At 45.7% G+C, this 142144-nt stretch overlaps 4 protein-coding genes and 1 long non-coding RNA gene across 8 annotated transcripts in view; 3 read left to right on the top strand and 2 right to left on the bottom strand.

Annotated features, from left to right (window-relative positions):
- Nucleotides 1–1003, top strand: part of CDKN2AIP (CDKN2A interacting protein) — a 7047-nt gene extending 6044 nt beyond the window's left edge. The window contains exon 3 of the mRNA XM_037128848.2: nt 1–1003. This exon is cut by the window's left edge and continues 4294 nt beyond it. The gene's annotated coding sequence lies outside the window, so the exon portion shown is untranslated.
- An 18379-nt stretch (nt 1004–19382) lies between these two features.
- LOC128626625 (uncharacterized) lies at nt 19383–24897 on the bottom strand. The gene is made up of 2 exons (XR_008390610.1): nt 24525–24897; nt 19383–22915 (listed from the first exon to the last, which is right to left on the bottom strand). It is a non-coding gene; the product is annotated as an uncharacterized LOC128626625 (long non-coding RNA).
- A 33-nt stretch (nt 24898–24930) lies between these two features.
- On the top strand, nt 24931–31201 carry ING2 (inhibitor of growth family member 2). The gene is made up of 2 exons (XM_037128851.2): nt 24931–25747; nt 30384–31201. The coding sequence occupies exons 1-2, from the start codon at nt 25567–25569 to the stop codon at nt 31052–31054; spliced, it is 852 nt and encodes a 283-aa protein (XP_036984746.1). The 5' UTR covers nt 24931–25566; the 3' UTR covers nt 31055–31201.
- A 63584-nt stretch (nt 31202–94785) lies between these two features.
- RWDD4 (RWD domain containing 4) lies at nt 94786–108187 on the bottom strand. Of its 3 annotated transcripts, none has more exons than XR_008390611.1 (7): nt 107906–108187; nt 105819–105899; nt 101446–101555; nt 101207–101357; nt 99710–99827; nt 97346–97533; nt 94786–96540 (listed from the first exon to the last, which is right to left on the bottom strand). XR_008390611.1 is itself a non-coding variant. In XM_037128846.2 (7 exons), exons 1-7 carry the CDS (start codon nt 107927–107929, stop codon nt 96508–96510), a joined length of 567 nt encoding a protein of 188 aa, XP_036984741.1. In that variant the 5' UTR covers nt 107930–108187; the 3' UTR covers nt 94786–96507. The 3 variants fall into 3 exon arrangements, 1 of the variants encoding a protein (XP_036984741.1); XM_037128846.2 differs by having other exon boundaries at nt 97484–97533; XR_008390612.1 differs by lacking the exon at nt 107906–108187 and having other exon boundaries at nt 101446–101551; nt 105819–105902.
- A 179-nt stretch (nt 108188–108366) lies between these two features.
- On the top strand, nt 108367–141830 carry TRAPPC11 (trafficking protein particle complex subunit 11). Of its 2 annotated transcripts, XM_037128762.2 has the most exons (30): nt 108367–108528; nt 110383–110607; nt 112433–112602; nt 113255–113325; nt 114109–114223; nt 115110–115209; nt 115738–115811; nt 117926–118022; nt 119672–119805; nt 120463–120610; nt 122683–122776; nt 123679–123758; nt 123859–123937; nt 124021–124075; nt 124406–124551; nt 124962–125023; nt 125373–125505; nt 126058–126188; nt 127703–127858; nt 129266–129453; nt 129568–129716; nt 129868–129989; nt 130500–130619; nt 131904–131969; nt 132076–132232; nt 134659–134770; nt 135550–135641; nt 136590–136723; nt 137971–138138; nt 141064–141830. In XM_037128762.2, the coding sequence occupies exons 2-30, from the start codon at nt 110404–110406 to the stop codon at nt 141106–141108; spliced, it is 3402 nt and encodes a 1133-aa protein (XP_036984657.2). In that variant the 5' UTR covers nt 108367–108528; nt 110383–110403; the 3' UTR covers nt 141109–141830. The 2 variants fall into 2 exon arrangements, with proteins under 2 accessions (XP_036984657.2, XP_036984659.2); XM_037128764.2 differs by lacking the exons at nt 134659–134770; nt 135550–135641; nt 136590–136723; nt 137971–138138.
- Nucleotides 141831–142144: the final 314 nt, after the last annotated feature.

Raw genomic sequence — 142144 nt, 5'->3', positions numbered from 1 at the left:
AGGGACAATTTACAGAGGCAATGATATAATCGGTATAATCAAATTAAATTCTAGTAACAGGATTACTAGAATTATGAAACATAATGCCCATTGTTCTTTACCATTTGATTATTAAATATTTTTCTACACTAGCTAAGGAAAAGATGGTTCTCATGAAAGCAAGAGTAATGGAGGTCTATGGAGGCCTTTGTACTTTATCTTAGCCATGTGCCCTGTGCTGGTGGAACTTACTTCATGAGGGAGTTATCACACATGCTCAATAACCTGCAGTTTGGAAACCAATATGGGATAAAGCATGTGCACCTTCCTGTCCTCGTGTTTCAAATAATGCAATTAATGAGAAATGAACCTGAAATAAATTCTACTTTGAATATATTCACTTTCCCTGTAGTTCACATTCATTACTGTCATTCTGCTATTATGGCTCATAGAAAAGGGGAGAAGGATGATGTGACTTTACAGAAGTCCCCACCAGGGAAAGCAAGTACGTGAAGATCCACTCATCCAGCCCTGGTAGATTTTGAGAAGTGTAAAGCAGCAGCAAGGATTTGAGATGGGGTCTCTGACCTCTGCTTTATAGCATGAACTTAACCATCGTCAGAAACGCAGTGGTGGAAGCAATGACAATTTTCATTTGATGGGTCTTCCTGGGTTGCTGCAACTACAAATAATGCATCACTCTGTAGGAGGTTTCAAGAGATGGGAACAAAGAGGCCTGAGTAAGAAATACCCAAGTCATCAGAGCCTTAAATACAGAGCCATTGAGATGCGCAACAGCAGGGGGCGCCATTCACATGGAGTATAACGTCATTTGATACAATGAACGATGTCCCTTGAAGTTTTGGAATCCCTGAGTGCTGGATGAGTAAACTTACTAGAAAAATCTTACTTGAAAAGAAAATGTAATTTGAAATAAACATTGGTGGTTCTGTGAAGCATGGGTAGCTTATCAATTCTAAAAACTTCGGGGTAGCCTACCACTAAAGTTATGTTTTGATGCTTGGGGACGCTTTATACTTGGTAACAAATTACTTTTTCCAACCTTCTATATAGGGAATTATTTCAAGACAATAGCTTAAAATCAAATTATCAAGTGAAGGAGGGCTGCTTGGGTTAGGTTAAGGATTTTTTTCTTCTCAACAAACCTTGGGAGAAATTTCAGGAACCAGGCAGATAAAGAGTGATGTCAACTCAGGTGTGGAACAAAAAAAACCATCTCTTTTGTGGTCTCTCCCACAGATAATGTCTCTTGATTACACCAGGTTGTGCTTCAGTACATTTGATGTAAGCTCTGCTCGCTCAGTGTCTGTCTTTGTCTGCTCCATTAATTTTTTCTTGGTGGTTGCCTTTTGCTGATGTGAGCTAACATAAATGAGTAAAGATTTTAAGATTTTTGCTTTCTGAAACCAGGGAAGATAGTACTTCAGAAGTCAGACATCCTATAAATTTTCATGGGAGTCGGTTCTGGGAGAATAGCGAAAAAGTGAAAATTGCTGACCCTGTTGCATCTCCATCAGTGTGAAAGTGACATACAGGAAGTAGTATAAGGTCAGCTCAGCTCTGTTCCCCGGAAACAGATCTTTGAATTTTTTGTTGATTTTGCTGGGTTTTTAGAATTTGAAATCCCACCTCTTTTTATTTTAAGGGAATCCATGCCACCAGGCATCAAAGCCAAGCTTCCCTTCTAAGCCTCTACCTACCGCAGAGAAATTAAAACAACATTAACAGCCTATAGATTTTCTATTGCTGCTGTAACAAATTACCACAAGTTTAATGGGGTTTAATACAAATCTGTAGGTTAGATCCAATGCAGGTCTCCCTGGGCTCAAATCAATTTATTGGCAGCTCTGTGTTCCCTTCTGGAAGCTCCTTGGGAGAATCTGTTCCCTCTCTTTTTCCGGCCTCCAGAGGCTGCTTGCATTCCGTGGTTCATGCCCCTCTCCGTCTGTCTGCAAAGCTAGCGGCGGGGCGAGGCCTCACTGCCTCGCACTGATCCTGGTGCATCACATCTCCTTTTCTGACCCTGACTTCTAACTCTGCCCTTCTGACACTTCTGCCTCCCTTTTCTACTTACAGGGACCCTAGTGATTGACTACACTGGGGTCACATGGATAATCTCCCTATTTCAACAACATCTGACCAGCTTTATCAATTCTGTCTGCAACATTCTCCTTTGTCATGTAACATATTTACAGGCTCTAAGGATTAGGACAGGGATACCCTTCGGGTCCATTATTCAGCCTACCACAGAGAGGCCTGAATTCACTGCTGCTGCCACCTCCATTTATTTTTCAAATCAAACTAGGCTTTTGAACTTCATCAATGACAAGTGCTGACTGCCTGGCTTCTGAGCAAGCTACTGCATAGAGGGTGGTATAGCTTAAAAATGAGTTCTGCAGTGTAGTTCAATAATTGCCCTAAGACTGATGTTTTAAATGCTGTCAGATCACAAATAGTCTCTGCTGCGTAATCCTAAAAGTCGAATGAGGGAGCCTGCTGCTACTCCAGGTAGCCTTAAGACTTCTTACGAGTCAAGAAATATTTAGAAGTAAAATCTCAGTTGCAACAGCAAATAAGCTGTTGAGTTTTTCAAGACTTCTTTTGGGACATAGGAGATGGTGTAGAATTGCCACTTTGCCATAATGAACTTAGAGTGTGTGGGAATAGCGTGAAATGCTCTCCGTGGCAAATTTCATTTACTCGTTGCCTGACCAACATCACAAATGTTAAATATCCGCTTCTCACTGCTGAGAAAAAGACATCTTAAATTTATAGCTCTCAGGTATAGTTGGGTGAATAGTCAAAGGCCACATGTAATTATTAAAACACTTGATTGTACATTCTTCATAGCCATAACAATTAAATCCATGCATGGCATTTAAAAAATCATGTTAAATCCCTAAAATTTCAGTGCAGGTATCCTAAAGAGGTCAAAAGGAAGTGTCTGTGACGAATACAACAGTGATTCACTGCAGGTAATATGTATAATTCCAAAATCAAAGATTGTTAAAAAAATTTACAAATCCCAATTTTATGTAGTGCAAAAAAAAATCTTTATTTCATTAGTCTATCACTTTCAAAACATTTTTAAGTGTTCAAAGGCAAACACAGAAGATAACTGAATTTGAAAATAGTATGCATAATCAATCATTTGGAAACATACGTATAATAGTGTTGTGATGGTTAATTTTATATATCAACTTGCGTGGGCCACGAGGATGCCCAGTTTTGGTTAAACTTTATCCTGGGTGTGTGTGAGACGGTTGAGATTAGCACTGGAATTCTGGACTTTGAAAGCCCATTGTTTGGCCTCATCCAATCCCCTGAAGCCCCACCTAGAACAAAGAGGTGGAGCTGAGAGACCCTTCAGGCTGGGACAGCAGTCTTCTCCCACCTTCAGACTCGGACTGGGACTGGAATTGACACCATCAGCTGCCCTGGTTCCCAGATCTTCAGACTCAGACTGGGAGGGTCCCCAGCCTGCTGGCTGCAGACCCTGGCACGTCTCAGTCCCTAAAACCTAGTAAGCCAATTGCATATGTTGCATATATATTACATAAATATTGTATGTACACGTTTTCTGTACATGCACCAGAGTACAGTTACATGATGCAGCACCACTTCCACACACTGAAAAGCACCTAGAAAACAAGTCCAGTAGGGGAGAGTCAACTTCTTAGAGTTCTTGAAGCCATGCAACAGAAATACTGTGTGGATAGCTGCTTCCGCTACCTCATCCTCTGCTGTATGATACCTGGGCTCTTCTCCCAATCTTTTTCCATTCTCACCTACCACCTATGTACACATTTCTCTTCTAATGTTGTAGAGAAGACCCCACAGGCCAATAAGAGACTTTGGGGACACTTCTTGGGTGAACATACTTCATGGGTCCCTTCCGAGGTCATAGGTGGATGTTGTGGCCAGCATTAACTCATAGCGTTGACCTTAATATGAATTTCAAACGCCTGATTCATAAAAATGATACAAATCATTCCAGTTTAACTTAAAATACTCAAGTGAGATCACAAAAATTAAGAAAGCCCAACACATTGAAGGCTACACCGAATGAGGAAAAGGCTACTCCTAAACTTCTGAACTGTTAAAAAGCTTCACAAAAAGTGTGTTTCTGAGTCCAGAAGGTTGCCATTCCTAGCCAGGACACGTGCCTGACTTGCAGGCCAGGTCTCCAGTTGTGGGTGTACTAAAGGCAACCCATCCATGCATCTCTCCCTCTCTCTAAAAATAAAAGCTTCTTTAAAAAAGGAAATAGATACACAATTTTAAAAATGTGTTACCCTCAAAAGATAAATCAATATTCACCAAAATGCTGGACTAAACCATGCCAAGAGTAATTACTGTAACCATAGCTCCAATAATGCCTCGTTAAATAATCACTTAGACTTATTTAAAGTGAAAAAAAGATTTAGCAAAAAACTCCTGGCCAGTACCATTAGTTTATTTATTTATTAGGAAAAGTTTTTTTTAATCCTCACCCAAGGCCATGCTTAGGGAAGAGGAGAAAGGAGACAGGCAGGGAGAGAAACATCAATGTAAGAGAGAAATGTGGATTGGTTGCTTCTTACACCCCCTCTAAGCAGGAACCTGGCCCACAACCCAGGCACGCACCCCGACTGGGAATCAGACCTGCGGCCTTTTGGTTTATGGGATGACTATTCATACTTCAGCTGGATGATGGTATAAGCCATTTGCTGTCTAAAAATTAAATAAGTCTAAAAGACATATGCTTTCTAGTACTTTTAATCATGTGCTATTCTAAGTATTACTGTTCAGAAAATCCTAATTTTCCTTTCGAGGTAATTTTGTTAAATTTGCTACAAAACTTCTCCAAAAAGTAACTTTATATATTCCAAGTTCTTAGGGTTTTTTTGTTTGTTTGTTTATTTTTTGCTATGGGTACTCTTTCCCTTCCCAATGATTATCAGCCAGACTCTGATTAACTAATATTTGCTTTACTCTTAAGTTTTTAGGTATACACTTATTTTGTGAATTGGTATGTGACCCCAGGCAAGTTGCTTGAACTTCTCTGGGCCCCGGTATTATCTATCCCTGTAAAGTAACAGTTGGTCTAGAGTGGATCTATAACAGTTCAGTGACTCCTTCCCCAGCTCTACAGTTACGAGAAATTAAACCACCATCAGCGGCAGTGACTTCCCCGGCTACTCCGCAAGGCTGCCTGCTTTCTCTTCCTTTGGGGAAATCATTGATCTAAGATTACTTTTAGCTATAAAATGACTAAGTCTATACTGATGATGAGATGGAAAATATCTGAAATCGTGCGAGCCTGAAATGCATTATTTTTTCCTCTTCTTTTCCCTCACCTGACCTCTGTTGGTTGGGCACTGTTCAGGGATCCTGCATAAAATCATCTATTTGAGAGGTTGTCAGGAAAACAGCAACAACAACAAAAAAACACATAACTTTAAGGAAGGGTAAAGTCTATGCTACCACAGCTTTCAATATCTTCCCTCTATACCACTCTTGTATATGCATCTGATGAAATTAACTGGAGAAGTCCTCCAATTAAGGGTAGCATCTGATAGGCATTGAGCTAAACTTTAATCTCAAGCTTTCTAAAAGGTCAAAGCTTCAGTTTACATGTGGCTTGGCTACTTCAAGATGCTAGGCTATTGTTGGGTTCACTGATTACCTGTAAAACCATTTTAAGGTAAGATTGCCCACTAAGATCAAGTGGTATCCACAACCTGTTGGCATCTTTTAACCTACTCACGGATCCAGTCATTACATTATTTGTGCAGGCCGAACAACTAATTGAATTTTTGGCAAATGTTTAGGTTTCACCAGCAAAATTTGACGAGAGGTTGAACTTTGAACATACATCTTTCTTCCCTAAATTTTAAACCCTTTCCCCTGCTTTTAGGGAACATAATTGCATAATTCAAACTCCTTCAATATTGTGACCTAGTTCCTCCTCTTGAAGTTATAAACAGCTCATGTAACTATGGTAACTATCCAGGGAAAACGGAATGTTTTTCTGGTCAGCAATATGCAAAGTATACCTTGTGTTTATTTTTTCTCTCTCTGGGATAACCAAAGTAGATAATACGGGTTTTCCTTCTTGGCTGTTGGAGAATTTTATTATAGTGAATTTTCTCTTCACTGCAGTCATCGTCATTCAGTCCCTTCATTAAACGTCTTAGGATCACACTTTACTTTTGTAGTCATTCTAAATGCCAAACAGTGCCATAACCACAGTAGGACTGACTGTTGCCAGTTGTAAATCTGTGTGGTCTCCCTCATACACTAAGTGTACGGGCTGACATTGCACAGATTTCTAATTTTCTATTTTGAGCACTTGGTGTTAACTTTGTTCTTTAGTCCTAGCCGGTGTTTCCTTAAAGCAAAAAAACTAAAATGGGATTTCATCTTGGAGGAATACTTAGACTGCAAAGAGGTATCTCCAGTTTGTAGTAATTTTTAAAAAGCTTCATTTTAGTTCTATCTTCTGTATTCCCCCCCTACAACTGGAGTATACTACTTACACAGTTAAATGCTTTAAAACTGAGCTCAATGAAAATGCAATGCAGTTTTTTTTTAATTACCTGTTGTACTAATGAATTACGTTCTAGGTTTTTTTCAGTACCATTTAAAATGCTCCACTGGACCTTCTAGAACAACTTATACTCTAAATTAATACAAAGCCCCAGATCTTTTTAAGGATTTATTTAGTTGCATTAGGTGCAATTTTCATATTTAAAGTATTTACAGATAAAATGATAACAATCCAGCAAGGGTAAGGGGGTCATAGATGAAATAATACTGGCCATATATTGATAAATGTTCAAGTTAGGTGAATAGTACATTAACATTCATTGTACTATTACCTCTACTTTTGTGTTTGAAAATTTTCATAATAAAAAGTTTTTTTAATTAAAAAGTTAAAAAAAGACTTCCAATTTAATTGACCTAACCCATGCAGTAGCTAAATTTTCTCAGGAGGCGTCTTCAGAAATCCTTCAGAACTATTCACTAGTTTTCAATCTGTTTGAAGTTGTTACTTTGCCCTCTTAGTATAAATAAGGGCTGTAGGACATAGTTTAGAGACTTAAGCATTTCCTATCGGGAACTTCTCAGAGTAACTGATTTAAAAATTAAAGGCAACCCCAGACATGTCTATTAATTTACAGATTTCAATTAGTTATATATTTTAGGGTTACTTTATGGTAGAAAACGTATTGAAGAGCAAATAAGACACCTTTATTTATTTTTTTTAAGATTTCATTTATTTATTTTTAGAAAGAGGAGAAGGGAGAAAGAAGGAGAGGAAGAGAAACAGCGATCAGTTGCCACACACCCCCACCTGGGGACCCTGCCCACAACCCAAGCACGTGCCCTGACTGGGAATCGAACCAGTGATCTTTCACTTTGCGGGACAACATCCAACTCCTGAGCCACACCACAGAGGGTTGCCTTTTTTGCTTTATTCATAGGATTAAATGTCCCCAATTAACTTCTATGTTGCAGAGAATGGGGAACTCTTAAATACTGCATGTAACAGAATAAGGGAACCCAACCTGAAAAGGGACAAACTTCCAGTTAAGTATTGGGTTGGCCAAAAAGTCCGTATGGTTTTCTCCATAAAATAAGAGACACATTTTTTATTTTCATCAATAACTATTAACCTGGATATTTTTAGTATGGTGGCTATCATCTGTGTGGTATTGATTGTTCTCAAGTAATGTCTCAATTCAATCGTATCAACTTCAACTAGATAAATTTTTATAGCTACTGCTTCTCCCCTTAAGTGGTTGGAACCAAAAGTTGTATTTGAAGAGGCAGTTGTTCTGTGGGCCCAGCAAAGAGACGTCTCAGAATAAGTAGCTTGGGCCCAGGTAGTGGTTTTGTTGGGAGGTTTTGGGAGAAAGATGCATAAAGGAAGGAGCTGGCGTGGTAGCTGGGGCTCCTTGACAAAGAGATGTCTAAGGGACCCATGTCCTAATGGAGAACAGGGTGAGCAAAAGGGTTGCAGACCTCAGGTCAGAGAATGAACCGGTCGAGGGTCCGGGCCCTGGCCCTGCTGTGAGGCGCCTGGCTGAAGAGTTACTGAAGAAAACACTGGTCCCTCAAAGGTTATAATGTGCTTCCTGGTGTAAGTGGTTAAGAAGTATGTGGCCTACTGTGGGCCTAATGCTTTCACTGTGGCCCGCCTGGGCTGGTCAGAATAGGTGGGGGCTGGCCAAGTTTCTAGTCGGCTCCATTCCGAAGGAGGGACAGGAATCGCTAACAGCCCCTCTCCAGGGGAAGTATTGGTACACAGCCAACAGTCTCATAAGGGTTGAGCAGTCTTAGTATGGAGAATACTAAGGGTTTCCTGGACAGTAAGTGAGTAAGGATGTTGGAGAAAAGCATCAGCCAAGGAAGAGAGTATAAGAAGAAATAGAGAGAGGTCATATCTATGGTTCCCAACAGGGACAAAAGAGTCTGCATGTGGGGATATAAGCAGGGCTGTAATGGCATCCGTAACAGGCCCCCAAGAAACAGAATGAGGAAAAGGAGAATGATCATTAAGTATAGGTACCCGAGCATATAGGGAAGGGCATGTATCTCGGTGTTGTGGGCTGTGTGGGCTTCCGCGTCCCTTGGCTGGGTTCTGATGAGTCGGAGCGTGGGGTCGGGAAGAGCCTGGCTGGAGTAGGGAGGCGGATCTGGAGTTGGGGCTTTAGGTGTGTCTGCAGGCAGGCCGGCGGCCCCCAGGAGAGACAGATGGAACAGAATGGCAGCCCAAGGAGTTACGCAGCTGCAGAAGTGGTCAGACCAACCCGGAAGGGGTCCTCCCAAGGGGGCTGGAGTGGCTTGGCTTGCCCAGGGAGGTCCTTGAGTGGAACCCAGTCCCCAGTGGTAGGTGCCGATTGCGAAGTAATTTAGTAGCTTGGGGTAGATCGGTGTCTGCGTATTGGCGGGGGAGTTGCCTGGTTAGTTTTAGTGTGGGAAGGCCGTTGGCTAGGTCTGGGGGCACGGCGGGTAGGAGGGAGATGGGAGTGCTGCACATGAGCGCCAGGGGGCTGACAGAGAAGAGCTCTGGGAGTGACTGCAAGTCTGAGGGAGCATATGGAAGGAGCTCCATGCAGCTCTGGTGGAGTTCCCGTGGAAGTTTGGTGAGTTGTTGTTTGAGGGTGGAGTGTGTCTTTTCAACCTTTCCGGAGGACTGGGTTGCCAGGCCCGGTGTAGCTCCTAAGGGATGTTTACGGACTGGGAGATGTGTTGGGTGATCTGAGAGGTGAAAGCTGGACCCTAGTCACTCTGGAGTGAGGTCGGAAGTCCAAACCACGGGAAATGGTGGAGAGGGCATTGGTAACCTCTGAAGCCTGTTCCGTAGTGGGAGGGAAGGCCTCTATCCACCCTGAGAAAGTGTTGATAAGAGTGAGTAGGTAGTTGTGTTTCTGATGTAGGGGCACGTGGGTGAAGTCCAGTTGCAGTCTTGTCTGGGTAAGTGTTCCCGCAGCTGGTGCGTGGATAGAGGAGGAGGCATGAGGTATACCTGGGGGCTGACCTGCTAGCAGGGGAGACAGTCTGTAGTAAAGCCTTTTAGTTTGTTTTCTAGCTCGTTAGAGTGTAGAAGAGGAGAGAGAAGTACTTAGAGAGGCTGAATCCCTATGTGAGGGAATTATGCAGATCTTGTAAGAAGAGGCCTGGAGCCAGCAGAGAATTTCCCTTCCTGTCATAAGCTGAGGTCCCTCCCTCCCAGGTGGCCCCAACTGAGCGTGTCTCGAGTGTGGCAAGGTGTTTGTTTGTCCCGATAGTGAAGGAAGGCAGAGAGCCTGTGTCGCTGGGAAGGCAAGAGGCCACTAGCTTAGCCTCCCTCTCTGCTCTGTTTCCTAAGGTCCCAATGGGTTGCGTGCAGTACAGTGAATAACAGCTGCCTGTCACTGAGTTCGAGGATGGGGCTGGTATGCCCGATGGAGGATCCTCAAGTGGTGAGTACGCCCCATTCTCTCCAGATGGCGGCACAAGAATGCAGACTATGTCTGATAGGCAGATTTGGAAGCAGTGTGTTGATTTTTAGACCCTTTCCAACTTGTAGGGCCCCTATACAGGTGTTAAGTTCAGTTTTCTGGGCCGAGGTGTTGGGTGCTAAGGGAGAGCTTTCACCTGCATGAGTGGTGGTAACTATTGTGTATTCTGCCCTCTTTTGTCCATTGAGGATGCAACTGCTGCTGTCTATGAACCAGCCGCGATCAGGCGATGATAGGGGAGTATCGAAGAGGTCAGTGCAAACTGTAGAACTGACCTGGTCTGTTCTAGAACCACAGTGCAGGAGTGCTCAAGAGGAGGCTGTTGGGGGTCTGGAAGAAACGTGGCTGGGTTCAGGACTGTGTAGGGCAGGAGTGTGGCCAGGGATTTGTTCAGGAGTAAGGTCTGGTATTGAGTAATGTGGCTGAAGGTGAGAACATACAGGCTCAATTGTTAGGGACGTCAACCCCCTAACGTGGGTGAGACTGGGACAGTCTGGGCACGTGCGGGTCCGCTAGCCTCGGTTTCGAGGAGAACCCTTGTGGCCAGGGCCAGGAGACAATGAGGCCAATCTCTGGCAGGATTGTCTAAGGTTTGGGGAAAATATACTATGGGCTTAAGGTCAGGTGATATGTTTGCTCAAGAACCCCTAGTGCAACCGCTCCCTCTCATATACATAGAGATGGAGAGGCCTTTCAAGGTCAGGTAGGGCGAGAGCAGGAGCAGAGAGGAGAGATTCCTAAAAGGCATTAAAAGCCTGGTGCAGAGGCGTCTTCCAATCTAAGGGCCCTTGTTCTGGACCCTGTAGTTGCCTCACAGAGAGGCCTTGCTATGAGGCTGTATTTTGGAATCCAGATACGGAAGTGTCCTGAGTTCCCTTTTTACATGAGGTGGTTACAAGGAGGTAATAAGTCTCTTATGCTGTGTTTTGACGGCATGCCATTCCAGGTGAGAGAAGGGAGCCTAAGCAGGTGACAGGGTGCTGACTGACTGGCGCTCTGGTGGGGGAGACTCGAGATAGCTTCTGTCTGCTCAGTGGATGTTAGCAAGGGACGTCTAGAGGTTAGGGCTGAATAGGAGTAAGTCACCTACATACTGAAGGAGAGGGCTGCCAGGGAGTAAGAGAGTGGACAGGTCCTGAGCTAGGGCTTGTCCAAAAAGATGGGGCCTGTCCCTGAACGCCTGTGGGAGTGAGGTCCACGTTAGCTGTTGGGAGTGCACATTCTGAGCAGTCCAAGTAAAGGCAAAGATGTCCTGAGACCCTCGTGAGAGAACGATAGTAAAGAAGGCGTCCTTGAGGTCTAGGATGGTGAATACTGTGTGTTGGAGGGAATAGTGCTGAGTAGGGTGTCTGGGTTGGGAACCACAGGACGTGGGGGACGACGGCCTCCTTGGTCATGTGTAGGTCCTGGACTAAACAATACAGGCTGCCTGCCTTCTTGACAGGTAGGACAGAGATGCTGTAGGGAGTGTGTGGGTCACAGCAGGCCAGAAGTGAGAAACTTGGTAATGAGGGGCTTAAAACCCAAGGGTCCTCTATCTTGAGTGGATACTGCAAAGGGTAAGGGGGACCTGTAGGATCCTTCACGTGGACAGTGGCGGGTTGTGTGCGATGCGCCTCTCCCGGGAGGCCAGTGTTCCAAACCTCAGGCAGTGTTTTGTCTGAGACCTCAGGGGGTGTGTATTAGAAGAGACGTTGAGATTGAGAGAGTTCCTGAAAGTCCAAGGAATGAGGCCAAGAGACATAAAATGATTTGGGTACCTAACTTAGTCATGTGACCCTATCCCAGGAAGTGGGTGGGACAGCTGGAAATTGAAATAAGTAAATGAAGAAAACCTGATCTCCCAGAGTGCAAAGGAGGCTAGGGGTTTGTAAGGTCACCCACAGCCTTCCCTTGACCCCTAAGATGGAGAGAGAAGAGGGAGAAAAAGGGCCTGAAAACTCAGAAAGAGCAGACAGAGTGAGTGGCTCTGGTATCAATTAAGAAAGCGATCAGCTTACCTGCAACGGAAAATTACCCAAAGCTCGGCCAGTTTAATGGTGCAAAGTAGAGCCTGGTCCAATGGTGGGCCATCAGTCCGAAGTCTGGAGGAGACCAAGTTCTGTGGGTACAGAGGGAGCCCTCTGAGGGTGCCTGCTGGTTCCAGAAGGGGAGCTCGGTCTCCCTCCTTGAGAGCACTCCCTCTTCCAGGGCCCCACCTCTGCAATATGGGCAAAGTCCTGGGATGCCGCTTTTTCTTGAGGCATTCCTCACTCCAGTGACCCTCTTGTTTGCAATGAAAGCACGTCAGGGCCCCGGTGCCAATGAGGACTGTTGTTGTTTTGGGGGCCTCAGGTAAGTCCCTCCGTAGACCTGAAGAGCCCCTCTGTTGCTGAGGTCATCATTTGGAAACCTGCTCCCAGGACCATTGTCAGTCCCACTGCCTCTTCTCCTCCCACCTACACTCATCACTACCATTAAACTCCTTGAAGTCTAGGTCAACAAGTTCTGATTGTGGGGTCCGAGGGCCCTTTTCTAGCTTTTGGAGTTTTAGCTGAACATCAGAGGTTGACTGGGTAATGAAGTGCATTGCAAGGATAGATTACCTTCCCTAGAGTCAGAATTGAAATTGATATAGAGGCAAAGAGCCTCTGAGTCTGGAGAGGAAAAAAGCAAGGTTCTCATCTGCACCCTGAGTGACGTCCTTTACTTTATCATAGTTGATGGGCCTAGTTGTGGCCTGCTTCTTGTTCCCCCAAAGGCAGGAGACCATGTGGTTCTAGCACTGGTGGTCAAAGAAGCCTGCCTGATAGTCCAGTGGGGATCTTGGTTAGGGATGGCTGGGGGCCAGGAACTTAAGTATTAGGTTGTCTCCACTTCAGATCATCCCTATATTCCCTTGCCTTGGCCCAAATGTGGCCTCACTCATCTGCATTAGTGCATGATCGTGGAAAAAATGATGTGACTATCTCACCATAAGAGGTCATAGGAGAGGGTGATAGTCAAATTCCTTTGCAAATTTAGCTGCGTTACCAGAAAAACTGCCAAGTGTGGCTTCAATTTAGGAGAGATCTGATCTAGAGAAAGGAATGTGGACTCAAATACTGCCCTCAGGTCCAGCAACCTCACTAAGGGGAAAATGAGTAGCTGGGTTAGAGGGGCCCTGAAAGCCACAGCTGGAATGAGCATCACTTCGGGAGGGAGAGGATTTGGGGGTGGAGAGGCAGGGGCAAGAAACGAAGAGTGTGTTTGAGGTTGATTGGAGGAAGGGGTAGAGGGACAATAGGAAGAGGGGGTGCTAAGGCTCAGACAGGATGTTGCTCATCATTCATCATCCTGTCTTGGAAAGAGGGAGGAGCTAAGGAGGTAGGAGTGAGGAAGAGCATTTCACAGGACAAAGATCAGGATGGCGATAGTACAAAAAGCACCTGAACATAAGGGACTTCAGACTATATTTCAAGACACTGACAAGAGGTTAAGTTGGAGAGCAGTATTATTGTTAAAAGATCCATTTGTGGACCAGATATCCTGGTCACCCAGCTTGTACCGAAGTCAGACTGTATTGCAATAGAAAATCAGGTGCTTAGGCTTGGGTTGGTAAGTCCCAAAGCCTGCAAGTTCTTGAGGAGATATCCCAATTAGGGAGTCCTTATGGGGTTGGTTGTGTACTGCCTGTGACAACTAAGGGGGAAAAAGGGAAGTGGTGAGAACCCTGTCCTGTGGAGTCCTCCCAGTTGAGGATGAAACGAGCTGGCCCAAACACTATCTGGGGATAAAGGGGCTGTAGATGCTCTCTAGTGAGAATGCCCCAAACCATTCTTCAAAATGGCTTTTATTGAGATTGGTATGTGTAGGGGAATATAGCACATGTGCATAGCTTATCGATCAATGTCAAAAGGTTATAGCTATAGAAACAGTATTATAGACAACAACTGAAGGGACACAGAGATCTGTCTCAGGTCTGTTAGACACGCTGATACCAGATGGTTGTTAGGGCATGGTTCATGAGCTCAGGAGTTCACTCCCTATGCTTTGAACTTAAACATCTGGTTCATACCAACAGGGCTGTACAAAGCAAGGCAAGCCTCAAAGGGTACAATGCATTCTTTAGGCCTGATTTCCCACGGGAAACCTCGGTGCTCTCATCAGGTCATGCCTGCCTCCTGCATTCCTGGTTTTCCAGTCAAGTCTTACAGACCTCTTTCAAGGTCTTGCTTACGTGGGGCTACAGTCTCTGATACCACATAAAGTGGATCCAACATCTTCCCCTTTTTTTGTTATGGCGGACACAGTGGTATGTCTGATAAAGCCTGCTACTTGCTTCTTTGGTATACGATCTCTGGAAAACAGTTTGTATATGTGTGGGGAAGCTCCATCCAGCAGAACTCTCCTAGCTTCCGTGGATAAGAATAAATCTACCAAGACATGATCTACTTGGGAAGAAAGGGCTGACCAATCTCTCAGAGGAAAAGGGTCTCGAGGCTCTCTGCCAATGGGCTTTTATTGAGTTTAGCTTGCATATGGTTGCATATCAAAGAAAGGAGGTGTGGTTTACAGATAACATTTCTGGGATCACAAGGGTCCTTTTGAGTCAGGGCCTGATAGACAGGGTGACGCCAACCGGCCATAAAACCTGGGGAAACAAACTTATTTTGTGCTTAGACCCTTAACATTGAATTGAGGGCATTGTTAACAAAGCAGGTTTCACAAGATTTAATGCATTCTTTCTCAGGTCTGATTGCTCCCAGAAACTGCCACCCCAGAACAGGGCCGCACCCACTTTCGGCATTGTTTCAGGCCTGAATCAGGCAGGAGAATCAAGGCAGCCAAGAGATTAGGAGACTTTTTACAGATTGATGAGGACTCAGGATATCATAAAGCTGAGAGGTGATGGTCTTTTTTTCCTCCTCCATAATTCCCTAAGTCTTTCCCAGATGGCCCCTTCACGACTGTACCTGTCTTAGGTTGTTCCTTCCATGAGGAATTCTACCCATCATTGACTATCTGGCCATTCTCCAGGGGCCAAGCAGGGTGAAGGGGACAGAGACTGTGCCCCTGCCAGGAGGATAAGTTTTATCTCCTTAGTGGCTTATGATCCCAAAGTGCCCTAGCCGTGGGGCCTTTTTGTCCGTTGGCAAGCTTACAGCTCCTGAAACCAGGCAGGGAGGTTCCCAACATATATATATATCTCAAGGCACAAAAGACTACAATGATCAGGAGGCATCTAGTAGCCCCCATGACCCAGACATACAAATTAAGTCCTTCAAACAAAGTTTTTGGATTGAGCTATTGTAACTTGTCATGCAGGAGCATGACAGACCTTCTGTTTAGTAAATTGTTTAATGTCCTTGAGTTGTTGATGTAGCTCAAGCTGGAGTTGATTGATTTGTCCCCTGAGATTAGTGAAAAAGGCCCCTCTCAATCAATGTTGGACTTCTTCCCATGAGTGCTGACTGGAGTTCCAGTTCAGGGGGGTAACACAGCTTAGAGAGGCCTGGGTCACAAGTCAGTTGTTGAGAGTGAAAAGAACATCCTGTTGTTTTTCCAGCCATATTACTGCAAACTCTATGGCTGAGAGCCCGGCGAGAATCCCCTGGTCAATACCTGTTTGTTGGATCATTTCTTGAGTTGTATTGGCAAGGAGAACATCAACAGCATGAGCGATTTGGACGGACTCAGCTAGAGCGCTAGTAGTGACTGCAACAGAGGCAGCTATGATAGCAGAAACAATACAGACTAAGAGTTCCTAGGAAGCACCACACCCCCACTTGGAAGAGAGGATGGTTGAGGGAGGTTAGGCCTTCTGGATCTTCCCATTCATGAGTAACATTAACTGGTAGCCAAACGTCTGTTTGTCTGCAAACTACAAAAACCATAGTGAGATTGAGTTGAGTAACATTAGTGTGGGTAAGACAGCTACAATAGATAGAGCCAGAAGAAGTATAGACTATATATCATAGAATCATTATCATAGGTCAGATGAGGTATCCCCAGGACAGCTAGAAAAAGGGTGAGAAGTATACATGGTAACCCAGTAATTGCTAACATTCACTAAAATATACTAGTCCTTTCTGGACCTTGCCTCTTCTGTATATTGAAGACATCCCAAAAAGCATTCTTTGAAAGGGAGTCCCGTTTTCCAAGTGTTAGCATGCCAAGGGGTAGTGTGATTTGAAGAAGTGACTCTTATAATGGGGGCCCCAGTTCCCCCACCATACTACCCCATACTACTGTGAATAGCATTAGGTTTGGCAGGGACGATGGCAAAACCCACACTAGCAAGCACTTTCCACTTGGCACCCCAGTTTTCCTCTGTTAATGGGGTGTTAGGAGTATCAATGAGTGAGGCCAGTTAACCTCTAAACACTGACCAAGTAACAGACTCAGTTGGTTTTTGCCTTAATTTCACAAAGGGGTACGTCTGGGGGGTTGTCGTCATCTCTATCTTTCTCTTTTAAAGCCTACAGCTCCTATTAAGGAAACATGTTTGAGACTCCTTACTGTCAATGGCATGTGCATGCCATTTGAAAGTTATAGTGTGTCAGATAAAGTAGAAAAACAAGCTGGTAAATGTTCTAACATATAGACAGTATTTTCAAGGACGGATGGCCAATGTCGTTTTCCTTCTAAAGGTCCGTCTGGTGGAAGCCAAACACCTGCTGTGCACTTGGTATCATTGTTAGATAAAGGAGGCTCTGAATTCCACCGAGAATGGAGCTTAAATACAGGTGGATCAAGGAAATGACCCCAGCAAATGTGCTGAGTTCCAACAGTGAGGCCCAAGCATCCAAAACAAACTAACAGGACAAGTATCAACATGGTTCTGATGGAATTAGAGGATACCACTGACAAATAGGCTACAAATAGATTTTCAGGAGTGCCCTGTGCCCCTACACCCTTCATGACCTCTTCAGCCCTGCTGTTGAGGGTCTTTAAGTCTCCCCAAGTTATCCCCTTAGGTTTGGGTGGTGGATCGGTCCCATGGCCTGCTTCCCGATTCTGGCGATGGGTCCGGATCTGATGTCAGCACTCGGTCACGGCCACTGGGGACAGCTGGTTGGTCAGGTCCTGGAGATGCTGGATCCTCTCAGTCTGAGTTATCCACAAGTGATCATGGAGTTGGTCTCCCACGGTAAGGTTTCACTTTTTTGGCAGGTAGCCACACAGGACCTGTAGGGGCTGAAACACAAGCACATCCTCCTCCCTACGTGAACAATTCAACTGGCCCCTCCCATTTCCCTTCTCCCAAGGGGTTTCTGTACAACACTAAGGAATGAGGCCCTTTATTATCTACTTTTTGTCAACTGAAATGTTTCTCCATCAGTGTGTTAAGAGAATTATCACAATGAAGAAGAAAATTCTAAGTATACATGCCTAACTACCAAATTTCTAGGAGAGGTTTCCTGGCTCCCCCTTTTGTTAAAAAGAGTTTTAAATGTATGATGGGTGCATTCAACAATTGCTTGGCCTGTGGAATTATGAGGGATGCCTGTTTTGTGTTGAATTCCCCATCTTTGTAGGAAATCCTGAGTAGACCAGGCTGTATACCCTGGTCCATTATTAGCTTTAATTTATTGTGGATGGCCTAGATGGCTAAAAGCCTCAAGCCTGGATATTCTTAGCCAATTCACCTGTAAGGGCGGAAGTATATAATACTCTGGAGAAATTATCAATAGAGACATGAATCAATTTAAACTAAATCAAAAGGGAGGTTATGGGTGACATCAGTCTGCCAGATTATTTGTGGCTCTAAACCTCTGGGCTTAATTCCAATAGAGGGTGATGCCTTACCTAAGGCCTGACAATCAGGACATTCTTTAATAATTTGTTTGGCCCGAGAATGTGGGAGTTTGAACTCTTTGCAAAGTATGTGACTATTTTGATGAAAAAATTGATGGGAGGTAACAGCCTTTTGAAAGGTACCTACTATGCTTACTAGAGTGTCAGCTCAGCATTGCTGTCAGACATGGGACCAGGGAGACCTGTACAGGAACACATATGAGTAACAGTGTATGTTTCCTTCTATGTATCAAAGTTTGCAAGGTTAAAAACAGACTGAGTAGAGGAGGGTCAATGGATCCCTTAAGGAGAATCTGCAGAGTATACACAGTATAACTAGTTACAAACTAGATTCAAGGGCTTGTGAGGCCACTGTTGGAGAGCCATAATGGCTCCTGAGAGCTCAGCTGGTTGAGTAGAAGAAATGTTTCCATTCCTCCTTTTCCTGCCAGGTGATGGCCGCTTTCCCCATTTTTCCTGAGTTCTCCATGAAAACAATCCTTGCTCTGGGGACAGGGGTATTACTAATTTTTTTCTTTCAAACGAATATTAAGAATGACGATGTTTTGTAATAATTTGTCCAAGGGCAGGCTAACTTCTATTTTGCCCACAAAATCTGTAATAGCACATTGACATTCTAGAGACTGACTGGACAGCTGTTACAGATTTGGGTAAGCGAGACATGAATGGTAGCTGGATCATGACCAGAAAGTTATTACGTTCTCTCATGTCCTTTAATAAGATGGCACAGAGCTGTACTATAAGTGGTAATAGTATGTTGAGGCTGATGACAGAGAAACAGCCATTCTATCCTGCCTAACTGAGGTAAGAGTTGACCACTTAATCCTGAGTTGGAAAGCAGAATAGCCTGAAGGAAAATTGGTGGTCAACTTTTGTGAGCTGGCTTTTATTGATATGTTGATTGACAAGGTCTAGTTCTTGGAAAGCCTGGGGGATAAAGTTCTATGGGAATTTAGATAGGAGTCACCTTCTAAGGAACTGAATAAATGAGTAAGCTGATGGGTGGTAATTCCTAGGCTAGGTGGAATCCAGTTAATAACACCCAATGGTTGTTGGAGGTTAGTAAGGGTTGGGTGTTCCAGTGGATTGATTTGGAACATTTGAGGCTGAATTGTCCAGTGAGAAAGAGTATGCCCCAGGTATATTTCCAAGGTTCCGATTGTTGGACCTTCTCAGGGACAATAATTAAGCGTGCATGAGATACGGCTTCTTTTAGGTAAACATAGATCTTGGCCAGTATCTAATTGCTGCTTGGCAGCAATTAGAATATTGCCCATATAATGGTATATTATGGAATTAGAGAACCTTTCTCAAACAGACCATATAAGGTTTGGTGGACGAAATGTTGGCAGATAGTTGAGCTATTTAACGTGCCTTGAGGCAGAACTTTCCAGTGGAACCTCTGCAGTGGTTGAGAGTTGTTAGGAACCAGGACAGAGAAAGCAAATCACTTTCTTTTTCGGCCAAAGGAATTATAGAAAAGCAATCTTTTAAGTCAATGACTAGAAGTGGCCAGTACTTAGGTAGGCAGGCTGGATTTGGAACTCCAGGTTGGAGAATGCCCAATCGTTGAAATGTTACAGGAAAATGAATCAACCAGACACTAAGGGATTCTGGAGTACGAGGTTTATTAACGTGCACAAGCTCATAGGAGTCAGTCTCCAAATTCTGAGCCCCGAACAAAGGATTCTTGGGGTTTATATAGCCTACAGGGTCTTCCTGTCTATGTAGCAAAGCGAGATACAGAAGCGGAATGCGGAAATTAGTTCTAACTGCGGGGGTGCTAGTCCCAGTCCTTGTTAATATCCTGCTGTTTGCTTTCCCAAACGGCCCTATCGCTCTTCCTAGGGTGCTTGGGGTTTGGGTAAACAAAGGTTCTTCAAAGCTTCCCATATCATGAAATACCTCATTAATTTTCCTAAGATCATGTATAAGCTTCCATTTTCCTGATTTTTTAGGAACTACAAAAATCAGAGTATTCCACGGACTGCTAGATGGCTCAGTATGTCCTGTTCCTAACTGTTGTTCTAATTCATGGGTTTTTTTCCTAGCCTCTCCCCTTTTAGTGGCCACTGATTGACTCACATAGGCGTATCTGAAAGCCATGTGAGGGGGTAGTGGAGGTATCTGAACAGTGGCCACTAGGAAAAACACAAGGGTGATTTTCATTCCACACTGAGCAAGAAGGTCTCATCTCCAAACATTAAGTGGGGCTGGAAGAACACAGGGCTGAATTCTCCCTACCTGTCCATCAGGCCATAGCATCTGAGTGATCAGTCGTTCTACCTGGTTCAGAAACGCCTCATACGCCAGTTATGGATATGTCAGCCTCTGCCAGGGGCCCATCTGGAGGCCAATATTAGCTAGAAACTACAGAGACATCTACTCCCATATTTAGCAGGCCATGGAAGGTTTTGTCTTTGATTGTTACTTCTAAAAGAGCTCTATTTAACAGAGGCAGTCCGAAAAACAGACTGGTTATTAGTGCTACCAAAACCTCCTTCCCCTCTCTTAATATTTTGAGTACCTGGCCCTGTATAGGGAAGAAGCTGGGCTATGCGAGTTTGGGCAGGAATGACATAATATCCAAAGGCTCTGATCATCATTTTGATTTCTCCCCAATCATCAGAATCAACTACCCTGAGCTGGACTAAAATCCCTTTAGCAGAAATGCTAGATCTTCCTGAAATCCACCCAACAGTGCCCTCAGGCAATACCCTGTAGGAGCTATGAGGATTTATCCTGTTCTCTTAGATGAGTTCCTAGGTAGTAACCAAGTCCAATTCTGCTCTTCCCCTGTGGTAGCATGGAGATCAGTGACTCGGCATGTTCCATGGGTTCAAAACAATTGCCTGGAACACTCCTGTGGGAGCCTGGGGCACCAGAGTCTGTGTGCCCCTTCCCCTTTCCAAATTGAGGTGGAAGTAGTTTGCCATCTTTATCATATTTGGATCTGCATTGATTGGCCCAATGTTTGCCCTTGCCACCTCGTGGGCAGTTATTACTAGGCACGTGTTTCGGGTTATTCTGTTCATTTCTGCACTCCCGACGGGTGTGTCCAGGTCTGCCACAATTAAAGCATTTAACTTGCCTCTTTATTTCTGCTGCTAGCAATGTGGCTCGATGGTGTTCTGTGCCAACATTTTGGCAAGCCTTGATAAACTGACTAATATCAGTGGCGGTTAGTCTGAGAGTCTTGAGCATAGCCTTGCAATCACTATTTGCATTTTCATAGGCCAATAGTAATAAAAGGGTCTTGGCTACTACCTCATTCTCAACCTTTCTATTGCTCCCATTAATCTGTCAGCAAAATCTATATAAGCCCGTGTGGCTCCTTGCTGAATATTAATGATGGAGCCTGCAGGTGGGGCTCCAGTTTCCGGAACCATCTTCAGGGCAAGGAGAGCAGCCTGGGAGCACTGGGAGAAAGCTTGAGGGTTCATTTTCGCCTGCTCTTCAGCAGATTCATATCGGTCAGTTCCAAGAAGCATGTTAAGCTGGACTGGGTTTCCAATTTCGTTATTCTCAGCTGCTTGGAGGTGGCAGCGAAAAGTATATTCTGAATGCCACGCAGCAAACCGGTCAGGCTCAAGGACAGTCCTAGTTAAGGCAATCCAATCACAAGGGGCCATCCGATACGCTGCAGCAATGGCTGACATGAGTTTCATGGTGTAGGGCAACTGAAGCCCATTGTCCTTAATACTCTCTTTTAAGTCTTTGTATATTTTAAAAGGCAAAGGTTCATATACTGGTTGCCCATACTGTTCAGTGACATCAAAGAAAGCTAACAGAAATTCCAAGTCTCTGGCTTTCACAGCCCCTTGGAAACATTGCTGCATGAAGGTAGTATTCTGGGTAAGGGCCGGAGGTGGGTCTAATAGAGGACGGGGAGGAGGTAGATCCTCCAGCAAGCTGTCCCATAGTGGGGCTGCAGGACAGCTGGAAAGGAAGCCATCCTCCTCCTTTGGCGGCACAGGCGGCGTAGGACACCACACCCGCTGATGTCCTACAGGTCCCTTCTTTTGTGACTGAGCTTTCCTGATTATGAGGGTTTCTGGTATAAACAGGGGTGAGAGCAGTTCTCACTAGGCTCCAGGTTAATAAATCCTGATGTCCTATAAGGGTCCTGTTCTCCTAATGCCATTTCAGTTTCTGCCCTACTTCTTCCCATACTTCTAGATCTAAAGAGCCTGTATCTGGGAACCATGGACACTAGCTCTTTATTGTCTATAATAAGTGAATTAAGTTCTGTTTTTCAACCTGACATCCTACAGTCTTACAATGCTGCTGAAGCAGTTGAAAACATCTCTTCTGCTCCTTAGAAAGTACCGAGCCCGTTTTGGCAGCTGGGGTATTCTTACTTTTCAGTTTTGTCTTCCCTTGCTCTCGTTCCACCTACCCAGTTCTATAAGCTTCTTCTGGCTAATTGCTGGAAAAGGAGGTAAGTATAGTGGGTTGAAGTGTGCTCCTTGTGAGGAGGGCCCAAGGGTGTCACCCCTCGGTCGTCCCTGCCTCTCTTACATGTCTCAGTCTCTCTCCCCGTCGTCTACAACAGCTGGGAGAGTTCGGAGTGCTGAGTGACCGAGCCTTACATCGCACATCCCCGGACAAGCCAAAAGTTATATGACAGTGATTGGAAATAACTATGAGACCCCTACATGTGTTGGGAACTGACCCGACACCTCTGCTAGGCCCATACTCACACAGGGACACCCAGAAACTCAGGCCAGAGGGAGGAAATGCCTCTTATCTTCAGAGTCCAGCCGGGCCTAGATCACTCATTCGAGTTCGGACTATTCGTAAATTAGCTCATGGTGACTTCCTAGTATACCTGGAAGTGGAAGGAGAAGGAAGACTGAAACCAAAAGGCCGCCAAGAGGTGGCTCTGAAAGAAATTCCCCTTTCCCTCATTGAAGACACACCAGTGGCCTAACCAAAAGCGCTGACACCACTGTCCCTTACTGTGGGATGAAGGCGCTGAATACCGTCTGTCTTTGCGTGCCTTCTGCAATGATGGCTCTTAGCCTCTCAGCTGATGCAGGCCCTGAATCAAGGGTCTCTGTTCAAGTGACAGATGAGGTCAACCCCGTCCCTCGGAGTCCTCCCGGTTGTGGATGAAATTAGTTGGCCCGGATACAATCTGTCTGGAGAGAGAGAGAAAAACAAGTTAGTTATGGCTGACAGGGCCAAGGAAAGGACAGCTAGCTCTGGTAAAAAGGGCCCGACAGGGGCTATTGTCCTTTCAGTTAGTCTTGGGTTGAAATTTAATATTTCCTCTAAATCACAGGTGGCAAACACAAGGCCCGAGGGCCAAATCTGACGCTCTACCTTGATTCTACCCAGCGGCAGCCCCGAGGTCCTTTCCTCTAGTTAAGGAGTAGTTACATTTCTATAGTCCTAACATTATATTTGGGCCTTTGAAGGCAACTGTGAGGCTGGTGTGCCCCCTGGTGAGAATGAGTTTGACACCCCTGCTCTAGATCAAGGTTTAGATTTCACAGGTCAAATGGTGACTTACTATTAATAGCTGTTTCAACAGTGCTCTGAATAGGTCACCACACAGGCATACCACCACTGCAAACACCCAAATTTATCACCTATTCGTGTTTTCTTTTCAGTAACTCAAGGGTACTATTCACATTAGGAGTTGTTTACATAGATATTTGTTGGGGACTCCCCAGTGTGGTTTTGGAGATTATAGCCCCAAGAGAGCAAGGAAAACCAGGTCATAACACAGGCAGGCATGACTCCATTCTAACACCGAGGGTCCGTGGGAATCAGGCCTGAAATGTACATTTTTGTCCTCTGAAGCTGGCTCTGCTCAGTGACAAAACCCTGTTGGTATAACCCAGATGCTTGAGTTCAAGGCATAAGGAGTGAAACTCCCACTTCGTGATATTCGCCTTTACAGCTGTCTGGCGCCTGCATGTCTCACAGACCCCAACCTGAAAAGATTTCTGTGTTTCTTTAATTGTTATCTATACATAGTGTTAGTTCTTTTTTATGACTATAGCCTGCTGGACACTGACTGATGTCCTGTGCATGTGCGCCGTATCCCTCTGCACTTCCCCAACCTAATAAAAAGCGTTTAGACGGGCTCGGGCATTCTCCACTAGAGGGAATCGCCACCCCTGTTCGCGCCAGTGCAATAGGAATGCGGAGGGAAGGACTCTTTGTTTCCATCTACAGCGCCCCCTCCCCCCACCGCCCCTCCCCTGGGGAACTTTGCTGGCCGAGGTTCCCCTCAGATATTCCATTAAAACTATCTATGTATTCGTTCTATTTCTATCCAATTCTTCCACAAACACAAATTATTGTACATACTTGGAGACCATCTACACAGAAATTAGATGAGACAGTCGATCACGTAGTTAAGGTCCTGGGTTTGATTCCCGATTACATTTGACTACAGTCTGCACCCCCTGTGTTTCCTCTCGTTTTTGGTCTCAGGGTAAAAAGATATGAAAAGGTGGCGATGTGCCCCCTCACGCCGCAGGTAAGCCCCCGCCGACATTCAGTGCCTAAACGTTCTGACCCACGGGGGAAAAAAGTTCTTAAAGGTTGCCTGCCGGTGAAACACGTTCCCGGAGTAAACGCAGCCTGAAAGAAACCGGATTCCAAAAGAGGAGGGAGAACGAAACCTGCAAGGCACTTTGGCGCAGGGAGACGGAAGCACGCTGAAGCCAGGATGGAGATTTAAAAAGGCTGGCAAACTGAAAGAAAATGCAGGGGGCACGCGGGAGTACTACCTACCTCCGGGGTCAGGCCCCCGCTGCCTGGCGAGACGGAAGCCCTAGGGAGGAGAGACCGAACCGAAGAGCAACGCCAAGACGGAGAGAGGGCGAGGCGGCTGCCTGGCGGGAACACCGCCGCGGCGCAGCCGGGAGCCGCGCGCTGCATCCTGGGTCGCGTAGTCCCTTTAGGCGTCACTCACTGCAGGTTGCAGCGAAAAGCGGCCGCCCGCTGCTCCTTTTAAGGCTTGCGAAGGGCCGCGCTAGATCCACCGATGGGGAAGAAATCGGTAACAGTACGTCGAGGGAACCGGGCCAAGTTTCCCGATCCCTGTGGGGGAAAGATGGAAGGAAAAAGTCAGCCAGCCTTCCTCGCAAATTCTATTCCGACACTGGGCAGAGGTGGGGCTGACAGTCTTTCTCCTTTAAGAGAGGGCGGGGCGAAGCCTGCCGTTTGGCCCGACTAAGAGCTGACAGACCAATCGCCCGGGTGGAGGAGGGAAGGCGGGAGAATGCGAACCCTTTGGTAGGGCGGTAGAGGCGGGCCCCCGGCCTTAATAGGAGTGCGTCCTGCGCAGGCGCAGTGGTGGCCGCAGGCGGAGGGGCGGGGGCAGTCCAGTGAGAGACTCTCCGACTGGCTCGGAGGGTGATTGGGAGAAAAGGGGGCAGTGGAGGGCTTGTCATGGGGATCCGAGCTACGAGACGTCTTTGGTAGCATCTGAGGACTCCGAGGAAGGCAGGAAGTGTCAACGCCCGGCACCCCGGCGCGAGCTCCGCTTGGGGGATCCCCGCTGCTCTAGTCCTGGGGAGGGAGGGCAAAAAGGAGGGTGCCCTGATCTCGCCCCGCCCCTGGGCTTGTTACCACGGGGGCGGGGAGTGAGGGCTTCTTTTGGGGGGAGTGGAGATCGAGGGACTCGGCTGTGCCCTCCTAAGCGACGGCCGGTGTGCCCGGGGCGCCGGGTTGCGGAACAGAGGGGCCGCGGCGGCCGTGGCTGTTGCATGTGTGGCTGCTGGATGCGGAGGCGGCGGCGACGGCGGCGGCGAGGGGCAGCAGCAGCGGCAGGATGTTAGGGCAGCAGCAGCAGCAGCAGCAGCAACTCTACTCGTCGGCGGCGATCCTGACCGGGGAGCGGAGCCGGCTCCTCACCTGCTACGTGCAGGACTACCTCGAGTGTGTGGAGTCGCTGCCCCACGATATGCAGAGGAACGTGTCTGTGCTGCGGGAGCTGGACAACAAATATCAAGGTAGGGGGCCGCGCGGCTGCCCATGCGGGTCTTCCTCTCTATCGGACCCGCTGGCCTTCGGGCACGGTCGCTCGGAGCTTGCCCGAGGAAGTGACACTTTCCTTTTCTCCTGGGACAGTGTCCTCGAGTGCAGAGAGCGGGTCTGGTGTGTGGGACCAGGGAAAGGGACGGGAGACCGGGCTCGCGGCCCTCCATTCCTCTGCTGCAGTCGGCGAGGACTTCGGTGGGATCTCAAGGTTGGGGGTGGGGGCTTGCTTGTCAGCCCCCGCTGCAGACCCAGCGGCTGCAGCTGGCGTGGAGGGGAATCAGCCATTTTAAGTAGCAAGCATTTGTTCCGGCGCTGGCTTGCCCCGTGCCGCAGACCCTCCTGCCCTGGCGACGGAGCGTGCAGCCGGGCTGTGACCGTAAGGAGTGAGTGTCCGGGCTCCCGCAGGTCTCCGGGGCCTGGCTTCCCCCAGCCCCCTTTGGCCCTTACTCCCTGAGAGCATATGCATTGGAACGTGCGGGGGGAGGGAGCGAGACTGGACCGCGAAGGCGGACTCCGAGGAGGTCCCACCCTCCGCTCCCTGGCTCCCGGCTCGGGAATCGGGGAGTCCCTACCCCTCTCCCGCCCCGGGGAGAGTTCCGGACTATAGCCTGTTCCTTGCTCCTTCAGCGAAATGGTTAAAAGAGGAGGGGTCCTTGCGGGTAGAGGAAGAGGGGTGTGTGTGGCGGGGAGGGCACCCTGTTCCTGGGGGCGTGGCCTGCGGGCGTGACGTAGACACCGGAGGGGCGCGGACGCGCGCTCCCGCCCGCCTCGGTAATGGCTGGTCGTTGCAAGGTTTGGGCAGAAGTGGCTGGTTGGGCGAGCGTCGGAGCCGTGCGGGACGTTAGCCCGCCCCTTGCAGAGTCAGTGTTGGGGTTTGAAAGATGTTTGTGGCGATTTTTTCGAGTCTTTCCCAACCACTCAATTATGACGAGGACACAGCCAGCTACTGGCATATCGCTGACCCTGGCACAGCGTAGATTCCGGGCCTTGCGTCACTTCCGGGCCCCAGGAGGAAATGGGTGGTTGACTGGGCAACCGCCTGGCGTCCTTTAACCCCTCCCTTCAAGTTTAAGTAATGAAGCAAAACCACCCTTTGTGGTCAGACCCGAAGAGCTAGCTCAGGGAATCGGCGTTTCTTACGAAAAGTATCATTTATCATCTGCTATTGGTGGATCCTTCACCTGCTACCAGGAGGGGAGAAGTTCAAATGGGAATCCGTTGTGCTTTTATTAACCCTGAATCCAGGAACAGACCTTGAGCATTATGTGGAAACAGCCATATGGACTTTAAAGAGATAACTTCGACCCGTTCTCTATTTTTTTAGATGCGTCATTAATCTAATGATTTAGTCTCTAAGGAACCCGCTTCTCTGGTGACATTTTCTGGCCCTTAGCATGTTAGAATAATGTCTGTTTTCAAATCTGTAATTTATTTCAGCCTTCTGCATCCATGATTGATTAGGACTCATTTCAGCGAGGATGAAAATTAATATTGATTATTTACTGTGTGTTATTTGCTGTCTCAAGCCTAGAACATTATCTCATTTAATCCTCAATCCTATGAAGTAACAATTTCATTTATGGGTAAATTAAAATTTACAAGGAGTTTAAGGACCTTGTACAGTTAGGTGGGGAATGTTGGACCCCACAGCCTGGCTACTTTAGGTGCTGGGCTTGTGTTTAAACTATTTTAACTTCTGTTTTTCACAGAAAAGCTCTCTGAAGACATTTTCTAGACATAATGGAGCAAATAAATGCACTGTACATGCATTGTAACCTAAAAATGATACAGATATACTTAAGAACTTTATATTTAACATTTAAAATTTTTCATATAATTCTGAAGTTAGTAAAGTTTGCAGGTTTTTACATTTCTATAAAGACACATACTATATTTGCCTTTACAAAAATGAAGCTATTTCTTGTCATTTGAATTGGGGAAGGACAGGTTGTTACAGAAAAATCTTCCATTTTGATCATCCAGAATCATCATCTGGTAACATGAGAAAAAGTATTAGGCCTTAAAAGACTGAGAGATTGTGGAAATTTTCAGCTCTTTTAAGATTGTGGTTAGTTTCAAGATTAACAGAAAAATAACAATTTAGTTTTCACTCTTCACATGCTTACTAAGTTCAGCTTTCATAGTTTTACATTTATTAGCTTTAAAAACTGCATGCTCTTCATTCAAAAATTCATGTTTTTAAATTCTTTGCTAGTTTTAAAGTACCTTCTGATTTTGGATCTAATACTACAATATCTAGTGATATAAATTGTATAAGCAGTTAAACAAATTTCTCTCCTACCTATCTGAGGCATTTTAGAAATTACTGAGGAAACTTAAAAGTAACCCTAAAAACTTAAAAATAGAAATGAAGAAAATTTAAAGCTGAAGCATTTGTTATGGACATGGTGATTAGAGAACCTCAATTTTTATTCTAGCATTTTTATTCATAATTTCCTAGGTAAATAACCTTTGAACTAAGTTTAATAATTTCAAGTGCCGTTCTTTCAGCTTAGTAGAAAATGCTTAAATGGTAGAGCCAGATATTCACATTTGGCAGAGGTCACAGTCAGGGGTTACCCTTGAGCTTCATTTTTTCCACCTGTAGAAGTGATGGCCTCCGTATGGGGCTGCTGTGGGGAGTCGAGAAAATCTTTTATCACATCGATGGATCTCAGTGTGTTTCCTTTTTTTACTTTATAATTAAGTTGTCTTAAAAATGTGAATTTTTACCTCATTTATCAGTGTGTTAGTATTTTATAATATAATTAGCTTGTAAGTTCTTAGGTTACTAGGTAAAGAATATTTGAAATAAGTTTTTCCTTTATTTTTTTACTGTCAAATTTTGTGTCCTGGGCAGGGTACATAGGAATAGTATATCTTCCTTATTTTTCCTGGAGGGAAATTAAGTTCTTTTTTTTCCCCCAATTCTCACCTGAAGATATATTCACTGGTTTTAGAGAGAGAAGCATCGATTGGTCGCCTCCCATATGCGCTTTGACCGAGGATGGAACCCAGGGAGTCAGCCCATAGCCTTCTCGTGTTCAGGTCAATGTACCAAGCAACTGAGCCACACTGGCCAGGGCGGCAATTTAAGTTCTTAAGAAATCCACTTAAACGCCTAGCTAGGCAGATGGACTGGATATGACCTTTGTTTAAAAATATGCTTTGCAGGTGTGAGTACGCTGAGATGCGTAGTGCCACTTTGTCACATATCTGAGGTTAAACAGTTGTCCCTCAGTTGTGAGTACCTACAGTTTCCAGGGAGGAGCTAATCGTAAGAGATATGTTTAATATTTGCTTTATATTACATTACTTGCAGACAGACCCAATATATGTATTTTATTTGTCTTAACATTTCTGTTATTATGATTAGAATAATAATATTGGCATATACAGCAGCGATCTGCATTGTGGCATGATAAATTAGAATTCAGTTTTTGTTCCTCCACTTTTAGTAACACAGAACTCTTTCAAATAGTGTTAAATCTCATGAGGATAAAAACATAGATTTGCATAAAAACTAATCTTATGTAAATTTTGGTAATGTATTGAAGTATATTTTCAGATTTTTGTACACCTTCTAGTGACTCAGCTACTTTTTATTGATTTAAGTGTGTTCCAAATGCTATGCAGTGCCTAAATCAGCAGTTCAGAGAGCTTCGAACCAACTGCTGAGTTATCTACAAAAGTATAATGACCCAATGCTGACTTTACTGGAACTTGGTTAGTAGCTTAACCAATTGATCCCAGAATATGAACCTAAACCTACTCTGGAAATAGTTTGGGTTTCAGAAATACCTCTCACGTGATAAAATAAAAGAGCCATTAAAACTAATATGATGGGAAACTAAGGGTTACTTCTGTCTGCTTTAAGAAAGTCCAGGGGTGCTTTAGCTGGTGTGGCTCAATGGATTGAGTGCTGGCCTGCAACCCCAAGGGCTGTGGGTTCGATTCCTAGTCAGGGCACATGCCTGGGTTATTGGGCAGGTCCCTGGGTGGGGGCACTTGAGAGGCAACCACACATTGATCTTTTTCTCCCTCCTTTCCCCTCTCTCTGGAAATAAACAATTAAACTCTTAAAAAAAAAAAAAGTCCAGGGGTGTATAAAAAGTGAGGGTATAGTGTCTGTGGGGTCATGCAAGTCACTGACCGAACTGCAAATCCTATAAATGCAGTTGGACACCTAGTCCTTGAATCTGTTTTACTGTTAGAGTCTAACATGTATTGATAAATTTGATATACGGGATCGTTTTTAAGTTCAAATTAAGAATAGGCAATATGACACTAGGTAGACTCTAGACAAGGGGCATACTGCGAGTCTGCCCACATAAAATACTTTTGATTATTAGCTGCACATCCCCCTTTTAATATAGATTAATGAGTATTTGAGTTTGGTGTTCTTCCTTTTTATTTCTAAATGTACTTTTATATGGCATAACATGTGGTCTTTATGTGGGAAATAATTTTTTAATGTCCACACGCTAAAGAACAGTGTGGCCTTATGGTTTGAGTTCATTCTAACTTCTCCAGTTCTGTGAAAGATAACTTGAAAAATGCTGTATGTGCCAACACAATAACGTTCTGATTTTTCTTTTCCTTTTTTAGAAACATTAAAGGAAATTGATGATGTCTATGAGAAATATAAGAAAGAAGATGATTTAAACCAGAAGAAACGCCTGCAGCAGCATCTCCAGAGAGCATTAATCAATAGTCAAGAATTGGGAGATGAAAAAATTCAGATTGTCACCCAGATGCTCGAATTGGTGGAAAATCGGGCAAGGCAAATGGAGCTACACTCCCAGTGTTTTCAAGATCCTGCTGAAAGTGAACGAGCCTCGGATAAAGCAAAAATGGATTCCAGCCAACCAGAAAGATCCTCACGGAGGCCCCGAAGACAGCGGCCCAGTGAAAGCCGTGATTTATGCCACATGACTAATGGCATTGAAGACTGTGATGATCAGCCACCTAAGGAAAAGAAATCCAAGTCAGCCAAGAAAAAGAAACGCTCCAAGGCCAAGCAGGAAAGGGAAGCTTCACCTGTTGAGTTTGCGATAGATCCCAATGAACCTACATACTGTTTATGTAACCAAGTGTCTTACGGGGAGATGATCGGATGTGATAATGAACAGTGTCCAATCGAGTGGTTTCACTTTTCGTGTGTTTCACTTACCTATAAACCAAAGGGGAAGTGGTATTGCCCAAAGTGCAGGGGAGATAATGAGAAAACAATGGACAAAAGTACTGAAAAGACAAAAAAGGAGAGAAGATCGAGGTAGTAAAGGCCATCCACATTTTAAAGGGTTGTCTTTTATATAATACTTTCAGGATTTACTTTCAGAAGATGTTTTAGGGTAAATGCATAAGACTATGCAATAATTTTTAATCATTAGTATTAATGGTGTATTAAAAGTTGTTGTACTTTGTCTGTGACCTTAATTTTCTGCACTGAGTTACCAAATATTTCAAACCAGGTAGTCTTTAGATCACCTGATGAAAGGGGCAAAAAATAGGGAGAGGGTGGTGTGAGCATTATAAACACTTCACGAGCCATGTCTAGTTCATTTCACCTGAAATGCAATGCTGTTTTGGGGGGGTTAACACCAAAGTCTTGTTAGCATTTTAGTTCCACGTGCTTAAAAAAAATTAGATAATAGTTGGAGTACTCTGCAAACAATAAAATTGTCACGGGCATTTAAAATATGAACACCGTATACCTGTTAGCGCTTCTCTCCCCCAGCCCCATTTACATACACTCGTTCATCTCTAGTCTTCCCGGCATCTAGGGAACTGGAGATAGTAATCTGGGATTCCATGTGGAATGATGTGCTCTTAATGAGAGTATTTGCTGCTGTCTTTTCATTAGTGGCATTTTGATACACCGTTAGTAGCCCATTTGGAAATGCCTTGCTGCCGCTCAGAGGCATATCCAGTCTGTCTAATGCTTAATGCGGGGGTTGTGTTTTGTTTTCATTGGAACGGGTGAGGGTAGTTACAATACCAAAAACGCTGCTGTTGGCTTATACTGGCCAAGTTTGGATTCCGTAGGATCATGGGTCAAGGTTGAGCAATTTTAGAAAATGTGTCTTATTTAATATTTTCTACACTGACCCGCTGCTGGAAGGCCGACACAGGCCTGTCACTGGGAAAAGGGCATATACTAATCTTTAAATGTTGCCTTTATGTCGAACAGTAGCTTATATAATTTTGCTAGTGGCTATAGTTCATTTCTGTCCCAATCAGTGATTATATATTAAGTAACAGTGTATTTACTTTCTTAACTTTCTGGTATTGGTGCTGTTTGATGTCTTCACATCTAATGAACTAATTTCATGATAACAATGCAATTAATAATGTATTTGTAAATTGAATTTTCCAAAATCCTAATATTTTAAGGGTAAGCATCTTGATGGGTATTATGTCCATATATCCAGAGAATTTGGGGGTTTTGGGTGGGGTGGGGGCAGCGGATTGACTAGTCCTTTAGATCTGTGTGTGACATACTTTTTACTCCTCATTTCTTCCTAATCTGGTGATCTTGATTCTTTTTGATTAACATGTGAAAAATTCTGTCTGCTTATTTGGAAAAAAAAAAAGGTTTTTTTTTCTCTTCTAGCTCTCCTGTGTGACTTTTACGCATGTCATCACGTCATCTGGGTGTCAGGTCAACCGTGCGTGTACAGCGTGAAGTGGGCTTACATGTCCCCAAGGTTCTTTTGAAATCCACAGTATTTTCCCTGTAGTGAGGATTTAAATAGTCAAGTGACTCGATCTGCTCTTTCATTAACTTTGTCCTTTATTCTGAGGTACGAAGACACTTGAAAGGCGAGCTTAGAGACAGGTGAATGCACAGTATTTGATTAACTTCGGTTCTAGGGATATTTTGATTGATGACTGGAGTTTATTATGTTACTTCTTGAGCAAGGAATATTAGACAGCATGATTAAGAATTGATTTTATTGTAACTTGTTGAGTATAAAATTCTTTGCTCTCTTGAGAGCACAGCATTTTGTCTTAGTAATTACATCCTTGTTATCAGGATAGCGCTATTTACCCAATGCCATTAAAGATATGAGTGTGTGCCAAGCCCCCAGAGGCTTTCGGATGTGACATACATAGAAGTCAACACTTTTTCATACATCAATTTGACTCAGCATATCAGCAAATAATAAACTTCCAAACAGAAGTGCCCGGATCTGGATTAGCGTCCACATGAGAACAAATGTGAAAAAACTAGGTCTGAAAGATGCCCTCTTTCTCAGACCTAGTGTTTGAGACCGTTGTATTTTCGTGAATGTCTTCTCATGTTCTACACCACACAGGAAATAGAAGTCTTAGGTTTTCATAACAGTATGACTGGGAGTTTTGAAAATATCTTTACAGATCTTTGTATCTGACATCACGCTTGCCAACGCACAGTGTACAGCAGTGGTTCCCAAATTTAACTCACAGTGGGATCGCCTCGAGAGCTTCAGCACACACTGGCTGGTACCTGTGTCCCACCCCCAGCAACTGTGGTCTAGTTTATTTTAAACGTGGTTGAAGATTAGAACCGTGAAGGGGCCTCCAGGGGTTCTAATGTACAGAAGTCTGTAGGACCAGCTGCCGTGTGATAAAAGTCTGAACCGGATGAAAACCGCTGGTGTGCTCTCCAAACCCGGGTTTTTGTGTGTCAGCGTAGCCCGGGCCTGGCACAAATAACGCCCGTTTTTATTAAAAAATCATGAGTATGTAATTCTGTATAGAACAATACCACACTCAAGCACACCTTGTGACATTTTAGGTGAAACGTGCAAATGAAAACTGTAAGTTGCCCCACACCCCTATTACTACCTTGCCAACCACACTCGAGCAGGTGTTAGGTCTGCCAGACCCTGTACAGCCGGGAGATGTTGCCCCCACCCCCGACAATCGCACCAACAACACCTGAAGGCTGTCCTTGAGTCCTTGTGTGCGAGACCCTGTTCTAAGTGGTGGTTTCAGAAGGAGACAAAGTCTCTGCTTGTGGGCCAGAGACTAGTGGGAGAGTCAGATACCTGTAATGCCGGAACTGTCTGCTAAACGGAAAGCCCAGCGTGGAAAAAAGAAAAAATAGTGCAGAGGGAGCAGTCTTAGTTTTGATGATTAAAGAAGGTTTCTCCAAGGAAGGGATCTTTGAGCTGAGATCAGAAAGAAATTGGGAAGTAAACTCGGCAAAGATACGGGGGAGGAAGTAGAACAAGCCTATCAGTGGACCTGAGCAGAGCATTTGACACAGCGTGGAAGGGGCTAGAAAATGCTGGTTCTTGGAAGCCCACATATGGAAGGGGTGTGTGTTCTTTAAAGATCACTGTGGGTACTGCACGCAAAATTGACTGTAGGGAGCCTTGGTGAAAGTGGGTTTTGGGGACCCAGAAATCTTTGCACCGAAAATACTGATGACTTAGACTAGGGTAGTGGAAGTGGTGGGACTCTGCCAGTGTCGCAGAGGAACAGCCGACAGGTGTGCTTTGGCCCAGGGATTGGGAAGCAAAAAGATGCCCAGGATGACTCTTAGGTATTTGGCCTGAGGGGGAAAAAAAATCAAGATTTCTGTTTTGCCTTTAGGTTTGATCCATCTGACGGGTGTTGTGGGGTCTAGCATGTCATGGGGGGTGGGGAACCGAAGAGAAATATTTCTGAGCCTATGAATGGAGTTAAAAGTCATGTGATTGAAATCCTGTAAATAGAATTGTGCTCAAATTTTAGTGTGCATACGAGTCACCTGGTTTTTAACAATGCAGGCTGATCCACAAGGTCTGGCATGGGGCCTGAGATGCTATGCTTCTAACAAGCTCCTCAGTGCTGTTGATGCTGCAGGTTTGGGGGCCCACGTTTTGAGTAGCAGCCATGTAGATCCAGAGCAGGGGGTGATGATGGGGATTGTGGTGCTGGAGTATTTAAAATGGGGAGGAGCCAGCGAAGGGGGCTCGGAGATCTCAGGGAAGCCATCCAGAAAAATGTGGCATGTGGGAAACAAAGGTGTAGCAAGCTTCAGGAAGAGTGATCTCTCAACTTCTGTCCAGTAAAGAGAAGGACTGCAAATTCACCGCAAGATTGGTGGCTGGGAGGTGGTTAAGTTGAACGGGCTGCAAGTTTAGGGGCTGAAGGACTGGTTGTAGAGGGTTGGGAACAGAAAGGGTTGGAAGTAGCGTCAGCAATTTTGGACAACTTGAGTTCTGATGTATAGGGGAGAAATGGGATAGGTGTGCAAAGGGAAGATTTTAACTGTTACGGAGATGACAGAGCAGGGTTAATGCCGATTGGAATATTGCATTGGAAGCAGCGCATTACTGTAGCAGTGAGGAGGAGGCAGATGACAAATGAGAACTGGGACTCCTGGCGGGTTTGTCTTGATTGGCACAGGGCCCCAGTTCATGTGTGGAAAGGCAGAGGCAGTATTACTAATTTAGTCAAATATTTGTCCTGCAGCTATAATTTACAAGACACCGTTTTCGGTACTTGGGGTGAAGCAGTGACCAAAGCAGGACGAAAGTCTGTAGCCGCGTCGTGCTTAGATTCTGGAGTGAATCCTTGTAAATGCAGACGGCTTGCTAAATTTGGTGTTGGGAAAATGAGATCATTCTCTTCTAATAGCTTCCACTTTTCCGGTGGAGGGCTTGGATGGGAATGGCCGGTTGGAAGTCTCCAGAAGGTGAGAAGCGTGTCTGTGAACCTGAACTCTCACTTAGAGTAGCAAGGGCAATGGGCCAGGAAAGCTAGTTGGAACTGTGGGTCTGCTGGAGTCTTTGGTCATGACTTCCCATGAACTCATAACTCATCTGTTGCCTGGATGCAGGCATGAAAAAAGTACAAAATCTTAAAATTTCAAAATCTCTACAGTAAGCTGGAAAAACTGCCGCTCCCAGTCCTTTTTATATACCCAGTAGGTGGCTTCCTCTGAGAAATCTGTCCTCGTTCCCCACCGAAAGGAAGAGGAGCCTTTCTGGAGGGAGCAGTTGGTCTGAGTGAAGCCGGACAAGTCTTCACCCCTCCCTGCATCACGTCCTCAGAGTCTGACGTCGCCCAAATCTGTATAAGTTATCTGTGTTTCTAAACTCCATACGTCACTTGGAGATACCAAAGCTCCTTTTTCATGTCCGACGTCAGTGTGAGGGCCAGACTCCAGAGCTGTGGGCTTCTGGGGGCCGCAGGGGGTCACTGGCCCTTCGCCTGCAGTTGGTTCAGCTGTGAATCGAGTGACTTAACGTGGGCTTTCCTAAAAATGTTATTTACTTCCCTTAACATTGGAGGGAAGAGTTCTAGTCCCAAAGTTATTAATAGTTTATAACATTGCAGCTTTTAATTCGTGTGTGTGGTAATGACTTTAAAGCGTTTTCCAAACTTGAGACAGAATGATCTTGATGGGTTTTGACATTTCTGCATACCATTCTAATTTTATATTTAAAATTTTGTTTGCTTAATACTTTTTTAAAAAGCTTTTTGGTTTTTTAGAGAGAGAGGGAGGGAGAAAGAAAAACATGATGTGTGAGGGAAACATCCATCAGTTGCCTCTTACACACCCCCAGCCGGTGACCTGATCCCACAACCCAGGCATTGGCCCGGACTGGGAATCGAACTGGCAGCCTCTTGGTTTGCAGGCTGGCACTCAATCCACTGAACCACACCATCCAGGGCTGCTCAATACTTTTCTTAAAAATGACTCACTTTTTGATGTCAATTTGTTTTAAAAAGGAAGCATATTGCTTTGGTAAGTGGAAAATTGGTATCACTTCCTGTGAATAGGAGATTACCTAAAAATATAATGAAAAGAAAGCAGTGTTATTAAAGTCCATCTGTGTAGCCTGTGACAACTCAGCCCACACTCTATGCTCCCTTTATTAAAAGGTCTGATTAGTACATAATCATTGGTAAGGGTGAAAAACAGCAAATTTAGTCTTTCTGCATGATGTGTAATCAAAGGATTGGAAGGGAATTTGGAGTACTACTGCCACCTCAGTCTGGGGAATACTTTTAGCCACAGGAGGTCAATCACCGCAGCTTCCTGACTATCAGTATAAAACAGGAGCGTCTCCATTGAAAGGCGCTTATCTAGCTACAGGCAGATGGAATGTGCCCTTAATACAGGTTTCTGTAACCCCCAATGGTATCAACCAGCATTATCTGTATCAGCTTAGAGTAACTGGCATTATCCCAGCTCCACGGCAGTCCCTCAGTCTCACCTGCTTTCTCATCGCAGGAGAGACCCTGCAGCCCCTCAGATGCTCTTCCTTGGGGGTTGAGCGAGAGTCCCTGGGCAGACTTGTTTAAGGTCGCTTCAGCCTTGAAAAGCCCCTTAGAATCTTCCCCATAACCTCCTCAGCCACCCACTTGCTGGTAGGTTCTTGATTTAGCACTCTCCGGCATTTAAAAATTTTCCAACTTCCAATTTTGGGTAGAGCTGCAGATTTTGGCGTCTTGGGTAGCTGTGCACCTGTAAGCACTAAATCTAGTCTTTCACATTTTTATCATATGGAATAAAAACTATCCTGTCTTAACTATGTCCTTCAATCCCTTTCGGCGTATGGTAGGACATAATTAAGCGAAGGTTCGAAGACTTTGTCCTTTGACTTGGCACTGAGTTAATACACAGCGATATCCTTCATTCTTCCCCCACTTGCTTCAGGCTGGTGTTTAAAATAATTTGGCTTTTTTTAAATGGTCTTCGTTCTTCCTTGCTTCTAAAGCTGCCTGCCTAGTAGCCTGTATTCCTCTTCTAGTTAACTGTTAGAGAAGCTTTTAGTCAGATCTGTGTTCAGCTTCAAAACAAGTAGAGTCAGAGAGAGGATCCAGTGCTTGAGTTTCAATGTGTTTTGTTTTGTTTTGTATTTTTAAGTATGTGGGTTTTTCCCTTCCCTGCTCTTGACTGTGTGCAGACAGCACTGTTTTTGCTACATACTTGCTTTGAACAGCAAGATCCAATTACTTTGACCAGCGCCCTTAACTTATTTATGTAGCACACTAATCTTAGAAACTTCCCACCGAGAATCGGAGGTGTTAGGCCAAGGGGCCAGTTTTCTCTGCAGGGGTTCAGGTTTTAGGTTAGTAATAGGGAGTCATGCCTTCAGAGGGCTGTAACGATTTTAGTTCCAAGAGAAGAACTTGCTGTCACGCTCAACGAGGATGTGAAATGGCAGCAAATAGCAATTCCAAGCCTTTAAGATGGACTTTAACCGCACTTTTGTGCCTTCCTGAGACCTCCCCCAAACATCAGAAATTTTCTTCTGTGCTCTACAGAGTGTGTTTTGCTTTTTTGGTTATAAATTTTAAACTCTTGTCACCTTTTTTTTTTAAAAAAAAGTAAATTCTCACAGATTAAGAAAAGTGGTTATAGACTAGCAAAATATTGACTAAAAAGTTGTTCGGTTTTGGGCACAGAAAGTGTGTAGTAGCTTTGGATATACGGTGCTTGAGTGTTGCATTGAGTATTTTCCACCTCGAAATCAGTTTAATGTTCCTTTGAGAAAATTCTGATGAATGGAAGGTATGATTTAGTGGGACTGGCCATTCAGAGCTTTTACAATTAATTACACAGTGAAGAATAAAGGAATTCCCCATAGCTCATTAAGAGAAAGAAGAAAGAAGGATTTACTTTATGTTCTGTCTATTTAAGTCTTCACTGTGTTAAAACTCATCTTGAATTAATACGATTTCTCTCTCTAATGATAGATGAAAGGGACCTGATAAAACAAATAGTAATACAGTTCAAGTAAGAATTGTCTGTCAAATATAATAGGCTATGTAGCCTATTAGCTACATCTTTCAAATAGTTTCGCTTGTTCAGGGTTTTTGTTTTTTTTTTTTTTTCCACTAGAATTGGCCTTGATTTCTGGGCACACAGGGACTGTCACCTTCACTTGTGATCAGAGACAGACCACTGTTAGTACCCTTGTTCCTGTTTCTGAGGAAACCGAGGGCAAGTAATCGTGAAGATCTGAATTCAAGCCACATTTTATTATTACCACATGGGTCAGGAAGGTGTGAGAACTGACTTCTGGGTGAAAGTTTTGTGCTCCCTCTGGGCTCCGAGGCTTATTAGAATTTAATATCCTGGCACTCCTCTGGCTCAACAACCTGTCAAGATCAACTGAACTGTTTTCCTTCGAAGTTTTCTTTGTTATTTCAAAGCAATATAATTTGTTTCTGTAAAATGCATTTATTGAAAAGGCAGAATTGCTTAAATCAATGTCATGGTCGAACACTTCCATGAAGGGATAGGGAAGTCCCTTCAGCCGACTGAACCAGAACCTGAGCTGTGTATGAGGCAGAGGGGCTTTGGGATGAGAAGTAGCCAATTACCCCAGCGCCACCGACCGAGTGCCATTTATCATTTCCAGTAGAGTTCCGTGATAGTGTGAGGAATCCTGTGCTTTGTTTCACCTTGAAATTAGCCGGGATCTTCGGGAAGATCAATAGCTATGAAGAATAAGGTGATCCCACCATAGTTGGAGCCAGAAAGTCACAGGAAAGCAGGGTCCGATGTGCTGGTGTCTGTTCACTGAGAGGCACTGGGCTCCCTCCCTGACTCCGAGACGCATTTGGGAAAGCTTTCTGGAGAGGAGTTGCACGTGCGTTCTGATGAAAGCCAAGTGTGAAGTCTAAGCGAGGATGGTGGGCACAGGGAAAGTTCTCTTTTCATGGTCATGCTTATTTGGGGAAAAAAAAAGGGCAAAGCTGTCTACTTGTCACCATCTTACTGTGACACGCCACCTCCCAAACAGAAAAAGAACCAGCTCGTTCCTCCCGTTGATCCCTGGCAGTCTCGGACCCCCGCTGGGTTAGAGACCAACCCATTCAGCTACCTCACACTGAAGTGTCTGGGGTGCCAGGGGCGTGTGAAATACCCATGCTGGGGAACCCCTCTTCTCACTCCCAGATCTTTTATCATGTTTAATACACTTTTACTTACTTCTAATAAATTGTCAATTTCATAGCATTTTAATTGTAAACTAATAATTGTAATAGTCAACTCAGGAGGAAGTTTTGAACTTACAGACATAATGCGTTTCTGTTGCAAAGAATTATAATAGACTCATCAAATGACACACAAAAATTAAAAGACACCATTAGGATGCTATTCTGTCAGGGAAGCAGAATGCAAATGTAATTTCAGGGGGAAAACAACGTTGAGTTTTAATTTACTGGTATTTTAAAAATGTACGATGCGGTATTTTTATTCCACCAGATATATTTGAGTAATACACTGGTTTTATTTTAAAATGTCAGTATGAAAAATATGGCAGAAGATATATTCATTGCATTCATGTGAACTTATGAAACATTTTGGAGACTAACTTACATGGGTGAGCAGAGACACAGTTTGTTTTGTTTTTTTAAGTTAGTAGATGTGAGAGTGAAAACATTAGAAAATCACTGACAGATACAATCTGTTCAATACTTTGGCCTTGATCCTCTCACCTTAAATGATTTGCCCTGCCTCCGCCGCCCACTTCCACGGTGTCACCCTAGACTCTGCAAGTAACTCAAATCTTCACCTACTGCTGAGAAATGCATTCTCACCTGTCAGCCTCCTGCCCTCTGACTGCCACCTCCTACTGGTCTAGTTTATCCCATCTGTACTCCGGCTTGAGCCAGAACCTCCACCCTCTCCCCTCCTCAGGTTGGCTTTTGCTTCTTTACCCAACTCAGATGCCAAGGCCCACCATGCTAGCCACCTGCTTAGACACCAAGCTGCACAGAGATTGTACAGAAATGGTAAACTGTGACACTGTGACCATGCAACGGGGCTGGGGCTCGGGCGGTTCATCCAGGAAGATAAGGGTTAGTTTAACAAGGTTTGTTTGTACTGACTTCCCTTCGGCCTTGATTCCCATCTCTGGTGACAAGAATGTTTTTTCTTCCTGGCGTAGGGAGGATATCTTTCCCGTGGGAGCTTCATCTCCTGACTTCAGGGAGAAAAAGGAAGGTCGGAGAGCCCTTCTGGCATCTGTCTTTTTTAAAGGGCCTTTAACTCCAAATAATCATTAGCCAAAGAGGCATATTTTGGGTATACTACATCCTTCAGTAGTAGTTGGATTCAGTTAAATAAACCCTTCCCATGGGAGTCTTTTTGTGCTTCTTCATGTTAGTACTGAGGGGTTTCAGGGAGAGGGCTGCCGGCAAATGTTTTTTCAGAGCTTATAACCCAGTACGAAGATGCACGCGCATCTGCAGAGAAGTAATCAGGTACATCCTCATCTTCCCATCACCAAAACCACCGACTCACTGGTGCCTCCAGCCACACTCTCTGCCTCTTTCTGTTTGCTCTTATCTTAAACCAGCCCCTCCACCATGTCCTGGACTCATCTCTTGCCTTGTTACTGACTTATCCAACTGCCTCATTGATTTGTCGATTGACAGATTTATTTATTCCACTAATAATTAGTGGACATAATATTGTGTCTACCAATATTCATCCTCTCTATATGCCAGCTACTACTCTAGGTGTGGAGACATTTAGCAACACAAATAAGGAAACTAGGTGGTATCTTGTTACCTGGTAGGTACTTGGAGAACAGTAAAGCAGGAGAGACAGTGAGTGTCACCAAGGACAGGTGGGTGTTGCAATTTTAAATAGGAATGTCTTACGGAAGAGGTGACACTTGATCAAAGACTTGAAGGAGGCGAGGGAGTGAGCCACATGCATGTCCTGGGGAAATAGCAACGGAGTCAGTAGGTGCAGGAGGTGCAGAGTAGCCAAGGCAGGAGTGTGCCTTCCTCTGTTGAAGAAACATTAAGGAGGTCAGTGAGCTGGAGCCACGTGAGGGAGGGAGAGTCAGAGAACAGAAGGTCAGAGAAGAGATGCAGGGGGTGGTGTGGAAACAGATCCATAAAAGCTGGTCAGCCATAGTGAGGACTTTGGTCTTCATATATATTTTTAAAATATATTTTATTGATTATGCTATTACAGTTGTCCCATTCCCCCCCTTCATTCCCCTCCACCCTGCACACCTCCTCCCTCCCACATTCCCTTCCTTTAGTTCATGTCCATGTGTTGTAAGTTCTTTAGCTTCTACATTTCCCATACTATTCTTGCCCTCCCCCTGTCTATTTTCTACCTACCATCTATGCTACTTATTCTCTGTACCTTCCTCCTTCCACTCCCCTGCTGCTAACCCTCCGTGTGATCTCCATTTCTGTGGTTCTGTTCCTGTTCTACTTATCTGCTTTGTTCATTTTTATTTTAGTTGTGGTTGTTAGTAATTGTGAGTTTGCTGTCATTTTACTATACATGTTTTTTATATTCTTTTTCTTAGATCAGTCCCTTTAACATTTCATATAATAAGGGCCTGCTGATGAACTCCTTGAACTTGACCTTATCTGAGAAGCACTTTATCTGTCCTTCCATTCTAAATGAAAGCTTTGCTGGATAGAGCAATCTTGGATGTAGGTCCTTGCCTTTCGTGACTTCAAATACTTCTTTCCAGCCCCTTCTTGCCTGTAAGGTCTCTTTTGAGAAATCTGCTGACAGTCTGAAGGGAAGTCCATTGTAGGTGACTGTCCCCTTACCTCTTGCTGCTTCTAGAATTCTGTACTTCATTTTAATCTTGGCTAATGTAATGATGATGTGCCTTGGTGTGTTCCTTCTTGGGTCCAACTTCTTTGGGACTCTCTGAGCTTCCTGGATTTCCTGGAAGTCTATTTCCTTTGCCAGATTGGGGAAGTTCTCCTTTATTATTTGTTCAGATAAGGTTTCCACTTGTTGCTCTTCCTCTTCCCCTTCTGATACCCCTATAATTCGGATGCTGGAATGTTTAAAGATGTCCCAGAGGTTCCTAAGCCTCTCCTTATTTTTTTGAATTCTTGTTTCTTCATTCTTTTCTATTTGGTTGTTTCTTTCTTCCTTCTGGTCCACTCCATTGATTTGAGTCCCAGTTTCCTTCCCATCACTATTGGTTCCCTGTGCATTTTCCTTCATTTCACTTATTGTAGCCTTCATTTTTTCATGTAATTTGCAACCAAATGCAACCAATTCTGTGAGCATTTTGATCACCAGTGCTTCGAGCTGTGCATCTGATAGGTTGGCTATCTCTTCATTGCTTAGTTGTATTTTTTCTGAGCTTTGATTTGTTCTTCCGTTTGGGCCTTTTTGTTTTTTTTTTTTTTGGTCTTGTCACACCTATTACGTGTGAGGGGCGGAGTTTTACGTGTTCACCAGGGCGGGGCAACCCAGTCGCTGGGTTATGACGCTGTATGTGGGGGCGGGGTCAGAGAGGGAGCAATGGCGCTTGCTCCTCAGTCAGGTCAGTTCTCTCCGCTGCTCCGCCGCCGCCGCCGCCCCCCCCCGCGCCGCCCCCCCCCCCCCGCCCAAGCAAACTGGGCCCTTCTGGCATTGATTCCTGGGTGCCTGGGTTTGTGTACATTCTAGGACCCTGTGGGTCTCTCCTATGAACTCTCCTGTGAGGCTGGGAGTCTCTCTTGTTGCCGACTCAACTTGTACAGGTGTTTTCAGTTGGTGTTTTGAAACTCTATTTTTGTGCTGGGACCCCGGGTTGCACGGTCTGTCTTGCTCCCCAATTTTGCCTGGTTTATCTGCGTGTGAACGTGGGACCAACTGGTCAGCCACCTTGCGCGCATGCGTCGCTTCACAATCGCCGCCTCGCTAGGTCTGGCCGTTGCCACCCCGCGCCCAGGATCTGCCAGCCACCATCTGCGCACCCAGGGTCCACCGGCTGCCATCCGGCACACCCGAGGTGCCTTTCACACCCAGTGCCACCACTTTTTGTGCAGCGACCCCTTTTCATCTGGCTGCCCGACTCCGCCCCGCTTACAGGTCTGGATGAATGTGTTTATTTTATCTCCTTGGTTGTCCAACTTCCATACAGTTCAATTTTCTCTCAGTTCTGGTTGTTATTTTGTTTCTAAATTGTTGTTGTCCTTATTTTGGTTGTGCAAGGAGGCACAGTGTGTCTACCTACAGCTCCATCTTGGCCGGAAGTCCTGATTTACTTTTTAAAAGATCCCTTTGTTTGCTCTGGGGAGACTAGATGAAGGGAAAAGTATTAGAAGGCTGCGTTAGTAAGGTAAACGATGGCGGTATCTTGGGCCGTATGGAAGCCGCGAAGATGTAAAAAGTTTCAGATTGTGGAGATATTATGGAGGTAGAGCCCGTGGAATTTGGATGTCAGATTGGATGTGGGATGCGAAGGAAAGAAGAGTGAGTAGAGCAAGATGCCGGCATCTTTGGCCTGAGCGTTTGGAAGAATGAAGTCTCCATAAGTCGGGATGAAGATGGTGTGTGTACCGTGTTTTCCAATACAATGGCCAGATTTAACAAATGAAAATGCAGGGGGTTCATTAAATGTGAATTTCAGCTTAACAACAAACTTTTTTTTTAGTTTAAGTAGGTCCCATGCACAGGGGAGGCTTATAAAGCTAAATGTATTAAATAGAGGTTTGATAGCTTATTATAAACCCAAGGAGGGAAATACAAACTGTATTTTGATATCATAGCTTTGTGCAGTGGCAGTATTATAGTCAATGAGGTTTACCTGGCACGATTATTGCTAATTGATATTGTGGGTATTAGTATATTATTGCAAACATAAGGACTTGTGAAATTTTATTATATTATATTATATTTTTATTTTTTAATATATTGTATTGATTATGCCATTACAGTTGTCCTATTTCCCCCCCTTCATTCCCTTCCACCCTGCACACCTCTCCCCCACCAATCCCTGCCTTTAGTTTATGACCACGTGTCTCAAATTCTTTAGATTCTATATTTCCCATACTATTCTTGCCCTCTCCCCTATTTTCTACCTACCGTCTATGCTACTTATTCTCTGTACCTTCTCCCCCCTTCTCCTCCTCCCACCCCTCTGTTGCTAACTCTCCATGTGATCTTCATTTCTATGGTTCTGCTCCTGATCTAGCTGTCCTCTTAGTTTCCTTTTGTTTTAGATGTGGTTGTTACTAACTGTGAGTTTGCTGTCCTTTCACTGTTCATCTTTTTTATCTTCTTTTTCTTCGATAAGTTCCTTTAACATTTCATATAATAAGGACTTGGTAATGATGGACTCCTTGAACTTAATCTTATCTGAGAAGTACTTTATCTGCCCTTCCATTCTAAATGAAAGCTTTGCTAGATAGAGCAATCTTGGATGTAGGTCTTTGGATTTCATGAGTTGGAATACCTCTTTCCAGCCCCTTCTTGCCTGTAAGGTCTCTTTTGAGAAATCAGATGACAGTCTGATGGGGACTCCTTTGTAGGTGACTGTCCCCTTATCCCTTGCTGCTTCTAGGATTCTCTCCTTCATTTTAATATTGGGTAATGTAATTATGATGTGCCTTGGTGTGTTCCTTCTTGGGTCCAACTTCTTTGGGACTCTCTGAGCTTCCTGGATGTCCCGGCAGTCTATTTCCTTTGCCAGATTGGGGAAGTTCTCCTTTATTATTTATTCAAATAAAGTTTCCACTCCTGGCTGTTCCTCTTCCCCTTCTGGTACCCCTATAATTCGGATGTTGGAATGTTTAAAGATGTCCTGGAGGTTCCTTAGCGGCTCCTCATTTCTTTGAATTCTTGTTTCTTCGTATTTTTCTGTTTGGTCATTTTTTTCTTCCTCCTGGTCCATTCCATTGATTTGAGTCCCAGTTTCCTTTCCATCACTATTGGTCTCCTGTGCATTTCCCTTCATTTCAATTAGTTTAGCCTTCATATGTTCCTCTAATTTGTGACTAAAATCCACCAGTTCTGTGAGCATCCTGATCACCAGTGTTTTGAACTGTGCATCTGCTAGGTTGGCTATTTCTTGGTCCCTTAGAGTTATTGGCTCTGGAGCTTTGAGGTCTTCTTGAGCCATAATGTTTTGGTCTGTTCACGCCTATTATGTATGAAGGCCAGAGCCCTAGGTGTTCACCAGGGCAGGGCAACTCAGTCACTAGGTTGTGACACTTTATGTGGGGGCGGGGTCAACGAGGGGTAGTAGCAGTTCCCTCTGCTGCTTCCTGCCACTGGGGCCGTGGTGGTCCGTCTCACTGCTCTCTTCTTTGCTTGGTGTATCTGTGAGCAAATGTGTGACCGAGGTCAGCCTGCTGCCTTGTGCCCTCATTGGGTCTGCTTGTCGCAACCCCATACCTGGGATCTGCCAACCACCGCCCAGCGCACCTGGGTTGGTCTGGCCAATTTTTCCTGTGCTCCAACATTCGTTGGCTCCGCCCCTCTTTCCGGTCTGGCTGAATGGTTCGTTGTTGACGGACTTCCGTATAGTTCAATTTTCTGTGTTTTGGTTGCGTTTTTGTTACTAAAACTTTGTTGTCTTTAAACTTGGTTGTGCAAGGAGGCACAGTGTTTCCACCTATGCCTCCATTTGGCCGGAAGTCGACACCCTCTGCCTATTATTAAAAAAACATTAAAATGAGTGTTTTTTGGGGAAAAAAGTATGTCCCATGCAATATTATTTATACTTACACTAAAAAATTATTTGCCCTTATTCTACTCTAACTGGGTGTCCTTTACTTTATCTGGTAACCCTAGTTTTGGAAGGAACCTGGAGTTGTCTGTTAGAGATGTTGAGTAGGCAATTGGATACATGGGCCTGGATTAAGAGGGGGAGTTTTGATCTGAGGATTGACTCTTGGGAGACATCAGCATATAGGTAGCCTCAAAAGAGCTGAGACTAGGAAGTCAGCATCTGAGCGACGTGGACTAAGGAAGGTCTAAGGAAGAAGCTTGGGGCCCTCCAGTGTGAAGAACCTGCAGAGAAGATGGGGCAGAAGGAGCCAGTGAACTAGCATGCAAGTCGGTGCACCTCCTAGCCCCTAAGGTTTAAGATGGCCAAACGCAACTTTCAACTCCTCTCAAATTCTGTTTCTTCCCATTACCCTATCCCAATGCAAGGTAGAACTGCATCTATCCAATAGCAGAGTTCAAATATCTCGGAATTATCTTCAATATATGCATGTACATATACATATATATCTCCTCTATGTCAAATCTTTCGAGGCATTTCATTGTCAGTATCAGCACCATGTGATCAGTACAGTGTGTTATCTCTGACTTGCTTAATAACCCTCCCTTGACAGCCCAGTGGGGTTCACCCCTGAGACTGGCTTATGCAGGGACAACACGGGGGAGTTTATTTCAGCAGTCCCAGCAAGGATGGAGGGCTTAATCTAGAACAACAGGGAGTGTTTGTGCAGGCACTCAGCTCCAGGGTTGGTCCTTGACCTCTCCCTTCAATTTAATTATTTATGGCTCTTGGTTTTGGGTCACAGATAATGAAGAATTATCTGAAAAGGCAGGGCTGTGACCCTTTATTTCTCAGAAACAAGAGACTGGCTTTCTGTTGGTTATTCTGAATGTTGGTCATTGAATGCTGCACATTCTGAACGGCCATGTCAGGAATTCTTCATTCTGTGTGTGTGCTTGTTGGTGGACATGGGAGCTTTAGGAGGAAAACATGGACATTAGAGACAAAATAGTAAAAAAGGAAGCAGTCGGGCAGCAACCTACTCTCCCCACCAACTTCCAAACCCTCTAGGTCGGCACGCTTTAGCCTTCGTCAGAAATTGCGTAGACAACAGCTCTATGTGTTATGTGATAAGAGTGTCATGGTGGGGTTTCTGAGCACATGAACAAAAATGACAAAAGTGCACTTTAAATACTTTAAAAAGATTGGGGGACGGGTGGGAATGTGAGGGACTGAGAAGTACCAATTTGTCGTTACAGAATAGTCATGGGGATGTCAAGTACAGCATTACGGAATATAGTCAATAGTATTTTAATAGGTACTGCTTTATATATTTTGAATCTTGTATTTATGTAGTACCTACCCCTCCATAACTAGTCTTTGTAAAATGACAGCTTAAGAGGGCCAGAAAAATTAAATCTTATTTATGTACACTTACTATAATTTCGTACGTAAATTTTCAATATTTTCCCCAAAATGGACAAATATTTTGCAAATTGTCGGATGGTCCTGGGCATAGAGCCGGGAGCCCCAGGACCACGTCCAGCGATGGAGCCTTCAGACTGTCCAGACCTGAGCAGATCCTGGGGCTCCTGGGAGCTCCACTTCTCTCATCTGTCACCTGGGGGACCACACCGGGTGACCTCTATAACCCCTTTCAGCTTGGACTGTCCAGGAATGTCTGTACTTACCTCAAAGTGAAAAAGTATTTCTTGACCTTTCTATCAGGGGAGGCACGTCAATCAGCATTGCCATAGAAGTTTCATCTCAAAGAGGGGCTGAGCACTTGAATTCAGAGTGCGCCTCATTGGTGCCCACCCACAGCTCACAGCACGGAGTTGGTGGGTCTGCCCAGGGGCTCAGGGCCCGCGGGCCTGCACGCAGCTTGCCTGTGATCTGCAGGCCTGGACTTGCCAGTCCTTACGGGTCGGATCTGAACCCAAATGCTAATTCCACTCTCGGAAGCCAGCACATACGGAAAATATTAATACTTCCTTCAGATGGAAATCTTTTCATTTTCTTTTTGGGGGAAAAAATTTAAAGAAGTTTCTAGTTAACTGTGCTCTAAGCACAAATACTACATTTCTGAATGCCCATAGAATTATTGTATTATCGGAAGTAAAGAAGAAAAAGTGTTTGTTTAAGGGAAGAATAAAGATCAAGGCCTAACCAGTGGAGCGTTCTCTCTCCCCGAAGCAAACTGCAGACGTGGGTGCCAGCCCTCTCTGCGCTGCCTGCTCTCTTCAGGGCCTGCGAGGCTGGAACGCAGTCTCTGCAGCTTTGCTAACCCGTGGAAATGTTCAGTACGATGACCCTGAACCCGGGCCTGGCTCACCATGGGAACCTGCCCTTCTGGGTCTCAGAGCTACAGTGTTTGCATTTAGAACTGGCACGGCCTCGCAGACATCCTTAATGTTGCTGGTCACAGTAATGGATGGGAGAGTTTGATAACAGGTCTCTCCAGGGGCCTTTGGAGGCATTTAAATAGAGTCTTTATGCCTATGAAATCACATCTAATGTTTCTGGTCCTCAGTGTCTGAAATCTAACAGTCTCACAAACGTAGTTAACGTTTCATCCACGAGGGAAAAACTTCTAGAAATGGCATTCAGTTTGCCATCATTGGCACACCCGCCCCCCACTGCCCCCAGCACCAGGGAAGGACCCTGCTGGCCCCTTGGGGAGGGTGGGTAAGGGGCCTGTGCAGGTTCCTGCCAAAGGCGCGGACTGGCTGGCTCAGAAGGGCTCAGGAGAGAGTAGGAGTCTCTGGGAGAGGAGGTCAAGGGGAGGAATACATTGTATGAGGACACAGCACTCAAAGGACAGCTGGTGCTGTGTCCCTATTGCCCTGCACCGTGAGCCCTCCCTGGGGGCAGCAGGGCTTGGGGACCCTGGAGGAACACCGGCCCCGCCCCGTTTTCTAATCCCTACCCTTGAAAAATACATCTACAAATGAATGAATAAATACGATTCTAGTTCTTTCTATCCTCCGGGAGTGCAGAGTCTGTAAAAGGGACTCCAGAAGTCGAGGTTCCGGGTGCTGTTTTTTCTGTTTGGTGTTACAGACCATCCGTGAGTGGCCCTTTTAGTTTCCGAGGAGGTGAGCAGGCCAGCTTTCCACAGATCTGATCCCTCTGTCACGACAGGGAACAAAGCCTCGTTTTCCGTGCCAAGCTATCTGCTGCTGCTCCAAATTCACCGCTGGTGTGCACAGCGTACCTTCTGAATTTGCACTGATTCTGCGGCTGACTTCATTGTCCCTCTTCCGAAAACACATGGTCTGTCCCAAACAGCTAGCACTTATGTTTCTATATTGTTTCCTAATTGTTTCCTCTGTTTGGGTTTCACTCCTTACCCAGACTACACACACCTCGGGCTGCATCGGGCCTGCGACTTCTTTGAACTCCCAACAGAGCGCTGCTCCTTGTCTGTCCCCAGTAACACCACTACCAGGGGTGGTGTTTTAAGAAACAGACGGTAGCACAAGTATCAACTACTAATTATTGGGGAAAAGGTTGGGTAATGCTAGAAACAGATTTAAAAAAGAAGAAGTTACCCTGGGATATTCAGTGAAATCATACATCATTCAAGTCCAGGACCCAGGACAGCAGGGGTCATATCTGTTTTTATCACTGCTGCCCTTCGTCCAGCGCCTGGCCCAGTTTGGCAAGTAGCAGACAGGAAGTTACGGTTTTTAAGGAGCTAACAGACAAATTTCTTGAGCTCCTGTTATGTCTAGGTCCTGTGCTAAGTGATGAAGATACACGGACCCATGGCAGTCTTCTCTCTTCAGAAGTTACCAACTGGGGAAGAGGAGGAATGGCCGAATTGAAGGCAATCGCTGTAAAAGCTATTAAAAGTGCTTATCTATTTGAAGTGCTTTGGAATCAGAGAGGGGAGCCGCTAACTTTAGAGAGTAATCAGAAAACATTGAAAAAGCCATAAAAACATTTGATGGGTTTGGGGGGAGACGAAGAATGTGCCGGGTGGAAAATGGGGAGAGATTCTGGGCAGAGGGAATGAGTGGAACCATTACTGAGAGCTGAGAATGTGCACACTGTATGGGAACCCCAAAGCTGTTCCAGAGGCTGAAGGATTGGGCCTTTGAGAGGGATGGCAAAAGTAAGACGAGAAAGCAGAGTCTGGTTTGTGAGGGTCTCAGGACCGCTGTTGCAGGCAGCGGGGCCAGTGAGAGTTTTTGAGCAGGAACCGATGTGAGCAGACTTGGATTTGGGGCGACCACACGGACAGTGTGGAGGGCAGATGGGAGTGGGAGAGATGGGAGGCAGAAAGACCACTGCCACGGCCACACTGGGACCTGATTAGAGAGTAGAGAGGCAGGAGACCAGGTAGTGCGTGTGGGGTGGAGAGGAATGGACAATCTGAGAGCTATACACATTCTCAGGAGGACCGTGCAACTCTTGGAATGTGGGGAGGTGGGAAGTGGAAAGGCAGGAGTCCAGAATGATTGTTGCTTTCTAGTGGAAGAGAAGGGAGGCCCCAGGGGAAGCAGTGAGATCCGTGTGACAGGGAAGGGAGGTCTCACACTGGATGGCCATGAACAACCTCTTCTCCCACCTGCTGAGGCTGCAGAGAGCCCTCCCTTTGTGGGGAGGGAGGAGGCTTCCCTGAGGAGTTCATGACTCCTATCTTGGAAGAAAGACATTTCTCAGCCAAGAAGGTGTAATTCAACATGGGGACTTAAGCTCGCATTTGATTCTAGATTTCAAGGAGCCCTCGGGTTGGAGGTAGACTGCAGACTGCCACACTCAGAGAAGGATAATATTTTATAAGCCAAAGAGTTTAGTTCCCTGTTATTATGTGCTTTTTCCTTAATCTTGAGCAAAGTCTCAGACAAACAGTCAGCCTCGCTGCAGCTGTGCTGACACCTTCAGGAGCGTACTAGGGACAGGACGGCCCTGCCTGCTGCAAGCCAGCGAGGAGCAACAACCATATTGGGGGAGAGATCTCCAAGATGAAGAGGAAGGTGGGGGGTAACACCTATACGGGAGGCCTTTCCCTAGTAGAGATTCACCCTCATCTGCCAACACCAGAAAGTGAGGCTTTCTTTGGTTTAGGTGAGCAAATACCTCTCCCCTTCAATGCGTATGTTGTCTGGGACACCAAGGCTACCTCGTTCCTTATGTTGAGTAAGAAGTGCCATCTCCTCTCCACCCCCACCAAGGAGCAAGGGGCACCCACCCTCTTTCATGTATCCGGCCCCAGGTCCCAGTGTCAACAAGCCTGTAGTAGTAAACGGGTGGGAAATGGGTCTGCAGCCACTGGCATTAGGGCGTTTCGTAGTCTGTTCAGAGAACTCTGACCTAACAGTCATCCCTAAAAAGACATCCTTCCCCCATCTTGATCTTGTGCATCCTTTCCTAAAATGTTAGTGTGGATTGCAGTAAAATAAACACAAGATTGACCATGTTGAACATTTTTAATAAGAGGTTATTTGGGGCGAACTGATGACATGTGCTGGGCAGCAAGAGCTCACACGCTTCCTGGACCCTGCGCAAGGGCACGGCTCGGCGACATTAAGCACACGCACGCTCTTGTGCAGCCATCGCCACCATCCCACTCCAGAACTCCTTGATTTTCCCAACAAACTCTGTGAACTGTCGCTCCTTATCCCCAGCCCCCAGCCCCTGGCCACCGCTGCTCTGCTTTCTGTCTCCTCGAATGGGCTACTCTGGGCCCCTCACCTAAGTGGAAACACGCAGCGTGTGTTGCAATGGGCTCATTTCACCGAGCGTAAGTAATGACTCCCAGGTTTGCCCACACTGTGGCGTGTGCCAGACTTTCCTCCCTGTTTGAGGATAACAGTCCTTTCTCTGTACGCATCACACTTTGTTTATATAAACAGCCATTGGCGGACACTGGGCTTCCGTCAATCCTTTCCTCCTTTCGGTTGCGGTGAAGCATGCTGTTCTGGGCATGGGTGCACAGGTGTCCGCTTTGTGCTCTGCTTTCATTTTTCTACAAAGCATCTGTCTCCACCTGACATAGTTATTGTGAATTACCTTTCCCTCCCAACTAGAACACAAATTTTTTTGAGGTCAGAAACTTGGTTTTGTTCATTGCAGCTGTAGTCCAAAAACTGTGACAGCTGAGTTTGGTATATGGTGGGTCAGTCAATAAATATTTACTAAATGACTAGATAAATAGACTAATAGCCTTGACTCAGCCGAAGTTTCCATACTGAGTTCTATTCTGTCGCTGACATTGCTGAATGCAGGGGGATTTTAAACCAAGTTTTCAGTTAGATGGTGCCTCACCTTCCTTACCTTTACAATGGGTATGAGTCTTGCTTTCTAGCAATATTCGTGATATGGGGCAGGCCCAGGGTCACTGTATTTCCTGGCAGACCTCACGGCAGCCCACTGGAAGGCTCTCCCTAACTGTCGCTTCAGGGCGTTGTGTCTCTGGTTTATTTCTGCTGGAGACAAGCAGCTATGTTTTGAAGGGTTACATTTATTTTAAATTACAAAGTAAATTTTTCGTAGGCTATCATTCAATGACAAAATATTATGCTAAACCATAATGAAATGGTCACACCTCTAGGCTTTGTCATTTAGGTGGGTTTAGGTGGTGTATGCATGTTTCTTAGCCATCTTGAGTCTGTATCTGCAGCTGAAAAACTAGGAATATTAACATCTGCGTATCAGGGTTATTGCGTAGATAAAAATAAATCTGATTCTAACCTAGCTGGTACATGACAAATGTAAGATTCCCTCACTTTGTATTTCTACTAAAGTGCAAGGCAAAATAGTCTTACAGTGCTGACGACAATATTTATTAAGCTTTACTATGTCACTAATGCTATGCTGGAAACTTTACTCTTTTAGCAAAATTAACATTCAATATTCCTTTTCCTCTTCTCTCAGTTGTTCTGCCTAAGCCTGAGTTTTCTCTAGCTCAGACAGCGCTGGATGCTCAGGAAAGCCTCAGGTCCCATTCTTACCTTGTAAGTACACAACCTCTTATCCGCACCCCGGGCTTCTCCCTGAGGCAGGCTTCCCACTATCTCACTGCTCTGATCCAGGGTTTGCTGCGGCTCCTGAGTGTCTAGCAGACAGAGATTAACTCTCACCCCCAAGCCCCAGAGTCAGCCCTCCCACTGAGGTTTGGTTAGGAGAGGTCACCGTCCCCTTCCAGCTCTCCACCCAGGTGTCTGGCACAGCTCCCTTCTGGGCAGGAACACACCTTGGCTCCCTACTGATTTCCTTTGTGTCAACCTTGTTCATGGTCTTCCCCTGCCCAGGACAAGGGCTCCTATTTCCCTTCATCTAAATCCAAGACCAGCCAAAGCTCACACCTACCATATTTTGCCATGAATAATGTGCGTTTTTTGCCCAAATTTTTGAGGGAAAAATAAGGATGCACATTCTACTTGGGTAGTACTAATTCCATGTCTCTATAAAAGTTTTTAATTCTCTTATTTGTGCTTGTATGTTAAAAGTATGATTCTAAAAAGCAATAACGATATCCAAATGCAAAATAATACCCCGGACTATGATTATTGGTCTTTTTCTAAATATAAAGAAATAAAAAGTTGAGTTAAAAAATTAAAACAAAACATTTTTTTGAAAGTTTGGGCCCAAAATGTGGGTGTGCATTATCCATGGCAAAATACAGTATATAGTTTATATTTGTTTTGCTGTGAAAATTTTTTTACTCGTTGATAGTTTCCAACTTCTAAGTCACCACAGGTTATAATCCTTCAAGGAAAAGAAAATTCTATTCTATTACTTTAACGTTTCTCTCCACCTCTGAGCCTAATCAGACCTACAGAAAATAGTAGGTACTTAATAGGTACAAAAATGAATCACTAGGATAATGATTAGTGACCACAGCTGACCACCACAAAAACTTCAACACCAAAAGATTTCCACTTCAGCCTGTGAAGACACTTTTGCTTAATTGAGAGCCATGCTATATGCAGTGTTCCTTTTGTTTTAAACTCATGCATTTTTGAAAGCCCGACTACTCAAGTAGATTCCAGGAATGCACAATGGGAGCTGCGTAAAGAATGATTAGAATGTGGACAGTGGCACAAGGGTCACACAGTGAAGGAGGGAGAAAACCGGACAGTTTAGATTCCAGATCGATGAAGTGTTGGTCTCCTGCAGTGTGACTTCTTGTCTGCTGGAACCTAACGTAACTGGGTGAGCACTCACCTTCCACAGGGTAAGACAATGCCATCCAACCCAGGTGTTTGCCAGCAACCACAGCCATCATTCTTATGTTAAAAAAGCATGTATAATTTTAGGTGTAAATAAGTTAGTTTCATTTTAAAATACAAATATAAAGCATCCCATAGCTTCTCTTCTGTATGCTGCCTTGTGTAAGTGGATGGGACAGTAGTTAATGAACTTCCCTAAGAGACTGAGGAAAACACAACAGTTGTGGACTGGACTCTTCTGGAGCTCACTGTGGGGCAAAACCAAGCGGCATGCGTCCAATACTCAATTGTCCACACATTCTGTGGCTTTACAGTGTGGAAGTTGCAGACATTCAAGACTGCAGTCTGAATACCTCTCACTCAGGGTTTTCTGAGCCAGCATCTAAGCTACGGGCAATTTTAACTGAGCCCAACAATAAAATGAAGTAAAATAAAATGACCTTCCTCTAGCTTCAAAGAGTTGGCCTTTGCCTCCAGCCTGTCTTCGCACTATGTGGTCTCAGGACATCTTGCTGGTTTAGCTGTTCTAATGCTTGTTTAGTGTCCGAGATGCAACATTTTTCTCTTTGCAAACATCATTGCCAAGCCCTCGATTTCACACAAGTTGATGATCCAGTAAATTATCTAATGCCAGCTATAGCTTTGCCAGTCACTAGGACAGGCTCAGAATGCTCAAGTGCAAATGACTCTTGGGACATGTCTCTACCAAGGACTTGGAAAGGAGGGGAATAATATCCAATGAGAATGAGGGGGAAATCAAAACTTCTTCTTTTTTTCTTTTTTTAAAAAAGATTTTATTTATTCTTAGAGAGGGGAAGGGAAGGAGAAAGAGAGGGATAGAAATATCAGTATGTGGTAGCTTCTCACATGCCGCCTCACTGGGCACCTGGCCTGCAACCCAGACATGTGCCCTGACTGGGAATTGAACCGAGACCCTTTGATTTGCAGGCCTGTGCTCAATCCTCTGAGCTACACCAGCCAAAACTTCCAAGGATTTAGAGGAGAGAAACGCAATTCTCTCTGATGACTCAGTCGGGTTAAAGGGTCTAATAATGCAATCAAAGATGTTTCCTTATTTAAACAAGGTGTCACTGCAGTATGGGGGGGTTGATGGCAGAGAGGGTCAAAACCAACAGTCAGTAAAGCTGATGTTTGACTGCACCATCCATACACAGGAAGAAGGGTCTTTATTTGCCAGGCGTATCCGCCAAATACAAAAATAAGGAAAGCCAGGCAATTACAGCCATATGTCATTAAGTACTTGAATCATAACATCCCTTTCTCTGAATCTATACTTACCAAAAAATATTCTGTGATTTGGTTTCCCATGACCTACATGAGCTTGGGCCCACTTGTCAGTTATATTTCATGTTGAAATTAATGAATTGAAATTTTGATTAATATGATTCAATGCATTCTCAGTGTTTTCCCCAAGTTTGGTCAAGTCTGGAACATTGACCAAATCTAGTCTTCTTCTTTTTAAAGGTTTTATTTATTTATTTTTAGAGAGAGGGGAAGAGAAGGAGAAAGCGAGGGAGAGAAATATCAGTGTGAGGTTGCCTCTTGTGCGCCCCCTACTGGGAACCCGGCCTGCAACCCAGGCATGTGTCCTGACTAGGAATCAAACCAGTGACCCTTTGGTTTGCAGCCTACACTCAATCCACTGAGCTATACCAGCCAGGGCCCAAATCCATTTTTTATGTTGCCCAAAACCGTGGGTTGCATTGATAATTCATTTCGTCATCCATTTATTCAATTAAATGTTTTTAGAAGCTTCTTATAGCCCAATCACTCTGCTTAGGAATATGGCGCTGAGAAAAACAGATGAAATTCTGACAATCAGAGAGCCTATCCTAAAAGATTTTTGGCATCATTGTTTAGAAAAAATGTTGAGTCTAAGGAAATGACTGGTTCAGCAAGACATTCTGGAGTAAACAGCGTCTGAATGGAGACAGGAATTAGGAGTTTGTGCAGTGAGTGGGGAGAAAAGGAGGAAAAGAGAGAGGAAATGAGGGGAGAGAAAGGCAGGGTGAGACGAGGGAAGAGAGAAGCTGTTAGGTTAGGACTTTAAATGCTGTGGGGAGGCAGTAGAGGGCTGAAGAAGGGCCTGGGGGTCAAGGCCCACGGAGTTAGGGAGCCACTGCGTAACAGCTGTGAACGAGCGTGATCAGATCTGCATTTTGGAGAAATCTCTGGCCATCCAGCAACTGAACCAGGGGAGAGAGAGGCTGGGAGTGAACAGAACGTGGACAGGGAGGCCCTGCTGAAGGCAGGTGTATTTTGTGTGAGGAACAGTGGTAGCCCAAGGTAGGCACAGGGGGGATTCCCCAGGCAAATTTTTGCCACAAGCAAATTGAGCCCTTCTGGTGCTGATTCCCGGGTGGGTGGGTTTGTGTACATTCGAGGACCCTGTGGGTCTCCAACAAATTCTCCTGTGAGGCTGGAGTTTCTCCTGCTGCCACTGCAAACCCCACAGGTGTTTTCAGCCAGAGTTTTGAGGCTTTATTTCCCCACTGGAGTCCTGGGTTGTGGGTCTGTCTCGTTCCCCAGTTGTTCCTCCTGGTTTATCCACACACTAGTGTGGGACCACCTGTCCTCCAGCCGCTGCCTCACCTGCTCCGGTCCTCCAGCCACCACCTTGTCATGAGTCCTCTCCACCTGGCTGCCTGTCTCCACCCCTCCTACTGGTCCGATGAGTGTTTCTTCTTCAATTTCTTGGTTGTTGGACTTCCATACAGTTCGATTTTCTGTCAGTTCTGGTTATTTTTTTGCTTTTAAATTTGTTGCCCTTCTTTTAGTTATGCAAGGAGGCACAGTGTGTCTATCTATGCCTCCATCTTGGCCAGAAGTCAATATCCTTAACTGCTTCTCAATGACTCCTTTATTCTCACAAACCATTGAATTCTGCACACTTGCAGCTAATTTCTCCCCCAGCCCACCCTTCCCTCAAGGGCACTGTCTTTATGCTTTTTTTTTTCTTTTTGTCTGTGTGCCCTTGTTGACATTACAAATATGAATTCTGAGATTAGCATTTTTGGAGGTTTCACGGATTAGCTTTTCCACCACTCTGGTAACTTTTTTAACTAAAGAAATAAATTAAATTCAGTTATCTTAACACTTTCTCATGAATTTGGGTTTGATGTTCAAGGGTGATGAAAGAAAAAGATACACAATTATACATATATATATATGCAGAAGAAAACAATTGCTATCATGTTTTTCTTAAAAGTAATTATCCAGAAAGACAGGAAGATTATTTAGTAAACTTCTGGCAGTCGCTTCATGAGGGTTGTGCAAAGGGGGCACCTACACACGAGTCATCACGGGTCTCAGAAGGACTCGACACTGCTGGGAGTTCCCTTGTGCTTCGCTGGCTTACTCTCTATTCAGTGACTATTTCGAAACTTTCCTGCTTCCCTCAAACCTCCGATCCTGTCAGCTTCCTTCTGATGCTCAGCTTCTTAGGGTAAAGTGAAGTCATCAGCCCAGAACCTTCTCAACTTGCTCTGCAGGACCCGACACCGGTATCCAGCCTCTACGGTGCATTAGGAGACGGTCCTTCCTTCCTGACCTCTGCTCGGACCACTTGCCATGATCCCTTCTCTCTTCCATGGCTTCAGCCTCTCCCCCCTTTCAACTGGATTCTCTCCACAACCTGCTCATCTTCATCCCCAAACAAAGCAAAACCAAACAAGAAACTAGGCCTTGATTTGCACACCCTCCAGCTGCCACCGTGTTCCTCTTCTCTCCTTTCTGACCCCATTTCTTGATGGATGGTGATAGGGTTATGTTTTCTATTTCTTCACCTCTCATTGCTCAATTCACTCCCCTCACACCCACGTGGTCTCTGTCAGGGTCCCCCAGGCCCTGCACATGCCTCTGTGCTCCTTTGACCTGATTGCTGCACCGCCTTGAACACTGTAAATCTGTATTTTCCTTCTCAACAATCCCATCCTTTGGCCTGGATTAAATATCAGGATTCCCTATTGCTCTGTCCTAAGTTCTGATCTCATGAAATTCTCTCCTTGGTGAATCTCGCCTTTGCCAATAGCTTCAATCACTGTCTAGGTGCCAACAACTCCCAAGCTTCTCTTCTCAACTCCAGCTCTTGCTTACTTCATTTCTCCCCTGGGATGTCTCCAACATTTCTCACACTCCACAGGTTCAAGACTGAATTTGTCGTCTTCCTACTCGAAGTCCCTCTCTTCCATTGCTGCCTGGCTCAGGGACTGGACCAACCACGCAAGTGCACAAGCAGGAACCCGTGTGTTGTCTTCAACCTGTCACCTTGCACCTTCCAAATTCAGTACAACTATTCAAGTACCCAAATAAGTCTCGATTTTTCCTGCATGGTCACACTTTAGTCTAAACAACCTCTAAGGAATTTCAGTGAAACCAGGTAGCAGACAGCTTTTGGTGGTCCCCTCTCTCAAAGCTATCCTCCTACCCTCAGATTTAGCTAGAACCATGGTCATGGGCTTTCGTAGCATCTAATAATGAACTGCGGGATAACAATGAAGTGATGCTTAAGGACTTGACGCAGAGAGGAAAATAAAAATTTATGAAACGCTAATATCTAAATTCCTGCACTATTCACTGGTTACATTCTACTTAAACTGTATTCTGAAAAAGGCTGACATTTGAAAAACTTCAGTGTGTACTTGACAACTATTAATTATTTAGTGATGAGGATTGTAAAGATTAAAATAGACTGAAAATACCGCACAGAGCAAATTTTTTAAAAAGGAATGTATGCACCAATGAACAAAAATTGATCACAGAACCCCATTTAACACACATTCAGTTTAAAGCGAAGGGAAAACTGTAACACAAAGCAGCCTCAGATAAGGAAATTCGCATGTTCAAAGGCACCCTGTTGGCAGGTAGTCCAGTAGACAGGCAGCACAGACATTTCGTCTTTTCCTCTTTAAAGAGCTCCAAGTGCTCGGGTGGAGAGAGGGCATGGGTTGCCCAGGAGCCGCTTTAACATGGAAACCCCCTCTTTGCCAGCAGGACAGCCTGGGTGGCCGGGGCTCTGCATGCTCACAATGAATGGCCAACCACGAGTAACCATGACAACAGCCTCTATAACAGTTAGAAGCGCCTCTTAGAAAAGAGTATCGTTCAAGGTCAAACACGACGTTTGTGAAGAGGCCTGACCCTGTGCCTCCAGCGCAGACTTGTCCCTGAATAGCAGCCAACACTGAGGCGCTCTCAGCCCGGAGGGTGTTTGCCAAGTGGCCCTGCCGGCCTCTTTCCTGTGGGTCCTGCCAGGACTTCCTGCCTCTGTCTCTCCTCCTGGACCGCCAGGGTTCCTCCGTTTCCTGGAAACCGCTCTGCTGGGGCCGGAGTCAGGGTGGTGGCCGTGAAGTCCTTTCACTTAGTGTTACATCACTGAGCCGAGTGGCTCCTCGGCTGCAAAGAAGCCCCCGTGTCACAGGTGGGCACAGGTAACCAGGTTCTTGGTGATCGGGACTAAGATTTGAACCAAACACCCAGAGTTAATAGCAGAGAACATGGGAGCAGGCCAACTCCAAGCAGAGATTGACCTCATGGGCTGGAGGGACTCTATTCTTACAGGGTGCATCCTTCCTGGCTAGTTTTGGCAGGCTTTTACTGTGACAAGTGTTCGTAACGCTACTGCACATATGGTCTCCCATGGTTTTCCCGGATTGGCCACCAGGGAAGGGGTCTCACAATGTTACCTAGTTGATCCCCCCCTTCTCCTGGGGTTCTCCCTGCGGGAGTCCCCATTCTGGCTACGTTCACCTTCCCCTTCACCAGAGAATTATAGCTCTCCATGTTAGAGATTGGTGAAAAGGAATTATTTATTCAAGTTATAGACTTAAGAGTAGTGACTTAATGTCTTCATCAAAATCCAAAAGTCCCTAAAAAAAAAATTCCAAAAGTCCCTTAAAACACCCACAGTTCTTCTTTCCCCCTTTGCCCAGTCCAAGGTACCGTATCTCAGGAAAAGTAATAGAAAGCCACGTGGTGGTTGTCTGCCAAAGCTGCATGATGATTCTTCTCATGGTTGCGGCGGGGGGCAGAGGGGTCCTGCCACTCTGGTCAAGGCCACGTGGTTCTCTCTGCTAAAGCTGCATGATGATTCTCTCTCACATGGCTGCGGGAGTCCCCATTCTGGCCAAAAGCACGTGGTTCTCTCTCCAATGGCAGCTGCACTTGTGTTTAAATCCCCGAGCCAATCTTCCTCTGCAGCCCCATTTCCGACTCCCCCCACAATCGGCTATACTTCCAGGATTCTCATACCCTCCCAGCTTTACTGGGCTGCCATAGTGGGTCTGGGCAGGTGTAGCCCCACAGCATGGAGCCAATCATCTCCAAGCTCATGCAGGCACTATAACCAGGGGGAGTTGCCTCCCAGTTACATCTTGGGTGGAAGTCAGTTCCTTCCCCCTGGCTCAGAGCTTGGCCACAGCTATTTAACATATCTATGAAACCAGTTAGAGGTTATAGGTATGTTAAATGACCATTCTAGAGGTTAGCTGCAAAACTGTTGCTAATGAAAACAACTCAATAGCCCTGCTCCATGTATCCCATCCTCCAGCTCAGACTTGTGGGGGCGAGGACATCCCATATTTTTAATATTTCCTGGACACCCTGAGTTCTGGACCCCATTGCAAATCCTTCTTTTGGAGGCCCCTGGCTGCACCCTCCTACCCCTGGTGGGAGCCCTTTCTCACAGCTGTGACGAAGCCTGCAGGAACCGAGGGGGCGGGCACCGCAGTGCTCACTGTCCCTGCCTGAAATGTGTTGATCACACATTCCTATCCGTAACATAATTTTTGAGCATGAACTCCCCCAATATATATTTTTTATAAATTATAAATATTATGATATGCCAAAACCTACATATTAGATTAAGCCGATTATGTACATTAAATGTCAATAGTATATATTACAAGGTTAAAATAAAATCAATTAAATATGGATTAAATCGTAAAGCTTAACACAGTTTTTCAGGAAAAGCAGACCTAATATTTTCTTTCCACTCCCTCACAGACTGTCCTGCACACCTCATAAGTTGCCCACGTTGCGTTCTAAAGGTCGTTGCTGTTCATTTCTGCCGGGCTCAACATCCTGAAATACAAATCTCTCCCTGCTTAAAACCCTTTGACGGCAGCACGTGGCTCTCGGGGCAAAGCCCAGATGCCTTGCCATGGCCTTTAAGGTCAGTCTGGCTCTGATCTCACCGCTCGGCTGTCCCACCATTTAGAATCACAGTATTTGTCTTCTCTTTATGCCGTAATGTTCCCCCTTCCAGGACTTTGCGCTGACTTTCCCCTCTCGATAGAAATCCTTCTCTCCACACAGTCTTTCCCATGACTGCAATTTCCAGAAAATTCCCTGGATCTCCTCCTCCACCTCCGACTGCCTTGTCAGGATCTGGAACCGCTCACACGTCCCAGCACGACAGGGGTTGTTATTTATGCCACATGCACCACAGCTCGTGGCGAGTGCAAAGTTACTAGTGAACTTGCTAAAAGTTGAGATGAATTTTTAACAAAAAGGCTCGGGTTGAGCAAGTTAAAAAGGTGCCGATATGAAACCGGGTCCTGACCTCAGCCCTCACTGGACAGCTTCCAGCTCCCGTGTTGGGAGCTGAGAGGTTCCAGATCCTCTTCCTTTCCTTCCTGCCGTCTTCCTTCCCACTGTATGTGGGCCACACTTCCTGTGAGGTGTGGGGGGTGATTTTTATAATTCATGGTCAGCAATTAACTTTATAGTAGACCCAGTGCCCATATACATGTACACACATGTGCACATGTACTTATATGTGCACACATGCCATTTATTTGCCACTTTCTCAAGGGGGCTACTTATTTGCCTCTGACTCCTGAACCCCCTGATACCACTCTACTTTCCCCTTTTCTCATCAAGCCTTTGGTCATTATAAATAATTGACTTCATTAGGTTTGTTTTTTTTTAATGATCTGAATCTTTACAGTAGACTGTAAACAGCAATCTTTGTCTGTTTTGTTCACTTATTTACCCCAAGTGTCCAAAACAGTGCCTAGTTTATTGTATGTCCTTAACAAAGATTGAAGTGAATGAATGGAGTTGAAATAAATGTTTCATGACACTTAGCCGTACCACGTGAAACACAGGCATGTGTTTTTTCATCTCACCAATTTAAAAAAAATTGACCAAGATATACTAATGGGTCAGAACCTGAACTTTCAAAAGCGCTGACCTAGGCAGAGAGGATACCGTAGGGGCCAGGAACCCTCCAAGGTGAACTTACAACAGGGGGCGGGTGTGAAGGAGGTCAAGGGCAGGCCCTGAGGGGAAGTGCATCCAACCACTGTGGGGGGTTAACAATATACCTTAGGGAGGCGGAGCCTCGTTTCCTTCTCCTTGAGGTGGGGCTGGGCTTGGAGCTCACTTCTACTGAAGAGTGATTTGAAGCTGACAGCAAGTGGCTTCCAAGTCCAGGTGGGAAAACGACCGTGGTGTCTCCTTGCCTTCTCTTTTGGATCACCAGTCATGGGGGACGTCAGCCGCTATGCCATGAGGATGCTGCTGCAGCCCCACGGAGGGAACCCAGGCCTCCAGACGACAGCCGTGTGAGGGGGCTATCCTGGAAGCAAGCACTCCAGCCCCAGTCAGGCCTTCGGACCATGGCAGCCCTGGGCGGCATCTTGACTGTGACCTCACAAGGACCCTGAGCCACCCCATCTGACCAAACCAGCCCCGACCTCCTGACCCCGGAAACTGGGAGAGAGAAAATGCTTGCCGTTCTAAGCCACTGGGTTTTGGAGTACTTCGTGCGCAAAAGCAGGTCACTCATATAAGAGTAAGCAGTTTTAAAAGGCATTCCCTCTTACAATACAATTTTATGCGTAGAGAGTGCAACAAAATTGTTTTTATAATACAAACCAAAATGTAAAGCTTGTTCAAGTATTCTTGGCTGGTGGAGATTTCAAAAGACAGAATCTTGGTTTAGATTATTGTTGCAGAAGCTGCAGCTGCAGCTGTGCATGAAAAAGTGTTCGTAGATTTCTAATTCTTTAAGAGGAGTCCTTGGCCAAAGACAAAGGGGGGGGGGGCTTCTTCCCCTGCCAGAATTAGGGTTTTTTTTTTTATAAGTAAGTGGAAAATTCAGCACTCCAAGAAACAGGAATCAATCAAAAGTTTTCCTCCCATTGTTTGCGCCCACATTTTTAGATGCAGAAGTCTGGGTTGGGTTCCTCATGTTACTCAGTTCCCGGCACTTCCACTGTGGTCCGAGAGGCGCCCCCTCTTCCCGACTCGTCTAGTTGAGTCCTCATGTTCCCATCGCCACTGGGTGTCTGAGGCCGCCCTCCTCGTGTGTTTGCTGTGGATCCTTTCATTTGAGTACCGTCTCGATGGGCACACACAAAAACTGGTGTTGTGCTCTCGACGTTTCTCTGGTTCTTACTTCTCTTATTTATTGCTCTATTTTTAAGGGTCTTCAGTGTTGCCATGTGTACTATTGCTTCCTCAGTTCCCTGGTTCACTTGCCCGTGGATGGTCACCTTTCGTGGAAGCTTCCCTAATGAGTGTTCTCGCTGCACCTGTGTGAGAATCCTGTAACCAGGACGGGACAGCTTGACCTTGACAGGGCACATGCACAAACCTGCTTTGACTAGATGCCAGTAGATGGTTTTCTGGGATGTCGGTACCAGCCACATGGTACCCAGAGGTCATAAGTGAGGATTCCTTCATTCCCGTGTCCAGCCTTGTAGCTGTGGTCCCATCTATGGATACATTTATTTATGGTGCTCTGTTACTAAGGAACTTGAGTATTTATCTGCTTGTGAGCAATGTAGCTTTTTTGTGTGTGTGGGTTGCATGCTCAAATTCTTTATGCATTTATCACTGGGTTTCTTTTCTTTTTGATCTGCAGGAGTTTCTGAAATAGTCAAGATGCTAATAAAATTAATGTTGAGAACATAAACTAATATTTTCTTTTAATTTGTGATCTCTGCTCATTTCTTCATGGTGTTCTCTGCTGAATGGAAATCTTTAATTCATCCCTAACTCACAGAGACATTCTCCAACATTGTCTCCATTAACTGCACGACACTTATCATTTATTTACAAAGGAAGGCTTCCGTCCTGATGGAGTCTACCTTAGCATATGACTCAAATTCAATTTTATTTTTTTCCATAAGGGGCATTTGCATTTTCTTCCTTTTATTTTCTCTGCCATTGGCTGCCCCACACACCATTTTCTCGGCTCTCTGCTGGTTTCTCTCCTTTTGTCTTCAAAGTCTAAATACAGAAGGTTCCTTCTGTGTCAGGTATAAGGTAAACAGAAAAGTTCACCCACGGTCATGCTGAGGGGCTAGGAGCTGGTCCCTGGCTGCCTGGCCCTTTTCGAAAATAACTGGGGTTGATGGCAGCGATGACGTCCCATCAGAACCTTTTCTCTCTCATACGGGACATGGGGCCCTGGGCCCCTCTAATAAGGGCAGTAAGGTGGACGTACAAAGAACCAGCAGGGCTGCCTTCTGGTGATGAGGCGAAAAAGCTTTGCAGAACCCTCCTGCTTTCTACTCAGTCTGTCCTTTGTTACAAGTTATGTTAATCATCTTTGGTGAAGGGCATAGCCCAGACCTTGCAACATCATGTTCTTGGAACCTCAGCAACACTTTATCAAGCCCACATTTTCCTCAATGAAGGGAAGAGCCACACGCAGCAAACGGCGAAGAAGCCCCTGGAAGGGCTTTCCCGTGGACCGCCGGCATGCACTACGCTCCCTCTTTCCCAAAGAATGGGACTAGATGGGGCAACTCCTTGCATTTGCATTTGCATTTGCCACGGGAGAAGGCAGAAGGGGGCTTTGGTCTTTTTGTCTTAGTATTGCAGGGCTTGCAAAATAATGACCCCCCCCCAATCCAATAATGACAATAGTGTGAGACAAGCCAGCACTCCCAAATCTGAAGCAGATGTTTGTGTGAAGTTTTTAAACAATACTGGATACAATGGCTTCCATTCAGTTGGATCTTGATAAAAGTGACCTTCAAACTACATCAGCTCCCAGTTGGCCACTGTCCATTGGGTCCAAGGCCGATGCTTCTGGTCCTCATGAATTTATCTAAACATTGTATTTTGACATGGGCTGATTGTCTTTAGCCGAAAAAAAAAATGTACTACTATTTCTTGGAGTTTTCATAGCTTGGGAGCCTATGGCCCTCAGAGGGGCTGTGTTGACCACTTGATTAGTTTTAATTTAATTGGTGCATGTGCTTCTCTACTCCCATCTTGGAACAGCCTGGCATCTTTGTAGCCAGGCAACGGCCTGATATGGTGCCCCACTGCCCCTGCAAAAGAGGGCGCTGCCTTCTCCCAAAGCTCAGTGAGGGGGGTTCCAGGCACGTAAGCTCAGCCTGTAAAACATACTTTTACCAGGGGAATTCACACAGGTTGGGCAGACCCTGGGCAGTAGGGAAAGGAACAGCTATGAATTTAATAGAACTAAAAGCGCAAGGATAGATGGACCCCCACGGGGTATAGCTGGGCATTGTAAGTTTCCACTCAGAGCTTGGTCCTTGGCCAGAGCTTGGGCTCGTAAATGTTCTTAAACCATAAAACTTGGGGAATAGTTTTGGCTTAGTTCTCTCAACAATTCTCTAGCTGTTACTAATTCTTTTTCCTCCTAGGGCCTACAAATTATACACTCGCATGACCCACATCGAGAAGCCTACACGAACGAGCTTGGCCACGCCGTGGTTCTTCGTGTGCTATGCAGTCTTCTGACCTGTGAAAGAAGGCTGAGCTCACGTGGAATGCTGACTAGCGTCCTCTGCATCCTTCGTCCGGAAGACAGGAGTGAACATGTAAGAATTAACATTTAACATTTTCCCTGCTAATAAAAGACTTACCTTGAACTTGAACAGTGCTGAAGTTTTTCCAGGTTAGGTCTGTGTGATTTCATGATCAATCATGGAAACCTCTGCTGTGTAAACACGGCGGCCGGTGGCCACGTGTGGCTATAGAACACTTGGAATGTGGCCGGCCCAAACTGAGATGTGTCTGAAGCATGGATTGCACACCAGATTCTGAAGGCTTTGTATATTAAAAAAAAAAAAAAAAAGAATGTAAAATATCTCCATAGTAGTTTTTTAAAAATTGATTACATAACCAAGTGATCATATTTTGATTATATTGGATTAAATAGAAATACTAGTAAAGTTAATTTTACCTATGGCTACTAGAGAATTTAAAATCACATCTGTGGCTCCCACTTTTCTATTAGTCAGTACTGATCTGGGAGCTGGCTTAGGTCCTTTAGCTCCAGTTCCTTGCCCAGGGACTTGAATTAGAACACATGATCTCATCCACACTGGTGTGAGTCCTTCCCTGTGGCTTGGCCAACCCCCTCAAACACTGTCCAAGAGAGCAATTAGGAGGCGTCAGTAGGATGAGAGCCGATGACCGGTTTCTGGTTACAGCCTACCATGTCCTGGGAGGCCTCTGCCTCAGAGGTTACCTGGCAAGCTCTGTACCTCCCCACATCCTCCGCTGCCGGGGCCCATGCGGGCCACTCATTTTACTCCATGGGAATGGTAACTTTTGCCTTGAGCAGAACCTGTCATGGTCAGAAGTGACAGGATTGAGGGGTCAACACGGAGACGAAAATGAACAAGCTTTTGGTTTTAGGATTCCAGGGTTAAAATAGTTTCTCCTGTCCCCACCAGGCCACACAGTTGGCATTTCCCGGGCTCTAGGTCACGACGCCTCTCTTCCATGCTTGAGCATTGAGAGTTTTTCTATAATTTGCCGTCCATTTAGTCAAAGGTGAGTTTTGTTTCCCTTTAATGTTTTGGTGGCTTATAGAGTCATGGGTTCCTGTCATATTCAGATCAGTGGGTTAGTATCAGATTATCTCCCAGAACACAAGAGGCCGTGGTGTGAGGGCTAGAACCGAGGGCTGGCTTCTGAAAACAGCCCGTCGGGTGTGGGAAGCCAGCTGTGTGGGGCTCCCTGGGTGCAGGTCACGGGGCCTCTGCGGAGCATCCCCAGACAAGCGAGTCTCCGATGACCTGTCTCACGTAAATGCTTCAGTGTGCATCATTAATAAGGACGTTTCAAAGAAGAGAGCTGCTTTGGCATTTATCACTGACAAAGACTGATAACCATTGCTTAGCATAAACTAATATTCAGAGCATATTTGAAATGTCCCACTTTATCTTAAAGATGTGTTTTTACAGGTTATTTGTTTGAAGCAGGACCCAGGCAAGTGTCATGCATTACACTTGGTGGCCTTGCATCTTCAATGTCCATATTCTGTAGCAGTCACTGTTTAGCATGCTAAGATGCGAGAAAGAAACTGGGTGTTTGCCTGCAGACTTTGCCACAGTCTCTGTGGGCTGACTACTCCCTTGTGGTGTCTTTTCGCTTGTTCTGCAAACTCCGTATTTCCTGGAAATGGACAATTAGACCTGGAGATCCAGACAATAGGTTCAACGTCACAGTCCAGAGCCCTTCATGTGAGGTGCAGTGTGCTGCTTTTGGCACCGCACTAGGTGGCACATAGTGACTTGTCGTCCCACTTAGAGAAAGGCCAAGGTCGATCAGGATGTGAGTGGTCCCTGCATTACAAAGCTTCCTGCCGGCATCTTGTCTGTTGGTTTGGGTCTCAATGAAAGAAGCCCTATTTTATGTCCAGATCATGAGGACAAACAGGCCCTGCATTTTGGGCACAGAGCTGCTTGAAGTGGCTGTAGGAATGTCCTTGTCTCCTGCCACCTGCCTGTGAGAACACCTACCTTATTCCCACATAGTCTTCACCAGTGGTTTCACAGAATTCATCTGGGAAACTAGATTTTAATGCTGGAAAGGAATGATGGTAAGGTGGTGTGTGTGTGTGTGTGTATGTGTGTGTGTGTGTGGGTGTGTACAGGTGAGATTGACAAATCTTTTAGCCTAAAATAGTTCTACTGTTTTCAGGGTGAGATGTCCCTTATTTGATGAAGTTATGTTTACCGTAGTGGATGACTGGCCAAATACAAAATTGGAAAGGTTATTTTTCTGCTCTGTGAAGTCAGAAAATTTCAGATAATAGGTTAACATGACTCTCGACCCAGGAGGTATCTGAGAATTTCAGGGGTCATGAGCTTTTTAACATTTTTCCAAGGGGAGGATAGGTTAGGGAACAAAATGATTGAGAAACACTCATCTAAAAATCAATTAACCCAGGAAACATAAACTCTAACAGATGACAAAGGTGATGATAACTATTTAAAGTCTTCTTTTCTTTTTACCTATCACGGCGCAGTTATGTTCAACGGCCCTTTGAAAAGAAACAGTCACCATCGGATGCCACCTCGCACCCACTGGAATGACTGTGATGGAAAAGAGAAATGATCACAACCCTTGGCGAAGAAGCGGAAAAGCCAGGAGCCTTGCACATGGCTGGTAAGAATGGGAAGTGCTTCGGCCTTTGGGAAAGCAGCCTGTGGATTCCCAAAGGGCAAACGGAGAGTTTCCATATCCCCAGCAATTCCATTCCTCGGTGCACACCCAAGAGAACTGAAAACGCAGGTTCACACACACACTCGTACATGGATGTCCATAGCAGCATTGCAGTAATAGCTGAAAAGTTGCAACCACCTGACGTCCATCAGTTGGTGAAGAGATTAATAAAATGCGGTGTATCCATACAGTGGAATATTATGTGGAAATAATAATAAAAAATGAAGTGTTGTACATGCCACAACGTAGGTGAACACTGAAAGCATTATGCTCAGCAGGAGAAGCAGTCCCAAAGGATCACATGTGGTAGGATTTCATTTACATAACATGCCCGAAATAGTCAAATCCATGAGACAGAAAAGTAGGTGGGAGGCGGGATGGCTCCGGGAGAGGGGCTGGGGAATGACGGCTCAGGTGCCTGGGGTGTCTTTGGAGGGAGGACATGCTCTCCAGTCCCTTAGTGATCATGGCACAGCTGTGTGTGTATATGAAAACCACTAAATTACCCACTTCAAATGGGTAGATGATATGGTGTGTGAAATATATCTTAATGACACTATTATGAAAACAACCACCAGCTTTTTGAATAAGTCTTGCTTTAAAGACATGAACTGTACTGCTTGTCTACCATACAGAATCTCGTGGACTAGAGAATTTCAAAGTTAGTATGGATGTTTTGGTCATCTGCTCCTGTTTGTATCTCCTTGTTGTCCTTCTTTCATTCTTTCTCCATTTTCTGCATTTTAATTTAAATGAACAGGACTACTTATTTATTCACAAACAAAGAAAGGTAAATCTACTAATGTAACTGGTATGAATAAACTCACTTAAAAGATCAAATTAGATTAGAAGGTTGTTTAATGAAGAAAAGTTTGGAATAAAGGATGTTAGATCAATCCATTTCCTGAACTAAGAATAGGGAACGTAAAATCACACAAGGCATATGTAGAATAGTGAGTGATAACTTTAAATCGTATGACCAGTTTTTAAACGGGGGGTCGGGGGGGTGGGCAGAAGCAAATGAAAGCTGTGGACAGAGCACCCAGGGAGACAGAGGAAGACCCTGGGTTGTTAGCCTCTGGGAGGCCTCGGTGGTACTCAGACCTGAAAACACCCCTGAAGTATAATCAAGTCAGGGTACGAGGAATGTGAATCTGTGAAAAACAGCTCTCCAATTCCCGGTCGGGGACAGTGTCTAAAGACAGCAGACTGTCCTACTAAATAACTCAGCCTGGTGATTGATAACACAGGCCTAGCAGCATTTCAAACTACAGGAAGTGGGAATTTGAAATGCAGGCCATTGCTGCTAAAACCTGTGCCGTGAATTGGAAACGCAGAGGGGCAGCATGTGCAAAAAATAGACCTTGGTTCATTGTTCAAAATGCCAGGTGATTCCGAGGGAAAACACCCTGGCAGAAGGTTCCATGGAGGCCCTTTCTGACTGGGTCAGAGCTGGGGTCCTTTCAACTCCTGACTGTCCCCAGGGGAGTCTGGGCCAGGTGATGAGACATGAAGGCCCTGTCTTGAGAGCACAGAAGTCCCCCAAGGTGAACCAGAAACAAGCAAGGACCATGGCTGGTGGCTCTTGAATGGCTTGAATGGCTCATTCCATAGCGAGCTCATCCCTACTGACCAGGAATTGGAGGCAAAATCGCCCCACATCGGATGCTCCTGAAGGAGGGCTGGGACACCAGCTATTGTGTGGAGCCACTTGAACTTGCTGCAATTTTCATGAGAGAAACAAGAAAAACCCAGAGAGGTAGAGAACGACCTTCACTAGCAATAGTCTTAAATTTGTGACCCTTTGAGGTTGTGCTCCCAAGAATTTAAAGCCCCAGGTGTTGCTTTCCTAAGTAAAGGTGTAGGGTGCCTGGGTCCTCATCCTAAAGGGTTAAATGAAGTTAAATGGAGGGGCAGCAGTTCCCAGGGCTTTTTTATGGGCTCTGGGAGTTCATTTGTTCAAATCTCCACCACTGCTCTGGCTGTAGGATGGCTGGAGCTCCTCTCATCTGTCCGATACCCTTCCTGCTGTCTCCGAAGGACCCTGTGGTCTCGGCAGCCCCATATGAATGTAACGCGCTGCACTGAATTCTCCCCAAAGATTGTACCTGGAGGTTTAAACAGTGTGATGTGAGAAGATGGAGTTCAAGTTGGTGTTGTGTCCATTTCCAGTTGACTTAGCATATTTTCATTAGAGCCATAAATCGGGCAGATTCACCAGCCTTCAGCTTTATTTAGAAGCTCCGTCCCCTGGCACAAGCCCCACTGCACAATTGTCACTTTTCAGCTGGTGTTGTAACAGCTTTCACAAGACAGTCGCTTCAGACTATGACGAGATGTCAGGGGAGAGCGGGAGTCAAGTTACAGAGCAGGAGGAGCCAACGGGCTATTTATAACTTTGCCCTTTTTCATGGTCACCTTCAGTACTATGAACACTGCCTACACATAGTTATTGATCTGAAGAGCCCAGTTCTGAAGTGAGACTGTTCTAATTTTTAAAGTAAAATTAAAATTTGTAGCAATCCATTGATCCTATAAAACCCAAACACAATTTTCTCTATCTTGAATATGATTCACCTATTGTATGATCCATTAGTTTAAAGTCTACAGGTGAATTTTTTTTTGTAGCCATCATCACAACCTGACTTTAGAAGGTTTTCATCCCTTCCTGGAGGAACTTTGTCCCCATTAGATGTCACTCCCATTGCCTCCACTCCCCCCCTCCCCCACTCCAGCCCCAAGTGGCCATCAGTCTACTTTCTGTCTGTATAGATTTGCTCATTCTGGACATTTCATAGAAAGAGAACCATGCACTACATGGTCTTTTGTCTTGTTTCTTTCACTGAGTGTAGCGTTTTCAAGTTCATCCAGTCATGGCATACATCAATACTTCATTTATTTTTATTGCAGAATGAGTGACATGCCATTGTGTGGCTAGACACATTGTATTTATCTATTCCTCAGCTGGTAGACACTCAAAACAGAAAGTTTATATAAGAAACAAAACAGTGGCTCATATACAACCACTCATTTATCTTAGTTGTTTGTTACACACCCTGCAAGAATGTCTAACTCCTAGGTGAGGTGTAATTTCCCTGGAGGGCTGGCTGTGAACTGGGATGTGGAAAATGAGCTAGAGAATGCATAGTGTTTTATTCCGGCATTCCCGGATGATGGGAGCTTTCCTCTGACCTCAGCTCGCCATGCTTCTAAAGAGCTCGGACCCGGCGTAGCAAGCCTGTTTGGGATGTTGCCGCTAAGTCTGGTTGCTGTATACCTGCTGATGCTTCAACAAGGGTATCCTCAAGAGCCAGGAACATCCAGACGATCCCCAGCTAGATACATTCCCGAGAGCAGGGCTTTTCCAAGGGCTGCCCGGTTTCTGCTCTGCAGAGGGGAGGTGCGCGTGGAGTCTCAGGCTGCAGAGATGCAGGCGATGGATTAAATTTTAAATTTTAAATTTTCATACTGGCATTTCCTGTAAGGTGTGTGAAAGTCTTTGAAATTGGCCTCATGATGTTTTACATAGCTTAAAACATTTCTTTATGTATTCTATAATTGTATCTTTAATAACAAGGAAAATTTAATTAAGAATTTTTTCCCCGTTAATAATTGGTTTATTTGAAGCTTCTTATGAAAGTACTGTTCTGTTCTGCTGAATGCAGTGGTCTTCGCATTCAAGCCCATGGATATTTGTTTTGCTTTACAATATTCCATTAGTTTTAATTGGAGGTCTGAAATTCTGAGAATTCTAGTAACTACCCAGTACGCTTTAATGCAGCAACCACGTGCATGATTTTCCTTTGGAATAATTTACTGACTTTACTGCCTGAGCATGCGCAGTTCCGGTACGGCTGAGCATGCGCAGTTGCTGTCCGGTGCTCAGACCACAGGATTAGTGTCTGTGTAGACGCTGGGGGGTTGAGCTCTGGGGACAGAGGAGCAGTCGCCTCACCCCAGGTCCTGGCACTGCCCATGGCTGTTGCTGCTGCCGCTGTCATCACCACGCATCAGGGCCCAGGTCCCGTCCTGGCCACCTGGGAACTCCACGGTGCCAAGTAGAGCAGACGTGCGTGTGCCTGGCCATGCAGCCAAGAGCTCCATGCCTGGGCCGTGCTGCTCACATGCCTATCCATCGTCCCCTAGGATGTCACTTACAAGACACAAGTTCGAAGATAAAGTTACCAAGAATTGCAACAGCAGAGCGTTAAGGCACATGCTTATGAAAGGAGCTAGTCAGCAAAGACCATGTATCACATGATTCCATTTATATGAAACCGAGTCGCCAACTCGGGAAGCCAGCCCTGGCTGTCATGTGCTCATTTCCCCCTGTGGCGCCACCTCCCATCAACAGCCTCGAAGGGCCATTTCAGGTGGAGGCAGCCCGTATTCCACCCCCTCCCCCCCCTCCTGTCACCCAGAGCAGTCACCCCACCTCCTTCCACAGGCGCCTGCAGGACACGTGGCAGGCAGTCTCGCAGAAGCTGCTGTGCCCATCTCCTCCGCGGGCTCTCAAGACGATTACCCCGCAGTGCCAGTGGACCCTTCCAATCCAGCCGAGCTCTCATATCATCCTCCCTTGCTCTCAATCCACGTGCTGCCGGTTTTGCCAGATAAGGAACAGGCATTCCTTGCATGAATTGGACCGCGCTTCCTACCCACGGCCCCCCTACCCTCCCTGCTGGTGGCAGTGTCTGCAAGGTGGGGGTACAACAACATTCAAAGAGATCAACAGTCTAACAAGGCAGGTGTTGCATTCTAAAGAGTGCAAGAGACGACATGTTTGGATAATGGATTACCGTTCTATGTAACTATAACATTCCAAATAGAAAAGCTAACCTGACCAGAAAATACATCCTTGTCCACCTTTTCCTGAATATTCTGGATAAGTCGTGTGTCGCGGTCCTCATCGCTGACATACAGTAACAGCCTTTGAGAGTCCCTGGAAGCCAGCGTTTGGTGGGCCGCCCATGGGTTTTGTGGCACAGTGAGCGGTGGTGTAACCAGCATTAAGTACACGGTGTGAACTGCAGAGACAAGGCGATCTACATTGCTTCCATACAAACGGGATGTTGACACTGGGGAAGGTGCGCATGTGCGGGGGCAGGGGGCTTCTGGGATATCGCTTTGCTTTCTGCTCAATTTGTCTGTGAACCTAAAACTTCTCTTTCAAAAACTTGTCCACTTTTTAAAAGCTGGTTCAAAAAAATGTATGAGACACAAAAAAGCAAGAGAAAGCAACTTGTTAAGACATAAAGTTAAAAAAAAATCCACCTACTACCCAGATGTTGGAACTATCAAACAGGGTCCTTAAAGTAAATATGAAATATATGTCAGTGGAGTTAGTGGAAAATGTGAACAGCATGAGTTAACAAATAGAAAGTTTTTGAAAAGAGCTAAACTCTATCACAAAGAGTAAAATGGAAATTCGTAAATAAACAGCCATGATATTAGAGATGAAGAATTCCTATAATGAGCTTATCAATAGATTGGGGAGAACTGAGAAAACAATCTATGAATGTGAGGACAAGTTCACAGAAGTTATCCAAACTAAAACATAAAGAGAAAAATAAGTAATTTTTTAAAAACCCAGAGCAACCAAGAGCTGCGGGACAATATCAAGCAATATACCTGTGAACCTGAAGACCCAGAAAGGCCTAAAGAAATATTTGAAGAGCTAATTGTTGACAATGTTCCAAGATTAGTGAAAGACAACATATCCCATATTCGAGAAACACAGAGAACCCCAAGCGGGAGCAGGGGGAAATCACCTGGGCACTTCAGGCCTAAGGTGCTAAAAATCAAGGATACAGATAAAATTTTGAAGGTGGCCAGAGTAAAAAGAAACATTACATTCTCCTTGCATTTTCCTGGTGACATGTGTTGTCAAGCATCTTTTTATTGCTAAGTGCCACCTGGATGTCTTCTTCAGAAAGGGGTCACGGTCTTTGGCCCATTTGAATTGGTGTTTTTATGTTCTTATTGCTGAGTTTTAAGAGTACTTTCTATATTTTGGATAACGGTCATTTATCAGATATGTCTTACAAATATTTTCTCCTAGACTATGGCTTGTCTTCTCATTCTTCTGACAGTTCCTTTCATAGAGCAGAAGTCTTTAACGGTCATGAAGGCCAGCCCCGCATCCCTTTCACGGACGGTGCCTTTGGTGTTGCATCAGAAAGTCACAGCCATGCCCAAGGTCATCTAAGCTTTCTCTCATTTTAGGAGTTTTGTAGTTGTACATTTTACATGTAGGTCTATGGGCCATTTTGAATTAATTTTTGTGAAGGGCTAGGTTCATTTCTGTCTAGATTCATATACATATTTTTAGCATGTGGATGTCCAGTTGTTCCAGCACCATTTGTTAAAAAGACGATATTCTGACATTTTAAAACCAGTTTTCTCATTGTTTTGATAGACAAAATAATTTTCAGAGGCCTTGTTTTGTTCATTTTCTGACACCGACTCCCTAAAAGGAATCAGGGGGTTAGGCATCACATTCACCCCAAATTCATGTTCATGTCCATAGTTCTAACACACAGGTGGCAAACACAAGGACCGTGGGCTGAAGCTGGCCCTCTACCTTGTTTTGTCTGAGCCGGCACCTTGTTTCTGCCCCAAGGCAGCGCCAAGCTCCTTGCCCCAGGTTAACGAGTAGTTACATTTATACAGTCCTGAAATTACATTCAGCCCTTTGAAGGCAGCCTTGAGGCTGATGTGGTCCCTGGTGGAAATGAGTTTGACCCCCCTGCTCCCCTGCTATAACGTCTTGCATTGGGCAAGCTCGGTTTTTCTGAAGGTTCTGATACACCCACGGTCACCTGCCATGGCAATGCAACTCAACACTCTCCACGTCCATTTGCGATACTGCTCAGATTTCTTTTCAAATCATAGTTCTCCGCGTAAAGTGTCCTCCGACAGTCTGTCCTCAAGGGACCAAAACAAACATGTAAAAAAACAACATGATCCCTCAGTAGCTCTAATTAATTTTGTTCCATTAGTTCTGCACTTTTCACACTCCTGCCACATAATTATTTGTAAATTAGGTTCATAGCTGTTTCTTAATTTGTAGTAATTTTATCACTCAGAAGATAATTGTTTAATTATTTTTCCCTAGGAGGACCATGGAAAAAAGTCTAGACTTTTAAAAACTGTGAAATTAAATCAGAAGGGAAATTCAAACAGTCATGGTCCCCTTTGCTCTGACATCCCAGATGGTGTCTATGATTTGCATTCAGTTATGCAAAATGACAGCTGTCGGAAGCAAATATTTTCAGCACGCTAATAAGAGCAAACGCAGCGACCCGTTCTGTATAAGTAGGCAGGACACTGATTTAAAAATGCTGAAAATTCTCTCGGGCATAGCAAGAAGAGGCTCATGCACTGTCTTCAGGTAGGTTAGTGCCTTGATCAGTAAATAGGAAATCAGAACCCCCAGGCTCTACCCTCCATGATAGCAGAAGCTTACTGTGTGACTTAGGTTACGTGCCTTCTGGAACAAAGTGGGCTATGAACTAATAAGTAGGCTAGGGAGACCAATAAGTAGACAGTAACAGCTCATGCAGTCAACATCAAAATCGGGGCATGAGATGATGCCCCGATCAGTAGGAGAGCTGAGGGGGTCATTCTAGAGTGCGGCCTCGCATGGGGTCAAAGGCCATGGCCTGTAGCACCCGACCTCCTCCATCAGCTCAGAGTGCTGAAGACTTGTTAAGGGTCCTGGACCATGGGCTTAGGAAGGTAAGAAGAAGAAATGCGCCCCCAGACATGATGCAGTGCCAATGAGGAACACCGAAGGCATCGGAAAGAATTCCGAGAAAAAAAGGCAGATTCCCTTAAAAAACAGCTTCGTGGCATCCGAGTCCTGCACGGCAACGACAGACACCAGAGGGTGGTGCAACGGTGACTTTGTTTTGCTGAAAGAAAATAGTCGCCAATGTAGGATTCTTATACCAAGTGAAAATAGTTTTAAAGAATGAGAACAAATAAAATAACCTTTCGGCAAACAAAAACTGAGAGAGTTCACCACCAATGGCTCCACACTAAAGGAAATCTGAAGGAAGGTATTTTAAGCAGAAGCGAAGTAAAGACAGAGGAAAAGGCTGAGATGTAAGAAGGAATGAAGAGCAAACAAAAAAATGATAAAAATGCAGGTTTACCGGTTGTGATAGGCTGTGCTGAATTATAGCAGCGCAGCATAAAGAACAGAGAATCCCTAATGCGCAGTGGCCGAGCCAACCCAGGGTCACTCCCGCACACGCCCTGTGTCCATGTGAGTCAGCTGGAGGCTCTGCTTCACATTGCCTCCTCTCAGGGATGAAGGCTGATTGGGTAGCCAACCTCTGGAAACTTGGCTCTACCTTGTGGAAGGGTGCTGGTTGCCACAGCAGAAACAAACTAACAAACAAAAAATGGCAAAAATGCAGAGTGGTCCTCAATGGCTTCCCTTAAAAAGTGGCACAGGTTACTAACGCTCACCTTTCATTGGCCAAAGCAAGTCACATGATGACATCTAGACATTTCAAGAAGTCAGGGAAGGGCGATTTTACCATGTTCTGGGAGCAGTGACATCAGCACTTCTACCATGATGGGAAAAGCCAAATGACCATTATCTGAGAAGTTAAAAGAAACAAACCAGCGACAGAGAACCAAAACACACATTAATAATATAAGTAGACAGGGGACAAATAAAACCTTATAATTTAAAGCATTAAAGCATGTGATCTGGAAGAAAGTAAAAGATTCATAAACTTTAACCCTTGAAAATTTAGTTATGTATTTTGTGATTTCTTGGATAATCACTAAAATACAGAAAAAAAATCTCCAAACAAGTAGAGATAAAAAGAGGGTGGTAATGTTAGACAATCGAAAGACAGAAAAAAATTATTAGCCAGGGTTTTCCAAAGAAACTAAGTGCTGAGTCTTATGACTGCCCCCAGACTAACCACCATGTGAGCGAAGGTGGGCGTTCTGATTGGCCGGCTTGCCCTGGGGAAAGAAGGTAATTGACAGCCTCACTGGAGCTACCTGGAACGGAGGAGGGAAAAGCCCCAGTAGAAAAATACACCTGCTCTCCTACTCCAGCCCCTCAACAGCACTATAGCTCATTCTCCTTCTCCATATGAAGGAAAAAATAAAAGTTTCGATCAACATTTCCATAGCTCCATATATAGCGAATTGGCCCCCAATACCATCTTCTCCCAGAGGTTTCATAAGCTTTAGTTATGAGGCTTCTATGGCCTATTGGTAAAAGATAAAAATGATCAAGTAAAGGGCATACACCTTAGTCTTCCAGTCTCAAAATTATTTTATTCCTAAAAACAGCTGACTCTGTCCAGAGAAGTGATATTCACATTCACACGGCACTTTGCACGCTCATATCTATCATGTAAATCAGAAAGCCGATAACTGAGAGAGAGGCATGCATCACCAGCTCTGTTTTGAGGGTTTGGACACCTGAAGGCAGGAGCATCAGTTCTGCATGATTCTTGACCCCGTGGTCTCGGTACTTACAGTAACAGCCTATTTCTGGTGTCCCCTCAACACCCAGGGCAGTGCCCCAGGGAGCTCAGCACCTTCCCCCCAAACAGCCTCTCCGGGACGTGTGATTACTTTCTGCTGCCGAGCTCTGTGACAAACTTTTGAGCTCACAAATGCATACTTTTTTTATTCCCCAGAAGCACATATTTTTATTCAGAAGAAACGTAAAGCTCAAAGGCTCGTGGAAAAATCAATCTTTGCTCTCTCCTTGGAAAAAGGAAAAATTGGCAGCTTGGTATTTTTTTCTCCGCTTGTAATCAAAACAAACAGACGGACACATAAGTATGGCCCCTCCCCCTCCAGAACGTTTGGAGGGGAACAGAGGGGGCAGTTGCATCAGGAGGGTTTGTCAGGACCCAGGACGACATGCACTGACTCAGCGCGTGTTCACAGTGTACGGCCTAAGGCCGTACTGTCACTTTTTTACAACACATGTGTTTTCAGTGCTTATTCTAATGCGTGTTCCCCTGGGTCCAGGCAACAACAGAAGCCAGTGCCAAGTCTTCCCTGACCTTGGGCTGTAGGACACCCAGCCCTTCCCATCACCCAGCCCTCTCCGCCAGCTGAGGGAGAACCCAGGAGGAAGGGCAGGTGTGATGGTTAATTCTACCTGCCAGCCTGGCTATGCCGTGGTCACTAGATATTGGGTTGAACACTTGTGTAGAGGTTGCTGTGAAGGCGTTTTTAAGTGGCATTAATGTGTAACTCTGCAGACTTTGAGTAAAGCACATGGTCCTCCATGACCTGGGTGGACCCCATCCCATCAGTGGGAGGCTTTAAGAGGAAACAGACCGAGGTCCCCCAGAGAAGGCCAGCAGGCCTGCGTGGGACTGGAGCTGCAATGTCAACTCTTCCCTGGGTCTCGGTTCTCGGGCCCTCCTGCAGGTGTTGGATCTGCCAGCTGCCACAAGCGTGGGAGTCGATTCCTCGGAAAAACTCTCTCTCTGGGTGTACGTCTATAGACATCCCATTGGCTCTGCGTCTGAGGGCGTGGGGGGCCCAGTTCCGTGCAGCACCTCCTTGCACATTCTCCTGCGGTGCGACCTGCCCCTGCTGTCCCTGCTCCCACGGCCACTCCTGTTCCTCCTGCCGCCTCGGGTGCATGGGGTCTGCCGCGTCCCCTCTGCTCCCGTGCAGGCCGGTCCTGCCGCATGTCCTCACACGTGCTGTCATTCTCTCGTGTCTCTGTCCCCTGCTCAGATACTCTCTGCCTCTTGGCCATTGTCCCTTGTCCTAAACACCATAAGTGATTCTGACTCACACTGGTCTTTTTGGGACTTCAGCATCACCTTTCTTTGGTTCTTCCTTATTCTCCCCTGGGACATGGGGACACTTTCCTAGGGAAGCCATGCTTCTATCAGTAATTACCTTCCATAAGGACCTCCTTTTTGAAAAAATTAGTACATGTGTATGTTCACATAAGTTCTCTTTGTAAGGCCCAGGTGTGAAGACGCCATAGTGTGAATTCTGCTGAAGGCGTTTCCACAGCCTTTGTACAGACTTCCAATCGTGTGGGTTAGTTTGAGTGTTTGATATTCTAATCCTGATGTTCAGCGCACCATTGCTCAGAGATGTAAGCATTGGATCATCTATCAGCAGCTCAGGGGTGTTCTGTTTAATTAAAAACAACTGGGAAAGACATTTCTTTAATAATATATTAGTCTATTGTTAACCGCTTGAGCATATAATAGCTGTAAACTTTTGATACAAATGACTTTTATCTTCCGTCTTTTTAAAAAAATCCACAGATTTTTCAAAATTGGAGCTAGCTCCTCCTGGTGTTTGAATGGCTTTCCCCCGGAGGCAACGCCCCATTCTTTGACCACATTATTGGAAAAGTTGCCCGGGACAATGACCGGAGAGATGGGGGCAAACACAGAGTGGCCCTTTTCGCAGACGAGGCCGTCAGTATTTGTCTTTACCTTCCCTCCCTGACACACAGCGTATTTCTTAAAAGAATAAATCCATCACTGAGCCGGAAACGAAAGGGTGTGGTCTGTGAATCAGAATTAGAGTGCGGAGGAGCTTTCTGGAATATCAGAAATAAACGGCATCAGGTGGTGAAGAGACCCTGGCAGAGGGGCCCAGCACTCAGCACGGGCAGGAGAGAGGACTGCAAGCAGGAGAAGCCAGCCTCCCAAAGGCAGGCAGCCCTCGGACCTGCAAGCTTAGAATCCGCAACAGCAAAGACGGACGTTCAGTTAAAGACTTTTTGCAGGATAGAAAAACTGTCTGTAGGTTTTTCTGCCACTGAGCATTTAAAGACCTCTGGCACATCACTGGAGAGCATGACCAGTCCAGCAGGAGCATGCATGACAGATACGGATGAGCCCAAAGAAACACCCATGATCTCAGGTGCGTGGAAAGAGGCTCCCGTTCACTAGGCATCAGGTAAGTGCAAACAAGAGTGACAACATGCCACGGTCTATGCATTTAAAAGCTGACACTATTCTGCTTACCCGTGCGGGTGGACAGGCTCTGAACTCCGTTGGGAGAAGTTTAAAGGTACCTACGGTGTGGCGATGGCCATTCGCCAGCACGTGGCAACACGTCACGCACACATTGTCTCTGATACAGCAACTCTCCTCCTCCGACTAGCCTCAAAAACACCAACGCATGCAGGAGGACTTGTGTCCACGGATATTCTATGCACCATTGCTCACGATGGCTAATACTTAGAAACAATCAATGGCTAATACTTAGAAACAATCAAACAATGAATAGAGAAGTGGTGGCTTACTTCCACCACATTTGAAAGGACAGACATAGAGGCTTCAGACACATTGTTAAGTAAAACATTAAAAAGGAATATGCAGAATGGTATGGGTAGTATGATCCACTCTTAGTTTTAAAATCCAGTAGCCTCACACACAAACATATACATATAAGCACGTGTGTGCATGTACATATGTATATAAATGCATAGAGAAGGTGCATTAGTTAGAGACACTTCAGCTGCAGACAACTGGGACCTTGGCCACTGTGCCCTAAACATAAAGGACAAGGGGCACCACAGCTGATGCAGCCGTTCACAGTGGCCTTTGGGGACGCAGGCCTTTTCCACGCACAGGTCTGCCCTGCGGTCCTCAGAGCGCCAGCTTCTGTCCCCACACCAGTTGCCTCTTCATCATCACAAGATGGTGGCTCATGTACCAACCTCATCTCCACCTTCCAGCTAAGAAGAAAGGTATGGAGAAGGCAAAAACCTTCCCACCAACCCTCAGCCCAGACCACCACGCCCACCCTGCTGCAGAGGAGTCGAGGCCACGCCCAGGTCTCCACACTGCGGTGCCCAGGGCTCTGTTGGGAAGGACGGAAAGGAAACCCATGTGGGGGTGAGCAAACAGCCCTAATGCAGAAAGGGAGTGTAAGTAAGTGCAGGACCAGGGAGGGTTCCTCCACCGAGGGGGCGGTTTCCCTCCTGCTGAACACGCTTCTTTTGTTATTGATTTTCAAGTAATTTCAAACACACGGAAGAGTTTCAAGAATAGGGGAAGGAACTTCCAGAAGCATGTGAGAGTGAGTTGCCGGTGGGCTGCCCCATGACCCTGAATTCTCTGGTGTGGGGTCCCTGCAGACAAGGACATGCTCCTACCTAAATCTACCACCTCCAGGTCAGGGCGTTCACAACGAAATCTCCCCGCCTTCTGATCTGCAGATCTCAGCCAACTGCATTCTTTTCTCCATAATCATACAATGATTTCCATCGATGATTTCCCCTGATGTCAGCTATCTGGGGGAAAATAGGTTCTTTCTGTTAAAACGTGTCTTTGTGACCGTTTCAGTGCCAGCGGGAACCCATGAGCCGAGGCCGGGCAGACACCAGGTTTCTGGTCTCAGAGCTCTGTGGGAGGATGGACACTGGGGTTGGGCAAGTCGCACTAATATGAGTCTAGACTCCAAGAGGACAACTCAAGTCCCCCACCCCAATCTGCTGCTTCCCCTGTTACAGAGCAAGCATGAGAGTGGCCTTGCCAACTGGGACACAGAGTCTGTGTGGGCAGCAGGCAGTTTGAGATTAGATGGCAGCTGTTCAGGGGTTAATTGTCTGGCCTGCCTGTTGCCAGCACCTGTTGGCCTTGGGAAGTCGCCTTTGAGCACAGTCCCTCCTGCGGGGGGAGAGGCAGCCCTGAGACCATTCAGACTCTTGCCCGGCAACGCAAGTCTTCGGGGTCACAGAACTCTGTCTTCCCCCAGAGTATACAGACAACTCCTAAATAACGCAAATAAAGCATACTTAAGTAAAATTTGGAAAGTAGAGGGAACATACAATAAGACTTTTTTATTTTGCCTTCCTCTCTCCATCCCTGACCCCTGACGCCACTGATGTGAAATAGCTTTGCTGCTCTGCAGTCGTGGTCCCCGCAGGGGGGCACTTAGGGATAAATACCCCAGAAGCTGGTGCTGTGAGGGTACCAATTAGGAGCAGCCTCAGTGAGTACGCAGTCTATCTCTTAAGTAATGCATAAATACGACTGCTCACACGACTTCAGTTCAGTGACGCCAGAAGTCCTTTAATGTTTAACCACGTAGGGCTGCGTTGCATCATGTCCCTTCTAATGCATCTAAGTCCACCCTCTGTGCTGTCATGGGAAACCTTCCCAGTCCATCTGCACGTCCAATGCGGTAGCCACTCCACACGTGCGGTTCCGTAAGGAAACATTAGACTCATTGAAATGAAGAGTTTGGCTTCTCGGTCACATTAGCCACATCTCAAGGGCTCAACACTCACATGTGGCAAGGAGCTACCTTCTTGGACGACTCAGATCTAGAACATTTCCATCATCACAAGAAGTGACATTGAACCACGCTGCTGACCTTTGCCAGGAAAAAGAATCTTAAGTTGTTGACATCCAAATCTTCTCAAAAAGCTGTTTAGGAGAAGCCATATTTACAAAATATTGGTGGAAAAGTATCCATTCCTCCGGTTCCCTTGAGTTTTAGCTTTGAGTCCAGCAAGATTGTCAATGGTGCTCTTGGACCACGGCATCCTGGCTCTGTGCTGAACTGCTTTCAGTGACCCACATTTGGGGATCGTCGTCAATAACTGACTCAGAAATAACCTCACAGGTACAGCGGTGCCGAATATGAAGAAGTGCTCCAGTATGACGGGGCCCTTTCAGAAGGACCCCGGTGCCAGTTTGGTGGGGAGTTTGCTGGCCAAAGAGGGAAGAAATTGGAAAAACAGAATGTAGAATGATAAAATGGTGATAGACCAGATCTAGCACGAAACGAGTCCACGCTGATTTAAGTAAAAACCAGGAGGAGGATGCCACACTGCAGAGCGCCCACGCGGCAGCGCGGAAGGAGTGACAGAGCGTCTCTGCTTGGCTGTGTCCGCAGTCACAGCTGGTTCAAGCAAGAATCAGAGTGGAAACTGCGGGTGAGGTTGGATCTAGAACAAAATATTTGCATCATATCAAGGAATCCCCTTACTGAATATTTATTACTTGTAAAGGTAAAAAAAAAAAAAAAAAAAAAGAGCTTTCTTCATGGTGAAGAGCCCTTCAGCCAAGGGCTCTAAGTTGACGCCTCCAGGAATGAGAAAGGGGTGGTATCAGGCGCCACCTGAGCAGACACCCTGAGGACACAATTCTGCTTCTGAGACATTCCTGCCAAAAATACATGGCCCTGACTCTAATCATGAGGAAACATCAGACAAACCGAAACTGAGGGACATTCTACAAATATCTGGCCCATGCCGTCAGGAAAATGTCAAGGTTGCGCAAGGCAAAGAAAGACCACAGAATTGTTTCAGACTAAAGAGCAAAAGAGGCAAGAAACTGAAGTGCCGGACTGAGCTGAGCTTGGACCCTGGAACCAAAAATGCTTGTTTTTGTTTTTGTTTTTGTTTTTCTGCAAAGGACATTTGAGAAAGTTGGTGAAGTCTGAAAGAGCCTGTGCATTAGCTACTAGCACTGTATTGATGTTCATTTCCTGATTTTGATCACTGTACTGTAGTTATACAGAAGAACACCCTTGGCCTTGAAAATCCATGCTGAAGAATTTAGGAGTAACAGGACACATGTCTCCAATGGTTCCAAAATATCTACATATGCATGTATCTCTGAGGAGAGCGAGAGAAATAGAGAGGCTGAGGAGTCTAGGGAGAGAGAACAAGATGACATGAGTATGATAAAATATAATAAATAAATGCCACATTTGGAGAATCTGGATGAAGAGTATAAGGAATATCTTTGTATTATTTTTGCTATGTGTCTGCATTTCTAAAATTACTTCAAAATAAAAAGAAAAGAAATAAGCTTATGAAACCCATCCCTTCTGTTTGTCTTTCAACAGAAAATCTTGCACAGATATAAACAAAGCTATGTCCAGAACCAAAGAAATTAACACACGAGCAGAGGCTGAGCCCGTGGAGAGGCTGTTGTGAATTTTCTGGTTTTATTGCGGCGAATCCTGCGTCCAGGAAAACCCCACCGCAGCTTTCCCATTAGGTACGCTGCTGTGCACCTGAGCTGCAGGCCCACTGCACGTGTCCTTCCTGTCAGTCAGGGAACGGGGACCCTGCTTTCAGCAGACCGGCTGGGAAAGGCTCTCCCTCCTTCCCCACGGAGGCAGGCATGGGCCAGGCCAGGCCACGCATGCAGCTGGGCGATTCGCCTGTGACGCCCTCGTGCAGGGGACAGGCATGCATGGTGGCCCTGCTTTGCTGGGATCACAGACCGTGGCCTGGGGGCTGAGCACACGGCTAGGTTTACAGGGTCTGTTTTACAAATATTTTCGTTATTGGTGTTTAAAATTCAGGACAGCCTACAGAAAAACGCTGGGTTTGGGCTTTTCTGTACAGCTCCGGTCATCGTCCTCCTTTCTGCTTCCAAGGTGGCAGTAACCGCACCCCAGCTGTGCAGACTCTGTGCTTTCATTCATCTGGGTGATGGCCTGGCCCCTGGAGACTCTTAAACACGCAGTGCCCGTGACAATCTGACCCTCCTTTGATCACATGGTGACACACAGCAGCAGGTTTGAACCTGGCAGCCTCTTGGCTTTAGCCCCAAAAGCAAGAGCATCTTTCTGCTTCCCACGGATCTTGCGGCAGGTTATTGGCTCTCAGTAGGGCCAGACTTGGGTGTTGTGGGAGTCGTGGGTGTCTTGGGTGTCTCATCTCTGCACTCCCATTTATTTGCGGTCTCCCATTTTCCACGTCGTTAGGGTTATGGCAGCTTGAAGAAAGGGTCATAGATTTGCGTGTTGTTTAGGTTTCAGGCAGTAAGGCTCCTAGGTGGGGCTTGGTCTTCAGCCCTGTTTGGGGGAAGGTGGAGGGACGTGACAGGTGGAGGCGCTGGGATGAGGAGGAGCAAACTGCTCAGGGTGACGGGCTGCCCCTCACTCCTCCAGACCTCCCTGCGTGTCGCTGTCCCCCTCCCATGGAGGCTGATGCTATTTGTGACAAGCATCTTCTGGAAGCTGTCAGCCAGGCACACGGCCATCTGGCCTGGTGGCCCAGTGCCAGGCGGAAGGGATCTCCTGAGGAATGCAAACCAAAAAACAAACTGATTTCAGAGAAGGGAGCCCTGACTTGGACCCCCTGGAGCTTTGACACCCGGCCTCCAGTGGATGAGCAGAAGCCAGGGAGGTCAGGGCCTGCCCATGGGGTCCCCCTGTGCCCAGTGGAGAGCAGGCGCCTAGCCGGTAGGAGTCCCACTGTGTATGCTAATGTGTCCCTTTTGAATTGGGGAAGGTGCTTGCTGTCAGCCCCACCCAGTGAGCACCCTGTGCAAAAGGGACACTGCAGGAGTGCAGAGGTAGCAACACGCCATCAGGTTGCAAGCTGCCGAGTCACACCGGCCTGGGCAAGTGCGGGTCGATCTGAAAACAGCAGGTCCAGAGTGAAACGGGAACAGTCCTGCTTCCATCCTGTGTGGAGGTGGGCGGGCCGCACTGGGGGAGTGCTCTGCACACCCCAGTCTGGAGGGAGGAGCCCAAGTGTGCAGGTAAGAAGAGAGAAGGGAGTCAAAAAAGGGTTTTCGTTGTCCTCGTTTGGGAGGAGGTCCCAGAGCATGACCCTGATTTCACAGCAGCTGTGGGCTCTGAGTGTCTGGGGAACAGAGGAGGGAGACAGGGAAGGGGCACCAGGGGGCAGACGGGAATGCAGTTCTGACCCGCCCCCACATTTCTCTCGCCTCTTTTAAGATTCTCTCTTTGTCTTCGACCTTTGGCATTTTAACCTTTGGTGTGGTCTCTCTGGGTTCATCTTGTTTGGGACTCTATGCACTTCCTGGACTTGTATGTCCACATCCTTCACCAGGTCAGGGAAGTTTTCTGTGATTATTTTTTTTAAATGGGTTTTCCAGTTCTTACTCTTTGTAGTTTACTTAGCCTGTCCATGTTACTGAAGTACCCAGACTGCCTTTTCCTGATTCAAACTGTTCCACGGGTGTCCAACCTTTTGGCATCTCTGGGCCACACTGGAAGAAGAAAAGTTTGTTTTGGGCCACCCATTAAATACATTGCAATACATAGTCACAAAAAAATCTTATGACTTTTCAAAATATATATTTTATTGAGTATGCTATTACAGTTGTTACATTTTCCCCCTTTATTCCCCCCACCTGTATGCACCTCATTTAGTTCATGTCCATAGGTCACATATATAAATTCTTTGGCTTCTACATTTCCTATACTATTCTTAACCTCCCCCTGTCTATCTTCTACCTACCATTTATCCTACTTATTTTCTGTATCTTTTCCCACTCTCTCCCCTCCCACTCCCCCACTGATAACTGTCCATATGATCTCCATTTCTGTGATCCTGTTCCTGTTCTAGTTTGCTTTGTTTTAGTTTTAGGTTCAGTTGTTAATAACTATGAATTTGTTGTCATTTCACTGTTCATATTTTTAATCTTCTTTTTGTTAGAAAAGTCCCTTTAACATTTCATATAATAAGGGCTTGGTGATGATGAACTCGTTTAACTTGACCTTGTCTGGGAAGCACTGTATCTGCCCTCCCATCCTAAATGATAGTTTTGCTGCATAGAGTAATCTTGGATTTAGGCCTTTGCCTGTCACAACTTCAAATACTTCTTTCTAGCCCCTTCTTGCCTGCAAGGTTTCTTTAGAGAAATCAGCTGACAGTCTTATGGGTACTCCTTTGTAAATAACTGTCTCCTTTTTTCTTGCTGCTTCTAGGATTCTCTCCTTATCTTTAATCTTGGGTAATGTAATTATGATGTGCCTTGCTGCGGTCCTCCTTGGGTCCAACTTCTTTGGGACTCTCTAAGCTTCCTGGACTTCCCAGAAGTCTATTTCCTTGGCCACATTGGGGCAGTTCTCCTTCATTATTTGTTCAAATGAGTTTTCAATTTCTTGCTCTTCCTCTTCTCTTTCTGGCACCCCTATGATTTGGATGTTGGAAAATTTAAAGTTGTCCTGGAGGTTCCTAGGCCTCTCCTCATTTTTTTGAATTCTTGTTTCTTCATTCTGTTCTGGTTGAATGTTTATTTCTTCCTTTTGGTCCACACTGTTGCTTTGAGTCCCAGTTTCCTTCCTGTCACTGTTGGTTCCCTGTACATCCAGCTGGGCCCGGAGTTAGCGATGGAGCAGGAGGAAAACCTCATGGTGTTTTAAGTAAATTCGTGATTTTGTGTCTTGTTGCATTCAAAATGCATCCTGGGACATCCTGCGGCCCTGGGACTGGGCAGGAGGGGGTTGGACACCCCTGAATCCTTGCAGGGATCAAATCCTGTCCTGTTAGTCAATAGACATCAGAAGAATATAGTCCTCTCTGGGGAGAGAAGTTAAGAATAGTGCTGGGATGCACCTTGACCCAGTGGCCTAGGGAAGAGGAACAAGGGACCAGGTGGCCAGAGGCTGATGCAGGTTTAAGTGGGTACTTGCAGCGCCCTGGGCCCACTAAGTGCCGGCGCCCGACAGGCTTTTCCTGCTGCGACACTGTCACTCGGCTGGTCTTTCCATGATGAAGTCACTGACTGTGGACAAGGGGGATTATCTGAGGGTGAAACATAGAAAGATGGAGGCATTTCACACTGATCATTACTTGCTTCAGAATCACCTTCTCCATTTGCTTAAAGAATCACAATGTGAGTACCCAAAGGGAGTATATTTGGTTTTTAATCACTGTCTCGACCCCATCTTAAAGTAGGGGTTCTGCCAGGAAGCATGAGGTGGTGAGAAGGACCCAGGTACAGTTCAGGGGAGAAACAGAGGGGAACAATCTAATCCTGCAGTTTTATTAAAGAAGGAAGCTTAAATAAAGGGCACAATTCTGTCCTAAATTAGAAGAAAACTAAAGTTTTAAAGCAAGACTTCGTTTGGTGACAATACCAGCGGTCCAATCTGTTTCTTGCGATCTCTCAGACTGAACTCTCTAGGGCTCCGTCGGGTGGGTTGGCGTGAGGGACAGCAAAGCGCTCTGGTCGACTGTTTGCTCGAATTCTCTCCTACCAGCCCGCTGTCCTCTGCGTTCTCATCTAAGCAGTGTTCTGGTGAAATACGGGATCGTTTTATCTGATTCCACTGAAACTCTAACACACCTTTAAGTCAAGCAGCGATTTAGGGTTTAGAAAAGTGGTTTTCAGTTAAAAAAAAAAAAAGTGAAACCCATAGTACATTTTACATTGCAACCCAGTACGTAAACACACACTGGTTCTAGAAGAAGCTGAGCTTGTTTCAGAGAACAGTGCCTACTCGAGAACAGACACTACCATATTCTGAGCTCTTCTGTCCTACACTCTTCTGCTTGTTAAAAGGAAAAATGCCACCAAAAGCACTAAATTGAATTTATACCCACTAACGGGTCTGCGAACCAATTTGAAAAATACAGGTTTAGAAGTGCATTTTGCTCTATCTCAGTTATCTATATAGGGGCATGGTAGCTAGCCACGATTATAAACTGGAAAACATTTGATACTGATATTCAAGAACACCTGGTTGGAAAAGCAAAGGTGACAAAGGTATTTATTTAAAAAACAACTACCACCTATGGCCTCCTCTGTACCCATTACACTATTAGGCTCTTTACAGACTCTCCTCTGACCTTCATAACAACCTTGTAATCCAGGGCACTCTCGTTCCCGTCAAGGGAAGAGCCCCAACCTCACAGAGTGTGGCGAGAAGTAACAAGGCTCCGAAAGAGATGAGAAGGGAGCAAGCCGATCAACCTGTCTAGCTCCATCGTTGCTGGACACAAACCGGACCCCGTGGGCCAGGGTGAGGGAGTAAATTCCTCTCAGCTGCTCAGTGTGACAGACCGACATCCCGTGGAGGAGCCCAAGATGCCCGTGGATGCCTGAAACCGCGGAGAGTACCCAGTCCTCTCCATACTGTGTTTTTTCCTACACATCCATAGCTATAATGTAGTTTCATTGATAGATTAGGCACAGGAAGAGATTAATGATAATCTCAAGGAATGATTCTAACAATAACATAAGGGCGACTTGAACACAAGCGCGGTGCTACTGCAGTAGGTGATCCAGGCTCAGAGACCGCAGCTCCTGAGTGACCCTCGGGCAGGGAGTGGCCACAGCGTGGAGACGCTGCACTGAGGGAGGGGTCACTCCCCAGGTGGGAAAGAACGGGAAAGAACAGGACACAAAATTGTATCACCCTATGCAGAACATCATGTGACTCAAAAATTATGAATTGTGCATTTCTGGAATTTCCCATGTAATATTTTTGGACCACGGTTGACAGCAAGTAACTGAAACCATGCAAATCAAAATCATGGACAAGGGGGGCCTACTGTGATGAGAGGTACAGGGGCTGAGCCTCGCCAAAGGCTCAGCACCCAGTACAGCAAGAGCTAACCAGCCAGCTTCCGGCCTGTGGGGTGAGCAGGGCGCCTGGCAGTCCCCCTGCGGTGGCCTGTGTGACTCCCAGCTCAGGGGCAGAGGCTAGGAAGGCCGGGCAGGTGGGCATCTCAGCAAGGATGGGAAGGGTCCCCAAACTTTGTAGTTGAAGTAATTGAGGCTGAGAAGAATCCTTTTCTTAAATTCACAAGCCTAGTGTGGTAGGACATACATTCTAATATGTTCAGTTGATTCTGATGCAAACGCTCTTTTCATCGGCCGCACAGCCTCTAACTGGGTCCCAAGTCCCACTGGTGCCTTTTGCTCAGGAGAGGCCTGGACACACTAACTGGTGCTGAGTGGGGGCAGGTAGTGATAACTCAGGACATCACCTGTGCTCACCAATGTTTCCCACCCCAGCAAGTACAGAAGTGGGAATGATTCCGAGACGCGGAACCGTTGGACCACACGCCTGGCTGAGTTGGATAGACATTGCCAAACTGTCACAAAGATCGTATCAACGTACAGTCAAAAAACTTGGTGGTAGAACAGGTTTCCTCACATCTTTGAAAATAAATGGTGTCACCAAGCTTTCCGGTCGCTGTCAGTTGCATGAGAGAAAAACAGAATCTTACCACCATTTTAATTTATCCTGTGAGTGAACAGCTTTTTAAGTCGCGTTTCTTTTTCTGAAACCGTCACATACTGTGCTCATTTTTCTATTAAGTTGTTCTTTTTCTTGAAAATTTCCAAGAGCTTTACATATATAATATATTTATTGAAAGTAGTTTTTCTTCCAAAAAGAAAAAGACATTTGTTCTTATTTATGGACTTTTTAAATGCAGATCTATTTTTTACTTTTATGTCATCAAGCTTCATATTTTTCTAATGGCCTCAGAGTTGAGGAAGGTGTTCTCATCCTGAACTCACATGTTTGAGCATCTCCAACATTTCCTTTTTCTTGATCTGTCTGGAAGTGTCTGTGATGTGAAGTGTGAGGGAGGAATGCCTTCCCCCCCACGCCCCCACAGTGGCTTTATCAGTTGTCCTAATGCCATGTATCGAAGACTTTATGTTTTCTACAGAGCCATCATGTATCAAATTCCCACATCTATTTAGGTCTGTTTCTGGAGTGAAGATCTGAAGGTGAGCGAGTTAACCCCTGACCATCTGAGGGACAGTCCTGGTGGAGGCCGGAGCCAGTGTGAAGGCCACCAGGCAGGAACACGGTGGGGTCGGGGGCGGAGGCCACAGGCAGCAGCGGACTGCACCAGGGCTGTGGTCAGCTCGAACTAAACACTGTTGCAAGCAATTACTTTTTTGGGGTAGGAATTAGGAGGAGGAGCATGGCAGAGAAAATGATCTTTTTACATTAAAAATTTCGTAGAACTATTTGACATCTAAAACTACATCTGTGTACGACTCTGATAAAAATAAAAAGGATAATTAATTTTAAATTCCTTATTAGGAATTTAAAACATCACCATACAAAAGAAAAAATATAGCAACAAAGGGAAAATGTAACAGATGGCATCTGTCAGCATGTGGTGGGAGTTAAGTTTTTCTTTCAGCAGATGGACAGACATCGTTATCACCAAACTCCACGATTTCCCAGTTGCCACGAAGATGCTAAATACCTTACACTCCTCAATTTAAAACTATCAGGAATATTTGGTTGGTCTGTTCAGCATTAATCACCTGAAATGGCAAATGGACAAATTCAAGGTTTACTGATCTTTAGAGAAATAGAACGAAAGGAGGAAAAGGTGTCAATGGTTTGTCATTTCTTTCACTTTTGTATTGGGTAGAACTTTTAAAAAAGTGATTTTAAGAATACAAAATAGACAATGAAAAGAATGTAGACATTAATAAAGTGCTTCTACTGAAACCTCCGAGGGATTATTGTCCCAGGAGACAGGCGTCCAAACCCCCGTCTGTTCCCTCACAAATGGTGTGACAGTGATTCGGGACACCCATGGCCCTCTGCAGAATCCAGGGTCCCTGCGCACCTTGCCGTAGGGGCGGGGCAAAGTCTTCATTCAGGCCACGTGCGGCCAGGCTTATCCTCTGTAATCCCACCTATTAAAGGAAAACCTTGCTCCTTCTCTCTGTCCATACGCTAAAAACTGTCCTGATAGCAACCCTTCCAGGGCTGATTTCCAAGCACTGAAGTATGAAGCGAAAATGTTTCCACCAGCGCCCCTGCCCCGTGAGCAGCCTCTTCCTTTCCTAAGTTGCGTTCTCTTTTGTTAAAGACAGGGGAGAGCACTGGGCTAAGAGGTGGGTTGTTCCTGAAACATCGGTGGTGTCCCCACGGGCCCACTCTTTGCAGAAGCCCCAGGAAAGGACAGGACAGGACAGCTCCAGAAGGCCTCGGAGAAACACGCAAGGTCTCCTAACGCTTCCCAGACACCAGCAGAAGAACAGGGAGAAACGCACAGGGGAGCGATGTTTCCTGTTTATCGCCGCCACCTGCCGATTATGACAACTTAATTTGGAAGCTAGATTTATACGGGAAACTCGGCAGGAAAACAGTAATTCCTCTAGAAATGGTGGGCTAATTGAGCTAATTTTCTTATTTTTGGTTCTTATCAATAAGAAACTAACATCATTGAAACTACGTATTTATTCAGGCATTTGCTTTTCTACATTCTCTTCAGGTCGTCACGTTAGCAAAACCCGTCAGGCAAGGATTTTCGTTACTGCAAGTGTAGCTGTTGAAGGATTTACCTCGAAATCAAACATTTCGCTCCTCCCGTTACACTATGCAACATAGCTTTACGGAATCAGTTGTCAGGGAAAACACAAAATCAATGATGAATGTTCCTCACATTTTTAATGGCATGTTGTATTTAAAAAAATAAGTCTTCATGTAAAATTTGTTCCATCTTGCATGCTCTGATCCACGGCTTTCAAACCCGTTCACTGTTACTTCCTCTGAGAAATCAGTTTTACACGGTACCCCCCCCCCCCAATACCCTGACCCCATGCAGAATACACTGGCATTTTCTGTTAGATCCTCCTCTTTTGTCCTGCTGAATACTGCTGGTCAAGTCCCTAATGACCTGGTCGCTAATGGATCCCACACTGCAGCCTGACAAACACTTTGGGATTTGGGTCATACATCCTTTACTTCCTTGTTATTGTCACAGGATTGTCACACAGGGTCCAGGGCAGGGGGCACATCTACAGTGTCGGCAGCTTTGTGAAGGCGTGAACCACTCAACCGATCTAAAATGTTGGGGTCTAGGCACCTGGCTCAGTTGGTGGAGTATGAGACACTTAAAATGTTGGGGACCTGTGCCCCTGACCAGTGTGGCTCAGTTGGTTGGAACATTGTCCTGCAAAGCAAAAAGTTGCTGGTTCAATTTCTGGTCAGGGCACTTGCCTGGTTTGCAGGTTTGGCCCCCAGTCAGGGCACATGTGAGAGGCAGCCAATCAAAGTTTCTCTCCCTCTAATAACATAAAATGTTGAGTCTTGTGAAGAAATGACATGGAATGACTGAGATGCTAATGCTATAATCAAAAAGAGAAAATCCACCCTAGCAGGTATGGCTCAGTGGATTGAGTGCTGGCCTGCAAACCAAAGGATCACCAGTTCAATTCCCAGTCAGGGCACGTGCCTGCCTTGCGAGCCGGGTCCCCATTAGAGGGCGTGTGAGAGGCAACCACATATTGATGTTTCTCTCCCTCTCTTTCTCCTCCTTTCCCCTTTCTAAAAATAAGTAAAGTCTTTAAAAAGAGGAGAAAATCCAAAATCCAATTTCATCCCACAGGGTATTTATACACTGCGAGCAATACTTCATCTGTAAGTTCTTTGACTTTATTTTCCCCTTTGAGAAGTTCTGTTGGGTTCTCTTCCGAATCTACTTGATAATAGTTTGTCCTGAATGCTTAAGAGTCTGTGTAGTGTCGATAATTCCCTGAGGCTCTCACTCCCTAAATTTCTCTTCAGCAGGCTCTCACCGCGCCTTGCTCCTGTGTACTGTGGGTTTTGGCTGTGGGTTTACATCCCAAGGACTCTCTATCTGGGGCGTTTTTGGAGGGTGGGTTTTATGGAGCAAATCTGTGGTCACTCCCACACTGCCAAGGGGCACTTACCTGCTTGGTACCACTTAAAAATCCTGGCTGTTTCTTCAGATGGATCAAACGGGCAGGACTTTGGCCCGAGATCCAAGTCACAGCTGACACACTGTAAGTGGTCAGGGCAGTACATGTGTGTATGTTTACATTTTAGCCCTCCAACAACAAAGTTCAAGACAAGACACCTCCTCACTGGGGATACCGGGGTCCCCACTGGGGATACTTACGCACGTGGGGGTGCGGGTTGTGTGCGTGAGAGGCAGGCTACTTACCGGACCAACCCTGGACTTCACCTCCCACCTTTTGGGACCTCTGAAATTCCAAAACAAAAGCTGACCTTAACCTCTACGTTCTGACTTTCATCTTTTAGACTGGGGATTCCTTACCTCGTTGTCAGCTTGTTCCAAACATATTTTTAATCCAGCAGTTTGAACAGTTTCTGGTAGGAGGCTATACCCTGTGCCATGGATTAGGCAGGTTTATACGATAAAATCAACGGTTCTCCCTCAAGTCATTTGAAATAAAACATGAAAACCACGAGTGTAATTCGGATTTTATTGCTTATTAATTACGTCATTCCATACAACTGTTAGTAAACAGAGCCTGAGAAAATACACTCGGGAGTGTTAACAGTGATGGCAAGATGGATGAGCGAACGTGCAAGGGACTCACAGAAGGCAGAGTCCCCGCCGCCACCAACACCCCCGGAATCTGTCATTTCATATAAAAAGAGTAAAAATAGTTCATTGGCATTTTACTAGCAATATTCTTTGTAGGCTATGAACCACGATAAACTTGGACAACTTCAGACTCTTCAGAGCAAAACAAAGCATTTCCCCACTAGCAGACAGAGCGGTTTATTTCTTTAAAAAGAACAAGTGGATCAACAGGACAAAAACCACACACACAACCCCAAACGAACATCACCGTACTTCAGTGGCCTGGGATTTTAATGTTTCTATCATGTTATTTTAAGAAATAAAATGCGACTCAGCTTGTAGAAATGAGAATGAACTTCTTCACCATAATTACACTGACTTTGTAGTTCGAACGACTTAACCGCAGGCAATGCTGACCTGGTGAAGACCGTGAACACGAGCCCCACCGCACTCGTGCTGAGCCAGCCAAGCTGCACAGGTGGAACCCAGGAAGAGCCGTCCCCACTGCCCCCCCGGGATGTCACAGCGTCACTCTGAATCCCATGGAGATGCCAATGACTCCCTGGTAAAATGGCACTGAGCGTTTCCTCTATTGATGACTTTAAAAAAATTCAGCAAGTGCCACAGTTGAGCATTTGAAATACTTTGTCTATTATTACAAAGATGCTTGGGTTGAGCTATACACTTGAATACTTGAAGCAAAACTTGCAATGTGGGTTCATGTCAAATCATTTAGAAGACCTCAATTACCAGGCAACTAAAAATACACAGTAGCGGAGAAACAAATTGATTAAAACCACTGCCTCCAACCATACAAAAGTGAAACAGTAAGGCATCTTTTCCTCCCATCGTGGCACCCGCGGCGAAGAGGGGGTTCCAGCAGGAACCAGCGCGCACGCTCGGGTGTTCTCTTGTGTTCCCACTGGGCGTGCTTTCGAGTGCCCCCGTCCACGCGCCATGGAAAGCGGCCACGACCAGACAGTGAGACCCACACCAAGGGGAAAGTATACACAAGTGCTCACTTATTAAAGAGAAGCCGCTCACTCTTGAAAAATGAAGAAAGGAACTATGAAGAATATGATGTGTAAAGCTCCAATACCAGTATCTAAATTTCTCTGAAGCAACTGATGCCTCAGTAATTAGGGAAAAGAGATGGACACTTAGGACAAGAAGCCTGTCATTACGGACTGTGCTGCGGAGTAATTGTTCACTCACGTTCTGTTCCCCCGGGGCAGGAGATTCTTGCAAAGGGCTTCGTACTTTAAAAAAATGATCACATCCACCAGAACAAGGTCACACAAATTAACACCAATTAATTATCCTCTGTATTTGTCCACTGACAAAGCGGAAAAGGTTTCCGAAGCACACTGAAGAGTAACATGTCACCTTTTATTAAGGCAAGTTTGTGAAAATAATTTAATACAACCAAATCTCTTCATGAACTTTCAGCTTAAAACATTTTTACGTAAGAAACATACAAAAAAAGCTGTTTTATAAAAAGCCACCTCAATACCAGAAATGGGTGACAAAAGACTGTGAACCCCGTTGACTGTGAACTGGTTTACTTCCGAAGGACGCTCTTCCCTTGTTCCGATTCCCGAGCGCTACTCATCATCTTTAGAGCCGGTTTTGCTCAACTACGAAAGAAGACAGAAGACCTATTCATCCAGTGTAAGTTATCAGATCGAATTCATTATGTTCGCTTCGTAGCAACAGTAAACATTTATCGCCACAAGAGACAACAAGGCTCAATAACTGACACCTCCCCCGGCTTCCACCACCTCTCACTGCGCCGAGAACAGTCTCTGCAAATACCACCTGACGGGACAAAGGGGGGACCCTGGAAGCTTTCCGAAATATAGATCGGAACCAAGAACGTACACAGGCGCCATTTATAAAATGAATCATGGCTTCTCTTCTGCCTTCCATTACAAACATACTCTTTTTTTTTAAATTTCTAAAATTTTCTGTTGTGTTAAAAAATGTGAGATTTATCATCTTAATCAGACAATTCTGACAAATGTTACTTAGAAGTATTCATTGCTGGGGACGGTACCAGCACTCACTGGCACGCAAAACTCATTTCATGAAGTCCTACAAAGATGAGTAACTTACTGTGTTAAGTATCCGTTTAATACATTCGATGCTACAATTCGTGCAAGGAAAACATTGAGAGGAGTTGGCAGAAAAATTCAAAATGCAAAGTAAACAATTTTAAACAATACAACCAGTATATCTTTCTTGATAATGATGGGAAACTACAACGAGGGCCCAAACCTAAATAAAATACTCAATTTCTACTAAGAAATCAAAGCATTTCTTTCTGTGACTTGTTTATTCATGTTCCGTGACATCCCTAATTTACAGCCATAGGTAAGCATGTCCGTTCTTAAGATGAACTTACACACACATGCATACTTTATGGCAGCTACAAATACTTACGTGCTGAGGGCAAAAGAGGAAGCAGACATCCCGGTGGAACCCGAATGTTGAAGGGGAGAAAATGAAAGATAAAATACTCGTTACTCAACAGTGACAGTCACAAGGAGTTTCGAAGGCCAGCACAGAAACGTCACGCACCTTCACCACGTCAACCCAGTTCCACCCTCGAGGACGCTCTCCTTTGTGATCTAGGGAACAGAGAACAGCCACCGTATTGTTAAGACCAATCGGTAATTTTTAAGTTACTATTCCAATAAATAAGATTCACATACTACCCTGCACAACCACAGAGACAAGTTGAAATGACGCAGTACCAAGCTGAAGACCTAGTCTGTCGTCACCGCGACTGAAAGCACTCTCTCCCTGGGCCTCCCTGCTGGGGTCCCAGGTGGGCCCTTCCACACCCCTCTGTGCCCACGCCAGACCTGACGTCATGGGAGCAGCGCGGGGGTCAGCGGGTGATGCCAGGAAGAGAAACCAATCATCTACGGCGTCACGCTCTTGTACAAGGATTCTCCCGCTTTGCACAAGGTCATGGTTTGTTTCAGCGAGAGGCTGTGTCAGTTCACTGTTTCACCTGTTAGTGTTTCACGCTAGGAAGGGAGGCTCAGGACATGACGCCTTACAAACAGATGTTTGGCTTCAAGATTAAAAGGAGACCTGGTCAACTGTTCATTAATTCCTGTGCTCTGATAAAATATTCATTAATTAACCTGACATTTTAAAAATAGAGCTTTAATCTGCCAGGAGAGCTTGAACATAAGCTCAACCCTTCTATAAGAACTTACAATTTACAAAGTGATTTTGTTCTTGGAATAGCATACTCCAATTTAAAGAATAGTTTAATAAATTCATACAACCTAAACACTCTTCAATTTAAAATGGCTTGATTTCCTTTATGTTTGATATATCTCCATATCTCACTTTACAAGACTTTCAAAATCTGTACTCAAAACAAGTACATTAATTTTACAGTAAGAGAAACAAAGCAACTCCTTGATTCTTACAGAACAGAAGCAATATTACTGGAGCTCAAGTCCAGATGCTAATGGCTCCTTTCTCCTTCCTGCCAAGAAGAACCTCCCCCACCGGTTGCAGTTATGAGGGGCATGAAGGCAGATCGCCAATCCCGGCAGCTGAAGCTGGCCCGCAGTGCTGTCTAGAACGCAGGCTGCACGCCAGACTCCCACGCCTGCACCTGGGACTGCAGGATGCTAACGACTCTTAGGTGGGTACCATCAAGGACCCAGAGGTGGCAGCAGTAAAAGGGAACCACCTCAGGCTATTATGTTTGGAAGCAGCAGGAAATGAACCAACAGATGCTAAGGATTCCAAAAAGCGATTAATGGAAACTCCAGAGAACAGACTGCAGCAGCAGACGATTTACTGGCTCAGTTGGTGGCGCTGCACTTCAACGCCGCTCTGACGCCGCCATAATGGATTCCCAGATCCTTACTGCACAGACTGTTAAAATTTCACAAACATACTCTGAGGGCCAACACAGGGCTGCTGTCTTTTTATTCTGCCACGGACATTGAATAAAACAGACAACCAAAAAGCTGCCTACACTTTATAAAACAAGGGGCGTTATTTTAAACCTCCTCACCAAAGGAAAAGAAAGCAGCAGTTCTTTCCAGTTAAGAGCAGCCTGTAACCGCACACCAGTAACACACACACAGATGTAAACTATATGTTTCTGTGTACATGTATACAAACATGTGTAGGCACACATGGTCATGTCCTCATCTTCCTGAACTGGGTAAAAGATCTAACAACTGATACCAATTTGCAAATTTTCAGGCTATATAAAGGGATAAAACTATTGGTATGAGCTGGAGTTTACGACACTCTCTTCAAGGTCTCTACCAAAGAACCCCGGCTTAAGACACATGGGAATTCTACTCTCAAGTTTTACTGTCCTTGCATAAAGTCAGCTACGGGCAAAAACGTTGAGAATATTTACTGTGCTCAGATCCAAAGGCATACTAGACTTCACCTGAAAGCTGCATATTGAAAGATTCTCAACAATCACGTCTCTGCTGCAGAAGCACACAGACAGGAGAGTCCCACGAGTCAGCGAGGGTGTAAGCAGGACACACGTCTGGGCGCTGCCCCACTGTTCCCGAGAGTCCACGCTCGTTCACAGTCACTTGCCACTCGGCCTCCCCCTCCCTGGGGGGCGATGCCTTGCGGCGGAGTGGGTAACGTTTGCCGCAGACATCTGTGAAGAGCACGGCCTCGACCCACACGTGCGGAGAATGAAGAGGGGAGACCGACCTTCTGAACACACTTACCAAGCACCTGCGTTGCGGTAACAAGCAGCGCCTCTATTTGTGATATCAAAGGAAAAAAACCCCCACAAACCTGTTTTATCTGCCAGCTTCCGTTTCTGGGCTTTGGAAAGTTGTTCTCTTTTGTCTTTTTTCTTACTTGATGGGGCTGTATTAGGAGTTTCAACTGCGATGATATTGCTTATGGATGTCTGGAAGGAGAAAACAATTCTCAGATCTGTGCCTTAAAGCTCACAGAATGGCACAAAATATGGCTACGTCCTGAAATGAGCTGAAGATGCTGAGATCTGTGAAGGGAAGGACCCTGTGGCACTATCTTCACTCTTTAGCTCGGGGGCCCTTGGCACACTGGCTCCGTTTTGCCCCCCAGAGTCCACACCGGGGGGCACGGATCAGTGCCACCGTCCGGGCGGGTCCCTCGGAGAGAAGACCTGACACCAGCAGTGAGCTGAAGCTCTCGCATTCCGGGGTCAGCCTACAGTGTAGCTCACTTGCTAGTGTTTGGAAGTTTAAATAAATAAGCCTTTAGAAAAATCACACGTGCCTGCTTAATGATCCTGGTTCCCTGAAGAACGAAGGAAATGTTCAAAATACGGGGCGGGGTGGGGGCGGTAAATAACAATAAGTAACACAGGAGAAAGCTCCGTTTTTGTGTACTCGACTGCAAACCTCCTTTTGCCCCCCCACCCCCTGGGCCCTGTGTCTTGTGTCGTCTCAGTTCCCACCATCAGAGCTTATTGCAGGCAAGAGGTAAAATGCTTAGGAGGTGCAAACATCACTGTGAAATGCGTTCATTTCACACTCATTTCACCCTTACTCCAGTTTTATAAGGTTGATACATCGTAACTGCCATTTTACCGGGGGTGAAACTGAGCACAGTGAGCTCAAGAAACCCGCCCAAGTCACCCAGCACGTGGTGCTGAGGGCGGAACCCACGAGGTTGGGGCCCCAGTCCTTGAGCTCCGCTACCACCCCAGCGCCTCCCCAGCTGTTCTGTGCTCCTCTGGGCACGTGGAAGCCGGAACCGCTCAGGCACTGCCCCTGGAAAGTTTTTAGTGCAGAACGTGGTGCAAAGGGGGCCAGTACACTCACGCTTGTGAAAGATGACTATTTCCTACATAATTTTAGAAAAGACACACTTTCCTTATTTAATCAGTCTCGTTAAGCTACAATACCTTCAAACTGAACTGTGGCAACACACTATTTACGAGTAAATAATCCTCATAAAATTTCATACATACTTCCGCTGTATGTAAAAAGTCTTTCTGAGCTTTCTGAAGAGATTAATTAAACTTGAAAAAATACTGTTTCTACAACACCTCGGTTTTGGTGGGCGCGCGAAGTATCCTACTCTTATAGGAAGTGTAAAATCTGGAGAGTATGATTTTGAAAGTTACATAGAAGCTAAGAGATCTAAAATCCACTATTCTTATCTAACTCGGATGTAACTCAGGTTAACACAAAGTCTCTTTCCAAATGTTAGAAAAATAACAGCTGGCAAAAATTAGTGACGAGTGATCAAAGCTACACGGCAGCAAAGGGGGTGCCAGTGAGCCAGCGGCGCGCTCACCTGGGTGGACGTGGCGGGGCAGTGGTGCTCCATGAACTGCTCCCGGTGGTCCTTGGCATACTCGAACAGCGTGTAGGTCATGGCGGTGCCCAGGTTCACCTCCACGGCCTCCTGCAACTTGGCCACGATGCTCTGCTTCACGGCTGAGGATCTACAGCACAGGAGACAGGCACCGCTAAGAGAAAAGCCGCAGGGAATGTTAAAAAAAAACACCCCAATGACAACAAAACATTACTCACATGGTGTTGTTAAAAAAAGCATTCATAGAAATGATGGGAGGTGTCTGGGGATACGTGTCTGTCCAGGAAATCTCTATTAAGAAGGCTTTGGGGTCACCATTTTCACCTATCTGAAAAAAAGGGAAATCTTAGGCTTATAAACCAGTGACACTGAGACAGAATATTAAGTGATGATCCTTAAAATGAGGAATTCTTGGTCGAGCACACGGGCTCTCAGCCTTCTGCGGATGGCTGCTGTTTCATCAGAGCTGCCTGAGGGCAAACATCCACTGGGAAGGACAAGGAGAGAATGGACGAGAGGAGTAATCGGTCTCCAGTTTTCCTACAGCTGAATCATTAGGAGCATTAGGAACAAGTAAACTGGTAGCACAATTCCAACAGACTCAAAAATGAAACGTAAAGTTTAGAGAAAAAAAAGGCACAGAGATGAGGAAAAGTATAACAGCACCTTAGGCTAAACAGCCAACTCCTGGATAACATTTACTTACTTACTTCATTTATAATTCAGGTACAACTGACATATAACATGGTATTAGTTCCAGGTGCATAACAACGATTCTGTACCTGTGCATGTTGTGAAATGATCACTATAACCAGTCTAGTTAACATCTGTCACCACACACAGTGACACATTTTTTTCCTTATAATGAGAACTACTAAGACCTACTCTTAGTACCTTTCAAACACACGATACAATGTTTTTACCTACAGTCCCCACGCTGTACCCTACACTCCCAGGACTTATTTTTAACTGGAAGTTGCACCTTTGGGCCCTCTTCACTTGGATACTGTAACGATGTCTGTGTCTTTTGCTCTCCCCAACTTTTTATTTTGAAAATGTGTAATCTTACAGAGAAACTGAATAGAATACTGAACACTCACTGATGTGTATCTTATGTACTAAATGTATCTCACTTTTTTCCTCTTATCCACTGAGGGGGACCCTGTCCTGCAGTGTCCCCCCAGCGCTGCAGATGAAATGACTGCCAACACATGATCTGCTTGGGGAGGAAAGGCGGGCTCATCTCTCAGAGAACAGCCCCAAGTACCTTTTTTCCTGGGCTTTCACTGAGTTTCGCTTGCACAGGAATGCATATCAAAGAAAGGAAATGTGGTCTACAGATAACGTTCCTGGGACCTGAGGGTCCTTTTGAGTCAGGATCTGATAGACAGAGTGGCGCCAATTGGCCTTAAAACCTAGAGAAATTAACTCATTTTGGGCTTGGACCCTAAACATTCAGTATGCATAGCCTGAGGGCCTTCCTAGCAGAGCAGGTTTCCCAGGATTTTATGCATTCTTTCTCAGGCCTGATCACCCCGGAAACTGCCTGTTCCAGCACAGGGCTGCACCCTTGGAGGCACTGCTGCAGGCCTGAGTCAGGCAGGGAAGCAAGGCAGCAAAGAGATTAGGAGACTTTTTACAGACAGAGTGAGGACTCAGGCTGTAACAAAGTCAAGGGGTGAAGGTCTGCCATCCCTTCTCTAAAGTCCCCTAAGTCTTTCCCTGGTGGTCCCTTAGTGACTATGCCTGTCTTAGGTTGTTGCTCCCTTGAGGAATCTTACCTGTCACTGGCTAACCAGTCATCCGCCCAGACCAAGCAGGGGCATATGAGAGAGGGGACAGATTTCTGTCTCCTTAGCAGCTTATGTCCCGAAGGGCATTCTGCTCAGCCACAGCCGTGGGAGGCTGTGGCTCCTGAAAGCAGGCAGGGTGGTTCCCAACAACCTACTTCTCTTCCTCCTTCTCCACTACAGGACCGTGCCCCGCCCCCTACATGTGCGTGAGACCTTTTTCCTTTGGTTTTTGTTGAACCACTTGAAACTGAATTGCAGACACCATGAAAATGTTTGCAGATATTTACAGGTAAAGTTTCCAAACAATAGGGCTATTGGTCTTTGTACCCATGACACCATTCTGACACCCAGGATATTTAACCCTGCTACAAAACATGATGACCCCACTCATAATCCACATTAAACGTTCCCCAATCACACCTAAAGTGTCCTTTCATAAACTGCCTCCTCAAACCACAAAGCCAAACTCCACCGAGGACTGCGGATCATGCAGTTCTGCCTTAGTTTAGAACAGTCTCTAGCCCTGTGCTCTGACTTTTAAAGGTCTTTTATGACAAAGAGAATCGAGGCGAGTTTTCTGGCCTGAGGCCCCCAGACCAGGACTGCCCGGCGGTCTCCTCTGTTCAGATCCAGATCACGGGGCTTCGGTAAGGAGGCCCACAGGTGATGTGGACCCCCCACAGCCGATGCAGGGGGCACGTAAGGTCCTCGGCATCTGCACTCGTTGGATCGCCTGGGTGAGGTAAGTCTCCGGATCTCTTCAATGCAAAGGCATCTTTTTCGTTTTGTGATTAAGAAGGAATCTGTGGGGCGACACTGTAAATCTATGCGTGCACCTTGTTTCTCAACAACTTTTCACCCAAAGGTTTTAGCGTCCGCTCATGATCCTGATGACGGTGAATCCTGACGATGATCCTGATGAAATAGCCCTCACGTTGGTGGTTGCAAACTGGTGGCTTTCTACTCAAACTATGGAATGATTCATGAATCAGCGTCTCGTTCCCACACAGGGCTATGCCGGTCTCTTCTGTAATATTTTTAGTATATGTGCTGCTCCTTGAAAATATTTATTTTTAAACAACAGCAATACGATTACATTTTTCACCCCCAAATTGTTACTTGATTCACCTTTATTTTCTGACAACTGCTGTTTTATTTCCAACCCTCACCCTCAATCACACATAACAATGTAAGATGCGGCTTGGAAATGATGACAAATAAACCCAGGCATCTGCTGCTATCCCCATAAGGGCCATCATTGGTTTAAGCCTGTATTTCAGTGTCTGCCTTGACTAAGTAATTGCTCGAGCTAAAGACCCATATGCTTGCATTTTAAATATAGAGATGATTGGAAGATGACAGAGGCTACTTGCTGCGTGCAGTCACTCGGTCCTTACTCGAGGTGCATGTGGAAAGCAGCTGCCCTCCCTGCACGGTGCTCAGAACCGAAATCAGCAGAGAGAGAGAGACAAGGCCACTCCTGTCTTCAAGGGAGACAGGGCATCTGTGAAATCACTACAATGGAGGACGACTAAAAGTTCAAAAGTGGCGGAACAAAGTACGAAGAAATGGGCAATGGTCAATTCTGCGTTGAATTGCACAAGAGATAGGAGACATGGCCCAAATATGTCACAGGGGAGGCCTGAGTTAGGTACTGAAGGGGAGGGAGGATGGCTGATGGGTGAGGGGTGGGGGAAGAGCAAAGGACAAGCCAAAGACACAGGACACAAACACGATACTAACAAGCCACGGTATCGAGTGGATGGCAGTGGCTGGGGAAGCTTGGAGGGGCGGCCTGAGTGTCAGGCTGAGGAATTTCACCCCCACTGTACAGACGAGAGAAACCTGGGGAGAAACCTTGACAGAGAGAGGCACGGGGCATCTAACAGCGTGTTCAGAGACTGACCCGCAGTGGGTGGGGCCTGGTGGTGCTGTGTGTGTGGGCGGCTACAGGAAGCCCCGGGGGAGGAGGATCACCTAGGAGGCTACCAACCTGTCTGTGTAGGGACCGAGGGGCCGACAAGAACACAGCCAGAACTGCACCCCAGGGCCTCTGACCCCCAACACACCTTCTCCAAGCCTCAATTTCATTCCCTCAAACACACCCTCCTGGTCATATCAGAGTATCCATCCTACCTGATACATATGCCCTATAGCATCCTGCACACTGCGCTCAGTAAAGAACTGAGGGAGCATCACATGGACGCTTGAGCAGGTGCAGAGGCTCAGCCCCCCATCTGCCAAGGTGCAGCAGCAGTGGCTGGGAAGTCTGGGGGGCTGTCTGAGTCAAAGAGAAGGGCCTACAACGTAATTCTGTTACAGACTTCGACTGTCACAAGTCTCTGGTGGCATCTACATGGGGGCAGGGTGGGGGGGCCTCACAACGAATTGGGGAGAGTGGAGCAGAGAAGGGAGGATCCGGATGGGGCCACTATAAAGAAGGGACTTCCTGTGATAGTTCTATAATAAACTATCATTACAGAAAACTTTTCTATCTAAACCACTACTTCTTGTAATCATTTGGATAAATGTTTTTTATTTGTTTACAAAATAAAATAGTGATACCGTTTCATGATGAAAACAGTAATGAGCAACTTCCATGATGGAGATAAATGAACATCTCACATATGTCAAAACTACTCAGACCTGTTGATCACACAGAATTAAGAAAATATCAACTTTTCCTGACTGTATCATAGGGTAGTAAAAAGAGTAGTAGACTCAGAAAGACAAAATTGGCATTTTTAGCAACCTTTAGCCTTTTCTAGCAAAGTGGTCCCACTCACGCCACGTCTTACCCGATACTGGAATGAAACTGGACTTAATTCCCGGAAACTCTCGTCTCCTTCATATATAGAACGTAACGCCTCCAGTTCCATCTGAAAGACATGAGGCACAGGAGTTTTGTTCAGTGGAATACGTGCAGGAGAAGTAGAGCGTCTCTAGTTTCTGAGTCAAGCCCACTCTACTATGTAAAACTTGACTGAATTGTTTGGTCTTGGATGTTTATAATATACACGATATAACTTACTTTGAAACTACGTGCCAGGTACCACCAAGCATTTACAGTGTATCATCTCACTGAATTTTCACATCAATCCTGTGAAGAAAATCTCACTATTTTCTCCTTCCTACCGCGGTCAGGGTGGGGAGGCAGAGGGAAAAAGATTTGGTTTGAAGAAATTCCAGAGCATGCATCCTTTATCACTCTGCTAAAGAGTAGCCTGGGCTAGAAGGAACATTACTTACATATCTCACCTTTGTAATCCTTTCCACAGAATGATACAAAACTTGAAAAAACATGTAAGGACAATAAAAAAGTACTCTGAAAAAATAAAAGTTAGAAAAAGGCCGACAAGCATCCCTCCCAAGATGGAGAAAATGACTGCAAATGAAAACGTAACTAGAGACCCTTGCCTGGAAATATTTCCTAGAACACTGTGGGCTCATGGAGGAGAAGACCCAACTGCTGTTGTGATTATGGACGAACATCTGCGAAGAGAAGCCAGGAATGACTGTGCACTTGGGTGCGTATTTTAATTTAAAAAAATGCACATCATGAATTCTACCAACTGAAGATGGGTGGATTCGATCTATGTGGACAAAATTTTAGAACGGATTGTCAAAGAAAGTGTTTGCGATGACCTGGGCCAGAGAGGAAGAAGTGGATCCCAGGACCTAACAAGCACATAAAAAACAACGTACAGGTAGGTAAACAGCCCTTCTCGGAGAGGGTAACTTGACTGGCAGGTGAGGGAAAGGCTCGAAGTATCCACCTGGGTTCCAGGAAGGTTCCACAGATTTCTCTGGTTACTTTCACAGAAGTTCAAACTTGATCAAGAATAACTGAGATTACAATGAAACAAGCAAACTGACTCAAAATACGGTGCTACTTCTACTGTCCTTAATGTTTTCCTATATTTCAATTAATGACCTGGACAAGAACAAAAATTGAAGGCAGGCTTGCCAAATCTGTCAACGACAATTTGATGGGACAGTGAACCAGGCCAGTGGCAGGACAAGAACTCAAACAGTCCTGGAAAAACAATCTAACCTTACAATACATGCTCCACACGGCCCAGTAAGAACTGTCCATGTCTTGGCTTAGAAACTCACCTGGCAAGAATATTTAAGAATGGATTGAGATAGCAACTCACTTGTTGGAATTTGGGGTCCTTTACACATAATTTATAATCCAGAGATTCTATTACATCTACCCTGCGCGGCCCTGGGCAATCCTCTTAGACCTTCCCTTCGTCCTCCGCATTGCAAATTAGAAGGTTCCTCTCCAGATGACACGCAGCATTTCCTTCAACTTTATGTATGCTCAAAATAGACTTTGTATACACTGGATACAAAGCATCAGGTGGGTAGGAAATTCTACCAGACAATATTGCCAGAGCCAGGGGACACTAGAGTCATTATTGTCCTCCATCAGAGATTTAACTAATTCAATTAGCTTTCCCTACATGCCAACAGATTTAGAATTTAAAGGTGATCAGATTCTAATAAAATATTCCACTTCACAAGCTCTAAACAATATACGGCATTTAAGGCCAGCCAAATCCACCGGTTCTCGGACCAAAGACACTCCTTCTTGCTATTAGAGATACCTCGGGGGACCCCAGGCCGACAGCAAAACTGAAAATTGCGGAGCGTGGGGGAGGGGAGGCAGAGGCGGACGCGCGCCTGGCCTCTGCTCGAAGGGCACCGATCAACCTGTGGCACCCCAGCCAGGCTCCGTCCGCTCTAGTAGCTACGGCGCGTGCCGGGCCGCTAGTCCGAGAGCCAGGTCCCACCTGGGCATGGGGTGGGACAGCAGCCCTCCTTCGGATCTGGGCACCGCGCCTGCGCGAGGACAGGCGCGTGCAGCCCCGGGACTCACCTCCTGGTCCTCATTGGCACTCATCGCGCGGGTCGTGGGGCGCCTCCCGAGGGGGGGGCAGTGTTCGCGACAAGGACAAGAAGGCGCGAGCAGTCGCCCCGAGGGCGAGACGTCCCGGTTCTGCGCCCTCGGCTGCCGGATGCACACTCTAGACGACAGTCACGCGCACCTGTGGCCCTTGGGCAGAGCAAAGCCTCCTGCTAAACGGCTGTGGGGACTGAGCCCCGGGCCGCAGCTGGCGGGGCGCTGGCGCGTCCAGACAGCAGAGCAGTCACGAGAGCGGCTCCGCCTCCTCTTCCTCCTCGCTTCTCCTATTGGCTCCTTCTGTCTCTGCCTTAGCTCCTGCCCTTCTAGGAAATGGAGCAACTTCCTTACGTTTTGTGGAGCCGCGTACAGTTCCGGGGTAGTGATTGGTGCAGAGCCCTGTCACTCAGATACGGAAAGCACTTCCTGTGCCGGTGCAGGTTGGCACAGGGGAGCCTGGTTTGCTGGCACCGGCTCTGAGACGGTGGCTGCAGGAATCGGCCCCGGCGTCTTTAGACACCCCTGCTTGCTTCTCCTCGTCTTCCCCCGGCTAGGGACGACCGGCTGCAGCTGCAGCGGGCCCAGTGGGCGCGGCCTGGGTGAGTCTGGGCCCGGAGACCTGCGGGGCCAGGCGACCCCGCCAAGGGAGAGAGCTAGCTCCTTATAAACAATGCCTGTTTGGGGGGCCTGCTTTTTCTGACGGCGTCAGCGGGTGCGATTCGGGCAGTTCTCTTTAGTCCCTTATGCAGCTATGGTTTAAGGTTTTAGGGCTCTAGGTTTAAGGGGATCGGGACGAAGGTAAAAGTGCGCTTTTAGGGCGCACTTTCTGCAGCGCCATTTCTCCGCCTTTTCTGGTTGGCGCTACCAGGGCAGAATTCTGTGACCCTGGGACGGTGCCTCTTCTTGAATCGGTTGTTGCTTCACATCCTCAACATCACCTTTTATTTTTGATCATCGAGGCCTGAAACTGTTGTCCCTCTGTTGGTCATTTTGTAGTTGAACGTCTATGAATTTTACCCTTATTAGCGTTGCCCTACACCCTGAACTCGTATTAATTAAAAAATAGGGACTACATAAATTATCCTCCACTTTGAGTAGGTCGTCTTTCTTTGCACTGTATAATCATCCTTTGCAAAGAGTCTTCGTTATTATCTTCCATACCAGCTTCCAGAGTACTTCCCTTGTACACGCATGCCCTCCAGGGTGTTCACTCACTGCTTCCGCACCTGCTTCCACGTCATTGGCTTCTTCCAGGAGACGAGGAAGTTCCTCTTGCGGTGTCGTGACACCCTTACAACCTCTGTGCCTGGCTTTTGTGCTTACTCCTGCTGAGTAAGCACCACCCATTTCAAGTGCCAAAGCTTTTAACGTAGAATGTGGCAGGAATTTGGGGGACAGAATTACAATAATTTAGAGCTGCTTCGTCCAGTATGGTAGCTGGTAGCCAGTAGCCATACGTACTGAGCCACTGAGCATTTGAGTTGAGATGTGCTGTGAGTGTACAATACACACCAGATTTTGAAAACTTGGTACAAAAAAGTGAACTACCATGTTAATAATGTTTATATTAATGTTGAAATGATATTTTGGATACAATGGTTAGAGTATTATTGAAATTAATTCCACCTGTTTCTGTTTTTTAGTGTGACTGCTAGAAAGTGCAGATAGATGACACAGCCCAGTCGAATCTGCATATGTAGATCTGTGGATGGATGTGCAGGGCCAGCTCTGTTCAGCTACTTAGCATATTGTTTTAATCATTTCTCAGGACTTCAGAAGTTAGGTGTTAGCAATTACAGAGAAATTACAGAGAATTATACTTTATTGTATATCTAAGTCAATGATTATTTGTAATTATTTTTCTTTATAGCTGAAGTAGCTCATGAGACCTGTTTTAATCTGATGATGTCCCTGCTTTCTTCGTCTGCTTGTTCCAAAGTTCTGTGCACATTTGGAGATGTTAACGAAAATACTGATTTGTCTTCAAGTTGACCACCTTTGTAATATGAAAGATTTAAAAAAATACAATACCAGTAGTTACTAAATTTCAGTAGGTCAGTATAGGAATTAAAGTTTTTAAAAATTTTGATCTTTTTTGTGTTTGTTCAACAGTTTGCAGACATTTCAAAGTCTATTGCCTTTGTGTAATGTTTATTTTTTAAAGCCTACTTTTTAAAAATTAGAATTATTTTTAAAGATTTTATTTATTTTTAGAGAAAGGGAAAGAGAGGGAGAAAAACAGCAATGTGTGAGAGATACATCAGTTGGTTGCCTCTTGCATGCCCTCAGTCGGGGACCCAGGCATGTGCCCTGTTTGGGAATTGAACTGGCAACCTTTCCGTTCACAGACCGGTGCTCAAACCACTGAGCCACACCAGCCAGGACTATAATGTTTCTTAAATGGAGATTTATATATTAGAAATGTATATGGGCTTTTAACATTCGTATTTCAGAGTTGTCCTCACACCGTGATCATGAGCCCCACGCAGTGGGACTTCCCTGTGGAGTTATGTTGCCGGCCCATGGCATTTGTTACTCTGACTGGCCTGGATGTGGTTTACAACGCTGTCCACCGAACCGTCTGGGATGCTTTCTGTGCCAATCGGAGGGCTGATCGGGTACCGATTTCCTTCAAGGTGCTACCAGGTGACCACGAGTATCCCAAATGCAGACCCAAGGTAATGACATTGTGATTGCATGCGGGCTCTCCTCCCCCTGTCCTCTGTGTGTGGGTGAACTTTTTTGCTCCTGTGGTCTGTGCTGGAAAACCCCTGAGTTTTTCAAGGTGATGGTTACCGTGATGCACAGAGAAACCCTGGGCTTTTTCATGTCTGTAATACGCTACAGGCATGTTTAGTGCTGGTTATCTTTTAGCCCTAGAGGAATAAGTACTTTATAATTATTAAGATTTTATCCTATGAACCTAGGGTTTCTTTTTTGCATTTGTTTAAAAAAAAAAATGACCAGGTCTCCATAAAGGCGTCTCGAAAGGTTTCACGTTCTCCGTTCATCATTGCCAGGTTCACTGTAGAGTCCGTGGTCTTCACACTCCAGCTCAGCTTCACACACGTTCGTGGAGCGCTTGCTTCGTGTGAGGTACCTAGAGCTGTGTAGTAGGCTGGTGACGGAGATTTGAATAGGATGTGAGTAAGACATGCTCTCTGTCCTGGGGGAGTTCTGTGTAAACGAAAACCACTTACCCAGTATGGAGAGAGGAAAGGCATTAGGTTCAGAACTGACTTTTAGGGTGAGCATCATAGTAGAGACCCTTATTTACCTAAAAAAATGATTATATAGTATTAATAATCGCAGCCAATACATACGTAGTACTTAGTATGTCGATTTACTTTTTAAAGAAAGTTGTGTATGTTGATTGGTTATTTATTATAGTCATGAGTTTGATCTGAAAGTCAGTTAACAAGGCACATTGATCAAAATATCCTCCCCCAGACCCCGACTTTTTTCCCCTACGGTAGTGTTTCTGATGGGCTGGCCACTGGACCAAGTACATTATCATCATTTGGGGTGTTTTTACTAAAAATGTAAACGCTAGGCCTCAGTTCAACTCTGGGAGGGTGGGACCAATGGCTTCGGTCGCCAGCCAATTCTTTTCTTACGTGTTTGAGAACCACGCATTGAGGACACTGTTTCATGTACTGAGCCATAAAAATTGAGCTCTCTCTGAAATTGTGCAAGTAACCACACCCCTGGCCCTTACACTTTATTTTTTAATGTGTTTGTGTCAAGAAAGGCCAGTGGCCCATTACAACTCACCTGCATCTCTCCTCAGTTAATTTTCTAGTTCAGGAGCTTTCTATTTTCCTTTTCCTGGGTCTTTGCTGAGTCTTCAAGCTTTTTTGTGTGTCAGGGTTCCTTACTGTTGTGGTCATTCCTCACTGGAAGTAGTGATCAGAGCAGTGTGAGCTGAAGTAGGCAGAGTCAGTGCAGGGAGTTAAGTGATTCAGCCCCGCCTTGGTGGGGGGCAGGGGCTCACATCCACATCTGCTGCAGTCCCTTCCCACCACCCAGCATGTCGTGCTGAGCCCCAGCGGCTGCGTCGGGCTTCTGTGTTTAAGAATTGTCCTTTATTCCCCCTTCATCCACAAGCAAGGTGAAATACCATCCTGCAGTGTTGTCTTCAATCAAATGAAGCCATGTTTGCTTTTAGATAATAGTTTATTTGAGCAGCTTTTTACAAATCAGAAATTGGAATAGTGAGGAATAGAAGTTGAATTTACCTGGAAAAAGGCTGTTTGCTTCCAGGGTATTTGAGAGCCGTGACATCATTAAAAACATCGTTCTTTAAATGGGAATCGTCGCAGCTCCGGGGCTGAGGTTCTAGTTGTTTCTTGATCTTTGAAAGCTGGGATTTCCTCATCTTAAAGATGGCTGGTGTGTCTACCCAGTGAGATCAGTGCCCGTTGAGGGCCTGGGGCCCAAGGACACGTGGTTTCTGCTGCTGTCCTCATCCAGTAATCCTTCGACTTCTGCCACCACTTGCAGAGAACTTCGTATGAGTGGTACATCCCCAAAGGCATCCTCAAGACGGGCTGGATGAATAAGCACCTGAACCTGGTGCCGGCCCTGGTGGTCGTGTTCTACGAGCTGGACTGGGACGAGCCTCAGTGGAAGGAGAAGCAGTCGGAGTGCGCCACCAGAGTGGAGATCGTCAGGTCTGGTCGCCCCATGCGCTGCGTTGGCCCCCTGGGTTGTCCGGGTCTGCTGTCCACGCACGTTGAGCGCAGGCAGCTAGTGAGATGCTGCTTAGACTGTGTTGGTCCCTCCGGGGACTGCTGACCTCCAGGGAAGTGTGTGTGGCTCCAGACAGGAAGCTTTGCCGTTAACTTACGTGATGCTAAGCAGGATGAAAGGGTTAGAAGACTAGTCGGTCTGAGTTTCCAAACGCCTTTTCTTGCATTTACAATGTGTTTTTGAAGATACAGTAATTTGCTCTTGAGTTGCATGATACTTTTGCTGTATCACCATTTCAGTTTCAAAATAGTTCTTTTAATGACTTCTCTGTAACATGTCACTATAAAGATACTGCATTATAACTTTTACATGAAAGTATGTATTAAACTTTTGCTCTCGAAATAGACTTTTGTAAGGATTAGAAGCTTGATGTGAGACTGTTTTTTTGAATTTAAGTAACTCTGGCATTTATGTTCCGTACATGCAGGAAAAGATTTTCTCTGATCTTGGGAGTTTTTTAGTTGAAATTTATTTTTCTTTGAATTATCAAACTTGTATTTTATGTAAAGTTTTGGATATATTTTTAAAAAACAGTTTAATTATTTAATTAATGTTGTTATCTTTCCAATGCAGGCAAAGTTTACAAGGGAGAAACACGAAAGTAGCTGTGGTTCTGATTCAGAAAAAAACGCCTTTGCCTCCAGGTACCAAAAAGTTAATTAATAACTAGTTAGTTGCTTTATACCTCTGATTCTTATTACCATGAAGCATAATTTTAATGTTGAAATTTTTTGTGCATTAAGTTATGAGAAGTACAGTATGTTGCTTTAGGAGGTACTAATAGTATGTGCATAAATGCTTCTTGTAAAAACGAGAATGTTCAAGAGTGCAAGTCTTCCTAAGTCCTACTCACCCATTGCCCCTGTTTCCTGATTTAGGCATATATCATTGACGAAACAGTTACTGACTTTTAAAGAACATTGTTTACGTGTCTGAGGTCCATTTGAAGTTATAGTCGTGAGGTAGTACTTTTTTCCTTAATTTGCAGTAGGGCCAAGAAAAATGCAGTACGGTTTCTGGTTTCCCATTAGAAAATGCCTGCGTTTCAGATGCTCGTTTCTTTCTCCTCCTCAGGCATTGCGAGGCCAAAACAGCTTCTGTTTCTGTGTTGAACTTGTGGCATCCCGAATCTACTCGCATGAGTTAGTGCTTCCACTCTTAGTTACGGTTTGGGGAGCAGTTTTGCGGCTTATGTGCTGGCATCACTTAGCCTGTCTTGGCTCAGCAGACAGTTCCAGTGTTTTCCTATCGGATGTGAACCGTGTAACTTCTGAGAACCCACAGTACTCTTGGGGACCCAGGAGTCCTCCTGCCATGGTCGAAGTGGCTGGGTTTTTACTCTTCATTGTGGTGTTCAGATTTGGGGAGATGCTCATTGCGAAGAACACACTAACTACCTTCTTTGTCTTAATGGGTCACGTCAACAGGAGAAGATGTGATTGCTTCAGAAAGGGCTGCAGCTCTGTGCAATGCGTGTGAACTCTCGGGAAAGTCTTTGTTTGTGCTGCCGCACACCGACCACCTGGTGGGCTATATCATAAGGTAAAGAAGGGTCTTGAAGATATTTTTTTTTTAGATTTCTTTTTAGACATTGAGAAATTGGTAGTATAGACCCATTTATTTAAAAAATACATGTTCATGGGGAAAAATTCAAATGGAGGGAAACCCTTGCAGTGCCGCCTTCTCTGTGTGACTAGGAACTCCGCTTTCCCCAGAGCCCGAGCCCCAGGGGGCACCTCGGAGGTCTGCCTCCTTCCCCGAAGGAGCTGAGTGGTTCAGCCCTCTCCAGCCAGGTTTTCTGTGTTCCCGGGGAATGGCAAAGTTAAGGAGTGGAGCAGGATTTGAATCACACAGATGTTGCTTCACCTCATTGGCCTGTTTTCATTTTTTAGGCTTTTTCCCATTAGTTTTTTTACTCTTGAAACCCTAAATACTGAAGTCATAAAAAATAGTCACATCTAAACGATAAAATAATAAAGGTAGAAGTCATCTTAGAATGTACCTAATTGTTAGAAATTACACAGTGTGTTCATCGGTTACCACATTCTGCCCTGTGTGGTGTGCGCCTGTGTGTAACGTGTACCCACATGTGCATGGGATTCTTATGCCTGTTACATACACATGGCATGTAATCATCACACCCATGTATAATACGCATCCTTGTATTTCCCTAAAGGTTTGGGCAAAATGTGCACACTACACACAGCAAAATACAGTACTTTTGGGGTAGCACATAATTTTAAATGGCTTTTCTGCAGTTTTAATTTTGGATTTTTTTAATCTAGAAAGTCTGGTTATGTTTTGCTTCATTTTTTATCTTAGTCGTGAGGTAAGCTAGATATCATCGCTGTCAGAATTTTACTTTCATTTCTTACAAATATGATTGTTTTAAAATAACTTTAGTGTTTTAATGTTCTTATTTTAAAAGATTAGAAAACGCCTTTTATGAACATGCGCAGACTTACTACTACACCGAGATCAGAAGAGTGAAATCTCACAAAGAGTTTCTGAACAAAACAACACACCAGGTACGTGTCTGTCTGTCCCGAAGGAATGAAAGGCTAGAAGCTAGAAGCGCTCGGAGCAGATTGCTCGGTGCTGCGGAGTTTGAGGGAGGTAGTAAGTGCCTTTGATAAGTTGATGTTTTTAAATGGCTTTGGCACATTTATTTATTTATTTATTGTTTTAGTTTTTTTAAAATTTTACATTATTTTGTTTATTTGTTCAATTTTTTAATTTAATTGTTGTTCAACAATTTTACATTATTTTTAATTGAATTTTTTCATTACCATTTATCCTCCCATATTTTCTTTCACTTCCTTTTAGTTTTTCTAAAAGCATTTAAAAGCTAATTACTTTTTGTATTTTTTGCCCTTGAAGTTCCTAATAATAGATTTTTATAGCCTTGCTAGCAATACTTATTTGTTAGAATAATTCTTCCAATTTGATTTTGAATATTTTTTATACTTTGATGTCTCTGCTTAATAAAACTTATTGAAATTTTTACATTTTTAAGAGGATATGCGTAATAATGATTTTTTTCTGTTCTTTTTCAGCTTTTATTTGTTAGACATCAGTTCAAAATCGCTTTCTTCAATGAGCTGAAACAAGATTCACAGAATGCACTGAAGTAGGTTTCTAACAGCCGTCAGTCTGAATTTCCTCTTATCCTTATGTTAACACCACCACATGTGAATGGCAGTTGCTGAATCACAACCAAACTAATTAATTTTAAATGTTTATATTGGTTTAGATGCATGTATGCTGTGTTTACTTTAGCTTGTCTAGAGATGAGTGGAATGTAATATTTTTAGACTTAAGTTCCGTTGTCGGAAGTAAATTTCATGGTGTTACAACGCTCTCTGGCTTTAATTAAATGTCATGATCTAAAGATATGTAACAGTAAAATGTTCCCACTTTCTGCTTCTTATTTACATGTTCAGTAAAATGCTTGTGTTAAGACTGATTTCCAGAGTTAAATATACATTAAACATTATCTAAGTCAGACTGAGTTTAAGGTATATAGTGCACTTACTCAATTCACTTATGATTTTATTTTTAATTAAATTTGTTTTTTAGTCTGCAGTGCCTGTCAGCATCGTTTTTACTCGGAGGCTCTGCATAGAGCTTTGCTGAGTATTTGCAGATGCCCTGGCCATGGTTGAGCGTTTTATTCCTTTTCCACAATTTAATAAAACACCATCTCTTTCTAGCTTTATCTCAGTTTTTGAAGATTGTAGTGGCAGTGTAACAAAGGGATAAAAGACAGCAGTGTGTCCTAAAGTCAGCACAAGCTGAGTGTCCAGGGAAAGAAATAGAGGAAAGTCCGTCTGATATTCAGAGGAATATTACAGAAACCTCTGTGTGTGTGTGTGTGTGTGTGTGTGTGTGTGTGTGTGTGTGTGTGTTATTATTGAGGTGCTCAGTACCAAACTGTGTTCTCTGCATCTCAGCGACTTCAGATAATTATAGCCAGCTTTCATGTAGCTGGTTTTTAATCCATACATAGTACTAGTTAAAAACCTTCCATTCCATCTGTGTTCACATGTCATTCTGGAAAGACAGCTTTTACCTGCTGAAGTTAGGGGCAGTTTTCTTGGGAGAAGACTGCTGAGAATTCGCCCCCACCTTCTGTGGTCAGGGTGGGCCTCCTTCTGCCAGGACCTCCTTTCTCCCACCATCTCTCCCTCAGCCCCTGCCACCTGGAGGACGTGTCCCCTCTAGCCTGTGACCGGACCAGTGATAGCCGCTTAACTTGAGGAGACACTGGGTTTAAAAGCCTCTGACCTGTGCTGTACGATAACACCTTTCCTAATAGAGATTCTCTTTGTTTGAAAAGCTCATTTTGATGCTTTTAAAAAATACAATTTTTAATGCTAAGTTTTAGATTAACTCTGGACAACTGTCCACTTTACTCATTTTCCTACGTATTTTCTACCAGTTATTGACAGGAGTTAATGACAGGACAGTCTGGTTGTGATGGTGCTGTTCTTAGAAGCCGTTGAATCTTTTTGCACATTAATCAGTACAGCACTTTACAGGGCATCAGAGATTAGTACATATGAGGGGGACCTAAAACTATGGAATTATCTTCTGGAGGACTGGCCCCATGTGGTACAGGCTTCCCCCACGAGGCGCGTGTTCTAGGGAACCCAACTGTATCAGCATACCAGCTGGTGTTGGGGTGAGAGGCTGCATTGAATACTCTTTCAACTCATTAGCCCATGTCATGCATAATGGGTGGTTTACAAGCGCATCTGCCCACACTGCGCTGAGTGTTGAGCAGTTTTTTACCCAAAACAGCATGACCCCCCCCCTCCCTATTCACCTGACCTCGCCCTGAGTGACTGTTTTTGTATCCCTGGATGAAAAAAATCCTCAAAGGAAAACATTTTGCAGTTGAAGAAGAGGTGAAACAAAAAATAGTGGAAGCACAAAAAGGTATCAGGATCAATGAGTTCAAAAACTGTTTTGAGCAGTGGAGAAAATGCCTCAGTGGGTGTATTGCATCAAATAGAACTTTGAAAGGGACTGAAGTTTAAACATGCAAGAGTAAATACACAATTTTTTATAAATAAATCCTGGGATTTTTTGGGTCCCCCTCATACATGTTAATGAGCTGGTAAGTGTTAAGAAATGTTGACTCAGCATTGTCTCTGTTATTTTTAATAAATTTATTCTGAGTATTCTTTTCTTAAAATTAATTTATATCATAATTAACCACCCTCCTCATGTTTCTGTTAGAAATTATAGGACCGCCTATAATCTTGTACATGAATTGAGAGCCCATGAAACTAATATCCTGGAAATTAAGACGATGGCAGGATTTATAAACTACAAGGTAATCGTAATTCCAAATAAGGGAAATTCGTCTTTAACGATCAGATTATCTTTTTACAGTTTGAAAACCAAAGTTAATCACCTGCTCTGAAAAGTATTTGATGAATTACACTCCTGTATGCCCTTGATCTCAGGGGGACCTGGGGCTTAGCGGCACCCCCATTGTAAAGCTTGATTTTATGTTTAGGGGTGTCAGCCTTCTCATTTAGAGCGGTTATACTTTTGTAAAACTCCTCTGGGGAGTCTTTTCTTTGTTTTTACGTGGGGGCAGGAAGGGGCAAGAAGAAAGTGCCAATTATTGAAGTTTAAAAGACACAATGTATTAGAACAATGTAAGGCTTCCTTGGTTTAGTGGCACAGCCTCGGGAAAGGTGTCTGTTCACCTTCATGCAAACTTCTGTAGGTGTTATTTCTGCATTTTAGGATTATATGTGGTAGAAATAGATGCTCCCAGAAGGCATTTATTTGTTTTCCTTTTAGTCTTTGCACACTCAGTCTGTAAAGAGGGCTGGCACTGGATTGGTGGTGTGAGGGCAGGTGGGTACTTAGTTCTCTGTTTCTTGAGTGGAAGTTGGTCCAGTCTCTGGAGAGACTATTTTTTCAGTGACTACAGAGTCGGAGTAGCTAGGTGTTCCCTTGACCTAGCAGTTCCATTTCAGGGGATTTATCCGACAGGTGTGCTAAGACTTGCAAATCGCACATATGAGGATATCTGTTATATCCTGTGATAGGAAAAGATTGGAAACTGCCCAGAAATAAGGGACTGGTTAATATAAGTTATAATTCCAAACAATGGACTATTATACATTTAAGAATGAGGCAGCTCCATCTGCTGCTAAGGAATGAGATATAAGATATTTTTAGGTGAAGAAGTAAAGCACAAAGCATATTTAGAGAGATGCTATCTGTGTAGAAACAATGCTGTATGTGTGAATGCACACGCACGCGCACACACGCTTGTCTGTGCACGGAGTGTGTCACGAGACCTAATCTGGGTGCCTCTGGAGAGGAAGCTGAGGGACAGGGACAGGTGTGAGGCTTCACTTTTCAACTGTTTTTTCTTACCTAAAAAGTAAAACTGGTAATAACTTTTGGAAGGAAATTTGGGCTTTGTTTCTTCTGTTTTTCCTCCTACTCTGCATACGTGTACATTATTACTGTACATGCGTGTACATACGTGTTCTGAACCAGAATCCCCAGCCAAAGGTTGTTAAGAATTTCTGTGGTCCTTGTTTGACATGGAGTCCGCTGTGTTCTCTTGTGCTGTAGAAGATCTTTAGCTTTCTGGCAGTTGCAGAGCCGAAAGTTGACCTGTTCTTTCTTAGTTATCTGTTGGAGATACTTTATTTTTGCCCATCTTATGTTCTTTGTTGGTCAGGTATATATTTTTTACTATTACTAGGCTTTTTCTAAGGTATAGAGTAGACCCAACACATAACTGAGTAATTGTATTTCATTTATCGAAGGGATGTAACCTGGTTTTAGCATAACCGTGCTGCTAGAGAAAATCAGTGCTATCGCAGAGAACGGCAGAGAAGGGAGACCCACGGTTTTTCCCAAGTTAGTCTCGAAGTTGAGATGTTTTTAAATGAACATGCCTTTTGACTTCGATTTTCCTTTTTGTTTCGGGGTTGATTTTATATTTTGCAGATCTGTAGGCTGTGTTTTCAGCACAACACCCCACTGGATGCCATTGCTCAGTTCCGAAAACACATCGACTTGTGCAAGAAAAAAATCGGAAGTGCGGAGTTGTCCTTTGAGCACGCTGCGTGGATGGCTAAGCAGTACGTTTCACGTCACACTTTCAGGGGAAGTTTGAGGAAACCCTTGGGGTTTGGAGGGGTGGGATTAGTGTGGGCTTTGGTTCTAAGTGGAGCTAAGATATCGTCAGTAAGTAGGTCTGTAATGATCTTGTATAAGTATCTTTCCAGTAATAGTAAAGATCGACTCATACAGTTCCTTAAGGGGAATCGGTTAATTCATGGTACTGTCTCTATCATTCAGCATATATTTACTGAGTTTCCACCATGTTTCCAGGTACTGAGAATATACCTAGGTAGTGAACAAAAATGCCTGCTGACATGGAACTTTCTATTTGAGATCCATGTTTAAAACTTGCTAAAATGAAATTGTTGCCAGAAACATGGACGTATTGGAGTGGAGGGGACTATTTTGACATTTAGTTTGGGAGTATATTTATAAAGGCTTGCCCGCACTGAGAGGTTGTCTTAGATACAGACTCTGTTACCTACAGTTACTTAGTGTGTATTAGTATTTACACAAGAGATCCCACTGATTTATAGTTCATCAGTAGCATTATTTTAATACAGTTGCTGAAGCTATGGTTCCAGGTTGAATAATTATAGAACTAAGCATTTTCTTTCCCATTCTTTTTCAAAAATTTCTTGATTCCCACCCCCCCCACCCCCACCCCCGTTTAGATTCCAAGCCTTTGGAGATTTGTTTGATGAAGCTATTAAGCTAGGGTTGACGGCTATTCAGACGCAGAATCCCGGTTTCTATTACCAGCAGGCCGCGTACTACGCCCAGGAGCGGAAGCAGCTGGCAAAGACCCTCTGTGAGCATGAAGTAAGTGCCGCCTCCTGTGGGGTCTGGCCTGCAGGAGATGGAGTCCTTTTCTCTGGAAAGCAGAGAAAACTAATTGGTGTGGGTAGTTTTTGCCAAGCTTTTTAATATAATCAAAAGTTTATTTATTTATTTTGTTTTTTTATTTTTCAGAAATTACAATTCTTTTCCGTTTTACCCCGAGTACTCCATTTTCACCTGAGTACTCAGTTTTCATCTGTCTGTGACTTAAGCAGTTTTTCTTTGAAGAACTGATTTATGATTATCAGTAGGTTTGTGATTTAGACGAGAGAAAATTACTTTAAAATAAAAGCCGCAGTTTGGTGCACGCTTCACCGTAAATCTGGTGTTTTGTTTTGCAATCATGTCTGTAGGAGTTTGAAGGCACGTGCTGTGTTTGATTCTCCAGCTTTGGACTTCTTCCTCTTCCTGAAGATTTTCTCTATGGAAACGCTTAATAATCTGTTTGAGACATAATGTTAGTTGCATGCTTTCTTAAACTCAACATTTCATTTTTCCTTTCTCTCTGATGATTGTATTTAAATACCAGTTTCCCCATAAGCACCTTTGAAATAAGAACATGGCGTGTATGTGTAAATTCATTTTCATTCATACAGTTACGTTAGTTTATTTTCACTTAAAATTTGCAGTTTTCTTCTCGGAAGATAGCTGATATTTTCAACAGTACTACTTTAAAAACTGTTTCAAAAATAGTTTGCATATTAGTACCTTAATGTATGGATTTTTTCTTAAATCATGATATAACTAGATTATTTTCTACCATGTTATTTGTATATGACAACTTCATTGCATGTTTTATATTGTAAAAGTCTAGCATATTGTATTTTGAGTACAGTATTTTAAAAGGTTTTAAAACTAGGTTTTACAAGGATCTGAAGAAATGGACATTAAAAAATAACATTGGCTGGAATGTAAAATAATAGTTCTGTCAGTAATAATTGGAGAAGCCTCAAAATCTTGCCTATCTTTTGAGCCAGAATTTCATTTTCAGGAAGTCTAAAGCAGAGAGATTCTAAGAGATAAGTTTGAAGATTTATTTATAAAGTGGTTCTGACAGACTTATTAATTGTAAAATGGAAATAACAAGATGAACAGCTATGGGGAGTTTATTAAAATGTAGAACAGCAAGCAGCCAGAAAAATGTTTTAGAAGAATATTTAATGGTATGGTGAAATGTACAGATTACATATAAATGAAAAAAGCAGGGTGAAAAATTATTCCAGTTGATAGGATGAATAAATGTTTGCATACAAATCTGGAAGAATCGTCTGTACATTGTTAACAGTGGCAGAAGGTTGATAGGTAGTTTAAATTTTTTATCCTTTTTCTTTTGGATGCGTTCTGCAGTTTTCGACAATGTGCTTATATTACATTTCGTTTTCAGGAGAAAAGTTAGGAAAAAAATAAAACAGTATAAATTTATAAATTCTGGTGGCAAAAATACCCCTCCCCCACCAATACCAGGACTTAAACACAAGTGATAAATAAGGAAAATGGTGCGTTTTGAAAATTTCTTATAACATTTTTTTTCATTTGCCCAAGAAGCACTGCACTTGTAAATGTGGAATAAACATCAGTCATAATTTGTAGTATTTTTTTACTGGGTTATTATAGCAAAGGTAAAAAGATAATGTAGAGAAATTTTAGCACATCCTCACTTAGCGTTGTCGACGGGTCCACGGCTTTGAGCTGGGTGCTGCCAGGTGCGGCTGGCATCACCCTGGGGCGTTGGGGCCGGGAATCCATAGGCGGATCGACGTGCACAGCAGTTAGGTCCCTGCTGTGTCCCATCGCTGTCTTATGACGTGAGGTTATTCGAGGACTCCCTGCACCTTGCACTTATTTAATTTGATTCTTTTGAGACCACCTGAGCATTAAATGAAGCATTTTGCCTTAACCTTTGTGAGAATTTAATTTACGTTAAAATAGCCACGTCTCTGATACTTGAGTGTTTTGGTATTTGTATTTACGAACACTATTTTGTTGTCAGAATTGAGGGGGTTCGGTCCGTGGCGGTTCCAGGGGCTCGCACTCAGGGCTGTCTCCGTCTCCAGGCCTCCGTCCCGTACCCCAGCCCCGACCCCTTGGAGACGCAGGCGGGCGCTCTTGACTTCTATGGTCAGAGGTCATGGCGACAAGGAGTACTAAGTAAGTCACCTTCCCCTCTGCCCTTTGACCTCCACGGCAGCCGTCATGATTTTGTCATAACAAATTACGTCGAGGTGAAAATGTGTGCTTTGTCAACGTTTTTTAAAGAGATTTTCAGTTTTTAATTCTTACAATGTTTTGTATCACTACATCTCAGAATAACTTAAGGATGTGGTTAAAATAATGTTTGGATGTCTTTTTTTTTAAAGACTTTATTTCTTTATCTCTAGAGAGGGAGGGAAGGAGAGAAGGAGAGAAATATCAATGTATGGTTGCCTCTTGTGTGCCCCCTGCTGGGAACTGGCCTGCAACCCAGGCATGTGCCCTGACTGGGAATCGAACCGCAATCATGTGGTTCACAGGCCCCCCACTCAATCCACTGAGCTACACCAGCCAGGGTTTGGATGTCTTAAATGACACAATTAATAAGCCACTCTGTTCTATTTAAATATTTTAATTCCAGTTAACTTTAATGATTTGACGTTTTAAATAGCATCAGTTTGTTTTATCTTAAAAATAATTTCTCTGCATCTTTTTTGTGTTTGATACATACTTACTTAATTCGGGCAATTTCTGTAGCACATGTTGAGAAATTATTTCCTCTCCGGGAAGTGTGTTCTATGTAGATAGAGAATGACATTGGCGCTGTTCTTCAGGTGGTTATTCCACCCGGCAAAAGAACACTGAGCTCAGCGAGGTTCTCTTTAAACCGAGCTCACAGAGAATTGCCGTGCCGATAAAGCTCCGAGATAAAAGTCTCCGAGAGCCTCTAAAATTCTAGAATGTTCAAGAATTTTAAATACAGCATATGTAAGGATTCCAGGAGTGTACACACCCGGTGTTCACGTGAAGGGCTTATGTAAATGAGCTGTCTAAGATGGGTTGTGTCTTATCTGATGCAGGTTTTGATCTTTCTGATCCTGAAAAAGAGAAGGTGGGAATTCTTGCCATTCAGCTGAGGGAGAGAAATGTTGTTCACTCTGTAAGTTTTTTTTTTCCAACATCAACTATTTTTTATAGTATTCAAGTAAAATGTTAGGTTATTTTTATTGGAATGTTTCGCACTTTATCTTTTCTAACAGGAAATAATAATAACTCTTCTGAGCAACGCTGTTGCACAATTTAAGAAGTATAAGTGTCCAAGAATGAAAAGTCATCTAAGTATGTATTCGTAACATGCCACAGTTTCATCCAAGTGCCAGTCATCTTAAATTATGTACATAAAAATCTTCTTTCCTTTATAGTGGTTCAGATGGGAGAGGAATATTACTATGCAAAGGATTATACCAAAGCTCTGAAGTGAGTCCTAGTCACCATTTATTTTTACAAGTATTCTGATTTCCTTAGAGAAAGATTAAAATAGACATTGTATTTATTATTTCCATGCTTATTTCTGTTTCTAGTAAACTCCATTGCTATGATAGTTTTTCAAGTACTATCTTCTAGTACACTCATTTTCAAAGTCTTTGGAAACCTCACATGTAGTTAAATGTGAAAATACCTGTTAAACCATTGCAGGAGAATTTTCTGAAGTGTACGTAGAGTGAGCGAAGCACTTTGTTTTCTTCCAGAACTCGTCAGCCCTTTCTTGTGCTGCGTTTCAGTCTGTCTCCCCTTCGCCGCTTCTAGGTTGCTGGACTACGTGATGTGTGACTACCGCAGCGAAGGGTGGTGGGCTCTGCTCACGGCCATACTGACGACTGCGCTCAAGTGCTCCTACCTCATGGCCCAGCTGAAAGATTACATCACCTACTCCCTGGAACTCCTCGGAAGAGGTCACTTGATGTTCTTTCAGTAAAACTCTGAAGCTTTAAGATTGTGTAGCAACTTTAAGCTCTTAAAATTGGAAGAATGACTGTCTCAAAGTAGTACCAAATGTATTTGGTAGTGTACAAGTCACTTTGCGAAGTGAAGGGATTCATACCTCCCGTGGAACTTGTAATAGTTGAGAAAAACACAATTCTTCTTTTTAAAACATGGCATAAAACAATTTTTCACATAGACTTCAGACAGAAGTGTATAAAGTGTTGGGGCTAACTTTTAGGAAGCTGTGCTGTTGATTCTTTGGACTTGCGCTTAGCAGAGATATTTATTCTACAATAGTTTAGTACCTTAAATGGAGGTAGTGGACGTACTTGCCTGTCTTACATTTCTAGTTTTTTTTCCCCCTCTTCCTTCATATTAGCTTCAACTCTGAAAGACGACCAGAAATCTCGGATAGAAAAGAACCTCATAAATGTTTTAATGGTAGGTTGGAATCTTTGTTTTTCCTTTTTAATTTTTGTTTTACTGATTGTAGAGAGAGGGGAAGGGAGGGAGAAGGAGAGGGAAAGAAACATGGATACAAGAAACAGTGACAGGTTGCCCCTTGTGCCCCCTTGGGGACTGAATCCACAACCCAGGCCTGTGCCCTGACTGGGAATTGAACCCGTGACCTTTCAGTTTGCAGGTGACACCCACCCAGCTGAGCCACAGTGGCCAGGGCTGGAATGCTTTACATAAAATAAGTTCTAAGGCTCTGTACCCTTAGGTCTGTATCTCTGCATACATATTTTTATAACCGGTTGAGCGAATGTTTCACTCTGTGTTGGCACAGAATGAAAGTCCTGACCCTGAACCTGACTGTGATGTCTTGGCTGTGAAAACGGCTCAGAAGTTGTGGGCAGACCGGATCTCTCTGGCCGGCAGCAATGTTTTCACGATTGGAGTCCAGGACTTTGTGCCATTTGGTGGGTAGCCAGAATCTGCGCTATTATTTCAGGGAAATCATCCTTATTTCCACAAAATGAATAGGTACAGGATAATAATCATAAAAGTCAAAGAAGGAATTTTCAAAGTATAGTCCTTTTAGTAGGGAAACTGACCTTTTCCCTACCGGTGATCAAATTTCAAATAGTTTATGTCATAGATTTGTTCCTTTGTAGTTCAGATGTTATGTGAAATACATTTGAAAAGACTGTTGTTTAAAAGGGTTTTGCTTTACTCCCTAGGGCAGGCATTTTGAAATAAATTACAAGTAACAAAATGGTTCTTTTGCAACCACGAAATGGTTCCTCTGAAGTTCTGTCAGTTACGTTTCCAGAGCCACTGCAGTTCATTTAAGTTTGGTTTGTCTCTGAAAAGTGAGCTGTTTGTGCCCGTGGGTAGGCCACAGGTGCAGACAGAGGTCGGTGCAAATGCCTGCAGTGGGTGTGTCCGTTCTGCAGAGCACGCGTGTGGCAGAGGCACGTGTGTGCCCTGCATGTGTGGCCCTGTGACTCAGCCTGTTCGTTTGTCTCCAGTGCAATGCAAGGCCAAGTTCCACGCCCCGAGTTTTCACGTTGATGTTCCTGTGCAGTTTGACGTTTACCTGAAGGCCGACTGTCCACACCCCATCAGGTTCTCCAAGCTCTGTGTCAGCTTCAACAACCAGGTAACGGCGCCTTGCAGCGTGTCTTCATCATGCGGGAGTCGTGTTCCGGCTCCTGTTGAACTGGGCAAATGGGCTTCATCAGTGTTCGGTCTCAGTGATTCCGAGGTAGCAAATTAAAGGTGATGTATTCACAGTTCTCACCTTCCGTGTCAGTCATTCAGATTTGACATTTTCCCTACTGTTTTTGTTTTTCGTTCCATGCTAATGAATTCTAAGAACTTTGCGCATTTTTTAAATATATAACTTGGATTTCAAATAAGATACTCAGAATGAATATAATTTTCAAAATTGTTTGTTCTATGATCTGGCACCAATGCTAGTTTTTCGTCACCAAACTGCTGTATGTTTGATGTTGAAGTAACTGAGGTGGGGTGGACGTGAGTGAGGCGTGTGTGTGTGCAAATGTGCGTGTGTGCTCCTCCACCTCCAGTCCCCAGAGCTTGTCACCGCTGACTGCTTGAACAGTCTAGACATTTTTGATACCCACACGTATAAGCAACTTTTTTCTGCAGAATTGGGGTCATGCTATGCTTCCTGTATTTGAACACTTGTAGTGTGATATTATAGTCAAGTACTTGATTACATTCCAACTGTTTCAGTTACAGGCTCACTTAATAAAGAATTATCTTCTGCTCACCTAGAAAGTATATCGAGTCTTTAACCAACAAGCACTTATTTTTTGTCGAGTGGCCCAGTTGGGGCGGGGACTTTGGTGTTTAGTCGGCAGTTTTAGAATGGATATAAAATTACAATTTATCGAAAGCGGTTCACAGGCATGAGAAGCTGAGCGTGGAGAACATGATTGTCAATGAGAAAACAGATGCCCATTCTGTTTATGGGCAAGTGAAGGCAGCAGCCTCATGAGAGGGGAGGGCCAAGGAGGGGCTTTGTGGGGTTAGGGTTGATCCGTGAGATCATTTGGTCAGTGCCTCCAGCGAACAGATCGTTTTAGGTGGAACTGGAGGCTTTTTGTGGGGAGTAGTGCGCCCAGGTGCAGAGTAGCAGACACGGAGCGGCTTTGCAGCGACGTGAACAGGAGGAGGAAAGAAGGCCTGAGAGTCCAGGGCTGACACGTGGGGAACCTCTGTGTCTAAGGGGACCAGGGAGAAAGCGGGACCTTCGAAGGGAGCTGCAGTCATGGAGGGTGAGAGACACGAGGTTCCGTAGTGTTACAGGAGCCAAGGAAATATAAAGCTGTTTAAGGAAAGATGACAAAGATGACAGTGCCCAGTGCGACGAGGAATAAGCCTTTGTTTCTCTCTCCTGGAAGGGGAGGGCTGAGTGCTCTTAGACATCAGCTCGTGTGCGGGGAACTGTCCCTTCCCTTGTGGCAGCAGGGCCTGGACAAGTGCCTCCACTGCTCCCAGAACGTGCATTTATTAATAACCCTTCGTGATGCCTCAGTTTCAGTGGAGGCAGGCTGACCAAGCGCCAGCCCACTTGGTGTGTAGTGTGAACAAAGCGTGAGGCACTTGCTGTGTGTCACGTGTGGCTCTTGCTGCCCTCTCTTCCAGGAGTACAACCAGTTCTGCGTGATCCAGGAGGCGTCCAAAGCAAGCGAGGTGTTAGAGAATGCCACTCAGGGGAAGATGTGCTTAGTTCCTGGTAAAACAAGGAAGTTTCTCTTTAAATTTGTTGCCAAGACTGAAGATGTGGGAAAGAAAATTGAGGTTAGTTACGTAATTTATCTGAGATATTTTAAATGATAAAAGTGCATGTGTATGTCAGAAAATTTTGAAGTAATAGAGAAGTCGATTAAGTGAAAAATGGAAGTCTGCCACTTGGACTTTCCAAGGGAAACCGTTCGTAACGGCCGGGGAGGCTTCCTTCCGTTGAGAACGTGCTGTGCCTGGTACTCGGCAGCTGGCTTTTTCACTTACTGGTGCATATCAGACATCATGCCCTGTTAGCACATAAGACCAGCCTTACTGGTTCAGTGGTGACACAGTCCCTGAAGGAATTTTAAACAAAATGCATATATCATATAGTGTAGCAATTATATTTTGTATAACATGACAGTTCAGTCTGAAGATTTATGTCATTTTGATGTCTCAACGTTGCTGATTGGGTATTTTCGAAGAAAAAATGAAGGTTCATATTGGAAAGGATCCATGTAATGTCGGTAATTAAAATGCCTTTCAGACACACGTGATGAAAGGAATGTTTCTGCCGAGCGTGAGCCCCAGAGCCGAACCACGTGGGTTTAAATTCCAGGTCTCCAGCTCACTAGCCTGTGGCCCTGGCGGTTCCTCAGCCCCTTTGTGTCTCAGTTGATTCATCTGTACAATGGCGATAGTAACAGGACCTTCCTCCTAGTATTTCATGAGGATAGAAGGGGTCAGTGTGAACTGCTTCGAGCAGGGCCTGGTGCGTGGTAAGCACTCACGAAGTGACTGTTTCCAGGGCTGGAATGAGCGTGGCTGGCGCGCACTTGGGACCGTGTGTCCAGGGTAGAGACATCAGACTGCACCGCCACTGTTCCCATAAGCATTTCCGTGCCTCTGTCGCATTTATTACTGGCCAATATCCAGAGTTCCTTGATTATTAATTTAAAAAAGATCTTCTTGATTTTGACTAAATTACATAGTTTTTACAAGGAACCTAAGGAAGCCTGCCAGATGTAAATCAGAATTAATACTATTTTGAGTAATTTGCTCATGGAGTTAGTTGAAAGGACATTCATTCAACCAGCAGAGAGTGTCACTGCTGACACTATAGACGTCTTCGGGGAAGCTGTGGGGTGAGTTCCGAGTGTACGACTGGCTGTCCAGACATCCGTGCAGCTCACTCGGCCGCCTGTCAGCGAGCCTCGCCAGGGTCCGGCCCCACGCCGGGCGCTGCAGCCCTGGCCGCCACTGTCTGAGCCCGAGGGCCAGGTCCTTGTCTCTGCTGGAGGGCGAAGCAGTTGAAACCCAGCGTGCTACGAGCTGGTGTCCCCGCTGAGAGATGGTGGGACAAGACCCGAGTCACCCCGGGGCTCTAGGTGGCCTCCACAGACCAGCCCTGTGGGATGTGAGGCGTCGGGAGGGGGGACACACGGGGGTGAGCCAGCGTTTCTGACAGGCCCCTCCTTCTAGATCACCTCTGTGGACCTGGTCCTGGGCCATGAGACGGGGCGGTGCGTGGTCTTGAACTGGCAGGGAGGAGGAGGAGACGCGGCCTCGTCCCAGGAGGCCCTGCAGGCCGCACGCTCCTTCCGGAGACGGCCCAAGCTGCCCGACAGCGAGGTTCACTGGGACAGCGTCGTCATCCAGGCCAGCACCATGTGAGTCGGCCTGGCCAGGCCGGTTGGGGGAGGTCGCTCATTTCTTTTAAATTCTGCATGTCAGTAATTTGGTTTTCGAAACAGTCACTTAGCTGCACGGTTTTCCCCCCGAAGGATCATTTCCAGAGTTCCAAACGTTTCGGTCCAGCTGCGACACGACCCCCCTGCCCTGACGAATGAGATGTACTGTCTGGCGGTGACCGTGCAGTCCCACGAGAGCAGCCGGATCAGAGACGTGAAGCTCACTGCCGGCCTGAAGCCTGGTAAGCGGTCCTGTTGGGCTCGGTCGGTGTCATCGCGACGTGTTGGCCTGCGGAGGACACGGGTCTGACGTGGCGCTCCTTACGCAGCGCCACTCACGAGCGAGGTGCTTCGGTTCTCTGGATTCTCAAACTCCGGTGTGCACGCTTTCAGGCCAGGATGCCAATCTGACTCAGAAGACTCAGGTGACCCTGCGGGGGACAGAGCTGTGTGACGAGTCCTGCCCGGCCCTGCTCACGGACATTCCTGTTGGGGACCTGCAGCCCGGGGAGCAGGTCAGCTCGGTCGGTGGGGGAGGCTGTCGGCCTGTGGTTTCAAGTGCGTGACGAGCTGCAGAGCGTTTGAGTAGCGCTTCTGGAGACTACACACGTGACTTAACTAAGGCACATTTTACGTTCGAGTGTGTAAGATGTCTCAAGCAGTTTTTATACGAAGGATTTTAGAACAAATGACCCTGATACGGAGACTCGGTTGCTTGATAAAATTAACTAGATAGTACTGAATAATTAAACGACACAAAGTTTGTACCTCAGTGAAGTAGTCTTTCAGTAAGCGTCTGTTTCCAGACCAAACCCAGAATTCCTGGGAGGTTGGGAAGGATGACAGAAAGATGGAGCGGTGAGCATCCCGCCCGTGCGCCGTGGCAGGACCGGCCTGTGAAACGTGTTCAGGAGTGGAGCCAGGCGGCGCCGTCGGTTACATTGGGTGGGGACGTCGTCCTAGAACTTGTGTCCCGTGGGACCCTGCCGTGGTGGTTAAAGGACAGCACGTACCCTTCGTTCCAGCTGGAACAGACGCTGTACGTTCGCTGCGGGACGGTGGGCTCCAGGATGTTCCTCGTGTATGTCTCTTACCTGATCGACACCACCATTGAAGACAAGGAGATCGTTTGCAAGTGTCACAAGGTATTGTCTTCGCAGCTACGTCCGGAAGCGTCCTGTGTGCAGCACTCGCTGGGCTCTTAGTTTACTTACAAAATTAGCAGTTGGGGCTTCTAGTCTGTTACAAATTTCCGTTGACTTTCGAACATGTTTGTATTGATTATGAAAAATATAATGAGGCACTCACTGCTCCAACGTTAGAAAGTTGATCAGTGCGGCTTTTCTCAGAATCAGCAGGTCTGAGGTCTCACTCGAACCAGCCGTGAGACTTGAAACCTGTCTGCTTCTTTCTGAGGGCACACGTTCGGTAACTGTCAGCTGGCTTGGAACGTGGTAATAGTATTATACATATAATAACATGTAGTAAGATAGTATTATATTTTAAAAGAGTTAGCTTGATAATCTTGAAAGAGGAAATAAGTTGAAGCACATAATGTAACATTTTAGGCAGATGATGAAGGGCCTTCTGTGTATTCTCCCAGTTGATTGTCGTATCAGCCCTGTGAGGCTTGTGGAATCGACTTGAAGAGGTCACGTAACTTTCCCAGGGTCACACCACCACGTCCACGGTCCACGCGGCCAGTGTGTGTCCAGCCAGGATTGAAATCCACATCTGTCTGGCATCCCAGCCTGCGTTTTTTACCCAGCGGGAGGGTCCCTTGTTTCACAGCGTTACTAGCCCCGCTGTTGTTTGAACAGACTCCAGTAGGGAGATCCAGTTGTCGGCTTCAGTTGGGCTCCAGGGTCACATTTGGTTCAGTTTCTGCCTTTGTCACTTACTAGCTATGTGACAACTTCATCTTCAGATGGCAGTAATAATGGCGTGTGTTTGCTTGAGTTAGGAGCATTACGTAACACAGGTATGGTGGCTGTAACACTGCCCCGTTACATCACTGTTATCGTCGTTGTTACTTTGCTCATCTTGAGTCGAGGTGACGCAAGAAGGCCCAGAGTCTGCTGGGCGCCACTGGCTTTGTGGCCTAAGGCCAGTCCCTGAAAATCTTCTGAACCTCCCTTCCTCTGCGGTGACCTGGCAGCGGTGCCCGCCCTGCCCACTTTCTCTCGATCCCGAGATAAAGGGTGTATCGAAGCACTTTGCAGGAGGGTAGTGCCATAAGGTAATTAATTAGAAAAAGTAGTCTGGTCTCTCTGCATGGGTTTTGACAGCTATCTAAGGGCAAAGTCCTAGCTTCTTACTCTAAAATCGGGATTTATTTGTCAGTCGTTTTGAATGCCTTCTGTGTTTAAAGCTCTGTGTACCATTACGATTGAGAAAACTGTGGCCGTGCCTGTCGCATTTTCCTGCAGGATGAAACTGTGACGATCGAAACCGTCTTTCCATTTGATGTTGCCGTTAAATTTGTTTCTACGAAGGTATGTCCTTGAGAGGTGCATTGGAAATCACCTGGGGAAATCAATGGGGGAACACAGAACAGATTTACGTTGTTCCTGGCCCACCTTCTGTCTTCGTTTGTGACAGTTCGAGCACCTGGAGAGGGTCTACGCCGACGTGCCCTTCCTGTTGATGACGGACCTCCTGAGCGCCTCGCCCTGGGCCCTCGCCATCTCGTCCAGCGAGCTCCGGCTCGCGCCTTCCATGACGCCCGTGGACCAGCCCGAGTCGCAGCTGGGCCAAGGTGAGAGCGGGGCCCTCCCACTTCGCTGGCAGTTGCGTGCGTGCCTGCGTGGGAGTAGCAGTGAGAGCTGGCCTTTGGTGAGGGCACGCGAGACTCGTGCTCACAGAAGCAAAGATGTTTAGAATTGAGACGGGATTGGCATCATTTACGATTTGTTTGAGGATACCTTGTTTTAAGAAATCAGATTTTTGCTATCATAAGGAAGTTACTTTTTGAAAAATGTACTTGAAAATAAAATGATGCAGCAGGTCCGCGAACAACATCGCTTTGTTCAGTGTTGTTTTGGTGTGTTGATGAGATGCCGTGGAACTTAGCCTGTGTGTGTCCCGTGAGCCTGGGGTGGATCGGTTTGGCCGCATGTCCCTTCACGAGAAGTGGCCGCTCTCCCGTCTCCGAGTCTCCGAGTCCAGCTTCTCACCTCGGCTCCTGGCCATTTCCTCCCTTTGTCTACCTTTCTTGTTGCTCCAGAGTTCGATTCCTCGGAAAACTGTTGGGACCTTGTCGTTCCTTCTTTAAAAACTCCCACGACACACCAGACCTTTCCCAGGCAGGCTCTGCTCCCCTTTGCAGCTGCTTCTGCCCTGGCCCCTCGCCTTCCCTTGGCTCCTTCCCAGACTCCAACCTCTGCTTTCCCAGCCTGCGGGAGTCCCGTGGGCTCCTCGGTGTGCAGGTCAGCTCAGGTCAGCTCGGGCTTCTTCTGCAGAGCTGAGCGCTCTGCCCCCTTCCCACCCTGCGGTCATGGGCACACTGCTGTCCCAGCACTTCCCACTGCACTGTCCCTGAGTCCGCACCACGGGCTGCCCGCCACAATGTGTGCCCCTCGAGAGCCGGCGCTGTGACTGCCTCCTCCTCTGTTCTGCCTGCTTCATGCTTGTTCATCAGTCTTTGTTAAATTCACGAGTAATGGTCAGTTTTTAAGATGATAAAAACCAGGTTTTATTATCTTAAAATCCTCGTGGTCGGAAGTCCTCAAATCAAGGTGCCGGCACGGCTGCGTTTCCTTGGGCTCCAGGGAGGTCCTTCCCTGGCCTGCTGCAGCTTCGGGGCCACTTGGAGGCCTTGGCTCGTGGCTCCTCCCCCAGGTCCATAGCCAGCGGTGTGGCGTCTTCACCTCTCCTTCCATGACCTCTCTTCTGTTCGTCGTGTCTCTTTCTTGCCTCCCTCTCTTTCTTACAACCCTTGTGACTGACTACATTGGGCCCAGCTAGATTGTCCAGTGGGATCTCCCCATTTTAAGATCCCGTCTTCATCACGTCTCTGAAGTCTTCGCTGTGGGAGGCAGCGTGTGAAGGTTCTGGGACTGAGGGTGTGAAAATCGGGGGGAGGGGGTGGCGTTGCTTTGTCTGCCACCTCCAAGGACACTGGCACCAACGCACCATGAGCTGCGTGTTTGCCACATTGAAAACCACCGCTCTCCGAGGCCCCTAGTAACCCTGATTTTAATCATTCCAGTGTGTGACTGATTTGGTTGGCTTCTTATAATCAGGGAGGACTTTGGGGGGATTTAATGTGAACACCCCAGGTTTTTATGAAAGCTCCTCTTAGAGGCTTGAATTGACGTGGGTTTTACGTCCTGCACTGCATTGTCCTTTCCTGGTCCTTAGAAATTACTTACAAGGAGTAATTCAAGTAAAGTTTAATGCAGCTTCTTTTCCTTTTTCATTTCTGGTATATACTCAGTCTTACCCATGAATTTATCACAGTCTCCTTCGTTGGAAAACCGTAAAAACAGCTACTCAATGTTTGGAGACTTTGTTGTTATTACAAGGTTTGCTCAGAGATTTGCGGAAGCCGGCATCACTAGCACTGTCGCCGGCCTGCAGTTGGACGCGTGACAGGTACAGCAGGCCACCACATGCCGAAAGTAGGGCGGGTGTGTCTGGAGGAGCGTGTGCCTGGCCGTGGGATTCACCCGGAACTGGCGAGAGGAGTGCTCCTTGCACCAGAGGCACGCGTCCCGTCGGGCAGTAGGGAGGCACACAGGGTGCGCTGCCGTTTGGAGCTGTCCACACTTCCTGTTCACTCAGAAAGTCAGTCGTTTTCTAGAGTGGCGGTTTGAGTGCCTTAAGGGGTATGCTAAAATTATGGGGTTTTTGCCTCACTGTGAAATGCTTTCTTTGGAGACATGAAGTAATTTGGGAAAATTAAAATAATCACCAAAAGGTATTATTCTGACTCCAGGCTCCTCCCTTTCATGGGTTCCCAGTGGAGCGTGTGGGAGACGCGCGGGTGCCTCCCCGGTTGTCATTGTGCTGGGGCGTTGCTAGATCAGCGGACGCACTGGATAGGGACGCTGTGGCGGGGGAGGCGTGGGACGTCTCTGTCAGTTACGTGTACGGAGGTGTCCTTTGCCTGGGGCACCGCCCACAGGCAGGCGCCTTGGCGCAGATGGGCGGGGCGCAGGCTGACCGGGCCTTCCTTTGCAGTTGTCTTGCAGACCGGGGAGAGCGCCAGCGAGTGCTTCTGTCTCCGGTGCCCGTCCGCCGGGACTGGCGAAGGTGGGGTGGCGACTGGGCACTATGTCGTCTCCTGGAAGAGGTAAAACTCGGTCAGCGTGGTCTTGTCTTCACGTCTGTGCTGCTCTGATGCCTTTGTCATCTGTCACTGTCGTTTCACAGTGGGGAGCGTCCCTTGGCTCTGGAGAGGGGACTCATGCTGTCCCATGCCATCACCGACCGTTTGTCAAATAAACAAGGGTTAAGTGGGATAATTAAACTTTGATTTGTGTGTTGTCACAGTGAAAGTGACCTAGATTCTGATGACGTCTTAGCCAAACTAATTGTGATGATAGGACCATTTTAAATGTAACAGAAACGGCCCTTGTTTGTGGTCAGTAAGGTTGTCCGCACGGAGTACCCGAGGGACCCACCGAGTATTGGAACTGTCGGAGCCGCAGTGAGGTCGCTGTGCGCCCTGGCCTGGTGGCGATGGTGCACTTGGCAGTGCTCCAGGGTCCTCCGTGAGCTGTCCTCGTGCGACACTGTTTGTGTCATCGTGTCAATCACTGCACTGCCCCCTGCACCGAGAGCGTCTTGCTGCCCCGTGCTGTGGTCACGGGTGTGCGCAGGCGGGAGCCCCTTACTTCCTCCACTGAGACCAGACAGCAGCCGGGCTCCGGGTGGCTCATTAGAAGTGGTCACACAAAAACGGGGATCTGAGAGCTCTTACTGCCTCCAGCCGCTTGCACCTGTGCGGGTGTGGGAAGTGCAGGGTGTGTGTTTCCTCGGGGCCAGTTGGTGAGCGTGCTTGGTCCCCGTCTCTGATTCGCTGACCTCTCCTGTGAACCCTGGATGTGACAGACGCCCTTTCCACCGCAGGGCCTCCGCCAGGGGCGACATCCCCGTGGTCAGCACTGTCATCACCCTGCCGCACGTGATCGTGGAGAGCATCCCCCTGCACGTGCACGCAGGTAACGGCGCTCGCGGTCGGTCTGAGGGGGGGACTCCGGGGAGAATGTGCCTCGTGGCTCCTAAGACTTCTGGAACCTTTTTATTACGGAAAAAGCCCGACGTGTGCCAAAGCGCACGGTGACCAGTCTCGTTCCACCGGCGCCTCTCTCTACGGGTCCTGCGTCCCTGCTCCCATCATTTAGAAGCAGTTCCAGGTGTAATTCCGTCTCTAAACATTTCCTTGTGTCTGGGAGAGGAGTGGTTATTTGTCTAATCATCATCGTAATTTCATCATGGTGACTTTAAAAACTAGCAGAAGTGTCCTATGTTACCAGGTTCCAGTGTTGACATTCTCCTCGTCGACCCTGCTCTGTGGTTTGTCCTCAGGTCTCTGCGTAGCAGCTGATACCCGTGCAGTCCATAGGCAGGCCCGGTCCCTCCCAGTGCCGCTCCTCCCACGCCCTTCACCCTGCCTTCCTCCACGCTCGTTTTCCTGCAGCGCTCGCTGCATCTGGGTTTTGCTGATTGTGCTGCATTGTTCTCAAGCATCTTTGTCCTTGTAAATGGGCAGTTGGGTCTGTAAGCATGGTCAGACTCGGGCTGAAGTTTGGGGAGAATACTTGTGCTCCCATCAGGAGACACACTGTCCGTCATTCCTTTTTGGAACGTGGTGGGTACTTAGGGAGACCTTCTGTAGATTTTAAAAACTACTCCTAAAATATAATTCAGCTCCTGACGGTGCACACCCTAAGTTGGTTAGTTTTAGAAGGAGACTGGGATGTTTCTTAACCTCTTCTATCATAGTCTCAGGCTAATGTATAACTGAAACATCTCTTACTAGGGAGACTGTGGTAATATCGTTCATCTAAACAAGCCCACGTCTCATAGAATGAGACTCGTTTACGGAAAGAACGTGTGCATGGTGAGCTTTCTCTGTAACCGAGAGAACTGGGCCGCTTTCTCCGCAGACCTGCCATCCTTTGGACGCGTCAGGGAGTCGTTGCCTGTCAGGTACCACCTGAAGAACAAGACCGACTTAGTTCAGGACGTGGAGGTCTCCGTGGAGCCCAGCGACGCCTTCATGTTCTCCGGTCTTAAACAGGTGCAGGCGCGTCCCGCCGGGCTGCGTGTGTGGGCACGGCAGTGTGGCCAGGAGGTGGGCGCTGGGCGGCTGGACTGACAGATGGGCTGTGGTCCCCGTTACTCTGGTGGCTGTGAATTTTTAAAGTCACTTGTATGGATTAAGTACAACTCGTCATAGAGGTGGAATGAATGGGCAGACCTCCTCACACTGAGATCACACACGGAGGGTCTTTTCCCTGAAAATCTTGGATTTCCCTTTTATTACTAATGAGTTTGTGTGTGTGTATGTCTTTTTGGCTTTTAATTTGAGGCCTGGGGGTGTAACTACCTGCATTAAAAACCCAGTTCTCCCCTGAACTATCAGTGAAATTTTTCAGAGGTGTTGTGGTCAGACAGTACTTTTTATCAATGAGGAGATAATTAGAGGAACAGACAAATCGTAACACCTAGAAGTCCCCGCCCTGACCAGCCACCTGTGCCGTGCGTGTGCTGAGTGCTGTTTGCTGTGAAATGTGAAAGGCAGCTCCGCTGCGGGTGGAGTGGGTCTCAGTTCACGCACTCATTTCACTTTGGGGCAGGGGTAACGTTAGCTCTGGTGTGTCAATGCACATGTGTGTGCGCACGCTACCTCTGGTGTGTACACGTGTGCATCAGAGGTACACACATGGGCATCATGTTCCTGCGTGTGCTCATTTGCAAATGAGCTCCTTGATCTTTTTCACCTATTAACTTAAAGGTAATCAGATAATGTGAGATACCAAAATCTTACCACTTTGTGTTCTTTTTGAAAATATTGTTAAAAATTCCCGAGCATCTTTTTGCCCCTGGAAATTACTTAATTTACCACAGAGGTAAAATCTCTACAAGAAAACACAAGCAACAACTAGTTTGTCGTGTGTGGACACAGAGTTCACGAAGGTGCCCTTGTACAAAGTGTCCTGTAACTCATGGTGGTGAAGTCTGCCCGGTGTACTTACTGCACAGCATATATTGATCCGTCTGGTGTTCTCATTTCTAGGCTGTATGTTGCCCTTCGGGTGTTAGTAGGACAGAAATCACGCACATATTTTTATATGTGTATTTATTACCTGTGTGGTCCTGGCCTCTTACTCATTCAGCCTCCGTTTTGGAACCTGGGAAGATGGAATGGGAGAGAACATGTCACCAGCGAGATGCGGGTGTCCAGTCACCTGTCACTTAGCTGGGGTAGCAGGACAGACGCTGCGAGTCTGCGTGTCTGGTGACCTGTCACTGTTTGTGGTTCAGATTCGATTGCGTATCCTGCCGGGCACCGAACAGGAAATGCTGTACAACTTCTACCCCCTCATGGCCGGCTGCCAGCAGCTGCCGTCCCTCAACATCCACTTGCTGAGGTTTCCGGACTTCACACACCAGCTGCTGCGGCGGTTCATACCCACCAGCATCTTCGTGAAGGTGAGGCTTCGAAATCTCCTGCTTCTGCCTTCACTGTCGTGAAGACAAAGGTGATGTTTTTTATGTAAATATCAGAAAACAGTAATTTGAGACTAACAGTTATACTTTCATCTTTTATTATATGAATTTGGCAGTGTTGCCATTGATTTCTGTAAGTTACTATTGTCTTACGCAATTTCGTTCCACAGATTTTTGTTTTCCTTAGGTAAATGATTTATCTTTATAGTATCCTTAAACATGTTTTTTTCTTTGGCTTTGGTGAAGTGTGTTTTTAAGTTGTAGTTCGTAACTGACTTTTAATCTTGAACGTCCCTAATTCTCTCTGTTTAACTGTGTGATACTGGATTTAGGTCTTTTCTGAAAATGACGGCCTGTCGGAAACTACACTCCCGTTCAGTGTTTTGACTTCTCCCTCGGAGACCCTTTCCGGGGCCCTGTAACGGGAGAACACGCAGGTGGCCGCGGTGCGTGAGAGCCCGTTGGCCGCAGGTGGTTCTCACGGCCCGCGCTTCTCCTCCTTGTCGCCCTCCCGCTGGGGGGGGCCGCGGGTCTAGGCTGTCCCTGCACACGGTCTGGTCCCCGGGAATGTCTGGTAGCTCGGTGTTCATGAGCACGCATGAACCCTCTTTTTCTTTTCGGTTCATACCCCACTTTGAAATGGCAAGTCACATTGCGTGCTGTCTCCTTTTTCGTGTCTGTCATGTTTGGGGACTGTGCCTTGTTTGTGTTATCTGGGATTTAATGTTATAAACTACTCTCTGTTGATGTAGCCTTCATAAATCTTCCGGCTTTTCTCTTTCCTGATTTAGACGCTGTTTTGTATCTGCCGAGAAATCATTTTATCAACCTTTCCAAGCTCCTACATTACTCCATACTTTAAATTGTAAAAAAAAAAGGAGAGAAAGAAAGCCGGACTCATGATGTTAGATGTGTAGTGTTTAAGCAGTGCTTCAACCTGCTTTGGACTCACGGCACAGTTGAGAGGCAGGTGCAGAGATCTCCCAGGCACCCGCCGTCCCCACACGGCGGTGGCTCTGCAAACGTCCCCACCTGGCCCTGTTCCGCTGTCGTTTTCCATTGCCCTGTCACTGCTGTGTCCGGGGTCGCCTGCTGGGGAGACGTCCTGCTGGGGTGGGGAGCACTGGGGCGTGGTCAGTGCCCAATGTCCTTTTGGCTGTTGGCCCTTCTGAAAGTTGCTGTTTCTCCGCCAGAAGTGCGGCCTCCATCGGCGTGAGCGTCTGTGTCGGTGTGCGGGCTTGGCCACGTCCCGCTGTGAGACTGCTGGTGTGGGTGCGGCCGGTCAGCCGTCCCTGCTCCTTTCCCCGCAGCCCTCACTAGCCCAGGCCTCTGCCTCTCTTGCACAGGAAGCCTCTTCCGGGCGGTGTTTGAATCTGTGGGGGGAGGTTCCAGGAAGGCAAACATTCGTGCGTTTTAACCTGATGAGCGTTTCCCTTTCTGACGGCCATGATCTCTTCTCACAGTGCCACCGTCTGGTCACCCGACTGCTGCCAGGAGACGGCCTGGGTCCCCCGGAACCAGCTCCCCTGTCAGTGGGGGACTTGGCATTGCGTCAGGGGTCACACTGAGGCCGGGCGTGAGTGCCACCCTCTTCCTGCTTGCGGAACTGTCATTGGCCTCAGGGCTGCGAGTTGCAGTGGGGTGGCCACCGGCCCTGTGTACCTACGGGGATCCAAATGAAATTCATTAGTTAAAATTTAACTTAATTTACTAGTTAGTTGCTTGGCTGCCGTGGCCACACTTCAGGTGCTCAGCAGGTCCATGGACTCGCAGACACCCCACTGGGCGGCGCCGGAACGAGCGATTCCACGGTCACGGTCGTTGGATTAGTGCTGCCCTAGACGAGGCGGCCACACCCTCCTTCCTCAGACAAGGGGGCAGTGCTCTGGCTGGACGACACGCTCGTCTGTACAGTGTGTTTGGGAGGGTTCCGCCGGGTGGAGCCATCCCTCGTCTCTGAAACGGAGCCGCCTCCATCAGTACTAAATGTCACACGAGGTGCGGAGAGCGGGCGCCTGTTCTGTTGTTCGCCCTGTGCCTGCCTGCGAGAGGCCAAACCTACCTGTGCGTGCCTGTGTGTGTGTGTGTGTGTAGACATGCAGGCGTACATACGTGCCCACACACATGCACACACAGACAACCTCACAGCACCGCCTGGTGCATGGTGGGGGGGGCGCTGTGCTCACCGCAGGCCCCTGCGGGAGCCATTCTGCTGGCAGCTCAGCTGAGGGCTGTGGATCTGTGTAATAAAATACGACCATTTGCAGTTTTTTTTTTTTTTCAGCTGTTTGGCTCTGGGATGTTGCTAACCTGTCGGAGATTCTAACCTAAAGACAGTTATGGTACCTCTCACTCATTTCTGGTTTGTGCTTGTCTGATGTGATGCTTTACGTTTTTTCAGTCTGTGGCCTTGAGCAAGGGAAACATTTGTCCTTACCTGCTGCTCATGTCCTTGCAGTGTTTGTCATCAGGCAGCCCAGCATTCGCTGGGAATCCCTTGTTCTCCAGCTGATTATTGGGAGACCTTGAATCTCCAGGGAACTCTGTCAGGCTGAGACCCAGGCGGGCCCTGAGCAGGAGGAAGGGGATGAGAGAATAACCCTGTCATCGCTAGAGCGGGAGCGGTGCCCAGGTCCCCAGGGAGAGCAGTGCGACTGAGGCAGACTCAGCAGGTGGGGGTGTCTGCACGGGGAGGGCGGTGACAGGGACCGAGGCACACAGGTGCCGTCCGCAGAGGTGAGTGAAGAGGGAGGCCAAGCACAAAAGGCGGATGCGTTTTATTTTGATATTTGCTCATGTTTATGCTGTTTCTGTGAACAGTCTGAAGAATTTCTAAATCTTTTCAATTAATAGCGCTTATGTGGTCACTATTCTCCTGTGAACCCTTTTCGTTTTCCCTCTTTAAAGCCACAGGGTCGGCTCATGGACGACGCCTCTATCGCCGCCGCGTGATGTCCCAGACGGGCCCTCGGCTGAGACCGTGGAGAATTTGGAGAGTCCTGGGAGGTTTTCGTTCCGAACTGTAGCTTTGATTGTGGTAAAAGTAGATCTGTTCTATTTTTTCATGGGTGTTATGCCAGCTATTCAGAGGACCTTGTGCATAAAATATTAGAAAGTCTGTCCCCTGTTGCAGTCTCGCCATATCTGACGCCGGTCAGATAAGGGATGAAAGGCTGTCAGCCCACTGTTATCGTTGGAAGTCATTTTGTGAATCGTAAGTGCTTCTAAAAGTGAGTGATTTGCATGTGCAGTGTCAGAGGAAAATTAAGCATCCGAGTGTGACCGGACGAGGGGAGGGGACGCACCGGTGGCTGCCCTGGCCGGGTCTTGTGTTCCCAGGAGTCTCCTTCAGAGTTGGCCAGACTGGAGGCCGTCCACCCTCATAAATTCAGCGTGTGCTCCTGACACCCACCCGGGAAGGTAGCGCGATTGCAGGACTGATCCAGAAAGCTTCCAGAAGGTTTTAATCGCGGCAGTGTGAGTTGTCTTTACCGTCCAGACATGTCAGATGGGCTCAGCTCCCCGCCAAAGGGCGGATTGCTATAGAGCAGTTCTGTGTCCGCGTGCCAGTCGGACCCTCATCTCTGAGACAGCAAGGGTCTGACTCCCAGCCTAGTTTTCCAAATCAAAGGTTTCGAAAAAGATGCAAGGTCTAAATAAAAGCTTTTCACTACCTTGTGCAGTTTGAAAAGAACCATTTAATGCTCTTAAAAACTCGTGTAAATAAAAATCATATTGTGAAAATTTTCTTTGTTTAAATATTTAAAACAACCTGATTTTCTGGAAACTTATTTAAGAATGTAGGAGTTGTAAAAAGGAAATAAGGATGTAAATAAATATGTTCTCATTCAAATACGTCTGTGTACATCTTTAATTTCTTTTGAGCCTGTTTGATTTCAGTTCCGTGTAATCACTTTCACTAAAAACACACGTATGAGGTGAAGTGGAGAGCAGAGGACCGAAGTCTCTCACGTTACTTCTTACTTTA

Source organism: Artibeus jamaicensis, unplaced genomic scaffold, assembly GCF_021234435.1.
Source record: "Artibeus jamaicensis isolate MK-2021 breed Jamaican fruit bat unplaced genomic scaffold, CSHL_Jam_final scaffold_833, whole genome shotgun sequence".
NCBI lineage: Eukaryota > Metazoa > Chordata > Mammalia > Chiroptera > Phyllostomidae > Artibeus > Artibeus jamaicensis.
Note: the sequence above shows the minus strand (reverse complement) of the source record. Positions and strands in the feature narration are given on the sequence as shown.

What these genes read in the sequence shown, in the direction of transcription:
- ING2 (XM_037128851.2), top strand. Translation starts at nt 25,567, where the DNA reads ATGTTAGGGCAGCAGCAGCAGCAGCAGCAGCAACTCTACTCGTCGGCG. An exon ending in GCTGGACAACAAATATCAAG is followed by an intron (nt 25,748 to 30,383) that starts GTAGGGGGCCGC and finishes TTCCTTTTTTAG; the next exon opens with AAACATTAAAGGAAATTGAT.
- RWDD4 (XM_037128846.2), bottom strand. Translation starts at nt 107,929, where the DNA reads ATGAGTGCCAATGAGGACCAGGAG. An exon ending in CAGTTTCATTCCAGTATCGG is followed by an intron (nt 101,556 to 105,818) that starts GTAAGACGTGGC and finishes CCTTTTTTTCAG; the next exon opens with ATAGGTGAAAATGGTGACCC. An exon ending in ACTGGGTTGACGTGGTGAAG is followed by an intron (nt 96,541 to 97,483) that starts GTGCGTGACGTT and finishes CTTCTTTCGTAG; the next exon opens with TTGAGCAAAACCGGCTCTAA.
- TRAPPC11 (XM_037128762.2), top strand. Translation starts at nt 110,404, where the DNA reads ATGAGCCCCACGCAGTGGGACTTCCCTGTGGAGTTATGTTGCCGGCCC. An exon ending in GTGTCAGCTTCAACAACCAG is followed by an intron (nt 126,189 to 127,702) that starts GTAACGGCGCCT and finishes CCTCTCTTCCAG; the next exon opens with GAGTACAACCAGTTCTGCGT. An exon ending in TCGTTTGCAAGTGTCACAAG is followed by an intron (nt 130,620 to 131,903) that starts GTATTGTCTTCG and finishes ATTTTCCTGCAG; the next exon opens with GATGAAACTGTGACGATCGA.